The sequence below is a fragment of the Trichosurus vulpecula genome, chromosome 9 (genome assembly GCF_011100635.1).
Source record: "Trichosurus vulpecula isolate mTriVul1 chromosome 9, mTriVul1.pri, whole genome shotgun sequence".
NCBI lineage: Eukaryota > Metazoa > Chordata > Mammalia > Diprotodontia > Phalangeridae > Trichosurus > Trichosurus vulpecula.
This window is the reverse complement of record NC_050581.1, coordinates 101264930-101386825: the sequence shown is the minus strand read 5'-3', so window position 1 is coordinate 101386825 and position 121896 is coordinate 101264930. Positions and strand designations below refer to the sequence as shown.

Below are 121896 nucleotides of genomic sequence, written 5' to 3'. Positions count from 1 at the left end.
TTGATAGAAATTATTTTTAAACATCAATCCTGTTCAAATATGAAACCAAATTATTCATACTAGTTTGGAAGTGAGGACCTTTTCATATAACTGAAGAGCAGCTTTATAATAATTTTGCAGTTTTTCCAATGCAAAATAAGAATCAACCAAAAGACTCTATATAGAAAGCACTTTCCCATAAGGAATCTTTTAAAAAGTAATGAAACTTATACATGTTTTAGAAACATGTACTAAAAATATGAACTCAAAAATCAGATTTCTTTTTAGTCTGGTATTATGATTTACGTAATTCTACTCTTTCCATTTCCAGAATTAATGGAAATTAAGGTCTTTCATGTTGTTTTAAAAGAGAAATTAACCAATAACTCATTTTGCAGAAAAAGAGTGAGCAAAAAAGCAATGAGATAAAACATCAACCTTATCTAAATTGTTACATTAAAAATAATTATTTCTCATTTATTTTTTTAAACTCCTAGGATTAGTCAAGAAATGGAAAATCACAAGATACTATGCATGCTTTAATTCTGTAAATTGGTAATTAAAGGAAACTCATCTGTCAATTTTGATAACCACACTAGGAAAAACAATGCTGCTTACACTGCGTATTCAAGCTGACCAAGCCCAGCTTTACTCAAATAGTACTAGTCAGTTTGTTTGTCCAAACAGTATAACGACTTCCAATAAATCCCAACTCCAGAAAGATACGCCTCAATAGTGCCTTTATTCATTCTCTATAGTCTGGAACTTCTAGAGCATCCTTTAACAATTTATATTAACTCACAAAGTGCAAGCAACACAAATAACTATGAAATACTGCACAAGAACATACTTGCACATAGAGTCAGAAATCACATAACATAGGTCAGAGTGTCAAATTTCAATCTAAAAATGTTCTTATCTAAAGTGCTTAAGGCAACTCCTTCATTTCTTTCTTTAGTTTATTAAAAACAGAACTGGTATTTAAAAGTTCAGGGGGCTAAGAGATCCTAAAATAACATAATTTAGTAATGCCTCATACATTAGTTTCAGTTCATCTCCTATACATTTCCAATATAGAAATCAGTCTTGTTTCAGTTTTCAAAATAAAGACCAAAATGAGCATACAGTTTAAAAAGGAGCTCTGAAAAGGAACTTGTAAAAGATCTATACGGACACATTCTGGACTTTAAATTTAATTTTTAAAAAAGCATAGCAAAAGCCTAACTGTACATTTTATGGTAATACTAGAGGTAATAATAGTGTTACACATGTGAGGGGGGAAACAGGATCCCGGATTTGCTAAATTCATTTTCTTACTACAAAATCCTCTGAGAAATTGGGTATTACACAATTTTTTATCAATAGTAAACTTTTTTCCAGGGAAATTTGTAAGATTCTCCTCTCAATGATTTTGATATGAACAGTGTCAAGATGAGTACATTAACACATACAAGAAGAACCATAAATACTCCAACCCTTCTCCCCATCTCCATTCTTTAAAAACATCCTTATAAGCAATACATCAAAATGTTCCCTGGCTTGAGTACTATCAGTTAAAACTGTGTGGGGCACTGAGAAAATTTAGAAGGCACTGAATTACCCAGATGATATCACCATAATGAGAAATTCTCGTAAAAAAAATTAGAAAAGAATTTTTGGCTTTTTCTATGTAATAACTACCAAGACACTCTACTTAACCACTTCCATAAACAACAGATTGACCAATGGATTTTTATTTTAGGGTTTGCTTTTGGTAAATGAAACTGGATTCTTTGTTGTTTCAAAAGTTCTCTGGTAGTCCCTCAAAATTAAGTTAAGCATAGTACATTCTTTTCAAATTGTGCCAAAAGAAATGGAAGGAAATCAGAAGAAAAGTGCTTTGAGAACTAGGATTATCTATGTTCACATTTTAAAATATTCTTGTCTTCCTCATGCTCAACTATTATACATCCTTAGAACTATCTATTAGGTCAGTGATATATGTTACCACTACTACACATCACTAGATAGAATAATATCCTTCATTTACATTCATTGTATAGAGAGTAAAACAGAACACCCTGCATGTAAGTACTATGCTTTTATTGAAAGAATACTTTATTTAAAGCATCATGATGCTTTCTCTAGTGATCAATACAGAGGAGTTTAAAGAATAGAAGGTAACTTCCTGGGGGGAAAGCTCTAACACTCTAACGTATTTGAAATTAAAATAAAAAGTTAAAATCAACATTTCAAAAACAGGGAAAATATATAGTCAGGTTTTTAAGTGGGTTAAAAAAAAAGTTCATATACTGTTTCATTTACCACCATTTTTGTTTAGTTTCCAGGGACTTACATAAGTTCATTTTGCCTTATAATTTTTACTGCCCTCACTAGACACAGTTTTATTGAGTGTTCAATATGCTGTTATTAAGTGTACATAAACTCTTGAGTACTCTTAGAGTTGTACCTACTTTAGACTATAAGTAAATGGAACAAAAAGACTTGCACCAAAATTGTCTCTGAGCTGTCTTATTTGAAATAATTATAGGTACAAATTGTTTCGGATTTGTGTGGATTCTTTCTCTAAACTATTTCAGGCCATTTATACTTTATTTGTGAACACAGGTAAACATAATTTTAGTAAATAACAATGATAAGCATAGCATTCCTAAAGCACTTTCTGGATTAATTTTTTCCTCCTCTTTTATACAAGTCTGAACTAGTGTGGTCTTTACAAATAATTTTGTTTTATGGGTTGCAAAGTTTAACACATTGTTTTATCCCTACTACAAAACCTTAAATCAATAAAACACCTCAAAATTCAATTGCAAATTTACTACAGATTTAACTTAGGTAGGAAACAATACCAGAAAACACTACGTAAAAGCCCTTAAAAATTTATCTATTGTCCAAACTGACCTACAAAAGGAAGTCATAGCATGATGAGGAAAATCCCTGTAACACTCCATTGATGCCACAGTGTCTAGATTATAGGAACTAGTGCAAAATGATATCTCTTAAACCAGAATGTTTATAAACTCACCTTCCAATCTGTGTCAAGTCACAAGAATAATGTAAATTTTCTCTTAGCATTTTGACAGTTTGGATAGATACACAAAGAAGAGAGAAGGGGAAGGAAGAGGAGCCTGATGTATTCAACATATAAAGCTAGGGCGAAAAAAGTAAAAACCCTATTCATTTCCAAATTAAGGAGAAAAAAATGTTAAAATTACTGTAGAAGAGTCTTTTTGGCATTCCCAACAGTCTCAAATATAAAACTTATAAGGGCTGAAAGTTGTTTTAAAGCTTCAGTATGAGAACTAAAAGTCTTTCTTTTCTGAAGAATCACAAAATTAAAAAGGAAAGCTGAAAAATTTTAGTCAACTAAGTGATAAACCTTCCTAACCAAAGCTATTCCTAACTTTGGAGTCCTATGTATAAACAAACAGAAGAGCCAACGAAATATCCAGGAAACTAAAAAAAAAATCAGTTTTCTTCTAAAATAAAAACACTGTCATTTTCACTTTCATCTATTGTTCAGAAAGTCAATCTCTAGTTTTAGAACTGCTTCTACTGGATTTCACAGTAAGTTCCTGCTAATACTTCATTCCAGAAGCTTAATGTTAACAGTATCGAGGCCTTAAAAGCAGCAGAGGGCAGCCAATCCAAATGGTTAATCCATTGCTCATAAGTATCTGTGATTAGAAACTGCACAGAAAAAAACACCAAAATAAAAATAGAAGTATACATTTCTTGAAGTAATATTACTGCATAACATTGTTCAGGCTACTAGTTGAACCACTCATTCCATTTTCATGTTTCTGTAGTGTTTTTACAGCACTTGGAACCTGCAATCCAGTACTCAAAGAAAGTCTACCACACCAGACCTAGAAAAGATTACAGAACAGCTCAGTCAGATTGCAAATTCAGTCAAAACTTATTTTTTTTAAAAATTCCATTTGAAAAATCAACACACTAATATCATTTGCTGCCAAATATTACAATAACCAACCCATTGTAGCAGAAGTCCTGGAGTAATGAAGGAAATTAGTTCATCCTTTTCACAAATAGTAGTTACTAGGCAGCCTGTAATATATTGGTACTAGCCTGAAATAGTGGTGTGTGAAATGAAACTTAGTTGCCTTCATCATCTCAGCAAAATAGGAAGAAGAGAAATGAAGTGGGCCAAGATTTAGTGGGACAGTGTATAAAGCTTTTAGAGAGCCTTAGAACTTGTGCCTAGGCATAAGCCACAAGCTATCACTATCATCCTTGGCCTTTATTTTGGCCTAAGTAAGGTTGCATCATGAGTTCTCTATACTCAAATTATGCATAAGGTATCAATGATGCGAGATGGCCATAGGCAGAGAAGTGTCTGAGATCAGTGTCTTACAACAGTGCCCTGGTTCTAGTAAGCAGTTAATATTCCTTGAAGTGAATTGTTTATTTAAGAAGCTTCTGTTATCAAAGCAAATTCCCTTCAATTTAAAAAACCTGTTACAAAAATTTTTTCTACACTATTTGACTAATGATCAGAAACTTTTTGTGATCTTTTTAAAAAATACTTTAGTTACACTACTAAAATACAAATTATGCTGAAGGAAAGGAACATTGAGGGAAGAGAACATACATGAAAAGCATAGATTTTGTTACTTTTAATTTTCTAGTACCACTGTAAATTTGAATTCATACAGGAATGAAAATTAAAGTGGACTTAGTCATTAATAATTAAAATGGACTGAATTTCAGGCCAGTAAACATAGATGAAAGTTACAAGAACTTAAAAACAAAAATACACATACAAAGTTAAAACTAATGATGAAAAACATTTAAACAAGGGTACTTTTCTAAACAGGGGTTCTTACTCTAGGGTCTGTGGACTTAAAGAAATAGTTTGATAATTGTACTTCCATATAATTCTTTACATTAGTAATCCTATATATTTTATTTTATACATTTAAAAATATTATGAGAAGGGAGTCAATGCTTCACCAGACTGCCAAAGGAGTCCATGACATACAAAAAAAGTTAAGAACCTGTACAAAATGACTAATGCGAAAATGTTTTACATGCTGTACATATAGAACCTATATCAGATTGCCTACCATTCCAGGAAGGGAGAAGGGAAGGACAGAATTTGGAACTCAAAACTTAAAAAAAGTGTTAAAATTGTGTTAACATGTAATTGTTGGGGGGGAAATAAAAATTTTTTAAAGTTAAGAACCCCTGCTCTAAAGACATATTGAGTACTGGTAACATAAATTATATACTTATTGAGAACAATTTAACAGACATTTTACTAAGACTCTAACTTGTAAAATCCACAACTGCGAAATTAGCATTCTTCACTTTAGTCAACAGGTTTTGTTTATTTTAAAATTACATATGCTGTACATTCTCTTAACAGGTACTTGCTCACAAAGAAGGTTAAAAAAAACCCAACATACCCTAGATATAAAGATGCTCACCTAGAACAACCCATTTGTGAATTAAAATCCCCTCTATTGGAGGGCTTGGAATATGTATTCCAGAGGTCAAAAGTGCTAGGATTAAAACCAAGAATCACCTACCCAGCAAAACTGAGTATAATCCGTAAGGGGAGAAAATTACATCCAATGAGATAGAAGAATTTAGTGCATTCTTGAGAAAAGACCAGAGCTAAATAGAAAATTTGACTTTTAAATACAAGACTCAAGAGAAGCATGAAAAGGTAAACAGGAAAGAGAAATCATAAGGGACTTTTTAAAGCTGAACTGTTTACATTTCTACATGGAAAGATGATATTTGTAACTCATGAGATCTTTCTCATTATTAGGGTAGTTGGAGGGAATATATATTGAGGAGAGGGCATAGGGTGAGTTGAATATGAAGGGATGATATCTAAAAAATAAAATTAAGAGGTGAGAGGAATGTACTGGGAGAAGGAGAAAGGGAGAGGTAGAATGAGGTAAATTACCTCACATAAAAAAGGCAAGAAAAAACTTTTACAGTGGACTGGGAGAGGGAGGAGGTGAAAGGGAATGAGTGAACCTTACTCTCATCGGAATTGGCTTAAGGAGGGAATAGCATATATACTCAATCGAATATGGAAATCTATCTTATCCTACAGGAAAGTAGGGGGGAAAGGGATGGGGGCAGTGACAGAAGGGAGGGCAGACTAGAGGAGGGCACACTTAGAAGGGGAGGGACTTGAGGAGGAACAGGGTCAAAGGAGAAAATAGAATAAATGAGGGGCAGGATAGGACGGAGGGAAATATCGTTAGTCTTTCACAATATGACTATTATGGAAATGTTTTGCATGACTACACATGTATAACCTATATTGCCTTCTCAATGAGGGTAGATGGGGAAGGAGGAAGGGAGAGAAGTTGGAACTCAAAGTTTTTGTTAAAAATTATTTTTACATCTAACTGGGAAATAAGATACACATATAATGGGGTATAGAAATCTATCCTACCCTACAGGAAAACAGAAAGGGAAGGGGATGAGAGAAAAGAGGGGAGTGATGGAAGGGAGGGCAGACTGGGGGAAGCGGTAATCAGAAGCAAAACACTTTTGAGGAGAGAAAGAGTGAAAGGAGGGAAAGAATAGAATAAACGGGATAGGGAAAATAGGATAGAGGGAAACAGTTAGCAAAAATAACTGAAAAAAAATTCTGAAGCACATTTTTCTGATAAAGTCCTCATTTCTCTAACATATAAAGAACTATATCAAATTTATGAAAATAAGAGCCATTCCCCAAATGATAAATGAGCAAAAGATATAATCAGTTTTCAGATGAAGTAATTAAAGTTATCTATAGTCATATGAAAGAATATTCTAACTCACTATTGTTTGGAGAAATGCAAGCTAAAACAATTCTGAGGTACAACCTCATACCTATTAGATTAAATAACAGGACAGAAAAGGTAAATGACAAATATTGGGGGGGATGTAGGAAAAATGAGACATTAATGTATTGTTGTTGGAGTTGTGAATTGATTAACCATTCTATAGAGCAATTTGGAACTATGCCCAAAGGGCTATAAAACCATGCAGACCCTTTGACATAGCAATACCACTATTGGGTCTGTATCCCAAAATAGATAAAAACAAAAAGAAAAGGACCTATATGTACAAAAAATATTTGTAGCAGCACTTTTCTGAGGGTAAAGTATTAGAAATTGAGGGGATGCACATCAATTGGGGAACGGCTGAATAAGCTGTGGTATGTAAATATGATGGAATACTATTGTACTATAAAAAATGACGAGCAGGATGCTCTCAGAAAAACCTAGAAAGACTTACATGGGTTGATGCAAAGTGAAATGGACTGGGTACAAAGTAACAGCAATATTGTAAGATGATCAGCTATGGACGACTTAGCTATTCTCAGCAATACAACAATCCATGACAATTGTGAAGAACTTAGGATGAAAAATGCTATACATCCTCAGAGAAAGAACTGATGGTGTCTGAATACAGACTGAAGCCACTTTTTTCCACTTTATTTTTCTTGAGCTTTTTCTTTGGTCTATGTTTTCTTTCAAAACATATGGATATGTTTTGCATGACTACACATATATAACCTATATTTAATTGCTTGCCTTCTCGATGAGGGGATAGGGAAGGACGGAGGAAAGAAGAGAATTTGGAACTCAGAGTTTTAAAAATAAATGTTAAAAACTGTTTTTACATGTTAACTGGGGGAAAAATTAAATACTAAATAAATAAAAATAAATAAAATCCCCTCTAAAACATCTCCAAAAAATTGTCATCCAACTTATGTTTTAAGACATCAGCAAGACATTTTCATCCAATGGTTAAGATACTAGAAAATTCCTCGGTTGACAGGAAGTAACAGGACTTATCACCTATGCTAATGAGAAAGTTTTTAATGGCAAACAAAACGCAATTGTTTCAAATTATTCCCACAGTATTACAAATTTTAATTTCAATCAAATCTATATTCATGCTTTTAAAAATGTTTTTATAGAATTTTACACATTCTATCTATAAGGTATTTGACAAAAGAATAAAAAGGCAATATAGGTACTAATATACATATAGATATATATCTATTCATAGATAACTAATCCTAGATAAAATCTGAACAAAAAAGGAAACCATCAAGACATCATCCTATAATCTTGTATAGTTGCATATGATAATGACCTTAAAAAGTGGGGTTTTCTGACATCAAATTTATGCAAAACAACAAAAACCCACAAAAATACATCAACACTGTAGTTCAGTGATACTTTGGAAAACACTCAAAAACAAACAGCACTACATGACCCACTGTATGAGAGATGTAGGCTAGATAATGGGAGAGGTAGATTCAAAATAAATTGTATGACTAGACCAAGAGATTAGTTAGCAAAGGGCTGATATCAATCTGAAGGGATAGCTGTGGTGGAATGCCCTGGGCACATGATACTAGCTTTGTGTTAATCAATACTTTAATGAATGACAGATGAACTCATAAACTAAGACCTGATTATATTTGCAAATTATGTAATACATAGCTAATGTAAAATGACAGAGCAAAAATTCAAATATCAACTAAATTTTTAGAAAAGTTTAGAAGATTCTAACCTTAATGATTATGATATAAAGAAGGTCAAGATGAGGATGTTAACATGTAAAGGAATCTTATGCATGAAAACTCTTCTCCCTATTCCCCTTACCAAAACAGCCTTTATTAATAAAACACATGATAAATACAAGATTTGGATTAGTTGAGAATAAGGGGAAAGTGGTATCAGTAGAAAATAAGATGAAGTGTGTTGGAAATAAAAATGTAGAGGGGAGGGCGATGAGGGAGGGAGGTTATCATCATTTAGAATTTTATGGAATATTAGGCTACAGCATATTTAGAGGGAAAAGACTGAAAAAACTGATGGCACTATAACAATACATGACCCAGTCCAGTTTAAAAACAACTACCACCTTTATTACACAAGAACTTTTGACTTGATCTGTGCCACAATGCCAAGATACTCTACTTAGCTGTCTCCATTAACAACAGCTTGAACATTGGATTACTGTTCTGGGGTTTGCTTCTAAGAAACAGAACTATAGTTTTTACGTAGGTTCTCTGACAGCCTCTAAAGGTAACTAGAACAGAGATTACGCTACTAGATATATGCTCCAAAGAAGTTTCACATACACCAAAATATTCATAGCAGGCCGTGTTAGCAAAGAAAAATAAACATCCATAGCATGGAGAATAGCTAAATAAATTCTGGTACCAAAGTATAATAGAATATTATTGTGTTATAAGAAACAATAAATATGAAGAATTTAGAGAAGCATGGGAAGTCTTATGTGAGCTCATATAGAATGAAGTTAGCAGAACCAGGAAAACAATAAACACAATCATCAATATAAATGTAAGGAATTTGTAAAAATAAAACATGTAATTATAATGATAAAAACTGTCCCTAATATACCAACTTCCCTCCTTTACAGATACTGTCAGACTCACTCAATCAGTGGAGGGGTGTGTGTGTCAAATTTTTGCTGAATTGTTTTCCTTTTCTTTTCCTTTTTGTTACAAGGGATGTTTCAATGAACAGAGGAGAGGAAGAAGATATATTTAGAAACGAAAGTTACGTAAAAACAAAAGATATCAATTAAGACTTAAAAAATTTTAAAGAACATAGTAACTTTTTTTTAAACTACACTGTGAGAAATGGCAATTAGGTTAGTGCCTTGAGAGCTGGGACTAGCTAGGTTTACACAGGTGAAGAGTTCTACAGAATAGTTCCCTAAGAACAAAGAAGCAGATTATGAGCTATTTCAAAGAGAGCAGTTTTTGACAGAATTGGAGCTACTGTGGTGGATTCTAGGCCCATGATGAACCCAACATTCTAAAATTACAGGCCCTAAGAGGTGAAGAAAATAAGAAGAGTGGATAATGGCAACAGGTAGGAAGTTAAACAGTAACAGGATTTTCAGGAATATTCAGAAGCACTCCAAAGCTGGAAGCTGAAATCAGCATGATCTGATAAAGAAACACATAAATGTCACTTATGGGACACATTCTATATTCTACATAGCATAATACTAAAAATTGATGCTCTCAGTATAGACACAAGCAGGTATCACAGAAAGAATCTACTCCACTAAACAATGAAGCACAAGTCATTTTTCTTAAAGTTGCCAAATGACAATATAAATACTAACCATGAAACCAGGGAGCACTGGCTGTGTAAACTTTGTTTTAAAAGAATACAATAATTGCTTTGAGGCTGCATTGTAGAAGGACAGCTGACCTGAAATGAAAAAAAAATTTAAGAAGTTCAGTTACAGAAAAGAAAATCAACCCCAATCCCAAAAGAATCAGGGGGAAAACAATCTCAAAATATAATGTTTAAAATATAATGGTCAAACACTAGAAATTAAATACATATTAACAGCAAAATAGTTTCTCTAAAATTGTAATGGGCTGGATTTTAAATATTAACAATAACCCTTCTGTTGCAAACATCAATAGCAAAATATCTGGGTAAAGTTTTACATCTGAAGTCTCTAAGAATCTGATATGATTTGCCTATTTAGAATTCACTAATTGAAAACTTGTATTCTAAGCTCACTTTCAAGTTCAAGTGTTTATAAACAATAAGATTCATTAATAAAGCAAGAAAACTGTGAAAAAAATTACACAATTTGTTTTGTTTCTCTGATATTTAAGTGGATACTTCTCAGCCTAGCTCAGGAGTCTTCTATCATTGTCTCCTGGCTTCAGCTACTCAATCATCACTTTCTTTACTGATTGATACTATCTACTCAAACCCAATCCCTATAATCTATATAAACTAGGTTCACCTCCTTCCCCTCTACATTCTTATTTCCAACACACTTCTTATTTTCAACTGATATCTCTTTCCCCTTATTCTCAACCAAACCAAATCTTGTATTTAAAATTTTAGCTGAAAAACCAACCAAACAAAACCCAAAACACCTCTTCAAAGAAACATTCCCTTTCATTATCCTTAGACTGCAATGATCATTTCTTAAATATGACAGTCACTATAAGGATTCATGAGCCAGCTAGGTGGTGTGGTGGATGGAGCACTGGGCTTAGAATCAGGAAGACTCATCTCTCTGACTTCAAATCTGGCCTTAGACATTTGCTAGCTGTATGACCCTGGGCAAATCACTTAACCCTTGTTTGCCTCAGTTTCCTCATCTGTAAAATGAGCTGGAGAAGAAAATGGCAAACTGCTCTAGCCTCTTTGCCAAAAAAATCCAAAACAGGGTCACAGATAGTTGGACACAACTGAAACGACTTAACAACAACAAAAAAGTATACACAGAAAGTTAGAGCTGAAAAGGATTTGACACGATCATCTAATTTAATGCTTCATTTCTTCAAATGAAGAAACTGAGACCTAGAAAGACAGATTGCCTACAGTCACATAGCCAATCAGTGACAGAACTGGGACTAACACCCAGGTCAACTGCTCTGAATTCAATGCCTTTTCCATTACCTTATGCTGTATAAATTTATATAATATACATATATGTGTGTATACATATGCTGCATAAAATAAAATCATATGCTGTATAAAATTACTTATTTTAATATTTTTCCCTTACAATAGGTTACTAGAAACAAGTCTTCTATTTTTGTTATCAATTGTTGTATCTCCCACAACACTTAGTATAGTAATGGATACAGGAATAGGTGTTCCAAAAGTTTCGAGTCTCATTTGGAAGGAGACAAGATGAAACGCCTTTTTATTTATTATTATTCTAGCTGGCAAGCAATTATACTCAACCCCTCTAGAGCATATGATACTGATTGCCACTGCCTCCTCTTTGAAATTCTCCTTTCCTTGGCTTCATGACATCACACTTTCCCATTTCTCCTATTTAGAAAGCAATTCCCTCTATCCCCTTCGCTTTTCTTATTGCCTCTCTTGGCCCCTGAGAGTGCCTGGCCCTACGAAGCTCTGTTCTCTACCTTCTAATCTCCCTATACTTACTCTATCAGAATGACCTCATCTATCTCATGGCTTCAAACTAACAAATTCCAAATCTACATCCTGAATCCCAATTTCTCACCTAGGCACCATATTCCTAACTACCTAAAGAACAGGTCTGCCAGCCTAGCTGAAGCAACAAGACATCCTGAGGGAAAGACAGGAGGCAGCATGTGCCAGGCAAGTCAAGAACCTAAATCCAAGAGCCTTGGGAAGATCAATGCTTCCAGCACAGTGCCCACAACCATCTTCCAGAAAGCAACTACTATAGAGATACAGGTTGGCAGCTGATCCTACAAGTGCTACAGCCACAGCTACTAAAGACCCCAAAAATAAAGTTCTTGCCACCAAAGTCCTTGACAATGTCAAATGATTCAATATCAAAAACAGATGTGATTTTATCAGTGAAATGACATAAAAGAAGAGGCATTATCATCTGTTTTGCCATTGCACCCAAATAAACATGGAATTTTTCCATATGACTTGTAGCCAAAGCCTTCTGTATTTGTTGTCTCCCCCTACAGACTATGAACTCCCTAAGAACAGGACTTTCTAACTTTTTAGTTGTATCCTTAGCATTTATCATGCAGCTTTGCACATAGTAAGTGCTTAGTAAATGTTTTTTTTCATTCCTAAAGGGCAGCTTTGTCACTTGAAAATTAACATGTTAAACCATAATGGATAAAATGCTGAACACAAAATCAGAAGATGTGTATATGGGTAGGGAAGAACAGAAATAGGGAGGTTTTAAAGGGGGAGAGGAGAGAAAGATAATAAGTTGTTTTGGATATGTTGAGTTTGAAATGTCTCTGGGACATCTAGGCAGTTGGTGATGTGGAACTGAAATTTAGCAGGGAGAAGGTAAGGCCAAATGTGTAGTTCTATGAGTCATTTGCATAGAGATGAAAATCTCTCTCTCTCTCTCTCTCTCTCTCTCTCTCTCTCTCTCTCTCTCTCTCTCTCTAAATCTATCCCCCTCCCACACACTCAACCCTCATGTATTTCCTGAGCTCCAGTTCTGCATATCCAACTAACTGCTATATATCTCTACATGTAAATCCTATAGCTAACTCATACTCAATATGTCCAAATTTATCCTGATGACTAATCCTTTCCCATTGACTCCTAAACCCATTCTTCTTTACTAACTTACCAAATTTGGTGGAAGGCACCACCATTCACCTAGAGAGAATCTGCAATTCTTCAATATCACTCACCATACTCCCCCAATCCACATCAATTGTCAAGTTTTGTTAATTCTACCTTTTCAACTTCCCATGAATCCACCTCCTTCTCCTGGTTAAGGCTCTCATCACCTGGATCCAGACTGAGCTTCTGCAATAATCTCCTGTCTCTCTACATTCATCTTTTCTTCTCTTCAATCCATCTGCTACATAACTGTTAAAACTAATATTCTTAAAGCAAGGTTTGATCCTATCATTCCTCTGCTCAAGAAGTTTCAGTGGCTCCCTAATGCATCTAGAATGAACATAAACTCCTCTCATTGACATTTAAAGTCTTTCATTATCTGGTTTCAACCTATTTTTCTAAACTGAGTATATAGTATTTCTTCTTACACATTCTAGTCAACCTGGTCTACCAACTGGTCTCTGTACATGGCATTCCATCACCTGTCTCCACAGGCTGACTCCCTTGACAGAAATGCTCTCCCCACCCTTCATCACTGACTCTTAGAATTCCTAGCTTCCTTAAGGTTCAGCTCAAGTGCCACCTACTTTAAGAGACCTTTTTCGGATTTCCCTTCCCTAGGTGTTAGTACTCCCTCTCCCCAAATAACTCTATATTTATTTCCTGTATATAATGGAACACATCTTACACATGGCGGTTAGATCCTAAAATCAACAAAAGATGAAAGTTGCATACATATTTACCATCTCTCAAATCTTGTAAATCACCCACAAAGTACATTATTGTAGCCACTAGTTCTGGTGCTGCATCCCCCCCAGAAGATTCTGTTGCCCACTCCCAAAAGGGAAAGGGAGGGTACACGTAGCTAAGGTTGTGCCTAGTTCTGTATCACACCCATCCATATCTTAGAGCCAATCCTTATACTGTAGTTATAAATCCAGCTTGACAACTTCCTTGAGAGAGAGTGTGAGAGAGTGTGTGTGTGTGTGTGTGTGTGTGTGTGTGTGTGTGTGTGTGTGTGTGTGTGTGTGTGTGTGTGTGCATGCATGCACATGCATACAAGGATGCTTTTGAGAAGAAGTGAAATGTGAGGAGTTGAGGAGGTGATTCTGAACTCAAGCTAAGCCCTTTCCAGTGGATTTTTGGAAGGGCCCTCTAAGGAGGAAGCAGGGAAGTAGGCAAGAAATTAATCCCTGGTCCTGCTCAATGATACTTGGTAAACTGTAAAATATTAAAGCATGAAAAAAATTTCTACACATGTAATGCTTTAAAATACAGTGAAGCATAAGTACCATTATAGCTGACCTGAATTATTAACAGGACAATTATACACATTCAGACCAAAAATATTCAATATAAAGCAGGTAGAAAATAACTAATTATTAGTCTAAGCATTTCTGGCTCTTTTGATCCTTAAAGTCAAAGTTCTAAGCCGTCACTATATCTTGTCTGATTTATATAGCAGAAAATGTGTTATCAGTGTAGTTTTAGAAAAAAGTACTGCTTGTCAGAGAGACTATAAGAATTAATGCTTCCATAGGATGAGTGACCTAGACTAGTTGAAGTCTTAAATCCCTTTTAACTCTAAGAGTTTTATAGCTTTCATTTTAGTATATTTTATGCTTTACAAAGCACTTTATGTATAACACTTTTATAAGAGAGAAATGCTTAAGTGGTATCTCCATTTTGTGGCTGAAGAAACCAAGGCACAGAGAAGTTAAGTGACATACCCAAAGTCACACAGCTAATAAATGTTAACACAGAAATTCAAATTCAGATTCTTTTCAGTTTCAAGATGCATGCTTTTTTCTCCTGTGCCATTGTTGCATCTCTGAATTAAAGAGTTGTGTTTGTCAAAATCTTGTGGAAGTGAATATTGAAAACTAAAAATAAATTAATAATAATAATAATAATGATAAAGAAGTTAAAAAGGACCTACTTGTACAAAAATATTTATAGAAATTCTATTTGTGGTGGAAAAGAATTGGAAATTGAGGGAATGCCTATCAAGTGGTGAATGGATCAACAAGTTAGGATATATGAATATAATGGAATACTATTGTGCTATAAGAAACGACAAGCGGGCTGATTTGGGAAAAACCTGGAAAGTTACATGAATGGATATAAAGTGAAGTAAACATAGCAAAAGAATATGGTACATAGTAAAAGCAACGTTGTAGGATGATCAACTATGTATGACAGCTCTTCTCAGCAACACAATGGTCTGAGGCAATTCCAAAGGACTCATGAGGAAACATGCTATTCACACCCAGAGAAAGAACTTATGGAGTCTGAATAAAGATTAAAGCATGCTATTTTCACTTTATTTTTTTCCTGCTTTTTTTCTTTTGGTCTATTTCTTCTTCCACAGCATGACTAATATGGACATGTTTTACGTGATTGAATATGTATAACATATCAAATTGCTTATCCATCTTAGGAAGGAGGAAATGGAGAGAGAGAGAAAATTTGGAACTCAATTATTTTTTTTTAATTTATGCTAAATTTGTCTCTACATGTAATTGAAAAAAATTATTAAAAAAAGAGTAGATTTGAAAAAAAAAAAGATGTTTGGTTGGACATCCTTTGAATAAGTATAGAACAGTACACTTCAATGAAGCTCTGGGAGATCCACCACTTTTCCTGCCACCTCCAGAAGTGATTCTTCTAATATATCCCCCTATGGAGTTTGTGACTTGGACCCAGGTTTTCTTAACGCAGTAGTAATGTTAACTATAGGTACAATCAATTTAAGAGGCACTATTAAAGGTTTCTCTGAAAAAAGTGACTATAAAGTTGTGTAATTACCTCCATCAAAATCACAAAACACTCCTATCCTTTCAGGAACAATAACATCTAAAGCTTTGGCTTTATTGTTATGCTTTGCTGCAAAGGTGCTTTGTAGCCAGTTGTTGACATGGATACACCAACTAGTGTTTGTCTTTCCCAACTGGTCAAACTTCCCCAGGGTCTTATAGGCTAGTCCCACGCTATAGGATTTACAGTCTTTCTGGGCTCTGACTTCCCAATAATGTTGTCCACTTTCAATGGCAGTGTCTCCTGCAAAAGATTGAGAAGGTGAATTTGGATCTGTCTTTTTATAGTAAAAAATCTTCCAGAAAAAAGACTCTTTTCTAGGACTTGTATTCATTAAATAAGTTAAACATTCTAGTTGCATAATCCTGATTACAAGGCAAGAACCATGGCAATGTACATATACTAGATAAATATAACAAAGAACACCCTCAATACAATCCTAAACAACAACTTGACTTTTGTTACTATACTTTTTCTACAAATAACTGCAACGAAACTGTTCTACTATTAAGAAATGTAAGACCATATTCAATAAGCACCTCCTGAACATTATTTTGGAAACACGTGGAACACGGTATAATTTCCGTAAGTAATATTCTAAAGAAAAGATAGTAAGTCAATTTGAGAGAATAAAATGTAAAGGTTACGAAATCTGAGGATCTATAATGAGACATTTAAAAAAAAACAAAACTCTACATCGGATATGTAAGTGTCCAGGTCCACTTTTCCTGGGTGGAAAGCCCATTAGTTTGTCTATCCTGCTTCCAACCTATCTAAAACATGATGAAATCTAAAGTTTTACCCTACCCAATACTGTGTATGATTCACCAGTAAAACGATCTCTGCTGCCCCTTAGAGACGATGGTCTGGAGCCCACTGAAGTCCGTTTAGGTGATGGTGTACCACTTCTACAAAACAGGAACAGAAAAAAATCCAGGATAAGGATGCTTGATAAAGTATAAAATGTCAGAGCATGGAATAAAACTTTCTACATGAAAGGTTTTCAATTATGCTCATCAGCATCATTTTAGTTGGTCAGAATTGTTAACATGACAATGATAACCATTCAAATAAAAATTATTCAAAACAAAGCAAGTAAAAACAACTGTTATCATGCAGACTAAACAAAGATTAGATTCATATCAGAAAAAGGAAGTAGGAAACAAGATAGGAAAAGAGAAGGACAAAAGTAAAAGAAGAAAGATGGCAAATTCACTTTCGAATTGAACAAGAATAACTAAAGACACTTCCTTTGCAATTAGATTTAAATAAATAATACAAGACTGGGTAAGTTCAAGACAGTATGATGGCTGCCCACACGATTTGAGGGAATGCAGAAATGGATGAAATCACAAATCCACCAAAGTAAGAAAGCATCAGGCACTTTTTCATTATGGGTATAAGTAACCAATTCTTAGTCAAATTAACCTGAAGATTTTTTGCCTGCATGCTACAGAAAGCACACTATATGTAAAACAAGATGGTAAAAAATATTCATAAAATATAAAGCTAAAAGTAAACCTTAGAAATCATGGGGTATAACCTACTTATTTTACAAATAAAAAAAGTGAGACCTAGAAAGATGAAAATAACCTACCTAAAAATCATATAGCAAATAAAATGCAAAGGATCCAAATTTCATTCCATAGCAGCTGGATTGCTGGTAATTTAAGATCCTCCCAAACCTCTGGGAGTAATATAATTTACTACTTATCCTCCTACTAATTTTCCAAAAACTCTGATATAATTCCAAAAAATGTAAGTCTACAACATTAGAAAGAAAATAGATTTGTTAATGCTTCCAAACAATTTCAAAAATTATTATCATGACTACTTTAGATTATACTACATGACTGTAAAACTATATTCTTGGTGCTTGACTTAAAGTGATAGGACTTTTCTCCATTAACATTATTGCCAGGAGTTTTTTTGTTCCTGAGAAAAACTAAAGTAAAAACATTTCAATAAGCTGGCCTCCCCTAAGAAAGGAAGCATGGTATAGTGGACAGAGCCATCCCATTGTCTTCCAGAAAGCTTTGGTTTCAAGTCCTACCTCTGATACATACAGGTGTGAACATGGGCAAGTCATTACCCTTACAAAAGCCCAGATTCATTTCTAAAACTGTAAATGGATGAGTTGCTGATCTGCATTGGTGGAGGAAGTTTCCACATATGGAGTTGCCGACTTTGGTGAAAGAGATCCAAACCTTCCTCCATTCTTAGAAAAAAAAAATTCTTCACTAAATTTCTACTTCAAGTTTCAGTGGCACATACGTAACCTTGGGTTCTCAATAGCTAAGGTAAATCTTACTATGTGGTACTGGAAAATCAGTTATTGCTAAGGAGACCCCTGAGAAAACCCCAGTTTGCATAATAAAGAATGGACTCAGACCTTTTGGCATTTAGCAAATGTCCCTGGGGCTCCGCGACTCCACCAAGGAATGTCAATAAGATTATCCCACTTAACGAAAACCTGTCAGAATCTTTTGATCTGTCAGGACCTTTGTTCCTGTTCCCCCCACCTTGTGACCTGGCCTGTAAGTTCCAAGAGATAATTAACCTCTGTACCCTGTATTTTCTATTTAAGCTACTCCTCCACCCCAACTCAGGGCCATTTTGATTTGGGTAAGAGACCCCGAATGGTCGCAGGCTAATAAATTCTCCATTTAGAACTTATACTCTGTGGCGTGTCTCACTCACTTTTGGTACAACAACTATTTTTCCAAGAAAGAAAGTTCTTCAATATGGATCTAGTAATCCAAAAAGCAACCTAACAAATTCATGTGTGTGTGATCTTTTTTGATATTCATTTTTAAATTAACAAGCCCTTATTTTTTCTCCCCATTCCCAATGTATTTTTTCATCATTACTCCCATTTCATTTTTTTAATTTTGAGTTCTAAATTCTCTTCCTCCTTCCCAGCCCTTCCTCAACCACTGAGAAGGCAAGCAATATGATATCAATAATACATATGAAATCAGGCAAAATATATTTCCATATTATCTTAATCACAAAAAAGCAAGAAAAATAAAACGAGAAAAATTATATTTCAATTTGGACTCAGCTCATTGGTTCTCCCTCTGAAAGTGGATAACATGAGTCCTTTAGAATTGTCTTGGATCATTATACTGATCAGAGTTGCTAAGTTTTTAACTGATCATCATTACAATATTGCTGTTACTATGTACACACAACGATGTCTTAGTTCTGCTCACTTCCCTCTGTATCAATTGATAAAAGTCTTCCCGTCCCACTCATCATTGCTCATAGTACAATAGCTCTCCATCACAATCATATGCCACAACTTGTTCAGGAATTCCCTGTGCATCCCCTCAATTTCCAATTCTTTTACACCACAAAAAAAAAAAGATGCTAAATTTTTGTACATGTAGGTCATTTTCCTTTTTTCTTTTATCTCCTTGGGGTACAGACTTAATAGTAGTATTGCTAAGTCAAAGTGTATGCACAGTTTTATACTCCCTTTGGGCATATTTCCAAATTGCTCTCCAGAATGGAGACTCCACCAACAGTTCATTATTATTGTTATTATTCATATTCTTCATCTATTTTCCCACATCCCTTCTGGCATTTGTAATTTCTGATAGGCATGAGGGAGTACTTCAGAGTTGTTTTCATTTGCATTTCTCTAATTGATAGCAATTTAGAGCATTTTTTCATATGATTATAGAAAGCTTTCACTTCTTCTGAAAACTATTTGTTCATGTCCTTTGACTATTTATCAGTTGGAGAATGGCTCTTAGTTTTATAAATCTGATTAAGTTCCATACATATTTGAGAAAAGAGGCCTTTATCAAATTTACTGTAAAATTTTTTGATTTTACTTCCTTGTTCATGGTACCTTTCAGCAAAATGCAGTCTCCCTGCCTATTTCTTTTAATTAAGTCTACTGTTGCTTTGCTTTGTCTAAGATCATGACTGCTACCCTGCTTTTTTTTTTTTTACTACAGCTGAAGCATAATAGATTCTGTTCCATTTCATTATTTTAACTCTGTGTGTCTTTCTGTATCAAGTGGGTCTCTTATAAACAATGTATTGTTGGATTCTGGTTCCTAATCCATTCTGCTATCCACCTTCATTTTATGAGTGAGTTCATCCCTTTCATATTCACCGTTATTATTACTATTTCCATCCATCCTATCTTTTTCTCTCCCTCTCCCTTTTTGTTTTGTCCCTCCTCTGTTTTGCATCTGACCACTGACTCTTTTAATTCACCTTCCTTTTAATCTGTCCCCCACCCCACACACACATCTTTCTCGTAACCCTTTCCCTTCCTATTTCCCTGTTAAGATAGATTTCTCTACCGCACTTAGTGTAGTCTTCCCATTTAGAACCAATTCTGATGAGAGTGAGACTCAAGCATTGCCTTTTCCCCTCCACTTTAAAAGTTCTTCTTTATGCCCCCCTTTTATGAGAGAGAATTTCCCTCAATCCAACTCTTCCTTCTTCCTTCTCTCACCCCTTCATTATTTCTGGAGAACATTCCAACATAATTGACTAACACCCATACCCTCTAGCTATGTAGATTGCTTCTAACTGCCTTAATAATGATAAAGTTCTTAGAATTACATGTATTTGTTTACACATATATAACCCACATGCTTACTATCTTAGGGAGGAGGGAGATGAAGAGAGGAGGAAGGAAATTTGGAACTCAAAATTTTATTTTAAAAAATGAATGTTAAAAAAATTTTTTAACCTTTCTGGACCAGATTTTAAAAAATTACATGTACTGTATTCCCAGATAAGAACATACACAATTTAACCCTATTGATACTCTTATTTCTCTTTCATGTTTACCTTCTTAATGTTTCTCTTGAGTCTGATGTCTGAATGTCAAATTTTTTGCTCAGTTCTAATCATTTCATCAGAAATGCTTGAAAGTCCTCTATTTCATTAAATATCCATTTTTTTTCTTCTGAAGGATTATACTCAGTATTGCTGGGTAGGTAATTCTTGGATTGTAACCTTAACTCTTTTGCCACCCAGAATATCGTATTTCAAGTCCTCCAATCCTTTAATGTAGAATCTGCTAAATCCTGTGTTATCCAGTGTGTCTCAACAGTATTTGAATTGTTTCTTTCTGGCGGCTTGCAATAGTTTCTGTTTGACCTGGGAGTTCTGGAATGTAGCTATCATATTCTTGGGAGTTTTCATTTTGGGATCGCATTCTGGAGGTGATCGGTGGATTCTTACAATTTCTATTTTACCCTCTACTTCTAGGCTATCAAGGCAGTTTTCCTTGATTTCTTGAAATATGATGTCTTGGCTCTTCTGATCATGGCTTTTACTGTCCAATAATTCTTAAATTATCTCTCTTAGATCTATTTTCCAGGTTAGTTGTTTTAACGAGGTATTTCACATTTTCTTCTATTATTTTTTCATTCCTTTGACTTTGTTTTATCAGTTTTCACTTGCCCAATTCTAATTTTTTAAGGAATTATTTTCTTCACTAAGTTTTTTTAAACCTCTTTTTGCATTTAGCTAATTCTGCATTTCTTTCTTTTTTTTTCCAATTGAGAAATTTATTTAAACGGGTCAAATAAAACAGGTGCCTCCTTGTCTCCGCACTTAGAAGAAGGTGTTGGGTCTCTTGGTAGTAAAGCGTGGTTTGTGCTGGCGCCGTAGCACTCTGTGGGGCAGAGGGAACTTGATTTTGGAATTGTGAAACTGCTTGACTGCGGGCCGGCGGCACTTGCTGACAGGAATTTCTTCTACTTTCATGATCTGGATAGAGTGGGCCCGGGCACGGTGACGGGCTCCCATATCTCGGTAGCACTGAGTGACAGCACCAGCGGTGGTCAGGTCCCTGTACTCCCTGTACATGTTGCGGGTCCCGCTCCTGGAATCGTAGCGCAGCCAGATACCAAAATTTTTCACTCTAAGAGGGGACTTTTCAAAGACCTGTCCACAGTATACAATTTCTCCAGAAGACTTCTTCATCTTTTTCAGCTGAGAAACGAAGTACCAGAATCGGGACTTTGCTACAACATGGTTAAGAGCAAAGATCCGCATCCGATAAAGAGGTGGCACTGGACTCTTGGGAGTAGGCAGGCAGCGTCCAACTACCTTATACTCTCTCAGGGTGCCCGAGGCCTTCATAGTGCTGCCGCCTCACTCCCCGCCAACCCGCAAAAGGCTAATTCTGCTTTTCTTAAGGAGTTCTTTTCTTCAGTGAGCCTTTGTACCACTTTTTCCATTTGGCCCATTCTGTTTTTTCAAGGAATTTTTTTCTTTAGCATTAGGCCAATTCTGTTAAAACTTAAACGGTGTTATTTTCTTTAGTTTTTTTTAGTGCCTATTTAACAAAGCTATTAATTCTCTTTTATCACTCTCATTTCTTTTCCCAATTTTTCCTCTGTGACTCTTAGCTCTTTCTTTAACTCTTCTAGAAATTCTTCTTGGGACTGGGTACAATTATCATTTTTTTCTTTGAGGCTTTGGTTGTAGATGTTTTCACACTGTTGTCTTCTTCCAAGTGTGAGTCTTGATCTTCCCTGACACCATAGAAGCTTTTTATGGTCAAGCTCTTTTTGTTGTTGTTTGCTCATTTTTCCAGCCTATTTCTTGACTTTGAACTTCATGTTAAATTTGGGCTCTGTTCAGCTTGCAGTGGGAAAGCAATGTCCCAAGTTTCAGCCTTTTTCATGCTGCTGTTTTCAGAGCTAGTTTAGGGGAGAGGGGTCCCTAAGTTTTTGGTGCTTCCAAGGTGGTGTGATCTGGAGAAAAGTGTGGTCACTGCTTTCCTGGTCTATTCTCTGGTCTCTACCTAGGAATGGCTCCTGCTCTTCTGTAGCCATAAGTGCTAGTGCTCATTTTGGCCCTGGACATGTGACCATGTCCTCTGCTCTCCTACAGCCCTAAGTGCAACATTGTCCTCTCTGCCTTGGAACTACAACCAGGGCCACTGTTCCCTTATAACCAACCATAAGCACTCCTCTCCACCCTGGAACTGTGACCCAGAACTGGGTATGGGCAATAGAGTTGTCAGTAATGTAGCAGCTGCATCCAGTGCCAGCAAAAGATCCCCTATAATCTCTTTCTGACCAGTTGTCCAACCCCTTTACCATCTCTGGGCTAAGTGCTCCCTAAGACACTGCTGCTGTCCCAACTGCCTCCAAAGAAGCTGAAATGCTGTTCTGTTACAATGAAATATAACATAAAACAATACAGAATATAATTATATTGCTGACAGACAAGGTAGATAAAATAAAAAAAATTAGTACTGGACTTGCAGTGAAAAATCCTCGAAGATATTAGATACTCCTGGCTTTTACAATTTGCTTAATATTTCTAAGTCTGTTTCCTCAGATATAAAATGGAGCTGGTAATATGTATACTAGTGTATTCATGTGTTTTGAAGAATGCTCTTTGCCACATAATTTGCTACATACATAAGCCCCAAACTAGTGACACTGGCCTTCATGCTGTTCTTTGAACAAGACATTCCCTCTCCCAACTCCCAACATTTTCATTAACTGTCTCTCATCCCTGGAAATTCCTCCTTCCTCATCTTTGCCTCCTGCCTTTCCCTAGCTTTCTTCAAGTCTCAGCTAAAACCTCACCTTCTAAAGGATGCCTTTCTTGATCCTTGTTAATTCTTTTTTTTAAAATTTGGAGGGGAGAAGGCAAGGCAATTGGGGTTGTGTGACTTGCCCAAAGTCACACAGTTAGTAAGTGTCAAGTGTTTGAGGCTGAATTTGAATGCAGGTCCTCCTGACTTCAGGGTCAATGCTCTATTCACTGCACCACCTAGCTGTCCCGATCCTCATTAATTCTAATGCCTTCCCTCTGTTGATTATTTCCAATTTAACCTGCATAGTTTGTTTGTAAATAGTTGTTTGCACACTGTCTCCCCCATTAGACTATAAGCTCCTTGAGGGTAGGGACTGTCTTTTACCTTTCTTTGTATCTCTGGCACTAGTAGATACTTGATAAATCTGTACTGTCTGTCTGACTAAGGTAAATGATAAAGAGTTGGAAGAGAATTTAAAAAGATGTGTGTGTACCATGAAAAAGGCTGGCTAGTAGTAAAAGACAGATGAAAGGGGTATGTACATAGTATCTGAGGGAGGAAGGACAAGAGAAGAGGAAATAACCCCCGAAGGCCCTGTGTGACACCAGCCTAAACAGTGTGTTGCTATCCATCTGGGGAGGATAGAGAAGTAGACTGGGTGGAACTGCCTAAGGAAAACAGATGAGAAAAGGGGAGGGAGAAGTAATGTGACATACAATCAGCAGTTTAGACATACAAGATGTCTACAGGTTGGATATTAATACCAACCTCCGTTTACAGCCACAAGAGTTCAGGGACTAAGGGACTAAGAGTATGTAACAGTAAGAGAACATCATACAAATTAACTGAAATTTTCATTTAGCATTAGGTAAAAAACAAACTTATGGAGTTTGAGAATCAGAAGAAAACTGTATACTTACCAGAAGAAAACAAAATTATGGAAAGCATGAAAAATAAATATAACTCAGAATTAGGGCTTAATCTCAGTGAAAATAAAGGAAAGAGAACATTCCCATTATCAGCATTTCATTCTTCTGCCCATAGTGTACCTATGCTGGAAGCTCTCCAGTTTCTGCTTTCTGACACAAAAAAGCAGATTTATTTATTCCTTAAGGAAATTTCAGCTAACTTCAAACAAAAGGCAGTTATGTTAAGCAACATTTGACAGACAAAATAGAAGAGGAAGATTTTTGGAAAACCATTTGCATTTCAGAAAAACTTTTTAAAATGAAAAGAACAAATATAACCCGAAATGCTAAAATCTGGCTATCCAAAACTTTGTGACCAATTCTGACTAGATATCTTCCAAGAAATCCAACAGCCTTTAACAGCTTATAACAATTTGTAACAATGAAACAGTAAAATGAAAAACACCTTCTACCAAAAATAAACAAATTAATCAACTGGTAAGATAACTTAAAAACATAACAATCTGTTTTACCACAGAGATTTGCTACATACTTTTAATTTGCTTGCAAATTTTCTTCTTTAGATCTGAAATTTTTTTTTTATTATTCTTTAGCTATCTATGGTATTGTCCTTTTAATTTAGAAAAATTGTTATGTTCTGAAAATTTGCTTTTCAGACAATATTATGCACATAAAACTTTTAAAAATATTTTTCATCTTTCAAATTTTAAACATACAAGTAAAAGCTACAATGTTATATAAATTGACTGTAATGAGACAAAAGACATTCCAAAAGTAACAATGATCAAAATCCAAGCATGAATGAATGCAAGAAATCAGGTTTAGGAAAAAGAAACTATTATGAGATTTTAAAGTAATTGGTTATGTAGTTTATACTACAAAACCGAAAGCTGCAGTTATAAAACAATCTATCAACACATCCATTAGCTGATAAAGGCTGCTAGGATTGGCTTCTGCTTATTAATTTAGACAGTGCTAAGTGTTAAAAAGAAAATTACTGCAAATTTTTCAGCCAAGCTAGACATACTAAATCCTAGAATCATAAAGATATAGGTCATCACCTTTTATTGTTCTTCAGTGCAGTAACATGGACACTGTCAGATAGAAATAAGCAATTATTAAGAGACTAACATTACTACTTTTAAAAAAGTTAACTTACAAAGAAATAAAATTGATGGCCACCTTCCAGAAGTACTTTCGCTGTTCTACTGATAAAACTCGAATCTGCATTTATAGAAGATTGTCTCAGTTCAAATAACATTTATTTTCATGAGAGAGGGTAAGAAACCTCTATCTGTAAATCATTCAGGCAACTTGTGACAATACAATGATATGCAGCCTGAAGGTTATAAACGCAGTCTGTGTTTACAGTTGGCCCAGGAGCAAGAATTGGCCTAGTATGTGTTACAGTGTCTTATTCACTGCAGAGCTTTCAGGTAAATATCTCAACTGCAAAGTCGAAAAATGGTGGAATGATACAAGTAACTTTTCCTCTAAACGGTTTGAGCTACTATAAAACAATTTTAAAAAACAGAATGTTGAAAAATTTAAAAAAGAAATAAATAGCAAAGATAAGGAGAAGAAAGCAAAGTTATGAAGGGTGATGGAAGTGATATGAACCAAAAAACTCAAATAACTGGCAAAATAATATCATATTTACTTAATACAATACTTGCCACATAATGGATATACAGTGTTGCTGATTAACTCCACTAGTATAAAGAGTTAATATCACTACAAATTAATGTAAAAAATAACTAAATGCATATTTAATTTACATATATAAAAAGCAGACCTAATTCATTAACTATTAAAGTAAAATTGAGACACAACAATGCAATCTCAATTTCAAAAGTAAAACTAAAAATAGGTGTTCCTTACCTGCCTTTATTCTCTTTTCCTTTCATTTTATTTTCTTGACTTTTTCCTCCAGTTGGATCCCATTCCACACAGTTATCTTCAACTTTCAAGTTCAGATGGGATGATGAGCTATCCAAATTGAAGTTAAGTGCTATTTAAGACAACATGTTAAATTGTTAAAAGATAAAGGAACTTATATCTACACCTTCATGAGTTTGTGATTTCAAATATATAAAAAAGCCTATAATGCCGAAAGTCACTATTGGTCTTAGTATGACAAAAAGGATTCAGAAACTGAGGCTAATGGGGCTTATACTGCCTGTCTCATGGAGTCACTGTGAGAAGAAACTTCTGTAATTTAAGTGTAATAAAATAAAAACTATCATGAATAATTTTCTTGGGAAGATAACAGACATTTTGAGGGTTACCAGGACAACACTTTGCAAGGCACATTTCCTGCCATTCTTATTGGGCAGAAAATGTATATGTAGATTTGACTGGGGAGAGTGGTAAAAGGAGCGGCCTTAGGACAAGGGTATAAAACCTGGTAAACTGAACTCTGCCCAACATACTTAAGAACAGATAATCAAAGGGGAAACATCAGAAATAATCTAGTCTCCACTCCCTCTTTTTAGACAGGGATAGGTATTAAGCACTTATTCTATGTCAGGCTCTGTTACTTAAACTCTAAGTATACAAATATAGGGGCAGCTAGGTAGCACAGTGAAGTGCCAGGTCTGGAGTCAGGAAGACTCATCTTCCTGAGATCAAATATGGCCTCAGATACTTGCTAGTTGTGTGGCCCTGGGCAAGTCACTTAACCCTATTTGCCTCAGTTTCCTAATCTGTAAAATGAGCTGGAGAAGAAAATGTCAAACCATTCCAGCATCTCTGCCAAGAAAACCTAAATGGGGTCACAAAGAGTTGGACACAACTGAAACAATGACTGAACAACAATATCATACAGGAGGAGCCTGAAGATCATGGGTTTCAGAACTGCAACCTATGGGCAAGTACTCCTTGAAGCCTCTCAGAACAATAATTACAGATCTAGCTAAGATTTTAAAGGTTTCTTTCAGTTTTATTTATAAAAGTAGGGTAGGAAAAGAGTGACTGCAAAGTTCACTACCATCTCTAAATCCTATAATCCTATGGGAAAGTCAGAAATCCTTGGGCAACTTTATCTATTAAGCAGTTATGAAAACTAGCCCCTTGTACTGGTTGTAATATCTCATGTTAAGGAACATGACTGACTCCAGATGAAGTAATATATTACAGATTATAATACTTAAAGCATCTTCTAGTCACACATTGAAGAAATATTTTTAGAAAGAGCTATAAATATTATTGAGGCAGCCAGGTAGTGCAGTGGATACAGCATTGGGCCTGGAGTAAGACCTGAGTTCAAATCTGACCGCCAAAACTTACTAGCTGTGTGACCCTCTGCAAATCACTTAACACTGTCTGCCTCATTTTCCCCAACTTGTAAAAGTAGGGATAATAAAAGCATTTACCTGAGAATCAAATGAGATAACTGTAAAACACTTAGCATAGTGCCTAGCACAGTCAACATTACATAAATGCTAGCTATTTTTTTAATCCTATTCCAAGACCATCTCTCCTCTTTGTAAAGAGAATGTAAGCAAAAAGGGAGAAAAGTATAAAAGAATAGGATGGCTGGAAATACAATTAACATCATAATGGATGGAAATACAATACAATTGCCATCATAACTCTGAACGTGAATGGGTTGAACTGACCCATAAAATGGAAGAGGGTAGCAGACTGGATTAGAAAGCATAATAAAAGACTCTGGTCTTTACAAGAAACACCGTTGGAAAAAAAGATTCAAATAGAGTTAAAATAAGGAACTGGAGCAAAATGTGTGATGCTTCAGCTGAAATCAAAAGAGCAAGAGTAGCAATGATGATTTCAGACAAGATAAAAGGAAAAATAGACTTTAAAAGAGATAAATAAAAGGCAAAGAAATTTTGCTGAAAGGTGCAATAGACGATGAATTGATTTTAAAATTTAGCATATGGAACATATACTAATGTCAAATGGCACAAAATCTAAACACTTACATAAAAGAATTACAGGGGAAAATGCATAGTTAAATTAATGGTGGAAAACCTCAATGTATCAAAGAGCTAGAAAAATCTAGCAACAACAACGCACACATGAAAGAAGTAAAGGATTTGAAAAGAATTTTAGAAATATTGCCTGTGATAAGGGTCTGGCAATTACTGAATGGAAACAGAAAGGAAGATACATATTTCTCCGCTATATATGGTACCTTTACAAAAAACTAACCATTAGGGCATAAAAACTTTACAAACAAATACAGAAAACCAGAAATATTAAATACATCCTTTAATTAAATACTTTGACCACAATATAATAAATTTATGCTCAACTAAGAGCTGTTGAATAAAGCATTAAAAATCAACTGAAGACTAATTAACTAAATCTAAAAGAACTGGTGGGTCAAAGAACATATCATAGAAACTATAATTTCAGTACAGAAAATGAAAACAATAAGGCAACATACCAAATATTGTGGGATGCAAGTATAGCAGCTTTTAGGAGGAAAGATATATCTATCTAATCACTTTTATCAACAAAAGAAAAAAAGAACAGATTAGCAAATTGGGCATACAACTAAAAAAACCTAGAAAACCAACAAATTTAAAATCTCAATTAAGTACCCTGAGAAATACTGAAAATCAAAAAAGAGATTATTAGTAACATTAAAAGAAACTGAATTTTAAAACCACTGAATTAAAAAATAAAACAAAGAGCTGGAGTTTTTTTGGGGAGGAACAATAAAATAGATAAACCATCAGCTTATTTTTTTAAAGAAGAAAACCAAATTATCAGTATTAAAAATGAAAAAGAAATCATAACGAATGAAGAATAAAGGATATTGATAGAAACTATTTTGTTCAACTATATGCCAATAAAAATGACAAATCAAATGCATAATTAACAATAATAATAATGATAAGATTACTAGTTATTTATGGCATGGATGGGACAAGAAAACTGGCCTCCATTCCCAGGCTAGTACTTCTTACTATATACACCACTGTGGTACCAGCTGTTTTTTGGACAAGACCTGTTTTCATTTAAGGAACCACCAATGAGGAACTCTGCTCTACAATGCAAACCAGCACCTACTCCCCAACTTACAATCCCAGAAAACTGCTTAGGACACCTGTAAAGTTAAGTGATTTGCCCAGGGTCACACAGCCAGTATGTATCAGAGACAGGAGTTGAATACAGGTCATCATGATTTCAAAATCAGGCTTCTATCCACTACATGACACAATGACTTTTGGTGCAACTATTACCCCATCATTAAAAACCATTTAAGTCTCCAACAATTCCTTTCCAGTCACAGTACGTGGTATCCCCAAACTCTTAGTTCTTACCCTGTGTATTGCCCTAGTTACTAGTTCCCCAGCTTAAGTAAAGATACACATTAGAATCATTTATGACTGACTGAGAAGGAACCTCAGAAAAAGATGTGAGGACTACCCTTCTAGCCAGACACAGGACAAAGCAAGGAATAAAAACAATGCTTTATTATACAGGAAACAGTTTTAGAATCAGCCTTATCTTCATTATGATAAGTTCCTGAACTAGGTACTACTTTTATTTCCCTTTAGGCCTTAGGGTCAACTGCAAAGTTTTTGCTAGTATCCTATTAAGATTACAAGAAAATGTTGGAAATGACTGGCCTTAAAAAAACTAAAGGTATAGATGTGAGGTAAGAACAGAAACATTGACAATTCCTTTGCTGCATAGTCACAAGATCATAGAATGAAAGCTAGAAGGGCCTTTAGAAGTAAGCTAGTCTAATTCCCTAATTTTATAGACTGAACAAGCATCAGAGAAATAAACTTGGTCAAGGTCCAAAAGGTAGTTAGTAAATGGAAAAACAGAATGGATCCAAAGTCTTCTGCCTCCACATCTATCACTACTCACAGAACTAAGCTGTCCCCCCCCCACTCCATCCCTTATTTCTTTCCCTGAGCCAAGTCTAAAACACTAAATCTAGTGTTTGCCTAACCAAGGAATACAGTAAGAATACACAGGACACTCCTTGTGGCCCCAACTATGTCTATCTCCCTTTTATCTTTGTCCTGTATCCCCTCCACTGAATATGTTGAGAATAATTTAAGAAGTTCTTCAGCAAACCTCATATACAGAGGATGTTTATAAAAGGGTGGGTATTTGGTCTAGTTCAGGTTGGGATTTCCTACTTGGCTACTTCCATCACTAGTAATTCTAATGATGTGGACTGACCGCAGGATGTCTGTTGTACCAAGATCTGTAGGAGATGAGGTTGGTTCTGTTCAATGGGGGCAAGGGTGTAATTTCAGGCAGGGTCAGAAAAGCTGACACATTAATAAATGAAACCACAAGTGGGAACAGAACAAAATCTCTCCAAAATCCTTAGGACTTAAGGGAGACTTTTTTTTAAGAATGATTTATCAACACCAACAGAAAGGGCCTGAAGCCAGAAAAGCCCCATTAGCCATTGACTGACTTAATCCTAAATGACTTGGAGAAGACAATGCTAATAGCTTCAGGTACAGGAAACAACATATAGTTAAAGTTGCTGAATCTGGTTCTCTGTTGGCCACTGAATTATATAGGGTGAATAAAAAGAAGTAGGAAAGAAAAAATACAGGACAAAAGATCCCAAGGTAAAAAAAAAACTTAAAATGACAATTATAAAACTAGAAGACACTACATAGTCACTACATAACATGCTTGGAAACTGAAAAATCATTCTAGAATCTAGAAGGAAACTATGTAGAAAGGCATTTATGTCCCTCAAACCAACATATATAACAGCACTTTCATAATTCAATGAGAATCATTCTTCAGTGAAATGAGACTAAGGTGTCCACTGAGGATTATTCAATGTCTTTTCTGCCTCTTTCACACATCTCAATGAAGTCACCAAGAAAAAGGAAGCTATTTGCCCTGCATACAGTAAACTCTATTGCTAAGAGCTTATAGGAAAGATAAAATGGAGCCAAGCCTGACATATCCCCCAATTCAATCTTAACCTTCTGACACAAAAACTTAAATGACCATAGAGAGCCACAGAAATTTTGTTTCTTATGTAGCTATTCATTTTACCTTTGGTTTCCAATGTTATTGGATCAGAATACTCTCCTGCTACCGCCTTGTTGCAAGCTCGAACTCGAAAGTTCATATATTTTGAATCAAACTTTAAGCCTGAAAGAACATAAATGATCTTCATTCACAAAGGAAAATAAAACCATAAAATGTTACCATTAAGAACAACTTGTTTGGCCTTGTGAAGAGTATCTCACTCAGATTTTTTTTTTAAAAAAAAGGTAAATTATTTGTGTGGTTTTTCAGTTAAAGAAATATAGCATTTTTAAATCAACAAATACAGTTCTTTTGCCGTTTAGATAATGAGATGGTTAGATAATGAGACCTCTAAAAAAGGTCAAAAGCATCCTACCTCCTCTCTGTCTCCAATTCAATCATAGTGTCAAAGATGTCATTATTGATTAACTTAATTCTCTTCAAAAGAAATGAGAAGCCTAAAGGTGTTTTCTATTTGTTGGGGTAGTAGTACTGTCATTTAATATAAAAAAGCAAATGACACTTTGGTAAACCTGGCAGTTTTATATAGTTTTCCATGTTCCATTCAAGTCAGAATTAGTTTGTCTTACCATTTTTATTTGTCCTACTGTGCTTTCATGTTATACTTTGCATTACAATTTTATTTATCTCCATTTTCCCCATATGCTTCTAAGCGTTCTGACCACCAGAATTATGCCACTGAACATTTTAGTCAATCAGTGCTTCCCAGTCAGTGACCATTAACACTGAGTGAAGAAATAACTAGAGATTTCTTAACAATGATATTATCATTAAGATTTTCAGATGAAAACCACTCAAAATTAGTATTTTTAAGATACCAAAGAGGAATAAGGTACTATGAATATAGTACTACACTAAATAGAGATAGTATTAAGTTAATCTTTAAAATGCCATCATATTAGTTATTTTTAACAATCAATGAAACAGGAAGGAAACAAGCATTTATTAAGTGCCTACTATGTGCCAGGCACTGTGCTGAGTGCTTCACACAAATATTGTCTCATTTGATCCTAACAATAAGTCTGGGAGGCAAATGCTATTACTATTCCCATTTCAGAGTTGAGGAAACTAAGGTAGACAGAAGTGACTTGCCCAGGATTACATAGCTAGTAAGTGTTTAAAGTGGAATAAAAACTCAGGTCTTTCTGACTACAGGTCCAGTGGTCTATCCAGTGTGCCACTTAGCTGCCTTGTAAGTACTATGTATATTTGGAGAAAAATGACATATTTATCTGTCCATAGAAAAACAAGGTAAAATTCAGATAAAGTGAAGTGCCTGGAAGGCAAAGGAGGAGAGCTTCTTAGATTCCTTGCCTTCCTAAACCAACCATTATATCATACTCTCTCCTGCAACTCCATGTTCACCAACTGCCTCACCTGAGCATAACACCATGTAGACACCTCCCTTCCAACTTTACTTTACAACTTTCTAGCTACACATTGCTACCTGCAGAAGATTCTACCCAGAGGCCAAACCCCTAGGAATGATTATCTACCTAAATTCATTCCTCAATGATTAACAAACTCCCACCTTATAATACCCTCCCTATCCCAGAGATTCTGAACCCCCAGTTGTCACTGCTCAAACCTCCTTCCCCATCCTCCACTGACCACTTCCTAATTTCCCTTCCCCTCAAACCAATCCCTCCCCCACAACATACTACTGTGCTCTTTGAAATGCCTACTTCACAGGTAACAAACTTGCTTTCACCTTAAATCTTTTCTTTTCCCACTCCTTCCATCATCTTTCGATGACTGAAACCTGGCTTTTTCCTGCTGACACAGCATCCCTGCCCACTTTTTCCAGCACTGGTTGAACTTTCACTTTACCCCTAACTCTGGTCAAGATAGGGGACCTGATATAGTCCTTGCTCTTCAAAGTCAATTCCAGGCTCTCCCTTTACTACTATCACTAAATCAGGGGTGGGGAATCTGTGGCCTCAAGGCCACATGTGGCCCTCTAGGTCCTTAAGTGTGGTCCTCTGACTGAATCCAATCATATTGTGAAGTTTTTAGATTCAGTCAAAGGGTCACAACTTGAAGATCCACAGGGCCACATGTGGTCTTGAGGCTGCAGGCTCTCTACCCCTGAAGTCTCAAACTCTTCCTCCTCAGAGGTTCATTTAATCTATATTTACCATCTAATCAAGAATCCTGAAGTGTTATCAACATAACTCCAGGACACTCTTTTTTTCCCTCAGTGAGTGCTGTGCCTGGCTCAATCTTCCCTCCTCAATTCCTGTCCTTCTACTAAAGGACTTTACCATACATACTGATAACTCCCACAAATACAGTAACCTCCCAGTTCCTCACCTTACTCATTTAACCCTACTTTGACCTACTCCTCCACCCTACCTCAGCTACACGTGCAGATCCTCTGCCCATAAGCGTTGCACTGGTTTTTCATCTTGACTGAAACATCCAATTCCTCCACTCCTCAGTTGCTTCGTAGGCCATCACTCCTGTGCTATCTACACATTCTTCCTCTCCTCACACTGACCCTTGGTTAACAAGTTCAACTCTACTCTGCCCTCATCTCTCTAGTTCCTAGCCTGCTCATCCTATCACAGAACTTGCCCTCTAAAGCCTGTCTTACATCACTCCCAACTTCTGCTCCCTTCACTCTTACTCACGAGCTCCTGAACAAAGGTGGAAAAAATCATGAAACTATGCTAACTGGTTTCAGTACGTTATATAATCTCTTAATGGACCATCACTATACTTGGGCTTGTAACACCTATAATTACTCCCTAACTGATTCACTATCCCATTTATCACCATAGCACCTTTTCCAAATCTTTCCATCCCTCTTCAAACCTTCCATAGCTCCCCTCCCTCACCCTTCTCATTTGAGAACCTTACTTCATATTTCACTAAAAAACATTAGATCATGTTTCTCCTCCTTTGAGGTTCATTCAATCCATATTTTCCATTCAAAAAGGAATCTGGTACCTTTTTACATTGCAAGTTTGGTGCACCCTTTCATCCCCTCTACCACCATGTCCTCCTTCATCCTGCCTCAGATGAAGAGGTAGCCCCTCTCCTCATTAAGGTAAACACCTCTGGATCAGAATACTCTTTTGCCACAGTCTTGTTGCAAGCTCAAACTCAATTTCACATATTTTGAATCAAACTTTAAGCCTGAAAGAACATGAACGATCTTCATTCATAAACAAAAAATAAACACATAAAATATGCTAAACTTTAAAACATTAAACTTCTTTGGACTTGTAAAGAACATCTCACCCAGGGATTGCATCCCATTTTATCTTCTCCAGCAGACTGCCTCCTTTACCATCCCTATTCTCTCACTTACCTTTTTAATCTCTCCTTGTCTACTGGAGGCTTCTCTACTGCCTACAAATATTCCCACATCTCCTGCATCCTGAAAAAACCATAATTTTGAAATATAATCAACAGAGACAAGAAACTAGCATTAAGGAGGCTCACACTACTGTTTCCTCTGTTATTGGCCTACATTCCTGGAGAAAGCTTTTTATATCACGTGCCTCTACTGCTTTCTTTTCACTCTTAACTCTCTGAATTCTGGTTTCCAACCTCATCATTCAACTGAGACTGCTCTCTCAAAAGTCACCAAAGATTTCTTAAATGACAAATCTAATAGCCTTTCACAATCCTCATCATCCTTGAACTCTCTACAGGCTCTGCCACTGTCAATCACCATCATCTCCTGGATACTCTCTTCTCTAGGTTTTTGTGACACTGTTCTCTCCTACTTTTTCTCCTATGCACCAAACCACTCCTCAGTCTCCTTTGTTGAATCTTCATTCAAGTCATGCATACAAACTGTAGGTGCCCCCCAAGGCTCTTTTTTTAGCCCTCTTCTCTTCTTCTATAGTATTTTGTTTAATGATCTCATCAAATCCCATCACAGGCTAAGTTGTAACCTCTATGCTGGTGATTCTCAGGTCAACTAATCAACTCTAACCTCACCCTTAACCTCTAGTCTCTCATTTCCAATTGCCCAACAAACATTTCAAACTGAACAACCCACGGCTATCTTAAACAAAACATGTCAAAACTGAACTCAATCTTTCTCCCCAAATCCTCCTCTATTCCTAACTTCCTTCTTACTGTTGAGGGCACCAACATCCTCTCAGTCACCCAGGCTCTCAACCTAGGTGTCCTACTACTCACTCCTCCTCCTTTCCCCTAGCCCATAGTAATTTTTTGCTAAGTCCTGTTGTGAAGTCTACCTTCACAACACCTGTGGTATGCATCCCTTCTCTCTTCCGGCACTACCACAACCCTGGTGTAGGTCCTCATACCTTCATGTCTAGACTACTGAAATAATTCTGCTGTTTGGTCTCCCTGTCTCAAGTCTCTCCCCATTCCAGTCCATCCTCAACCTTCCACCTTACTCTCCTTCACTATGATCTGGGGACACTAACTTCTCTATTGTTCCTCAAACAAGACACTATCCCCCAAATACATGTATTTTTCCAAGCTATCTCTCATGCCGGGAATACTCTCCCTTCTCATCTCTATCTCCAGGCTTTCCTGAAGTCTCAGCTAAAATTTCACCCTGTATAAGAAACCTTTCCTGATCCCCCTTAATGCTTAATCCTTCTCCCTGTTGATTATCTCCAGTTTATCTTGTATATAGATTGCTTGAACATAGATATTTGCATGTTGTTTCCCCTCCCTGCATTAGACTGTGCATTCCATGCAAGCAGGGACTATTTTTTGCCTTTCTTTATATCCCCAGTGCTTAGCACAATCCCTGCCACACAGTATGTGTTTAATAAATGCTTATTTACTTGAATGTATACTCAGAATTCACAAAAAACTGATACAAACCTCTAAAGACAATATCTAATATCTATGAGATAAATGGTCAAAGTATATGGATATATGGATGGATAGATAGATAGACAGACAGATATAGATAATCTATATTTTTAGGAAACACAAATAGCATACAGGCATCTGAAAATTTGTTCAACCTCAATAACTAAAGAAATGCAAATTAAACAGCAGTTGAGTAAAAATTAATTAAACATAATTAAATTGTCTGAAATGTTAGAAAAAAAAAGAACACATATATATACACTGTTGGTGTCTATGGGAGTTGATAAAATCCTTCTAGAGAGCAATCTGCCAAGAAGCCAAAAGAATCATGAAGGTAATTATATCCTTTGATCTACTAATCTTACTATTGGGAATATATCTCGAGAAATTAATAAGATTCATAAATATATGTATCAGTAAAAAAAATGTACCTTTTGTTATAAAGGAGAATATGCAATAAAAAAGGATAAAAATTAAAAACTTCAGAAACACATTGATAATGAATATTTTAAAACTAGGATTTATGTAGGATTCTTAAACATAAGTCTTTCCTTTATAGCAACTCATTATAAGTCAGAGATTTCCATGAACTGATGAGAATGTATAGTCTTTACCAGAGAGTGTATATTCAGTGCCTTTAATGTAATCTATTAATTCCCAGCATCTCTCATCCTTTACACGTGGAAGTCCATCAAAATTCGTTTTCCTATATTCTAGTATAAAATGATCAATCTTATTATCTTCTTCTGGCATCCTCCAAGCAACTGTTACACAATTGTCAGCTACCAGACACTCTACTGGATCTATCTCTGGAGCTTTGGGAACTACAAGAAAAGAAATAAAAAGCAATTAGAATTCTAATTAAATATTTATATTTGTCATTCAAACATTTATATTTTCATTCTGCTTTTGAATTATATGAGCAACTCCAGTTAAGACAAGTGACTATCCTGATTCTTGACATTCTGTTTTAAAAAAAAGATTTTTTGAACTGAGTCATTAAAAACACAAAATGTTTTATATAAAACTTAATTTTTAAAAACAATCCAATTCCTTCATATTAAAGAAATGAACAAGTTCAAAGAAATGAAAAATTATGAGTCCTAATACGAAAATAAGAAGGAAATGAAAGAAACAATTCAATATCAACATTTAAGAGCAGTTACTAATCTTTTATTTTCAAGAGCCATCTACTGTATTTTAAGCAGTATTTTAACCTCACTATAAATAGATGTCACGTTTATATTAAAGGTTAAGTGAAAAAATGGGTTTGTCAGACAGATATACCTCTAGCCTATGCTTAGTACAGTACAATAGCATAATCAAGTACAAATAAAGATCAAGATGTGAATATTCAGATCAAAAATGCGAGAAGGATGTAAAATAATATGTAATAGATATCAAAACAAAAAGCTAAAATAACTTCATTGGTACAAATTTTCCAACAGATCATGACAATGAAAAAAGCATTTGGTTCAGGTTTCAATATTACTCCTTTGTATTTAAAAAGATAAGATAAAAAGTTCCAGAATCAACCTATTTTGTGTTTCTAATCATTCTATAAACATTTGCAGTAACAAGTTACAAAATTTTTTGTCACTATGGTTAATTCTAGCAGAGGCTTCATCCTGTGTCACAAATCCCTACAAAAAGGTTAAACATTGCAGAATGGTCTCAATTCAATTTCCTAAAATGAGATTAATCTTCATCTCTTACTTCAATACATATTTGCCACTTTTTGATGGAAAATATAATCAGAGGGGAAGCTAGGTGGCACACTGAGTGGAGCACCAGCCCTCGAGTCAAGAGGACCTGAGTTCAAATCCAACCTCAGACGCTTGACACACTTACTATCTGTGTGACTTTGGGCAAATCACTTAACCCCAATTGCTCTGCCTTCCCTCCTTCAAAAAAAGAAAATATAATCAGAGATTACACCTTCAACAAGAACAATAAAACCTTACCTTGTGGTAAGATAAAACTTTTAACAGCATATGAACTATAACAGCATCTCTTCAAATATCATAGAAGAAGCAGTGAATGAGCTAGAAGATCCCCAAAAGGCATGAGAATATTGATCATCATTTGGAAGCAAAATTTCAGCAAGGGAAGGCCCAAGAAGTCATAAGATGTGTACAATTGGGAAGGGAAGTAATTTCAATGAAACTAGGAGCCAAGAGGTTGGGGTCATGTACCATATGGCTTTAAAAGCTAAACACAGGACTACATATTTTATCCTAGAGACAATAAGAAATCACAGAAGTGTCATATGGTTAAATGTGTGCTTAAGGAAAATCACTTTTGCAGGACTGTTGAGGACGGGCTAAAGGAGGGAGAGATCTGTGGCAGGTAACCAATTAGAAATTCATTTCAATAACTTCAAGATTAGGATTTGCATTAAGGTGGCAGCTATGTAAGAAGAGAAAAGGAGTCAGAAGCAAAAGATGTTGTGAATGTAGAAAAAGCAAGCTTTGACAACTAAAGGGATATGTGTTGTGTGAGACAGCAAAGGGTAAAGGATAATATTAAGACTATGAACCTCAAGCCACTGGGAGTACGGTCATGCATTTAACAGAAATAAGGAAGTATGGAACAAGGGAGGGTTTAATGGAAAAGACAACGAGTTCAGCTTTAGACTCGCTGAGTTTAACTTTGGAACAGTCAATTTGCAATGTTCCTAGGCAATGGATGTTGCAGGACTGAAGCTCAGGGGAAAGACTGGGACTGGATGTACATATCTGAAAGCCATCTGAATAGAAAGTAGTTAAACTCATGAAAGCTGATGAGGTTACTAAGAGAGTAACAACCACAGTTATTAGGTATTTGGATAAAAAGCCAGCAAAGGTTACTGAGGAGTGATCAAAGAGGTAAAAGGAGAACCAGGAGAGAGCAGAAGTAGCATCATGAAGGCCAAGAGAAGAGCAAGTCTCCAGAAGAAGCTGGTCAAATATAACAAGTTGTCAAATGTAACAGATAAATGGAGAAAGATTAGCACTGAGATAAGACTCAGTTTTGTAAATTAGGAGGTCACTGGTAACTCTGGAGAGAGTGATTTCTGAGGTCACACACCAAATTGCAAAAGGTTAAATAATAGTGAGTGAAAGGAGAGAAAGTGAACTTAAGTGTAGACAACTTTTTCAAGGACTTTGGCTCAGAAAGGGTGGAGAGTTGAGGATAATAGAACGAGGGAGATGCCACATTTGAAGGTAATAAGAAAGGAACCAGTTGACAGGGAGAGGTTGAAGATTTAAGTGTTGGAGAGAATGAGTGAGGATATAAAATATGCTGGAGAAGACAAGGAGGAATGGGATGAAGTACATGGGTAGAAGGGTGAACGACAAAGAGAAGCACCATTTCTTTGTCAGAAATTTGGAAAAGGAGGAAAGAATGAGAGATGATTCTGAGGGGGGTTTAAGATGAAGAGAATGGAAAAGGAAGGAGCTCAGGTTCAATGGCCTCAGTTTTTTCAATAAAGTATGAAGCAGGGTCCTCAGTTAAGATGGAGAAATGTGAAAGGTTTGAGGAGGGATGAGGTTTGGAATAACTTCTGTGAAGTGTGAGATTAAAGATCAATTGGGGGGCATCTAGGTGGTGCAGTGGATAGAGCCACTAGCCCTGGATTCAGGAGTACCCTAGGTGAAATACAGCCTCAGACACTTACTAGCTATGTGACCCTGGGCAAGTCACTTACACTTGATTGTTTCTCCCCCTTCCCTCAAAACAAGATCAATTAGAAAGGAATAAAATTATTTGCTTGTTTCTGTGGGCCTGAGAAAGTACTGAGGGATGAAGGGAATGGAAATCTTCATGAGGTTTAAGAAATAAGTGTAGAAGGGATGAGACATAAAGAGAAATGGAGTGATAGGAGGGGTCAGAGAGGGGAATATCAACTTTTAATCAGGGAAGTCAAACATTTACAATGTCAAGATCTATTACTATCACTATGGCTGAAATGGGGTAAAGATGTAGATTATTTTTTATTTCTTCCATATGCTTCATATGTTAAACAATATATATTAGATGTTTGATTGGATGGCATATACTAGGAATGCTAGGGAAAGATGAATACTAGCTAAAGTACAAAATATGTGATCGGCAATATACATATATGGAACTACATATTATATAAGTACATATATGCATATATACGTATTGGATTATGTGGTATATAAATATTACAAGGCAAACAAATCTACCATGATGGACAGTAATTAATTTATGATTATTGCCTTTGTCTTCCCCAAAAGACTACAAGCTCCTTAACCATTTGAGCTGAAACGATGCTTTATGCTCTTTCACATCATTCATTGGCACAAGCACATTATAGGCACTCATATAAATTAGTGAACTGACTGAATTATATGGTTTATATTAGCAAACTAAAAAGTTTAGATACAAGTTACTAAAATCTTAAGTTGTTTAAATCTGCTCATTTGCTTATTCAGCACCTGGCACGCAAGCACTTTACACATAGCAGTTTTTCATTAAGTTGGCTGAATTGAACTTTATAATTAAAAGAGTAACACAAATTAGCACAGAACCAATTCAAATTTTTCAGAACTCGTAGAATTTTGGTAGCTTAATGATTTTTTGAAAAACACTCAATTAATGTGGTACTTATTTTACATGTCACCTTAAGTCCCTCCTCACTTCTGTCTTAGAGAGAATCTTTCACTTCTTTCAAGACTCAGTTCAAGCACCAGCTTCTAAATAAAGCCTTTCCTGATCATCCCCAAATGCAGTGTCCATCTTCCATAAGTAACTTTTACTATTTTTTATTTTTATTCCATATATATATATATATACACATACATATATATATATATATATGTATATATATATATATACACACACACATATTTGTTCTGCATATGATTATACAGAAAGTCCCAAAAGTCTTGGTGCGATTTTAAATGATTAAAATTTACAAAGCCAAGTAACTCTTAGGGGCCATAATCCAATCAAGTTCAGTTTCAGTTGAGCCTGACTCTTCATGAACCATTTTGGAGTTTTCTTGGCACAGATACTAGAGAGGTCTGCCATTTCCTTCTCCAGCTCATTTTACAGATAAGGAAACTCAGACAAACAGGGTTAAGTGACTTGCCCAGAGTCACACAACTAGTAAGTGTCTGAGGCCAGATCTGAACTCAGGAAGATGAGACGTCTTGACTCCAGGCCTGGCACTCTATTCACTGTGCCACCTAGCTGTGCCAATCCAATCAAGCGAGCTATCCATTACCAGTGCTTACAGCTACAAAAGTTTCAAACTGCACTAGGACTCCAGGGACACCCTGTATATGTACATTTTGTCTCCCCAGATAGAATGCAAGCTCCTTGAAAGAACTGCTTCTGTTTTTGTATCCCCAGCACCTAGACTAGTGTTTTGCACACAGTAGATGCTTAATGAATGCTTACTTATTGATTGATTCAATCATAATAATTACTAATTTTCTATTACTACTACTATTACTACTTCTATTATTAATAGTTAATATCCAGATAGCCCTTAAATACTTACAAAATAGTCATCTCACTTAATCCTTTTAACTCTAAGGAAAGCAAGCACTACTGGTATTACTGTTTCCATTTTGCAGCTCATAAAACTTAAAGCTGAAAGGTACATTAGAAGTAATCTATTCCATATTCCTTACTTTACAAATGAGAAAACTGAGGCTCAGGAAGTTCAGTGATTTGTACCAGGCCCCACCATAGCTAGAGTCAAAATTCAAAACAAAGTTTGACTCTAAATCTACACAAGGTCTTTCATAGTATCCAAAGCAATAATCTAAGTGCCTTAAAACAAAAACAGCTATGCAGCATCAGGCTCAGCAGCTACGGCAGACCTACACAAACACAACTTTATTTGACCAACCACTCTAGCTAGATTTTAAAAGTTTTTTCAAGCTAATACGCATTGCCTTAGTAATAACATCTCACTTCAAATTTTTGTAAATTTTAAAAAAATAACCAAAGCTAAATTATTTAACTCTAAACTTACTACATATTTCCTGAACCATCATCCATTAAACATTTTTTTAAAATGTATCATTTGTATCCATTTTGTCCCAACTTTTTTAATGGTTCTATCTATCAGAATAAGCACAAACTATTATTTTAATAGGTAAATTAGTCTAAAAAATAATGCATACAATAGCAGAACGGACTATTTAATGAAAAATTTTACCCTACCTTTGCCATTTAAAATTAACACTCCCCTGAATGGCTGTACAAATTGTACAGGATTGTGATAAAATATTTTTGTGCTATAAGAAATGATGAACAGCATGCTCTCAGAAAAACCTGGACTTACATGAACTGATGCAAAGTGAAATAAGTACAACCAGAACATTGTATACAGGAACAGCAATACTGTATGATGATCAACTGTGAAAGACTTAGCTATTCTCAGCAATACAATGATCTAAGACAATTCATTATGATGAAAAAGACTGAAGCATACTTTTTCTTTACTTTATTTTTCTTGTTGTTTTCTTGTCCATGTTTTCTTTCACAACATGACTAACATGGAAATATTATCTTGCATGGCTGCACATGTATAACCTACATCAAATTGCTTGCCTTCTCAGTGAGGGGGGAGAGAAAGGAGAGAGGGAGAAAATATGGAACCCAAAAGTTTAAAAAACAAAAGTTTAAAATTGTTTTTACATGTATTGGGGAAAAAAGAAAATATTAAATTTTTTAAAAATTAACACTCTATTAAAAGTGGTACAGTGGATAGAGTGCCAAGCCTAGAGTCAGGAAGACTCATCGTCTTCAATTCAGACATGGTCTTGGACATTCACTAGCTATGTAACCCTGAGCAAGTCACTCAACTCTGTCTGCCTCAGTTCCTCATCTGTAAAATGTGCTGGAGAAGGAAATGGCAGACCACTCCAATATCTTTGCCAGGAAAGTCCCAAGTGGGGTTACAATGAGTCAGACACAACTTAAACGACTAAACAACAACAAAAATATTATACTGTTAATTTTGTTCATACACTTACAGATAAATGAAAGCAATCAGATACTACAGAAAAACTTAAGGGGAGAAAATCTATTTAATTTAAGAACACCACATTAATTTTACACTTACCTGGCAGAAACTTCAAAGTCTGGAGCATTTGTCTTTCCTGAGAAAAATCCACCATTAGGTGAGTCATGTTATCACTGACCTTTGGTTTCAAAGAAAGGCGAAAAGCTGAAGCCATTGTGACTCTATATCAAACACAAAAGTGACATGGTTAAAAAGGAGGAAAAAGCATGGGAGATTATCAAGTTAATTCATAAAATGAATAAGTGCAGAAATGTTTAATAATTTCAGGAGATGGTACTAAAAATAAATGTCAATGTCCAATTATAAAAAGCTTTGGGGTTATTTCTAAAATTATACTGAAAATTATAAAATGTTCTTTAATGTGAAGATAAATTAAAATTTGTCATTGGATTTGGTGACCCTCATTCAATACATATATATTTATGAGTGTGTATATATGTATATATGTATTTAACCAAAAAAATCAACACATAATTGCATAAACTTACAGACATTTGTATTCTTAGAATTAATCACTATCTGCCACTTACATGTAAAATCTTACCAAAATCTCACAATGCCAGTCTAAGTTCTTTTCCTGAATGCCAAAAATTATAACCAAATAATTCCTGGTATTCATACTTTGCTCTTTAATATCAGTTCACATGAAAATGTATCCTCAAAAGAGAAGATACATAGTTTGGTAAATGGGAATAAGAGGATCGAGGTAAAAGAGTTAAATGATCAACAACCATAATAGTATTGTGTTGCTTTGTAATTAGGGTACGACTCTTGCATTTTTAAGATTGTTTTAAAATTAAAATATTAAAATACTGACATCATTTGAGAAAATAAGGGCTAGTAAACTCGAGACTTTCATAAAGACAAAGAATATGAGATAGAAGGGACCTTAGTGGCCATCCAGTCCCACCCCCATCTAAAAGAAATCCACTATAACATACCTAACATGGTGGTCCTCCTGTCTCTGGTTTGAAGACCTCCAGGGAGAAGGAACAACCAGTATAATCTACTTTTTAACAGGTCCAATAGTTAGGAAGTTTTTCCTGACAAATTAAAATTTCCCTCTTTGCAACATCCACCTACTGTTGCTCCTCATTCTGCCTTACAGGGCTAAACTGAAGTTTAATTCCTCTTCCACATAACAGCCCTTCAAATACTTGAAATTCAGCTATCATGTCCCCTTCCTCCCCTGCCAGTCTTCTCTTTCCCAACCTGAACATCCTCAGTTCCCTTAACCAATAGTCATATGACATGAACTCAGGCCCTTCAACATCCTGGTTGCCCTCTTCTGGACACTGTCCAACTTAGCCATATTGTTCTAAAATCATGGAGCCCAGAACAAAACACTGTATTCTAGATGTGGTCTGACTGATAGAGCATCTTAAATTTACAAATTGCTTATACAGGTGCATTTAAAAGGCTTACTTACCAATTGTTATCAAAATGGGATTTAGATAGGAATCTAATTTCTATGCATTTGCTTTTTAATTGATAGGTCATAATAAAGCAGCCCCACCTCTGACACATACCAACACTCCTGGCTATGTGAATCTGAGCAAGTCTCTTAAACTCTAAGTGCCTCCAGCAACTCTATAACGCTATATAAATTGCAGTACAGAGAATAATCTTCATTGGTAAAAGGAATTCCCTCACCTAGACCCCTCTACAGGAATGAAATCACACAATCTGGACAAAAATAAAATAAAAATAATGCACTGCTTATTTTCATTTGCAATTAGTGTTTTGCCTAAAAAAAACAACAATACTTTCTAAACGTTACATTTTCCCCTAAAATTCTAATTTTTCCAAGCATAATAAATTGCCACAAGCACGGTAATCTGTTTATCAGGCTGAACTCAGGGAAAGCTAACCCTTTCAACCAAGCATGAATAAGAGATGCACCTAGAACACAGAGTGAAGGAGATACCCACTTAACTAACCAGAGAATCAGAATCAAACCTTGTAATCAAGAGATATCTCAACCAGACTGCCCTTACATTATTTAATTTCAGGTCTAGGGAAAAGGTGTTTTAACAGAACAATCTGCATACCAAGGCACAAGAAGAAGACTGTTAGATTCAAATTCAATCTCAGGTTCCTGACAGGCACCATTTCAATAGACTGGAATTCTAGTACCTAGCACTCATATGGGGTCAAGTTATAGACAATTTCTTGTCTATCTTCTTTTTTTTCAAGCAGTTTTGACACCTGAAAAAGTTATGTGCAAAGCAGTCAAAGTAAATCCTTGCTGAACAAATGAAGACTATTAAATAATTAAGTTCCCATCTAACTTAACACAAACTACATAGGAATTTTAGTTCAAAATGCTGAGGTACAATGAAATGTTTTTAAAATATTCATGCATTTTAAAAAGCAATAAACCTTACATATAAATTCACATTTACCAATCTGTGACACCTAGGAAGTAGTTAATTTTAGTGTTTTTAAAAATCTTTTTTTTTAACAGCCAAAGAAATACAAAGTTTATCAAAGATTCACCATATAGGGTAGAGTTCCAAGAATCTCATCATTTGTGATGCTCATTCTGACAAGCGGGCCAGATTCAATCTACTGAGCTTGACTGAATCTGAGCCTAGAAATCATTTTTTAAAAGGCACACTGGAAAGAATTACCAAAACCTTAAAACAAAACTGTATCATTCAATATACATACCTTGTAAAAAAAGGCAAAAACTATGTACAGGCCTATAAAATACATATATACTTATGTAAAATATATGTGCAACATATATTTTATATAGATAAATTACATATAATGTATATATTTTTTTCAAAACTTGAACTTCTTGACTACACTGAACAAGTTGAATACATTTGGACAATTATGCCTTAATGACTACATCATGCCTTAATGCCACACAGTAGTATTTTAGCCTGCATATTTCAATTGTGGCTTAGTTTAATAATGGTTTTAATTATATTAAAATCTTACACTTTAATTATGGCTTGATTCATTATGAAGAAAGACAGCCTGATGTAATGAAAAGAGTACTGGATTTAAAATCTAGAATCCCACCCAAGACACTTTCACATGTAACCATGGGCAAGCCACTTGACTTCTCAGAGCCTTAGTTTCCTTATCTGTAAGGTAGAAATAATATTCTAATATTTACCTATTTGAGTTGTTGTGAGGCTTAAGAGGAGAATATATGTAAAGTACTTTGTTTTTTGTATTTAAATGTCTACTATTATTAATATGCCTCTCTTGGTTTATTTATAATGCTTTAAAATGAATGTGAAGATCATTGAATAAGAGACTTAGAGTTGGAAAGGACCTTAGAGATCAGTTAGTCCAACTCCCTCATTTTACAGATGAGAAAATTTAAGACCCAGAGAGATTAAGTGACTTGCCTACAGTCACACAAGAAGTGGCAGAGACGTGATTTAGTGGATGATCATAGATCTACACCTCTAAAGGACCATTAACACCTACTAGTCCAAATACATTTTACGGTTGAAGAAAGTGAGGGAGAGGAAGGTTAACTGACTTAGGATTTGAACCCAGATCCTCTGACTCCATCTATATCTATACACACATTTTAAAATATATTTACATTTGATAGATACGTAGATAAATAGATTAGATTAGATTAGATACATTAAAAATCCAGTGCTCATTCCACTACACAACAGCTACTTTCCTTCCAAATAGCTTTCCATACCCCCCAAAACAGAATTATAAATATAAATGCTGCTTTAAATTTGTCAGATTACCTCTCACATCAACTTGTAACCTTCTTTGCAGTGATTCATTTCTCTAGTGATCTCCCCAACTCTACTTCCCTAAACCTCAAACTCTACTATGCATTCAAGATTAAGGCAAATATTCAAGGCCTGTATAACATGCAGCCCACCAAAGGATTTCAGGCAGCCCTCAAAAAATGTAGAGGATGTAAAAAAAATTAAGATGTTACAAGTGCTTTGTCCATGCCCCACTTAACCTGCCTTCCACTAGTCACTATAGTGCCTGTCATGTAATTTGGTGGGTAGGTTGCCACTGTACACTCTCTTCTGTTTGTCATGTGACCCATAGTAACCAACCATCATCAGTCTGTCTCTAGTCTGAGAGAAGTGATTTCATGATAAAAAAAAATTTTAAGTAATAAGTGTAATTTATATTAATTGAAATTTCCCCCTTTTAATATGGTTTATTTGCAAAATGGTTTAATTATTAATGATGCCTTTACTTGGAAAGTGAGCCACTAAAAACCTATTTGTAGCCCAAAGAAGTTTAGCCTATTTTAATTTTGGCCCTACCTACTGCCAAGTTGTACAGCTCTGCTCTAAGGCCCAGCCACTGCACTCTCACCCCTGTGCATGATTGCCTAACTGCATCTTTATAATAAAGTACGAAACAGTAGCTCAGTGCCCTGGAGAAAAGAATCTTCTGGCACTAAAAGCAGTTGAACTTTCTACCTAATTGTCCACCTATCCTCAGCAGCTCTGCTTGGTTTAGACTCCTGGAACATCATGCCCCACACAGGATAAGCAGATCACCTGAAATCTCATCATCATACTAAGTTTTGGATACTCAACAGCTTCTCAACTCTCTCATCCTCCTCTCTCCCTCTGATTGGCAGGCTAGACAGTAGAGAATAAACTCTTTCCTGAGCTTTCCTTTAAAGAAGGCCGGGATCAAACTTGCCACCTAACTCTCCACTTTCCATTAGTAGTTCTGCTTGGTTTAACTCCATAGAACATCATGACCTCATGCCAGGTACTCCATGTTTCACCCCTCATTTCCAGCTTCTTTTCAGATATCGTCTTCCTCAAATTAGACTGTAAGCTACTTGAGTGCAGGAAGCTTTCTTTTTCTTATTTATATCGCCAGCTCTTGGCATAGTACCTAGCACATAGTAGGCACTTAACAAATGATTACTGAACTGAACTGAATTTACCTTTATTAATGGTAAGAAGTATATCTTGTACTCCCTTGCTTGTTGCACCCTAAGTTGCTGTTTACCTTGTCTACCCAGGGTCTCAGCTAAAACAGAAATACATGGCAATGACCCTTAAATAAAACTGTCTCCTTTAAGAAAACATACACTTATTATTAGTAATAACCATAATTTTTAGTAGATATAGTAAAAGTACCTATGTTATTCTCATATCTTCCCCTTATCCTATGTACCCCATATGTCATTATAAACACTGGAGTATTCATTCATCATCTGTTGCCTCTCATCTCATTTATCTCTACTCATTTCTCCGTCCAGACACCTTAAACATTCTTCCATAAAACGTACCTCTGCCATCATATAAGTGTGAGATCATGACTCACATCTCTTCCCCTGGGAGAAATAACGTCTTTTACTTTCCCTGTGTGTTTAGGATATTTTGGTATTGTAAAAATGTTAACAAGAGAAATCTAGAAAAACCAATCTGATGTTTTCTGAAGGAAGGCATCTTGGAAATAAAACAAAGAAACTAAGGGTAGGAGCTAGTGACCTGAAGAAGTCTGATCAACTCCCAGAATCTATCAGTCATCCCTACTGTGCAAATGAGCTAAGAACTGAAAACAGCCCATCGGGCAACAACAAAACAGAAAGTTGACAGATGGTCAACTTTCAAATGGGAAAATAAAGGGAATCAGATTGTTTGTTTTTTTCTGGAGTTGATAGTGTTGTTTGTCCTTCATTCTCAAAGAGGACCCAATGACATAAGGAAGGTGATATCTTGACTTGCAAGTTTATTGGATTTAAGTGAGGCAGGGCTGTGCAAAGTCACCAGCCTCACTCTCTCCTCTGGAGCCATCTGGGTTACCAGTAGCAAGATAAAGATCAGGACTACTGGCAATGGCCCTGGATGCAGTAGAAGACCTTAGCCTTTTGAAGCTAAGGTCTTTTCTAGGTCTCAGTTTGCCTGAGGCAACGCCCATACAGTGATTAAGGTTAGGTAAGAAATAAGGCAAAAAATGGCCTCTTTTACCAGTCAAAAAAATCAATCTGGGAGGGGAAGACCTTCAGGGTTTCTGGTCAAAACAGAAACAACTGCTATTTCACTTACTCTGAGCCATTAAAACCCAAGTGAGGCTTGGGCTGGGACCTACTGTTGCCCAATCAGTGAGAGCCACAGTGATATGGGTTTAAGCTATGGTCAAGTAGCTCTATTTGAATCCCAGTGGGCTTTATCAAAGCCTGGGTTTCCAATGTTGTATTTCAAGAAATCATAAATGAAACTACTTGAGGCAAAAGAGTTAACTGTCCCAGTTTTTTTTAATGACAGAATAAACAGGAAAGAGAAAAAAGAAATCTAGCCCATAATCCCCAAGATATCTCCTGAGGTTTAAGTGATGAAAATTTATATTCCTTTGGGCAGAGCACCCACAGGTAAGGGTATGATTTCCTATATGAACAGAGGGAGAGGAGGGAGGGGAGAGAGAAAAGGGTGAGGAAGGAAGGAAGGAAAAAGGGAAGGAAGGAAAAAGAGAGAGTTGATACACTACACAAGTGTAAGGGGAAACTGGTACTCTCCATCACATTACCCAGCCAACAGGAACTGGAATCTAAGCTAGGCTTAGTTCTTCAAAGAGTTATGCTAGTAGTAAATACACTACAAGCAAACTTAACAGGGCAGAGAGAAATGGATCATGTGAGAAGACTCCCAAAGGACTAGAGACATAGATGTCTAGTGAAAGCATGAAAGTTGTAGACTTTTTTCAACAACTGAGGGCAAAGGTAAATGTAGGAGGTTAACAGTCTAAGCACAGCATTTGTGAGGGGTGGGAGACAGGCCACAGCTATGAGAGAGAGGAGGGGAAGAGGCAGGGGACAGAAGAAGAGATAAGGGAAAGAGAAAAAGAGATGCAGCTGAATGAGACAGGACTGGAGGTTCCTTTGATTATGCTGTTTTACTCAACTGGATTTTCTTCTGAATGGTTAAGGTAGAATAATAATAGATCAGAAAATCAGTGTTGCCAGTTGCTATAAAGATACCCTTGAGATGATAGGAGACACCTCTGAGGACGTGATTGCACCATCTAAAACAAAGGCCCATCTTCTAAAAATCAGTATTTTTGAACTTACGACACATAATTTATTATTTATGTATCATGAAGTAATTTATGACATATAATTATATGACAAAATAATTTATGGCAAAGTCATAGAATGCCAGTCTCGGAAGAGTTAAAATTACAGGTAAACCAAAGGATAATTAAAAAGTGTAAGAGCAGATCACTTAACATCTGAGTTTCAGCTTCCTCATGTGCAAAATGAGACAGTTTTGAGGGCAGAACACTGCAACACTGTGTATGTATCATCACAAATGGTTGATATGTTGCTTAGCTTTTGTGAACTGCTTTTCCCCCCTTTTTTATTCTTTGTTCAAAGAGACTGGCTCACTGAGAAAGGAGGCAGTGAGGGATACATTCAGAAGTAAAAGTGACATTATCAATAAAAATTTAAAATAAAATAAAATGAGGCGGCTGGACTAGGTGAACTCTAAATCTACAGTTTGTGTTTTTCTATAAGTTTGACCATCATGGATAACAACTCTTAGAGCACAAAGGTGCCAGGAAGCTCTAGTATCCAATCAGCCTTTTGGCAACCTTTTCATTTCATGTCACGAAGAACTGGTGTATCCTCAATACCTCCTCATCCACTTTCACATATACTGTGAGTACAACCTTCATAAAATATTATAACATCATGAAGGATAGCAGGTCAAGGATGTTAGTCCTCTCTAAATGAAAAGTACTAATAATAGCAATCACTCTTATCCATGTCTGAAGTCTGTAGTCATTTCTGTGAACACATGATTGCTAGATCCTGGCCACTGTCAAAATCCAAGAAACAGTACAACTGATGCCCTTCGTTCTCCTTGAATCTTTTGGCTGAAGCCCTCTCATATAAAGCCTCAATTCTTATCTAGGTTCTTACTGGCCCAAACCCACCCTTGGTATGCTTCCCATGCATTATCATGTAATTTAAAGCACTTGACATCCTTGGAGCTGGCTCCAGAACAGCTTACATACAGATAAGATTTCAATGCGCTGGGGTCAAACACCTTTTCCTCTTCTTTCCCCACTTCAGCATCTACTGTCATGAAATGTCCATAAGTGTCCAAATATTTGTTTTTGTTGGTTGGGTTCTGCATCCAGTGGCCGGTCCTCAGTTAAATTCAAGGCATTAGCACATTATATAGGAACAAGGCATATGTGGAAAGGAAAACATCAACGTTGATCTTCAGCTTGTGGCAACAAAATTTGTCAGCCTGGAGTTTGGATAACCTTCAGCTGTGAGGTAACGATGCATTAGGGACAGGAAGTTCAGCAGCACGAGAAGCCTGCTGATCAGATGACCACTGGGATCTGGCCACAGATCTCGACCTACAGGTCCTCCATGTCTTGGGGAGTATAGAATATCCTAAAGCTCATGGAAATAAACATTAAGAGTCAGAAAATGAAGACTCTTTCTTATCAAGGGGGTTAGGTGCTAGAGTTTGGAACCAGATTCTCACAGAAAATCACATTGGGTATTCTGTAACTGGAGATGATGCTGGAAAAAAGATACTGGAAAGGAATGAGTCTCTCCCCAGGCCAGAGATTAGTGATAACTCCATCTATTTAAACCTGAATTAACAAATTCAAAACCATTTTTTTGTGTCAATGAACCCTTCTGGCAGTCTGGTAAAGTCTACTGAGGTCTTCTCAGAATGCTTTTAAACACATAAAAATAAAATACAAAAGATTATAAAGGAAACCAATCATATTAAAAACTTACCAAAATATATTTTAAAAGACTGTAGACCTTAAGTTAAGCACTGCTGACCTAAAAGTTTGTGTAGTTTCTATTTCCTTACAATAAACAAATACATTTTAAAATTAACACTAAGAAAGGTAACTCTGATATAGATCACTAATACTCTTCCCACATAAGTCTCTATCTTTTCCTCTGAGCCCATCTGATTTATAAGCAAAACTAAGAATCTAAATATAAAAATTAGAATGAATATATTGGAAAATACAATATTTACATAATTGTAAAGATCTACAGGCATGAGAACAGCTAACTTGCTCTAATGATATAAAAGAGGAATATGGATTGAAAACTAAATTCCTCAATCAAAATTAACAAATATACTGATGATTTTGAAAATTCTTTCACATAGTCCATGATTAGCAAATTAGCCCATTTCAATGCAGAAAAAAATATCCTATATATCACAGATTGGTGGGCATGTCTTAGAACAGCAATACTTTTCAAAGAATCCCATAATCCAAAGCAAAGGGTGAAAAGGAAGAGGGATAGAGAAAGGGGAACGTAGGGAGGCACACATTTTAGGATAACAATCATAATACAGTCAATTCTTGATCTCTATCTAGAAGGTCCACTGACGAATACTACTAATATTATCAAATGTTGCCACCCCAAATTCCTACAAACTTTAGTCTTATTAACCAGAATCCTAAGATTTCTATCAAATCCTGGTTTTACTACAAGAAAATAACCAAACTATCTAAATAAATCCATTATCTTTCTTCTCCTAGATGAGTTATGACTAAGTAGAAGTGGACATGAGGAAAGAAAAGGCACCAGTAGTTTAGAATTCAATGAATTATTTTTAGAATTAACAGTCAGCACTCAACATGGAATGAAAAGTTGAAAACAGTTGGTAAGGGAGGGTCTTAGTTGATGTTGGAAAACCAGTACAACTCCTGAGAATGTTTAAAATCCTATATATTATCAGAATATCAAACTTAAGCACAAAAATGAAATTTCAAATACAAATACTATTTTTTAAAATAATTCACAGCACTTCTCCCCTTCATTAGAAAAGATAATCAAGAATTGATTGTATCAAACCTATTGTAATAATATGTCAGGCAACATAAATGGGAATTATGTCAGAAATGAAATCACTTGGGAAACACATTTTTTTCCCTCAAATGTTTTAAAGTTAAAGAGAAACACTGGATATTCCAAGAGTATGTGCAGAAGGTGCCCTTCCTCCCCCACTTTACAAGTAAATATTTTTATTTCAACCACTAAGGTTGTGATACAAAACAAAAAACTGAATTTCATTTCTGACTTAGAAATCAATACTTTTTTTAAAAAAAATGTAATGTAGAATATGTACCATACCTATCTTTGATCTGTCTGGCAGCCTTGGAGCAAGTCAGGGGGAAGAGAAAGAAGGCAGTTAGTGCTTTCATGCAACTTTCAAATGCAGTAACATGCAAGAAAAGTTAGAACACAAACTCTGCAGCAGCTTAGTTAACATTCACCAAAACCCAAGTTATCAGAAAATTTTATGAGAAAATATTCTTTTAAACTCACAAACTTTTGTTAATTTAATGTTAGAACTGTAGTAATAGATTAGGAATCAGATAAATCAGTTCAAACGAGGTCAGCAAACCACTTTAGACCAACTTCATGTGACTCTGAACACATCTTTATTCATTTTTGGTTGAATTAATCAGGACTTTATACAAAAGCTAAGTGGAGAAGTTCATAAAATCACTTATAATTTTGGTGCTTCAAAACTGTTATCTATTCAACCCCTTTCGAATTTATTCCTTCATATCTAAATGTGGTTTCTATAAAGTATCTCAAACAAGAGCTAGAATTATTTATTTGCTGCCCTCTCCCTAAAACTGGGAGTCATCCAAAATATTTATCAGCAAATCATTAGCAATACCCTAAAAAGGAAAAAAGGACAAAATGTTTTGTAATCTTTCAGCAGATCAAAGCAAGAGGAAGTGATCAACATACCAGAAAAGATAAAGAGATTTTTTTTTAAAGTACAATGCTGGAAGAAAAGGACCCATAATGCCTGGGTCTAATTATACCTGCATTAGAAAAGAAGAGATTGGATTTGTACAGAAAACTGACTCATGACTCCAAAGTCTGCCTGTTGCCATACAAAACTACTGCCTATGGAAGTGTTTACTCTCCATTTTATAATACTCTTTCTTAATCTCTCTCATTCCCATGGCCCTTTAACCTCACTATACATTACTTTCCTTCTCATACTCTACAGTCTGAGCCAAACTGGTCTTCTTGCTATCCCTCATAGAGAGCACTCCATTACCCCCTGTTTTTGCACTTTTATTGTCCTCAATGACCAGAACTTACTCCCACCTCACTTCTGCCTTTTAAATCACTTATTTCCTTTAAATTTTTGTTTATACAATGCTTACATGAAGCATTTCCTGATCTCTTCCCCACTAAAAGTTATTTTGTCTTTATTTTATTTAAAATTGTACATGTATATTTATGTACATGTTGTTTACTCCATTAAATATAAGATTTTTGAGAGCAGAGCCTATCCTATTTTTGTCTTTGTATCCTTAAGCACCTAGCACAGTGCCTGGCACATAATGCCTAATAAATGCTTATGCATGCTAATTCTTTCTTCCTACTCTTCTTGTCATTTTAAAAAAAAATGCTATATGGGATTCATTATTTCATCCATAAATATTTATTAAGTGCCTACTATTTGCCAGGCACTGTGAGAAGCAATGGAGGCACTATGCTAAGGGAGGACATTTATATAATATAAAAGCAAAAGATATTAATAAAAATTTATTTTTAAAATTAACAAATGTTTGTTCATTGACAGAGTCTACATTACCACTACCCCCACTTTACAGTATCACTTAAGCAACATAAGCCATTTGGAGATAAAGTAGGAGGAAATTAGATTTACAGGAAAGATAGCAAGGTAAATATAAATATTCTTTATTTGTTAGTGTACCAGGTTAAACCATTTCAATTAAAGTGAACACATTCTTCAAATCATTTGGAAGGTACACAGATTATATGGGCTAAAATTCAGCTGTATGTATATATTTTTAAGTGATGTCACTTGAATCAGAGATAGCAGCTTATTCTCAGAGAAGACTCATTTACAACAGATCAAAATACTAGATGCTTTATTAAATTATCAAACATGGTGTATTAACATTTTGTCTAACTAAAATAATGACAGTGTGACGTAGTAGATTGAACACTAAACCAGAATTTGAATCTTAGTTTAAATATAGCTCTGCCACTAATGTACTTTATCACGCATGGCAAATCATGTCACTTCTTTACAACTTCATTCTCTCATGTGTAAAATGAGGGGATTGGAATTACCTCTGAAGGCCCACTCCCTCTATGATGTTCTACAAATCTTTGGTCACCTACTGCTTTTCATTCTGGATAATACATTTTGGATTCTCTGAAATTGCACTGATAAATTTTAAAAATGTACTTTTTATAAGAGAGGAAACTTGCATTTTAGTTAACTAAAGCATATAATTTACTATGCAAACTAAGCAAAATACCAAATTTCTCTGTAGTTCACTATTCCTATTTAACATGTGTATAAAATAATACCTTTTAATTAAATAATCCATAAGATAGGCTCATCAAGTAATATCTGCAGAATACTTTGCCTTAAGCTGAAAAACAAAAGCATTCTAAAAAAATATAGATAATTTTAAGTGCTTTCTGATCCAAAAATCACAGAAGAAATAAGCACACCCATCCACCTAACCAAATACAGGTAAAACACAAGATACAAGTTGGTGGATGATCTTATTTTTATTCATCTTATTCCATTAATAAAACTGAAGAACAGGTAGAAACTACTCCTGTACTCCTAACATATCATGAAAACTAGATTTAAAATCATTCTCTATGTTCTCTATTACATACTTATTACAGTTAATTCTATTCTAGGGAATTTGGTATTATATGACAACAGGTCTCATTTTAAAAAGGACATGTGATTAGGAAGATCGTAGGGTCTTAGATTCAGAGCTGCAAAGATCTTGGAAGTCATCCATCTCCCTCCACCCCCCATTTTACAGATGAGAAAACTGAGGCCCAGAATAGTTAAGTAACTTGTAGGATAGTAGAATAAGATGATTCTTAGAGTAACTCACAAACTCTACTACCTTGAACCAACAAGTAATAAGCCACATACACATTATAGTAATTAAAACTGCAGGAAAAAAGAGAAGGCAGCCAGAGCATAAGCAACTGTATGGGGAGAAAAGACCCAGTAGTGAAAAGCCACTCTTCCATTCAGACAGATGGAGAAGCAGGGGAGAGTGGAAACAACCAAATGAGCTGCAGTCATTCCCCTGCGGAGTTTCCATTGGAGAGCAGGTCAGTGTGATACTCAGTTCTGAAAGGTCTCTGAAATTACTCAGCCCTGCCGGCCTAGACACGAGAAAATGCCAAGGAGAAGCCCCCGGGAGCCTTTTTTTTCTCATGAATCTCATTCTCTAAGATTTTTAATTCACAAAGGAGATGAAGTGGTATGGTGGGAGATGCTGTTTTCTGCTGGTGGGGGGGGGGTGGAGTAGAGGTGGAGAACATAGTATAAAAAGCCTGGTACAAAGCTCTGAGATGATATGGAAAAGGACATAATGACAAGAAGGCCAACAAAACTGGAGACAAGCTGACAGAGAAGACACCTCAGGAAAGCATCTTTTCCCAATAAGAGCAAAATCTATCTCACCACATAAGACAGAGAAGATGTTGGCCCCCAGGAGGAGTCAATGTTCAAGGCCCACATGGAGACATATGTCCAGAAATAGTATAAACTGGCCTTATAATGGACAGAGGTGAATAGAAGGGTATGGAGTAAGTATGGGCCCTGGGACCAAGATATCTCCCATCATACCACAGTACTTCCTTCATGAATTGAGTCTCACAACAAAATTCATCAGAAATAAAAATGTTCTTCAAAACATACACAAACTAAACAACAAAAAATGAAAGGGGATCAGACATGATTTGCCATTATGTTAAGAGATCACTGGGCCAGAGCAAAGAGAGAAATCCTATCTTGTATGAGGTACATAAAGAAAATAAAGGAAAAAAAACCTGATTAGTAGAAGTCCCTTCTAGCTCTAAAACTTAGAACCCACAAACAGGAGACAAGATTTCAGAAAAGAATGGGAGGAGAATGAAATAAAGAAGGAGAAATATTAAACGGATACTTTTCAGAAAAGGACATCATAAATGAATATTATTCAAATTAAGAAAACAGACTGGAGGGGAAGATGGCATATATAAGGAGAATTCTGAATCATATTCCTATCTGGTATGAAAAAAGAAAGAGCAAAAAGAGAAGAAAGATGTTTAATAAGAAAGAGTGAAGTATAAGCAAAGGCAATAGAAGAAATCAAGCACGGAGGGGAAAATCATTATGAACCAGTGTTTTTTTTTTAAGAGGACACTGTTTGAACCTCAAATTTCATTAGTATAGGAAGTGTGAAAACTCCTTTCACAAATACACATACTGACAATTCCTCTGTGACCTGCTCATGGTCATATAGCTACAGATGTTTCAGAGGCAACACCTGAAACAAGATCTTCCTAATTTTAATGCTAATTCACAACTTCTTAAATTAAATGAAAAACAGAAACCTAACAACTTCAGCCTTGAATATGAATGGATTAAACTCCTCAATAAAATGGAATTTTCCCAATGTACGATGGCCATGAAAACAAAACCCTACAACTTGCTACAAACATGAAACATTTTTTAAAAATAAAGACCTATACAAAATTAAAATAAAAGGTTAGAACAAAAATGACTATACCAAGTATCTCTTTTTAAAAGTGGTGTTACAGTCATGATTTCAGACAAGGCAAGAAGAAAAATACACAATGTCAAAAAGCTTAGTAAGTAAAGAAACTACAGTGTGCCTAAAGGCCAATAGCTAATGAAATGGTATCATTACTGAAGATATATGTACACACACACACACACACACACACACACACACACAGAAATAGCATAATGTCTAAGTTCTTAAAGAAAAGATAAAATAAATCATCAAAATCTTGGGGCCATTTTTTTCAATAAAAATAAAACTGTTTACTGGGTGAAAATTTTTTTTTAAAACATGGATCATATAACTCACCAAGTACAGGTTACTGTATTAAGATCTTGAAGATAGAGCAGTAAAGTAAGCTTTGGGATCAGAAGGAGCTCATAAATTCAAAGCATTTATTTTTCAAAAGGCTCCGATAAGAATTTTTCATTGAATAAAATTTTTCTGAATCATGATTGCTACATCTATAAACAATCAATTTCTATTTGATCTGTTAAGAAATTATGCACCACCTTCAGTGCCATCTGACTCTCCTTTAACGTATTTAAAGCATACAGGTCTACGGAATACTGTGATAATATCAGTCTTTTTTAACATACTAGTTAGTTCTGAGCTTTTTCTTCTCTTTTAAAGTATTTTAAGGAATGGTTCCTCTGAGAGGCATTGTGGAGAGATATAATAGGAAATGTAGACAACGTAAAAACAAAAGATTTTAGTTGGACATTTGTAGAGTTTGGAAACTCAATCTTTGATTCCATCCATATTTTCCAAAAGTTTACCATCTATGCCTACTTTCATAAAATCATAGAATTTAGAGTTGGAATAGTGTAACGGTAATGTAAATTTGAAGATCTTTCCCACCCATTAATAGGCCCATGTGACCTGCTTATGTCACAGGAAGCCTAAGTCACATGTGGTGGGAGGAGCTTGCTGAACAAGTAGAACTGGAAGGGTAGAGCAGGAAATGCTCAGAGCAAGTTAAAACCAGGGGAGAAGGACACAGGCAAGGAGTGACCTAGGATTTGTGAGTGTTTGTAGGAAGGCCTCAGCAAAGGGGAAGGCTAATGGGACGTCAAGGCTCCATGCTGTGATATTATCTTAAGTTCCTTGTTGCTATGATGAAGTGGGCCTAGAGGTTTTTGGAATTTAGTTGCTGCTTGGATGGACTGGACTTACTGGTTTTGGAATTTGTTCTTTGGTGTCTGAATAACACTTCCACCTTCTATATGGACAGTCTCTTATATTTTGTGATACAGAACTACACAAGCACATTCACGATTATCATCGATGTTGTGAGTATTGTCTTGCTGATACAAATGGGCCTTAAAGATATAGTCCAACACCCTTTGTTTTACAATGAGAAATCTGAGTCCCAGTAACTAGGCCAATGTCACACAACTTGTTAGTGGCTGAAGTAGGATTAAACCCAAGTGTCTCCTGATTTCCACTTCAAAGTTCATTCTATTACACTTTGAATTCCAAACTGGAAAGTCAACATCTTTCCTCAGAATAGCATCAAATGTTTATGTCAGACCTAATGACAAAAGAGCCTGACGAAGACATTTAACTAACAAATGCATCAATAAGTAGTATTTACGACTACTTCTATCAACTTTAGTCACTGTTTGATTTCAAATCTGTTTCACTTGTGTCTGAAGTAAATGCTATTTTAAAAATGTCTACAAGGCAGAACTTTATAAGGTATCTAAAACTGGAATTTTAGTTCCCAATTTCAGCACTGACGCAAACATTATCTTGTATGCCATTTAAACCTTCACAAAAATGTTCAGAAAAAAGGTTCTCCCTAGGAAAGTGAGGGTTCTGTAGTAACTTAGTATCAAAATTGATTTAATTTGGAGAACTCATCAAATTCTTCACATAACTTCTCTAGTTTGGGGCAGCTAGGTGGTGCAGTGAGTAGAGCATCGGCCCTGGAGTCAGGAGGACCTGAGTTCAAATCCGGCCTTGGACACTTGACACACTTACTAGCTGTGTGACCTTGGGCAACCCCAATTGCCCTGACAAAAAACAAACAAAAAAACTTCTCTAGTTTTCTTCTGTTACTTATATTGACTATGAAGCTAAGTATAGTTTGTGTGCCATCTGTTTACTGATAGTCACAACAAATACTGCAAATTAAGATAACCAAGCACCCCATTAAATTATGTTTCTTATTACCACTGGGCCCAGTATGAAACTAATTCAACCACTTTTTTATTCCCCTTTCAAGAGAGTCTGCAAGTATTTGATTTAGCTATGGAGACAGACAGACACACATACACACCTGTTCATTTAAATATTAGAGAGGGAGCTTCTCTTCTGTCAATCTGAGCAATTTACATTTTTGTAAGTATTCATCCATTTCACTTAGATTGTCAGTTTTATTGGCATATAATTGGGCAAAATAGCTCCTAATGATTGCTTTAATTTCATCTTCATCAATGGTGAATTCATCCTTTCCACTTTTGATATTGGTAATTTGGCTTTCTTCTTTCTTTTTTTAAATGAATCAATCATTTATTTTATTGTATTTTTCATAAAACCAGCTCCTAGTTTTATTAGTTCAATGGTTTTCTTACTTTCAATTTTATTAATCTCTCTTTTGACTTTTCAGGATTTCCAATTTGGTGTTTCACTGGAGATTTTTAATTTGTTCTTTTTGCCTAGTTTTTTTTTAGTTCCATGCCTATTTATTGATCTGTTCTTTCTCTATTTTATTGACGTCAGTGTTTAGAGACATAAATTTCCCTCTAAATACTGCTCTGGCTTCATCCCATAAATTCTGGTATGTTGTGTCATTGTTGTCCTCTTTAATGAAATCACTGACGGCTTCTGTGATTTGTTCTTTAATCCACTCATTCTTTAGGATTAGATTATTTAGTTTCCAATTAATTTTTAATTTGTTTCCATGTCCCTTTACAGAATGTAATTTTATGGCATTATGATCTAAAAAGAATGCATTTAATATTTTTCCTCTTTTGCATTTGTTTGTGAGATTTTATACCTTGAAACATGGTTGATTTTTGTTTAGGTGCCATGTACTGCTGAGAAAAAGTTAAATTCTGTTCTATTTCCAGTCAATTTTCTCCAGAGGTCTATCATATGTAACTTTTCTAAAATTCTGTTTACCTCCTAAAATTCTTTCTAGTTTATTTTTTGGTTCATTTGTGTAGTTCTGATGGAGGAAAGTTAAGGTCCCTCACTAGTATAGTTTTACTCTCTATTTCCTCCTGCAACTCATTTAATTTCTTCTTTAAAAATATAGATGCTGTATCATTTGATATATATGTTTAGTATTGACATTACTTCATTGTCTACAGTACCTTTCAGCAAGATGTAGTTTTCTTTCCTTACCTCTTTTGATTAGATCTATTTTTGCTTTATCTGAGGATCATGACTGCTACCCCTGCCTTTTTTTTATTTCAGCAGAAACATAACAGATTCTGCTCCAGGCTTTACCTGTACTCTTGTGTGTCTCTTAGCTTCAAACGTGTTTCTTGTAAATAACATATTGCAGGATTCTGGTTTTTAATCCGTTCTGCTATCCCACTTCCATTTTATGGTTGAGTTCATCCCCTTCACATTATGTATTACTGTGTATTCCATCCTATTTTCCTGATTTATCCTTCAACCTTTCTCTTTCCTTTTACCCTGTCCCTCCTCACAAATGTTTTGCTTCTCACTGCTGCCCACCTCCACTACATCCCCCTGTTCTATCAGTCCCTCAATTTCTGTTATCCCCCTCCCCTCCTAGTTTTCTATAGTGTAAGATAGACTTTTATGCCCTATTTGAGCATGTATGTTATTCCCTCTTTGAGTGAATTTCAGTGAGGTAAGGTTCAAGCCTTACCCGCTGCTGTCACCACCCCCATCTTCCCCTCCACTGTAGAAGTTCTTTTACACCTCTTTTATGTAAGATAATTTACTCCATTCTACCTCTCCTTTCCTCTTCCTCCCAGTACATCCCTCTTTCTCAACCCTTCAGTTTTTTTGGAGACCATCCCAACATAATCAACCCATACCCATACCCTCTATGAAGATTGCTTCTTATTGTCCTGATAAAAGTTCTAAGAATTATTATATATTATCTTCCCATATAGGAATATACACAGTTTGACTTTATTGAATCCCTTATGATTTCTCTTTTATGCTTACCTTTTTATGCTTCTCTTGAGTCTTGTGTTTAAATGTCAATTTTTTTTCCAGCTCTTTTCTCCTCAGGAGTGCTTGAAAGCCCTCTATTTCATTAAACATCTATTTTTCCCCGAAAGGATTATACTCAGTTTTGCTGGGTAAGCCGTTCTTGGTTGTAATTCTAGCTTCTTTGCTTTCTAGAATATCATGTTCCAAGCCCTCTGATTCTTTAAGGTATAACCTGCTAAAGCATGTGTTATCTTGACTGTGGCTCCATGATATCTGAATTGTTTCTTTCTGGCTGCTAGCAAAATTTTCTGCTTGACCTGGGAGCTCTGGAATTTGGCTATGATATTCCTGGAAGTTTTCATTTATGGATCTCTTTCTGGGGGTGATCGATGGATTTCTTCAATTTCTACTTTCCCCTCTGGTTCTAGGCTATCAAAGCAGTTTTCTTTGATAATTTCTTGAAATATGATTCTAGATTCTTTTTTTTATCATAGCTGTGAGGTAGTCAAACAATTTTTTTGAAGAAATTAGGATTAAGTGACTTTTTCCAGCACCACACAGCTAGTTTCTGAGCCTAATTTGAACTCCAGGTCCAGTGTTCTATCCACTGCACCACCTAGCTGCCCCTAGTCCAATAGTTCTTAAATTATCTCTCCTCAAGCTATTTTCCAGGTCAGTTCTTTTTTCTAATGAGATATTTCACATTTTCTATTTTTTCATTCTTTTGACTTTGTCTTATTGTTTCTTGATATCTCACAGAGTCATTAGCTTCCACTTGTCCAATTCTAATTTTTTAGGAATTATTTTCTTCAGTGAGCTTATGTACCTCCTTTTCTATCTGGCCAATTCAATACTACTTTTAAAAGGAATTTTCTTCCATTTTAGAGGGCTTCCTTTACCAAGCTATTGACTCTTTTTTCATGAATCTTTTGCATCATTGTTATTTCTTTTCTAAATTTTTCCTCTACCTCTCTCTCTTATTTGATTTTTTTAAATCCTTCTTGAACTCTTCTCGGAATTCTTTTTTGGGGGGCCTGATACATTTTGCTTTGTGGCTTTACCTGTAGATGTTTTGATGTTGTCCTCTTCTGAGACTGTGCTTTGATCTTCCCTGTCCCCATAGTAACTTTCCATAGTCAGGTTCTTTTTTTGTTGTTTACTTGTTTTTTGAGCCTATTTCATAACTTTTAACTTTACGTTAAAGTTGAACTCTGCTCCTGGGGTTAGTGTCCCAAGCTTCAGGTTTTTTGTGATGCTACTTCTGGGGACCTGTAAGTTTTCAATTCTTCTGAGGTGGTATGATCTAAGGATAGGTGTGGTCAGTGCTCTCCTAACCTGTCCTCTGGTCTATGAGCAACCAAAAGCACTCTTCTCCTCCCTGAAACTGTGACAGGATCCCTGCTCCCCCACAGTTTGTATATTCTAGTGGACTAGTGGCTCTTCCTCATGCTGAGACTGTCACCCAGGCCTATGACCTGAATCTTGTATGGGCACTTAAACAGAATCCTACACCCAGTGTCAGCAAAGTGTCCCCTATAATCTCCTTCTGACCAGGTGTCTAGCGTCTTTACTGTCTATGGGCTGAAAGCTCCTTAAGTCACTGCAGCCAATTCAGTTGCCTCACCTGAACTGGCTTCCTGGAGCAGGGTTTCACTTCTGGCTTACCCAGGTGATGCCTGTGCTAGACTGAACTCCAGTCTCACCCTAGTGAGAGACACCTTTCCTGTCGACCCTATAAGTTGTCTTAGTCAGGAAATTTGTTTCACCCCCTCCTTTTTCTGGTTCTGCCACTCTAGAATTCATTTTGAAACATTATTTTAAAATTGTTTGGAGGGGAATTTGGAGGAGCTCAAATGACTTCCTGTCTTTACTCCATCATCTTGGCTATGCCTCCTAAGAAACTTTCTAAGTTGCAGAAAACATGCCAATCTTCATTAGTAGAGGGAACTTCCTCATCTGGGAATAACTTCAACCAATGAAATCACAAGTCGAGTCCCTTTATCTATGTTAATTACCTATCTATTCCAGCTTTTACATTCCATTCTACTTTATTTATTCTAGCAAGACTGTGAACATGAACTAAACTCTCACAGATATATAATAGACTATCAACAGTTAAATTAGTATTAGTAAAGTAAAAATCCGTATGACTCTTAGTACTCTCTACTACCTTTTCCCACATTTTATAATAATCACTATAGAAATAGTAAGGGAATCATTTCATTGGTTTCCATTCCTACCCCCTAAAAAACATTTATGTGGTGACTAACCTTTTGGTAATGATACTCTGCTCTTAGCTAGGCTGGTTCTTAGGCAGTCAACATAGTAGTCCATCATCAGATTCAAACACAAAACCTTTCTGGCTCAATAATTCATATTTGCAAGTTGCTGAGGCCAAAAATATTCAGCACACTCTAACAAACCCAGTGATAAGCCTCTTCTTAAACACAGTCAGGCCAGTTCTTGAACAACATACATACAGTCCAACACTGTGATCATACTCAAAGCCTTTCCAACCTGGTAGAATCTGCTAGAGCTTGCATATGACAAGAGACTTCAAGAACCCAGGGTCACCTCTGATGATGAAATATCAAAATAAGATTTTAGTGGAGATATGTATTTACATAAAGTACTCAGGGGATTACTGAAAAATCTACTCATTTTAAATTTAGAGATGTCATATGCAGTTTTGTCTCTCTTAGGTCACTGCTTTTCCAAATCCTGCCCTGAGCAACCTGAGGTTGTAATACATAAAACTTCACACAGATAAGAAAGATTAATTCAAAAGAATAATTCAAGTGACAGCACAGTTTTGAACCTTAAAGGCTAGTTCACAAAGAGAGGACAATACTGTTCTTTTAAGAACGTTAGCAAGAAAAAGAAAATTCCAATTAACTGTAATAATTCTTTTCCTACAATACAAAAAAACAGTGTTATGAAAGATGGAAAGCCGAATATTATGCTGCATTTCAAACACCTAGCCCAATGCCCTCATTTTACAGATAATGAGTCTTGGTCCTAAATTTAAATGGTTTATTTGTTCAAGTTACACTTCTTCTTTGTGGATGAACTATGACTGGATTCCAATTTCTGATTCCATTGTTTTCCAGGATGAAAATTTGAAAGATTTAGATTGTGTATAAAAATCATATTTCAAGCCATTGAGAATTCTAATAAAAGTGAAGATGATTGATGCCATGTTAATACCCTGACCAGAGCATTATCATTATGATACTGGTAAGCCTGGGAAAAGCTAATGAAAAATTTTGTTGACCTATCCAAGTAAACTAGGTACAACTCCTATGCGTAACAGCCTATGATCCAAAGGACACCAGGAAAATTTCACTATATTGTCCCACTTGTTTCTTCAACATAAAATGGAGATTTGTTCTACTCTATGTGTCATGTAAGCTGTGCAGGCTATGGATAGGATTAAAAAATCAAGAGACTAAATTTTTGCACTAGTTCATAAGGTTAAGTACAAATAAAATAAACTCATAATAAAATAATGATTAACAAACTATAATTCTGAATATTAAACTATACTAAAACCAGGTTAAAAACAACTTGGAGAAAAGGAAGGGAATTACTTTTGGAGTCACTTGTCTGGCTACCTCAATTATAGCCATCAATTATAGCTTACCGTATGAATTGATGCTTGTTAAAAAGCATACCTCAATTATAGCTTACTGTATGAATTATTCAAGTCTAAATTATAAAATATATAAAACATTATTTTATTTTCAAATATCTCTAGTAAGTCCAATCTAGTTTTAGTACCTATATGAAAATGATCTGTAATTATTATATCAAAATACCAACCAAATGTCTGGTTATTTATGTCTGATTCTGCTATTTGTCTATACTACAAACAGATATGGTTTAATTTATCCTGAAATGCAGGGGAATAAGCTTTTCTATATGAGTGAATTTCCCACGTAACTGAAGCCTATCTATCCCTTTAAAGACTAGAACTTTTCTTATAGTTTTTAGCTATTTGGGGGTGGGAGAGGATTTTTCTAAAATATGCTATTTTTCTGTTTTCTTAAGTACAGAATATTAAACAATATTTACCTCCTTTTGACTTGAACATTATTGCATTTTTATGCAACAGAGTTATGACCTTCAGGAGCTACTGAGGCATATAAGACTACTTGCCACTACACAAAAAGTCCTAGACACTTGTACTTTTTTAAAGCTCTCTTCTCTGCTTTGTATATAACTTCCTGTGTTTCCTCCTTCCCTGTCAGGCTATCTGCTGTAAGTTCTTAGCTATGTAAATGGACCCAGCTTTTTTCTCTCAGCTTCCTTTGTTAATTTGTTATTTCTAATCTGCTCAGGACTGGGAAATCAGATACAAGATCACTAACCTTATGTGTCAAAGAATGGTAAATAGGCTCTAAGAAGCTCTATTATAAGTAAAGTATGAGCTTTACTTGAGTTATTTTAGCTACTCTGGGACCTTTTCCCCTTCTTTCCTGACTCTTGGCTATAACTGAAGCAGCCAGATAAGTGACCCCAAGCAAGTTGTTTTTACAAAAATGAGTGCTTAAAATTTTTAAAATCTCTTTTAATACCTTTGTTTAACAAGTTCTTTCTTTACCAACAGTAAAAAGCTAAACTTGAGCCTAATTCCTCTCCTATTTAAGAAGTTAATGACATCAGTACAAATAATTCTTGCAAATCAACAAAAAATTTAAATATACTATTGCTTCTGCCTTAAATAATAGGATCTGCTTTTTATATCTTAATTTTAAAGGACAGCAAAAGGATGAAAAAGATGGTTAAAAATAGAGGTAAACAGCCATATAATTTTTTAAAGATTTGTTTTATTAAAGGAGTAGAGTGGATTATAAAATGTAACATTACACACCCCTCTATACATGATGCTCATATCCCATAATTCTTTCCAGCACTGTAAAACCTATAAATGTTAGTGCAGGTCATCATTTCTCTCAAGTAGCTTTTGTCTTCTTCATGTTTTCCTTCTTTGTTAGAGGGGCCATATGAATGTATTAATTAATATTGAATGTTTTAAATGTTTCTCTTTCTCAGAAAGTTTTTTCAGTCCTAGAATTCATTAAAAATTGACTTTCAAAGGGGCATCTAGGCGACACAATGAGGAGAGCACCAGCCCTGGAGTCAGGAGGACCTGAGTTCAAATACGGCCTTAGATATTTGACACACTTACGAGCTGTGTGACCCTGGGCAAGTCACTTAACCCCAACTGCCCTGCCTTTCCCCTCTCCAAAAAAAAAAAAAGAAATTGACTTTCAAGAATAGTTATGTTGGACAGTGCATTTTCAAAAGTTATTTTTTCTTAATCTGATATTGCTCGCTACATGTTAGTACAAAGAAAAATTACTAACCAAATAATCAAACTTGAATGTGGGAGTTCTTGATAAGAGAGAATAATTATCAGATATGGACTGTACTAACTGAGCAATTTAACAGATTGCCTACTCTTTTAACAATTGAATTTTGAATGTGATACAAAAACTAACAGCATTAAAACTATCCAAATTGGAATTCATAACTTATAAATTAGACTAAGCAACTAAAATACACCTGAATGCTTATTTTTTATATTTGAAAGACTGATTAAAATATATGTTTTAAAGAGTCTACATTTTTTAATAAAGCATACGAATTTAATCATATCATCATTGTTATACGAATAGTTCATAGTGTTAAAGGATTAACAAGCATCAAGCATATTATAGCAAACATTCTCTTGTCAAGTTACAAAGAATTCCAAACTAAATTTTCCAAGCTGTTAGTTAATAGTTATTTTCTTTCATTCCTTTTCCATTTACATTTTTTAGTTATACTGTTTGTATGCCACAAAAATGTGCTGCTACCCTGACAAGTGCTCCTAAAATAAACCACCAACAGAGACATTCAGTAAAGAATAATTTGACCACTTGACTGCTCATCTGAAATTTTAAGTAAAGTAAAATGAAACTTTATATTAATTTGTCCATGATTCCAAAGACTCATTCTGCCTTGAAAAAAGCACATAACATTATACTTATCAAGAAATCCCAAGTTTGGTAGTGGGTTTTATTTATTTTTAATTATTAGTGATAAAGTGCCCAGTCCAAAATTGATGGAGAAAGAACCAAATTTCTACATTATTTTTTCTATAATAGATTACATTTTTTAAATTTTGTTTTCTTTCTTACCTTTGAGAATTCTTCAGGTTCCTTTATATCTAGTGACCTTGAAGCAAATTCTAGCAGCTCTTCAGAATTCTCCAGAGCATTATTACATTGGCTAAGCTGACTCTGTATGTAGAGTGGAAAAAGTTAAACCAGCAAGAGATTTTTTTTCTCATATGGAATCGTAATTATTCATCATACTGCAATAAAACTCTCAGCAATTTTATCAGCACAGCTCATTTTCTGTCATTTTAGAGGTTCATTCAAGCAAAATTATCCAGGGACATCTTAAGCACTCTACGAATAATGAAGGTTTTAATGAAATTACAATACTGCTTAGAATTAAGCACTAATATGTCTAACAACCTGGCCATGGTAATGTTTTGTCTCCGTATAAACAAACACAATTTTTTCATCGTTTATTATACTTACAAATAAAAAATACAATTATTATTACACAGTTGATACTCAGTTACTTACTGAGGCAGTGCGATGTAGTAAAAAAAAAAGAGCTCTGGACTTAGAAATCAAGCAGCTTGAATTTGAGCACCAGCTTTGAAACTTGCTAGCTATGTGACTTTAGGCTCAGAAGTGGTTTGTCTATTTTCATCTAAACACTTGAGCAATAGTTGCCCTGTCTTCTCCACATATATGCTGTGAGGGTTGTTGCATAAAGAATTATGCAAACTTTCAGATGTCTATAGAACAGCAGTCTATAAAAATCTATGGCTTCCAAGTTTTCTCCAATCCAGACATTTTGTTTCAATTCCAATCACTCTGCTGAAACTGTTTTTTCAAGATCATCCACCAATGACCTACTAAATGACAAATTCAATGTCATTTTCAGACTGCTTATTTTCTTTGACCCCTCTGCAATATCTGACACCGTTTACACAACACCCTTTCCTTCTTGACATTCTCTCCTTTCTTGGTTTCTACAGCCCTGTTTTGTTTCGGTTATTCTTTTACCTCTCACATGAGGTTCCTTTTCAGTTCCTGTTGCTGAGTTCCTTTCTCCTACTACCCTCTAATCTGGGCATCCCTGGAAGTTCTGTTCTTGAGCCTTTTCTTTCCTCTTTTTACAACATCTACCCAGGCAATCTCATCCACTCACAAGAATTCAATTGCTGTCTCTATGTAGATAACTCCCAGATCTTTATTTCCAGATCCACCCTCCCCTGAGCCCCAATCCCATATTTTCAACTTACCTGAGGGTCATTTCTATTTGGATACCTCATGAAAAGTTAAAACTCAACATGTTCAAATCTGAATTTATCAGCTTTCACCCAAAACCTGTCCTTTTTCTCCTAAAATAATCTACCATCCTCCCAGTTAGCCAAACTGAAATCCATAGAATTGTCTGACTTCTTCCTACTCCCCTAATATTCAATCAGTCGCCAAATCTTGCAAATTCTACCCCCAAAAGATTTGTCATATCCGTCTTCTCCTTTCCATTCTCATTATCAGCACTCTAGTTCAGACCCTGATTACATCTTTAACTATTTTAATGGCCTAATTGATCACCCTATCTTCAGTTTCCCCCCTTCTCTAATGCAATATTCACACTGCTACCAAAATAATCTACTTAATTACAGAGGGGGTCTAATCAGGTTACACTCTGTTAAGAAATTGTAGTAGATGCCCACTGCCTTGAGACTACCCATGTGATTCTTGGGTAAATCATTCACTAGGTCTCAATTTCCTCATTTACAAAATGAAGAGGGCAGCTAGGTGATGTAGTGGATAGAGTACTGGGACTGGAGTCAGCAAGATTCATCTTCCTGAGTTCAAATCCTGCCTCAAACATTTACTAAATTGTGTGACCCTGGGAAAGTCACTTAATCTTGTGTGCCTCAATTCTTCATCTATAAAATGAGCTGGAGAAGGAAACAGCAAATCATTCCATTATCTTTGCTAAGAAAACCCCAAATATGATCACAAAGACTTGGGCACAACCGAAAAATGACTGAACAACAAATGAAATGAAAGGATTGGACTAGATCTCTTTTAAGATTCTTTCCAAGTTTAAATCTATGATGCCATGCTTAATTAAAATACAAAACTACTTATCTTACTCAGAATCTAAAATCTGTCTATTAATTCTATTACACTGAGCAAGTCACTTCACTTCTTTAGGAATTAATCTCATCTATAAAATGAAGGGATTGCAAAAAGCAACTTAGTTGGTATACCCTTTGGCCCACAGATACCACTACAAGGACTATATCCCAGGACAGATCAAAGAAAACAGAAAAGATCCATATGTACAAAAATATTTATTGCAGCTCTTTTGTAACTGAAAACTAAGAAGATGCCCATGAATTGGGGAATGGCTAAACAGATTATACTATATGACTGCAATGTGCCATAAAAATGATGAAAGAGATAGTTTCAATGAAACCTAGTAAGACTTGTATGAAATGATTAAGGGAAGTGAACAGAACAAGAAGAACAATTAATATAATAACAACACTACAAAACAACTTTGAAAGCCTTAAGAATTCTAAGCAAGACAATAACCGTTATTCCAGAGGACCTATAATAAAGCATGCTACCCACTATCTGACAGAGAAGTGATAGACTCAAGAGAGTAGAATAAAATGAATTTTTTAGACATGGACTTTTTCACTAGGAAGTGGGCAAAATACACTAATAAATATTTTCTCATTTCATCCTAATCTTTTGCAACCCTAAGAATCTGCAAATATTATCCCCATATCTGTAAGTATCTTCCCCCACATTTCTGCCTGTTAAAATCTTTCCCTTCCTTTAAGGTCCAGATCATATGCTCCTTCTTTTATAAAGCTCTTCCTCATGAACCCTCTATTAGGAATGATCCCTTCCTTCCTGGCTCATTTCCTACTGTCTACAAACATGCCTATGTCTCCTCTTATCCTGAAAAAAACTTCACTTAATCATTCCATTTCCACTAGCTACTATACTTATCTCTTCTGTCCCTTATAGCTAAACTTGAAAAAGCTGTCTGCAAATAGATGACTCCACTTTCTCTTCTTTCACTCTCTTCTTAACCCTTTTCAATCTAGCTTCCAACCTCATCATTCCACCAAAATGGCTCTCTCCAAATTACTAATGATTTCTTAGTTGCCAAAGCCTTTGACATTGGTAATCACTCTCTTTTCTCTGATTTTCTCTTCTCTCCAGGTTTTCAGGATACTCTCCTGATTTTCCTCCTACCTATCTGACCACTTCTTCTCCATCTTCTTTTCTGGATCCTTCTTCAGATCATACTCTCTAATCATAGGTGTCCCCAGAGAGTTCTCTCCTCTTCTCTTCTCCCTCTTCACTTAGTGAACTCATCAGCTCCCTTTTAATTTGATTGATTTAATTACCATCTCTATGATGATGATTCTCAAATCTATCCTCTCTGCTGACCTCCAATTTCACATCTTCAACTGCCTTTTTAGACATATAGATGTCCAGTGGACACCTTAAGCCCAGTATGTCCAAAACAGAACTCACTATCTTTTTCCCTAAGCCCTCCCCTACCTCCTACTCTCCCTATTACTAAAGAAGGCAACACTATCCTCCCAGTCTCTCAGGCTTGCAATGTAGGAGTCATCCTGGATTCCTCATTATCTCTTTACCTTCCATATCCAATCTGTTGCCAACACCTGTCAATTTCACCTTTGTAAAATCTCTTAAATACACCTCCTTCTCACCTCTGAAACTGCCACCACTCTAGAGCAGAGCCTCATCACCTCATACCTCGGGTACTGCAACAGACTGGTGGTCAGTCTACCTGCCCCAAATCTTATCCCACTCCAATATATTCTCCCATCCAGTCACTAAAATGATTTTCCTAAAGCACAGGTCCAATCATGTTGCTCCCTAATCAATAAATTCCAGGGGCTTCCTATGGCCTCCAAGGTTAAATACAAAACACTCTGATGTTTAAAGCCCTTCATAACCTAGCCCCTTCCTACCTTTCCAGTCTTCTTACATATTACTCCCCAAAATGGACTCTTAGATCCAGTGACACTGGCCTACAGGCTGTTCCACAGCAGGACACTCACCTCTCAGCTCTGAGCATTCTCTGGCTGTCCTCCATGCTTGGAATGCTCTCCCTCCTCTACTGTGACTATTGACCTCCCTGGCTTCTTTTAAGTCCCAACTAGAGTCCAACTTCTACAGGAAGCCTTCTGTAGCCCCTCTTAATTTCAGTGCACACTTTCTGTAGTCATCCCCTATTTATCCTGTATAGAGATTGCTTTGTATCTATTTTCAGACTGTCTCCCCTATTAGACTGTACGAGGGCAGGAGTTGTCTTTTGCCTCTTTTTGTATCTCCACTGCTCAGCACAGTACCTGGTACACAGAAGGCACTTAATGTTTATTGAGTGATATGATACGTACTCACATTTCCCTCCTCATTATAATCTACTCTCAAAGAACCAAGATCAACCTGGACAAAATTCAACAGAAAATCTAACCAACACACAAGACTTGAGATAATTTAATTTTACGTGATTGATGATGTACGTCTAACTATTAACTAATGTCAATACATGAAGCAAGGGCTCAGGTTTCTATTTATGGAGGTTTCAGTGCCTTAATATCCAATCACAGGAACAATTATAGGAGCAGTTAAAATTCTAGAATTACCTATTTATACCTACTGTAACATACACAGGGATTGGAACTGTGATTTCACTGGTATTGGGCATTCCCTGATGAATGAACTCCCTCTACCAATGAAAGCTGGCACCTTCTCTACAAATCTTAAAGAACTTTCTAGAGCACTAAGAGGTTATATATGGTGGCACAGTAGACAAGGTACTGGACTTTAGAGTCAGGAAAGCCTATCTCAGACATTTACTAGCTGTGTAACCCTGGACAAGTCACTTAATTTCAATTAGCCTCAGTTTCCTCATCTGCAAAATGAAAGGGCTGGCACCTCAATGGTTTTTACTAAGATCTTTTCAAGCACTAAATCTATAATTTGCCCAGGGTCACATAGATAGTATGTGTCAGTAGCAAAACTTGAACCCAGGACTTTCTGACTCTCCATCCATGCTACCACTTACGCTAACACAAGTTAATATAATTTACTAATCCCTTACCCTCTGTAAAAATAAATCTCTATTTTATATTTTAAAAAGGATTATTCTCAGAGGCCAGATCACATGGCAGACTAAATTAGAGTCAGTCTGAGTTAACACTAAGTTACTATTTTGCTTCAAGGACAATTCATGGAATTCTATTTTCTTTGGTCTCTGTTTATCTTCAATATTGGATTGCCTTTTACCTGGAATGTCCTTTCCCTTTGCTCTTTCAAACAATGTCCCTTCCTTTTTCAGGCCTTCTCAAAAATCACTTTCTCTAGGAAGCATTCTCTAAATAAACCTATCAACCCACAGTCCCTTTTCACTATGCAAAATAACTATCTTAAGCTTCCCTTAGTTACAGATTTCTTTACATGCATTTCTGATGTACAAATATAGTTGAATCTTCAAAATTTAGATTATAATCTTCTTTGATGGCAAAGACTATGTTTTTTACTTTATTTTCTAAACTCATTTAGATGGAATTAATAATTTTATTCTTTTTTCATTTTAAACTCAAATTTAAATCTTTATCATGGCTAATAGTCAATTATACAATATCTAATATAATATCCTATGGATAACTGTCATTCAAAATTCATTGTTGATATCTCAATGAACTGAATTAGCTAACAAGTGGAGATTTTCTAATTTATTACTGAGGGTGAGGAAAGGAAGTACAGACCCATGATTTCTTTGGTAGTCAAGTAAAGAAGCATTAATTATCTGCACAAAGAAAGGCAAAAAAGCTCTCTGCCCCCAAGGAGCTCACAATCTTATGGGGGAGACAACATGTAAACAACAATATATAAACAAGATAAATAGAGGATAAATTGAGAATAAGCTCATAGTGAAGGCACTACAATTAAAGAGAATCAAGTGATTTTAGAGTTAAGACTTGAAGGAGGCCAGGAGGCACATATGAGGGATAGAATTCTAGGCATGCGGGACAACCAGTGAAAATGCACAGAAGATAGAATATCTTGTGTGAAGAGCAGTAAAAAGCTTAGTGTCACTGGACAGCAGAATATGGGTGGGGGAAGGGAAGACCAGAATAAGGTCTAAGAAGATCGGAAAAGTAGGAAAAGCCTGATTATAAAGGGTTTGACAAAACCTGCACTTTAGGAAGATTACTTTGACAGCTTTGTGGAGGATGGACTGGAGTGGGGAGAGACTTGAGGGAGGAAGATCAACCAACCAGAAGGCTACTAGAATAGTCCAGGTATAAGATAATGGGATGGCTTTATGGCAGTGGCAGTCAGAGGAGAGAAGGGGGCATATATAAGAGATGGTGTAAAGGCAGAAGCAAGAAGACTTGACTGCATATTGGATATGGAGAGAGAGTTCAATTTTAGATATGTTAAGTTTAAGGTATCTGTGAAATATCTAGTTAAAGATAGTTAGTAGGCCACTGGGGATAAGCGGGGAGGTCAGAAGAAGTAAAAGCAGGAAAAAACAGATCTGAGAAGCATCTGAATAAAGATGATAATTTAACATTCTCCGTATCAATGCAGACTGATACAAGCTTGGAACTTAAGAGTCTTAGAGGAGGTCTTGGGGTCTTCTCATTACTCCCAAGCAATGAGAAGTTAAGAGACTGTAAGCTTAAACAAAGTGGATTCTTGTTAGTATTTTCTGGAGTCTGGCCATGGCCATAACAATCTCTTGTCCCCAGATGTTAGGTATGAGTTCTATGGTTCAAAACATCTCCACCACAACCCTTGTGGATTGTATGGGCCAGGTGTCAACTGTTTAGATTGTAAAGGGGGGGGGTGGAGTGTAAATATAAAACAAGTGGGCACTGGTCAGCAAGTGGGGCACTTTTAGGATTGAAATGCACAAGCTAGGATCCTGTGTGTGCCTTGATTGGCCCCCACCAAGGCTTGGGGGGAATCTGTTTGTCTCAACTGGCACTCACTGAGGCTTGAGGGGATTCAGGAGAATGCACAAGTTGTGCCTGTTTCAACTGGCCCCACCAAGACATAGGGGGAGTTGCCCCCCACCTTCTCGCCGGCCCCTGCAAGAAGGGTGATTAGGGAATGCTGTAGAAGTTGGTGCTCAGCAACCCCTGTGAGGAGGTTAATTAGAATAAGGTCTGCATTGTTTAATTGTTAACCCCTTTGAAGCTGTCTTTCCTTTATAAAAGCAGATCAAAGAACCTGTGCAAGCAGGCCATCTTGGGTGTGATAGGGTGCTTGCTAAAACAGTGCCTTGCACAGAGTCTCACAGTCAATGTCAAAGGCAGAACCTGAACCTTGGTCCTTCCTGACTCTATGACCACTATGACATGCTGAATTTGAAACAAATTTCTTCTGCTTTCTGATTCAACTATCTTCAGTACATATTACAGAAGACAATGAGTAGGTCATTCTAAACAACCCCTAAACTCAGCTGATGACAATAAAAAACCAACATGTCAGAGGATTAAGGAGTACTAGATGGTTAAAAATTAATCAACTAAAAGTCACCCATAACAATGGCACATGACAATGTACATAATTTACCCCCAGACAGCTGGAAAATATTTTTCTAAACAGGGTGTAAATACCCTCAGGCTCAAGGCCAGTAGCTTTATTTCATCTGGCCATGACGAGTTTCCTAAAATTAAGTGCCTTTTGGCTACCCCAAGCCACTACTGCAAATAAGAGCACCAAATTTAATTTTCTGCCTAATTGTTCCAGCAGCTTGCACCCTCTTCCAGAGGTGACTTCACCTCAGCAGCTCACTTTCTCAGACAAAGGAGCAGATAACAGTTAATTTGGGTTAAAAGTGGAAAGGAAAAGAAACTGGTAATAGCAACAGTAGAAGCTACACTGCTTAGTAGGTGAGGTAAGGCCAGTGGGGGTTGGCAGGAAGGCCAGGACCAATGGCTACTGGCTTACTGAGGTGAGGCCAGTGGGGTCTAGAATGCTTAGTAGGTGAGACAAAGCCAGTGGGGGTTGGCAGGGAGGCCAGGTCCAAGGAATTTTTGTCAACTGGGGGTATAGGGAAAAGAGCAGATCTTGGCAATAGGCCAGACATGGGAATTTTGGGGACCAAAGAGGACATGTAGACCAACATGGGAGTATATAAATCTGTTTGGGCAAGGCAAAAACTGAGGTGGTGAGGGTGTTTAAGCAGGTAAGGGCCTAATGGGTAATAATTTTGCAGGTCACAAAATATTTGAGCTGAAGGGAATGTCAGAGATTATCTAATCTAATACCCTTACTCTATCAGGGACAAGACAGAGGAACAGGATGGATGTGTAGGCAGGCAACGTTGCCTTTTTTCTGTTATCTCTCTCCCTTGTCTTGCCCTTGGACTTTTCTTTCACTTAAATGGCCTTAAAAAGGAACTGAAGTAAATTTCTTGTTTTATTTAATGAATAAAATGTTATGTTCTCTGTTCTTAATAAAAAAAGTGAGTAGGTTGAACTTTTTACATTTCACTCTCTGAAGGGAAAAAAAACTAAATTGCTTTGCTTTTTATGTTAATATGGTCAACTGATTCTCTATCCCCCCCTTCCCATTCTCCAACTGCTTAATATTCTGTATAGCTAGTACTTCTGTCTTTAAGAAATCTATATGTGTCTAACGGAAATACAAAGTACTCTTTCCATAGTACAAACTCAATAAATGGTTGACGGCTCTCATTTCTAATCAACCATTACTTTTTAAACACTGCATTTCTCATGTAATTATTTCTACTTTCTAACTATATCTAGAAGTATTTTATTTTCCCCTCTAGATTTATTCTGTTTAACTAAACACAGAGATAATTTAAACTTCCCATTTTCATTAAGACCCTTTCAAAGCACAAGAACATAGCCCATTGATCTGGTTTCCAAAATGAAGGATACCAAAATGCTGATTGCTACAAATTTCCAGTTGGCAGATTAAGGGATATGCAAATTTTAATGTGTATATTTTTATAATTATTAGCACACATCACCCCAGAAGCATTTACACTTTATACTAAGCAATCTGAGATTTTTTTAAAGCTCACATATACTTTTATCTATTCATATTTGCTTTTGAAGTACTTAATAGATTGTAAAATTATCTGAAATATTCTTATAATTTTAAAATATTATATGAACTTACCTGTAGTTCTTGTGATTTACGAGCTTGTTCTTGCTTGATGGAGTTAGTCATACTTTCTTTCATCTCATCCAATATAGAATAAAGACCATCAAATTCCTCATCTAATTCTAGAAGTATGCTAGAAGAGTTGGCCTGTTTAAAAGTAATAAACTTTACTAAATGGAAAGAAGCAGGTAAAAAGAATGATACAGTCACAATATAGTTATCAAAAAACAAAGAGGTCACACAAATAAAATATATGTAGCATAACTATCATATACCATGAAAATAGTAAGATTCTTGAAATACCTGACTAGTTCCAGATGTACACACATAGGAAGCAGAATTAGAGTCTTAATAATAAAATCCAGAGTGGACCATATGTTTACAGTCATTTGATCTGATCTGAATGTCATTCATTCTATGCCATATTTATAGTTTTTAAATGCCTCATACCTGAACTCCTTTTAGTGTATGATTTAGAGTATCGATAAAATTCTGAATTTCATCATTTTTGCTTGCCAGCGTTGTGATAATCCTTTGTAGAGCTTCCTGAAATAAAAACAAAATTGTACCCTGCATAAAAATGACAGTCAATATAACCCTTATGATATTTTAACTAAAGAAATTATCAAGCCCCCAAAATTATCTTCTAAAGACAAATCCTCCACGTAAACTATATGACTAACAAAACTGGAATATAGCCAGCATTCAGTTCCTATGGCTTCCTATTAACTAACAAAGGGGAGATGAAAAAGGGAAGGTGGTAGGATCCTGAAAATTATCAAGTTTTTAAAAAACACATATTATATTTTATTTTTTTAAAAAGACAAAATTGAGAATAAAATTGTAGTTTTCTCTTCCAAGGGGAAAAAAGAGAATGAACATTTGCAAATGCCAAGGCAACCAAGATGAAAGTGAAGCCCAGGCAACTAGCCTTCGTAATAGCCAGCAAATAGCCAGCAAAGCCTCCTTCCAGATCTAAAACTATAATCCAATGAAAATCATAGCACCAAGTGGCAAAGATTTAATAAATGTCCATGGATAACAATACCAAAACCTGAAATGAAAACAACTGCTTGGGAGCACTGTGTAACATTCATTGTGGAAAGTCAAACCCAAACAACTTTACTTTCTGGTTCTCATTTTACCATAATTCTTGCTGTATTTTCTCATTTTGAAGGGAAATAGATTTTCCAGGGACCTTCTGTTTTACATGTCTAAAATGTTTAAAATTCCAACTTGTCTCAGATAATGGGGGGTGGGAAGTGGAGTAGGGAGATAGATGTGTTTGTGCCAGCTGTTCTTACTATATCACCTTAGGAAATGCCTCCTTCTGAAACTTTAATACAGTCTGATTAATTGGTACCAAATATGGGGAAGCACAACAGTAAAGACTAGTGAGTGATAATAGTCAACAAACCTCCTCACTGTCCCCAGAACTTTCAGGGGACAAGGAGCAGCAGCTGCTGCTCCACTGAGGACTAGACTTGCCAGTGTAGGTGGGGGTTGGGAGAAGAGCCCAGTGCATGTACTATAACAATATCTTTCCTACGTGCCTCAGGATTGCTATCAACTGGAACAATAAACATATGGGGAAGTATTTTGAAAAGTACAAACTAATTTTTTCCTCCCTGGTCTAGAACTATGATCTCACTGATATAGGGAACTCCTGGTATGAAAATTTGCTCTATTCAATGCAGATCTGCAAATGTTCTGCAACTTACACATTTAAAATATTAACAGGCACCAGGAAAAAATACATAAATATTTTAGGTGGCACACTGGACAGTGTCCCTGGGCACTTAACCCTGTTTGCCTCAGTTCCTCATCTGTGAGATGAGCTGGAAAAAGAAACCCCAAATTGGTGTCACAGAGTCAGACCTGACTGAAACAAATCAACAAAAATTTTAACTAGTTTCAAAGCTACAAAATCTAATGGAAATTACTCAGCTTAATTCTACCTATGTTAAGTAATTAGATCCAAATGCTCGGAGAGTATGTCTCTGAAGATTTCAGACAGCCCAGGTGATTTTGTCTCCTTCTTGCCAAAGAGAGTTTTCCTAATTACACGATGGTCTTGCCAAACTGGAAGACAAAGCAGGCTGGATAACCTGTTAAATGAATTTTATTACAGCTAATACTAATATGAGAACCAGGAAGCTTACGGACTTATTATCACTTTTTAGTATGAATATCACCCAAAAAGCATATAGGCAGCAACATCTAGATAATTTCTCTAACTAGCTAGTAAACCATACATTCTTCCCTATCCTATCTTATAAACTTCTGCTTTTCACTGTACTTCTCCCTTTTACTACACAGCTAGGTTACCTTAAGCTTTTGAAACAATTACCAAATTGTTTTAGCTTTAGGGCAATACAGAAGAGTTATAGATGAATGGAAGTGAATACAATGTCCATTTCAATTATGAGAATTTTTTTTACTTTGGGAAGAAGCTTGTAACAGTTGGTAAGAAAGTGTTTATTGCCAGAGTAACTATACAAACAGAACTTTACATACTGTGCACTTCAAAATTAGGAAAAGCAATAGAAAGCAAAGTAAAGCATACAGAATTTAAACTATTGAGAGAATTCAAGTTCTTACTAGTTTTTTTAAGGATAAAGAGAGGGCTTGGACCTTTAATTTCACTAGAATACTACAGGGACTTCCACTACCAAAGCAGGCTAGCACCTCCAGTGCAACTTAGAGACTAAAAGAATTGACTTGCACACTGTTAGGTAACTTGTCTGAGGTCAAAAGTCAAAACTAAACTGGAACCCAGGTTTTCCTGGTTTCAAGGCTAGCTCTCTATCCACTACGTCAGAGGTCAAGCACACAAGTTCAGAAAACTCCTAAGTGCAGTCTTAACCAGACTAAAATGTAGTTCCTATATAATTATTGTGTTGATATATTATTTTTTTAAAAAAAGGAAATATGGAAGTGTGTGGGTTTTCTAAGTCATATGTGACCCAAAGGGAATCTTTTGTACAGTTTGGTGGCCCACTCTTCTAATTGGGTTTGACATCAATGCACTACATCATTCTCTCTCTAGTTCTTTTAGATACTCCAAAATGAACACCAGTTCAGATTAGAAGATTTAAAAAAAATTTAAATGCTAAATCTAATCATCAATGAAATGTTTATTTTGCTCCAAAACATTTGTGAACCAATGATTTTTATGGTATCTATTTTCTCCTCAACGTTTTTTGACAAACAATGAATAGTCAAATATGGCAGATATTTCTTCTTCACTGATTTAATTTAGTGGGGAGAAAAATGAATAAGGGGGAAAGTTTAGTCACATATATCTAACCATATCTCTTAAACAGTTTACCCAGCTCCTTCCAAAAGGAATTAAACAATAATATCACTTAGAACATGATTTCATATTACTGGATCTTTTTGGTACCAGAACCTTGAGAGCCATTTCAACCAATATTAATTTACTGAGCTCCTGTATTAAGACGCAAAGCAGGAAGAGATGAGGGAGCCAGAAAGTAAAAGATCATTTACCCTCAAGAAACTTAAAATATAGCAGCAAAAATAAGACAAATTCAGGTAGCTTACAATATAGTATCAGGGAAAAGATAAGTACTACAAATAATACCAACAGGTATAACTCTGTCCATACAAAATATCCTCCCTTCAGCTGATATTTGAATGACTACAGAAAGAACACGTTAAAAACAGGAATCACTCTTATTGGATGTTCAGAAAATCCTTAACATTCAATTTAATTTCTTCATATTCCACAGCAGAGAAAAGCATTGCATGCATTTAAGATCAAGTCTTAAAGTTAGACATTTATATGACTATTCAGGAGACCCTTCTCATTCATACATTCTCCATTTCAAAGAAATACAGAAATTATCAGCAAGGGAAAGTCTAAGGCAAATTGCACAAAAAACTTCATTACCACAGGAAGAAATAGCTTCAGAGGCAAAGAGAGCAACTTCTTCCAAGACAGCAGATAAAAAGGGTACAATACAAAAAAACCAAACAAATCATGAATTCTATAATGTGACAGATACAAAATATGTACTTGGAAATATTAGGGCAGGGGGGAGGGGAGTGTCACTGACCAGAGTATAGTGAAGGAAAGATCCAGACTCAGATAGGAATGGGATAGAAGTCTGGAACTTGTCAGAAAATCTGTGATAGGGGAGAGAAGCATCCTAGGAAAAGCAGGTAAAAATGATACACAGGCTTCCTCTCTCACTATGCCGAGTCCTTAAACTAGGATTCCAACAGTTTCTGCTGGGCCATTCCCCAACTCTCCTCTAGGGAGATGCAAGGAGCAATGTCTCTAACGTAGAACAGGCAGAGCACTGAATTTGCAATGAAGAAACCTAGGTTGAAACCCTGGATCAAATTCTTACTGGATGTGTGACTTGGGGCAAGTCACTCCACCTTTCATAGATAAAAACAAGTAATAATTACATGAATTCACAGTATTATAAGGAAAGTGTTTTGTAAGCATTAAAGTATATAAATTCAATTCTGGAAAATCTACAAGTTACCTTGTTAATAGTCTTAATGTGGCTTCAAGGGCCTCTGCCCACAAATACTAACATTTTTTGAGTTGAATTCTAGTGCTTTCCTCTTCACTTTATAAATTAGGAAAATTGAAAGTTAGGAAGTGAAGCAATTCATAAGCATATAATCTTAAAGCCATACACATAGTGATTCTAGGTACTTGAAGATTCTGCCAAGAAAGCTCAAGTTCTGGCAGATTCTATCATGCTGAAAAGCTTCAAGTACAGTCTGAGCAACAGACTATGCCTGTGCTTTCCAAAAAAAAAAAAAACCAGCTGAGTTAAATAAGGAGAAGTTCATCATCAGCAGTCTGGCTCCTTGGTAATAAATTCCTTGGCCATGGCAACCCATGAACAAAGAAAAATGCAAAATAGCCCTTAGTTTTGTGTGCACCGCTTTCCTTTCTTGCAGGAACAGTGGCAGAATAGCAGAAAAGGGGAAAGAGGGTGCTAAGAATCTGGTTTTAGGTCATTTATTAACTTTAACTTAGCTACTGGTACTCTAAATGTCAGATCCATGTCCAGTGACCCAGTGGACATACTACTGAAGTATGTGAATCCCTATTTAATTGGACAACACCACCAAAAGTCCAACAACCCTAAATATGGATTTCACACCAAAGTTTAACTGATGCAGAACAATTGCTGTAACAGTGAAAACAAAAGAATTTAAACCACCACAGAAAGCATATTAATGCTTGACTTCGCTGACAAAAAGTAGAATATGACAATCAATGGCAACAGAATATGAATTTGTAAACTCTTACAGAGAAGCGTGGTGGAAGATTATGAGCAGTATGTATAAAACAAAAAGCAGAATAGGAAACATTTGGTATAAAAAAAGCTTGGAAAGCAGCTGGCGCAGTAAAAGGAATTCAAACTTTGGAGTGTGGCTTTGAGCAAGTCGCTTAACCTCTTAGTTTTCTAATCTCTAAAATGAAGGTGCTGTACTAGATGACTTCTTAAGGTTCCTTCTAACTCTAAATCTATGTCCTTAGGATCCTATGAACTATGCATAAAGCTGAAAGGAGGCTAACAGACATTCAAAAGATGGAAGAGACCTGCAAAGATCTCCTGAAAGGGAGGTATGGTACAGTGGAAAGGGCACTGGTACTGGAGACAGAGGACCTAAGTTAAAATTCTGTTTCTGACACTACCCATGTGACCTTGGGCAATTCGTTTATCCTCCAGGGCCATCAGATTCTTCATCTGTACAATGATGGAATTGGACTAGATAGATTCTGAACTCTCTTCTGTGATTTTTATAACAAACACTTTTTTTAAAGACCCCCAAGCTTCTCCTTCAAAGACCCATCTTTTTTGTTACCAATATTTTTCTAGTGATGTGTTATCTTTAGTCATTGCCGAGTATACATGGCAGGCATAAGCAAACTGCAATATGTTATAAATAAGCATAAGGGATATCATCAACCAAATGTAACCAATGATTAAAAAAAAGAACATGGATTAGTCAAGTGGCAAGAACTAGTATTAAGAGACAGCCATTCTTCTGCCCTTGAGATTTCAAGAGAACTTAAGGAATATTCCCTGCATGCTAGATGGAATCCCCTTGACAAATGGAGAAGTTGCACAGAATAGACAGGCATGTAAGGGTGATGTTTTGCCACTGTGGAATCAATTCCTACATCAATGAGATCGTAAATTCTCTAAATTGTAATCTCAAGAGTTGGAAATTACCTTAAGAGTCACCTAATCCATTCCATATCTGAAAAAGGAACTCCTTTATAACCACCCAGTTGATAGCTTTTGAAGGTCACACAGTTAATTAATGGCAAATTTGGGACTAGAACAAAGATCTCTTCATGCTAATCCAATGCTCTTTCATTACTGCTTTGTTGCCTTCCATACCTGCTTACTGTTCTCTTTGTCTGCTTTAAGAAAGAAAACGGTCTTGTACTCCAATCAACAAATATTTAAACACCTTCTATATGCAGGGCACTAGGGATACAAAGACAAAAATGTAATAGTTCCTACCCTCAAATAAGCTTACATTGTAACAGAGGACACCACATGTTCAGATAAACAGATACAAAATATAGGAATTGAGACCAAACCTATGATTTCATTGATATATGGAGTTCCCAGATGAAGAAAACCCTCTACAACTACAGGTCATCACTTCTTCTGTAATTTAGAGTCTTACAGAGTTGCCTAGAACTCATGTAAAACATAGCCACATGTGCCCCCACACATACACACACTCTTAAGTACAGCCTGAACCAGACTAAAATGTAGTTCCTATCTGATTTCAATGTGTTGATGTAATAATAAATATATATGTAATATATGTGTGTTACATATATATATATATATATAATATATAAACAAGTATGGTTTTCTAAGTCAATATGTGACCCATAGAGAACCTCGTGTATGGTTTAATGATTCCCATTTCAATTTGAGTTTGACACCACTGTCCTAAAGCACTAAAAAGTTAAGTGACTTGCCCAAGGTAGCAAAGCTGGTGTGTGTCAGATGTAGGACAAACCCAGGTCTTCATAACTCCAAGGCCAGCTCTCTATCCCAAGTAAATATTAGGTAATGGGGAATGGAAGAACAGTAGCACATAAAGAGATCAAGGAAGGCCTTACATAGGAGGTGGAACTTGAGATGAATTTTGAAGGAGGCTAAGAGGCAAAGGGGAGGAGACAGTACATTTCAGGCACTGGGAACAACCTGTGAAAAGGCACAAAGAAGAAAAAAGGAGTGTCATGTGAGTAACAGCATGTGGGCTGGGCTGGCTAGAGTACATGAAGGGAGGGTGTCCCATAAGTCACAGTGCACTTTAAATCTGAAAGGGAATCTGAAGCCAAATTGTGGAAGAGTTTAAATGATAAGAGAAGCTTATGTTTTATCTTTGAGGCAATAAGGAACCAATGGAGCTTACTGAGCAGAGGAATGACATGATCAGACTTATGCTTTAAGAATATCACTCTGGCATCTGGGTGCATTATAGACTAGAGAGGGGAGAGACTAATGAAGAGTATTACAATAGTTCAGGCAAAAGGTGAGAGGTGACTACCACCCTAGAATGAACTAGGGTGGTACCTATGTGAGCAAAGAGGAGACAGATCCAAGAGATATTAAAGATATAGCATAGACAAGATTTTGTGTCTAACTGGATATGTGGGAAGAAGAAAAATGAGCTGGGGAGGGCTCCAAGTTTGAAAACCTGGACAATTTATCCTTGGAATTGGGAAGGATAGTAGTATCCTTGTAAAAATAAGTCTTCCGAAGTCTGTTGCACTGATTGATGGCCTTGTCCACTGATTACACAGATAATATGTATCAGAGGTACATCTTGAACCCAGGTCTTCCTAAAACTAGAGTCAACCTCTACCATCCACTTCACCCAGGGACTATCTCACAAGTCTAAATAAAAGGCTTCAAATATCAAAACCAGTTGGGCTAACTTTAATTTTAATATAAAGGAATTTTACTCAATCCCTCAACAAGTATAAATGACTGATATGAGATCTTTACCAGGTTTTTTTGATGGGGAGGGGAGGGTGTTAAAAGAGTAAGGTTCCTAGGAAAAGGAAGATGAAGAGTATAAAAGAAACTTTGTAAAGATGGCCCTGTTCATATTCAATTCAACTAGTGCATACCTCCCAGGGGCAGCTTGGTATAGTAAAGTGCTGCACTTAAAACCAAGACTTAAGATTCAAATCCCATCTGTGACAAATACTTTTTGACCATAAGTAAGACACAAGTTCTTGGCCTGTTTCCTATGTGGTGAGGCTCAAATGAGAATTTATGTAAAGAGCTTTGTATCTGTAAATGGTTATAAAACTGTCAGCTACTATCATCATAACTTACAGGGAAGCAGCTTTACTTGGCATTAATGAGAAAAGTTTTTGTGTGTTTGTGTTTTTTAACTAACTACATTTTAGTTTAGTTCATTTCTGTGGGTCAAGCTTCTCATCAATTCCCCCAAATACGACCATTTTTTGCTAAGCATCTCCCAATCCTCACACATTGGCAAAGGTTGAGAGCTAAGAAAAGCATGCTGTGAAGGGCCAATACTAAACAATACCTGGAAGCCAAAAAACAAAACCTATTCTCATATTTTGTGGGTAATCAGATAACTTTGAGTAGGTTAGGCCTATCAAATATTCATACCTTCCCAAGAATTAATTTTAATCAGTTTTACACACAGCAGAGACCAGAAGTATTCAGGGGAAAGGAATTCTGTTTAAGACAGAGATAAGTTTGGAATAGGTAGGCTTATGTAAAGTGTTTGAACATCAAAAAGACACTAAACATTGAGGCAGATAAAAGGAAAATAATTTAGGGAGAAGGCACTGTTAGGTTGAAGGAAAAAGTACAGGAATCAGAAAGAACAAGGAGCAATGGATCAAAGATAAGCCTTGCTTACTCACACCCAATTTTGCTTAGGACTCTCAAGGCAGCGCGAATACCAGGCAAATCATAATATCTGCTTCTCAAACATTTGAAGGAGGTGACTAACTCAAGGTTAAGATAATCAAGACAAAGTTTAAAAACTGCAAACCACAAGCTCCCTCAAATGATCTCAGTCTCCTCAGTAAAAAGCCAAGACGTTATCACACGAGATTTGGAGTCAGGAAAGATTTGGATTCAGATTCTCACAGTAAGTCAGTCAATAAACATTTATTAATGCTGGGGATATGAAAAAGAGGCAAAAGACAGTCCCTTCCTTCAAGGGGCCTGCTATCTAAATGGGAGAGACAACAAGCAAACAAATACATGCAAACAAGCTATAAATGGAAGATAGTTAACAGAGAGAAGGCACTAGAATTAAAAGGGTTTAGGAATATCTTACTGTAGAAGATAGGATTTTAGCCAAGACTTAAAAGGAAGACAAGAAAATTAATAACCCAAGATGAGGAGGGAGAGCATTCCAGGCACGGAGGACAGCCAAGAAAATGCCCAGAGCAAAGAGATAGACTCTTATCCATAGAACAGGAAGGAAGTCAATAGCTGGATCAAAGAGTACATGGCAGGAGTAACTGTAAAAAGACTGAAAAGATAAGAGGAGGCCAGGTTATGAAGGGTTTTGAACACCAAACAGAGGATTTTTGTATCTGATCCTGGAGGCAGCAGACAGTCAAAGGAATATTGAGGGGGGAGGTAGACTGGTACTTTAGGAATCCTGCCTTCAATACTTATAGTTATGGGACCTCAATTTTCTCAAGCTGTAAAATGAAGCTAACATAACCTGTATGTAGCCTTATCTCACAAGACTGTTGTGAAATTCAAATAAAAAATGTACTTAGTGAAACATTTTTTAAAAAAATATCATGTTAGCTATTCTCTCTTCCAGGCTACAGTTTATGCTACTACATCTTTTAGATTGAGAAGGAAAAAGAATATAGGGGCATAATTCTCTCAGTGACCCTCCTCCAATTGGTCCCTGACTTACTCTTTCTTCAACTTTACTAAGGTAGAGCACTGGTTTTCCCCATGTGGAGGGTCTCCTGTATAAAAATTTAGTTGTAATCTTTCCTAGTTCCCAAATTCTAAATCCTGTAATTCCTCCAAGTATCTCTGTTTCTATCCACACTTCCCAAGTAAAGAAATCTTTGTGATTTTCTTAAATTTACTTAAGGATATATTCAAAAGGCTTTTTATAGCAAACAAAGACACCTATATTTAACATATCTTCTGCAAGAATGTGTTCCAGAAACTCAGCAAAATCCCACTATGTATAGAAGTTATTGCTGAAGTTGTCTGTATCCATGGTGCTAAAGCAAAGCAATTGGTTCTTTTTTTTCCCCCACTCTATTCAAACAGTGTCAGTTGTAACATAACACTGTAGTCCAAATTATTTCCTCAGACAGAAAAGCAGCTGGTCAGATTAATCTATTTACTGACCTGCAGCCATCATGTTACTGTAAGAGTGTCTTTAGTTAAGCCTTAGATCCTGTAACTAGAGCAGTGGAGTTACATGAGTCAGAACTTCCAATCCTCTTTCAATTTGGATTTAATGGTCCTCATTTGGCTCTATTACATGGAAACCATTTGTTAAAGATAAAAAGGAGCCTCTGTAACCTGAGGGCAAAGGTGAACTTGGATAGATTTCATTTGGGGAGTGGCTGTACAAAAGATCAACAAAACACCAAGTTCCAAAGTTTCTCTCTAACAATCTACACTGTATCATACCAAAGGAAAGCAGAATTCAAAGGAATATTAGCATTAAATCCTAATTATTATGCATATCATCTTTCCATTTTGTTTTTTTGTTCGTGAATACATATTTAAGTAGAATAGCTTGATTACTGACAATCCCTCACTTTTCCAAAGAGCAACATAGGGATCTTCATAGCCACTCTATCATATTATCTGTCTGCAAAATGTTAATATTCCTGTTTGATCACAGAGAGAAAAATATATCTAACAATTTTAGAACATAATATAATTCTATAATAATTTCTATGAGAAGATCCAAATCAAGAACATTAAATATTTTTAATGCCACAATACAAAATGAATTTTCTTCTAAATAGTATGGTTTATCTGCTATTGCATAAACAAACTCCTGCTATTCTAAAGTATGATGATAAACTGGTGCTCATGGCTGACTATAATTAGAGTCCAAAAGTAAAAACTACTATTTTTTACTGTTTATAGAATCATAGATTTAGAGTTAGAAGGGACCTTAGAGGTTAAATCTAAACTCCTCCTTTCAGAGATTACAAAAATAAGGTCCACAGAGATTAAATGACTTGCTCAGGGTTACCCAGCTATTAATGATCTGAGGCAGGACTCAAACCCCGGTCCTTCTTGACTTTAAATCTAATACTCCATTCACTACACCACATGGCCTCTCTTTGTTTAAATTCAAACTGACAGGATGACACAAAAAGGGCATAAAATAATCAACCATTTAAGTCAAAACTTCTCTCATCTAAAAAGTTACAGTAACTTGAAACTAAAACATAGTTATGTTTAAAAACAAAACTTCTGTTTAAAAATTGAACAAGACATAAAACTATCCAAAGCACAAAAAATAGAATATTTAGAAACCTACTTTAGAGTTAGTCATAAAAAGTAAAAATCAGAAAAGTATATCTCCTAATTTCTTACTGAAGATGCAAGCATACATTAACCGTACTTTATATTGTAAATGTTCACGTTCAAAATGTTTACATTCTCAAATGCCTACCTTATTGTTCAACAGTCAAGAAATTTTTTTAAACTCATGTCTTTCCATTGCTTTATAACTTCCAACAAAATGACCTCAGATATGTTTTTTATCAGTATTTTAGAAGACAATACCCTAAACACTTTTACTTTAGAATAACCTAGATTCCAGTGCAAAGAATCACAGAATTACTAAATGTCAAAATTGGAAGAGATCTTAAAAATCATTTAGTCAACAGTGTGTACTGATTTCCCCAAGATTGCACAGAGAGTGACAGAACTAGAAACAGAAGAAATAGAACAGAGTGCTTATGATTTCCTGGTCCAGTACAAATTAGTGCCTTTTTAATTCTATTTAAAGAGAGGCCATTGCTGCAGAGGGGAGAGCAGAGAACTCGCAGTCAAGGGACTTTAGTTCTCGCTCCGGCACTTAGCGTATATAATACTCCTGTCTAAGAAGCTACTTCACTTCTCTGATCGCAGTTTCCTCATCTATAAATCCAAGGAAAACAACTTAAACTGGCTTAAACTTAAAGCACTAACCAACCGTGGGTTAATACTCCCCCCATTAGTCTGGGACCTCTTTGGGAGCAGGACTTTTGATTTTTACCTTACTTCCTATTACAGCGCCGAGCACGTAGCGGATGCTTAATAAAATGCTAGCTGACTACGTGAGAAATGGGAGATTTCCTAAAAGAGGCAATGTCTCGTATAAGTAGTAGTACGTAATTTGGGGTCAGAAGACCCATTTCAGATCCCTACTCTGCTACGTATTACCTTGGCCCAGTCCCTTAACTCCTCCGGACCTCAGTTACTGCACCTGCCTCCCCGGGTTGTTAGGGTGATCACGTGCTCAGCACAATGCCTGGCACAAAGCAAGTGCACACAGATGCTGGTATCATCATCATCATCATTACTATTTTTATTACTACTTCTACCGTCTAGGTGTGTTGAGAGTATTAGTACGGTGCCTGTTTCACACGGTAAGTGCTCTATAAATATTATTAATTATTAGTTATTATCATAGCCCCTCCTCCCCGGGCGGTTGTGAGGACCACAGGAGATGATCGTATAAAGGTGGGCTTTATCAATGCTGCCTACTATAACGATCACTTTTCCCAGCAAACACCGGCTACCTCGCGAGTGGGGAGGTCATCTACCGAAATGTCCGTGATTATTGTAAACGCGGAGTTCTTCCACGAGGGGGAGGGGTTAGGAAGCCTCTTCTCGGGCCCCGAGACTCTGTCCCCTCCCGACCGGACACAAGTTTTACCTCAGAGCAGGGACTTTCTGGTCACTTCCAGGCCTGGACCGCTCGCTCCTCGCCGGAGAAACCCGAGCTCGGGATTAACAGCCCCCTCCCACTCGGGATAAAAACATCCTCGGAGCGCGCTCGGCGGCCCGGCCCCTTCCTGGGCTGGGGGTCCCGCGGGGGAGACGAGGGTGTGGGCTAGGAGGGCCATGTCCCCGGGCTCGCCCTCTGCTCTCCCGGGATGCCGCGATCCTAACGGGGCTCCTGCCGCCCTGTGCTCCGCCGAGGGGAAGGAGCCATCGCAGGGGGGAGGGGATGAGGGACCCGGGGGCGCATCCCTCCCGGGCCCGCGCCCCCCTCAGAGCCAGGGGCCGGGGTCGGTAGGGGAGAGGAATCCGGCCGCGCGAACCCGAAGAAGAGCTAAGAGAGGCCCCCGCGATGATGTTCCCCGCCCCCCCGCACCGCTCCCCTCACACACTCCTAGTCGCGGACACGAGCCCCGCCCAGCCCCGCGCGCGAGGACCGGGCGCCGCTCCCCCCGCCCCCCGCCCCCAGCACTCACTTTCTGGGAATCCATGGGGAGGCCTCGTGCCCGCCGGGCTGTGCGACCACAGGAAAGAAAACGAGGTAGCAGCGCCCTCTCCGCCGCCGTCTCCCGGGAGACTGATGCGCTGCCGGCCTCGGCCGCTGCCCAGCCAGTCCCCGCCCGCCGTAACCCAAAACTCCGGCCCCCAAGCCGCCTGCGCACACACCCCTCAGTGCTGGGCGTGGAGGTCCCCCTCCCCCAAGATGGAGGGGGTGGGGGAGGGCGCGGCCCTCTGCGCCTGCGCGCTGCCTCCTGACAGACGCAGGGGGTGCAGTGAAGGGTGCGGAGAGATGTTGGCCGTGACTGAGGAGAAATTGTAGTAACGGAGAAGGGGGGGCGGGGGAGGGGAAGAGTGAAGAGGAAGGTGGGGAGAGGGACGGTTTGGGATAGGGAGGAGAGGGATGAGCCCTTGGGTCCCTCCCGAGGCTCGGTGTTCCGCTGGGATTGCAAAGATCGGTGTTCCCCAGACCTTGTCAAGGAAATCCAGTGAAAGAGTTCAGGACATACATTACAAACAACACAACCACAACACTGCAACAGCTGTGGCACGGGAGAGGTGCGGATAAGTGCAAAGGAGAAAGCCAAGCGAGGTGTCCGAGACTCTGCAAGATTTTTGTCTTAAAATCCAATGACCATCTTGGACCTGTCTTCTCCCATGCCAGTGTCAACTAGCTTCATTAAAGTTTATGTCACAAGCTCAATTTTCAGTCCGGGTAGAAACTCCAGTGCAATGCATAAAAGGAGGGGCATCCTTATTAGGCTAGACTAATAATAACCCAGGCTTCTCACAAGCTTAAAGCAGAAAGGAAGGAAAGAAGAGAGGGATGCAAAGAATAGGGCTGGTATCACAACATTTCAGAACCACACTGCAGCTATTAAATGTAAGTTCTCAGAGGACAGGGACTGTTTGGTTTATGTCTTCCTATCTCTAGTGTCTAAGCAGATGTGTTTTGCACTGTTTTTTGCCTGTGTGCTTTGTACACTAAACAATTGTTTATTGAATCGAACTGAAATAAAGTACCAACCAGCGAAAATGAGACAAACTGAAAGCTATGTTCGAAAGACTTCAAGTGAATAAACAGCACATTAAGAGAAATTGGGAAAGAAGGATGTGTCACCTGTATCCCAAAAGGGCCCCCTCTCAGAAAGGGAGCTCAGGCGCTGGGCTTAAATAGACCAGGATTCAATCAAAAGGTCATTGGTATCTTTGGAGACCAAAGTTTCAGTTGAATGATGATGTCAGGAACCTTCTAGAGAAGGTATTCAATATACAAAGTAGATGTCAGGTATAGGATAGCCATTTATTTCCTACTCACAAAGGCTGGAAATATCCCTCTCCCTGGATTGCTGTTTGATCCTTTGAGCTTAGGTAAAGAAACACAAAGCAAAAGAGATAGGCAGAGACTTGAAATCTAGTCTCAGACCAGCCTATGCTTGTTGCAATGTTTTTATAGGCAACATGGTCGCTGGTGAGGAAAGGAGCAATCCCCCAAACCACTAGAAGTCCAGAGTACATGCTAACAGAGCCCCCCCCCAAGCTATATGCTCAAAAGTGAGAGTTTTCGCCTTGAGAAGAGTTTACTCCTTTATATAGAGCCTGAGGGAGCAGTTCTTCCCAGCTCAATTGTTAGTCATCTTCAAGAAAGGCCCTAGTCTCCTGAACAAACAGAAATCAACCCACCTACCACTGGATTCACTCTAGCATGTGGCCCACTAAAAGGAGTCAAGATGCATGCTCCATCCCTTTGCCCCCACTAGGATGTAAACTCATTGATAGCAGGGGCTCTGTCATTTTTTTTATCCCCAGTGTAGTGGTACTTAGTAAAAATTTTATTAGAATTTAATTAAGGAGAATGGAGTTGGCGAACTTAGCTGAGTTTGCCTTCAGTTCTTGGCAAATTGTAGAATATATTATTAAAGGGATGGTTATCAAAATTCCCAAAATAAAACTATAAAAACAAAAAGGCAACATAATTTTATCAAGAACAGGAAATAACAGGCTGACCTTTTTTTCTTTCTTTTTTGACAAGGTTACTAGACTAGGTAAATCAGTAGCTTGCTGTGAATATAGTTTACCTAGATTTCAGCAAAATGCTTCACAAAATTTCTCGCATTATCCCTAAGGACAAGAAGGAGAAACCTGAAGTTCTTTCTAACTCTAAAGCTATGATGCTATAAGATATGGGATAGATGATTTTAAAGTTATATGGTTTTGGAACTGGTTGAATGACCAGGCTCTAAGAGTTATCATGAATGACCAGTGTGGAAGAAAGTGAACCAGGGATTTGTGGTTGGCCCTAGAAGGTATGCTTATCAAATTTACACAATACTAGGAGGGATGGCTAACATGTTAGATGACAGTAAGACTCCAAAAAAGTCTTGACAGGCAACTTTGGGCCCAATCTTATGAGATGAAATTCAAAAGTGATAAATATAAAGTCTTACACATTCAGTTAAAAAAAAGCTTCACAAATACAAGATGGATGAAGCAAAGCTAGATAGCAGTTCATCTGAAAAAAAAATTGTTGGTTTTAATGAACTGCAAACTTAGCATGAGTCAACAATGTAATATCAAAGTCAAAAAAGCTAATGAAATATTAGGCTGCATGTAAGGAGGCATAGAGGCCAGTACTTGGAAAATCATAGTCCCTCTGTCCTCTATCCTGGCCAGCCCGTATCTATGGCTGAACTGTGTTGAATTGTAAGCACAACGTTTGAGAAAGGATATAGATAAGCTTGGTAGTCCAAGTCCAGTAAATGGCAACCAGGATGGTGAAAGACTTGGGTAGAAGGCATAACATATCAAGACCATTTGAAGGAACTGGGGATATTTAGATGGGAGAGAAGATGTGAAAAGAATATATCTATCTTAAAGCATTTAAAGAGCTGTCTTGTTGGAGAAAGATTAGATGTTTTTCCACTTGGTCCCAAAGGGAAGAATTAGAAGTTAATGGTTAGAAGTTGCAAAGAAGCAGATTTTGTTTGATTCAATTTAAGGAAAAATTTCCTAACAATTAATGTGCTATCCAAAAGTAGAAGGGGCTGCTTCATGAAGTAGTGGGTTCCCATCAATGAAGGGCTTCAGGTGGAGCTTAGATGACCTGTTTTTGGAGATGGCAGTAAAGGGAATGGTGTTTCATGTATGGATTAGACTTGACCTCTTAGGTCCATTTCAAATCAACAATCATATAACAAGTAATCAATCAACACCATTAATTAAGCACCTATTATGTGCCAGGTACTGTGCTAGGCTCTAGGGCTACAGGTACAAAAACAAGACAATCCCTGCCTTCAAGAAGGTTACCTTCCCTGTCATGGACTTAGGTTCTATTAACTCCAAAACTGTTTTCCTTTTATCTTCTTATGAGGGTCTGACCTACAATTTCTTCTGTTCATGTTAATTCGCATGCCATTCATTGACTTTCATCAGATAAGAATTGTAACCCTCACAGTACTATATGTTTCTATAATATTCAAACATTTTGAATACCTATTTCATGGATCTCATAGGCTTTTGAGTAAATACCTAATTTTAAATGAAAAGTAGGAATCAGTATTCTCTTGAATCATATAGAAAAGTATAGCTTCAAAAATTTACACATCAGTTTTTTAAAAAATGTTCCTGTAATTTGGGTTGGCATGTAAATGAGAAGTACCATGGTATAATGAGCAGAAGGTTTGAACTAGGGTCGGAAAGACTTGTATTCAAGTCATTCCCCAGTTGATAAATGGCCAAAGGATATGAACAGGCAGTTTTCAGAGGAAGAAATTAAAGATATCTATAGTCATATAAAAATGCTCTAAATCACTATTGATTAGAGAAATGCAAATCAAAACAACTCTTAGGTAACACATCTCTCCTGTCAGATTGGCTAACATGACAAAACAGGAAAATGATAAATGCTGGAGAAGATGTGGGAAAATAGGAACACTGTTACATGTTTGGTGGAGTTATGGATGGATCCAGCCATTCTGGAGAGCAACTTAGAAGTATACCCAAAGGGCTATAAAAATGTACATACAGGGGCAGCTAGGTGGCACAGTGAGTAGAGCACTGGCCCTGGAGTCAGGAGTACCTGAATTCAAATCTGGCCTCAGACACTTGACACATTTACTAGTTGTATGACCTTGGGCAAGTCACTTAACCCCAATTGCCCTGCCTTCCCCACTGCAAAAAAAAAAATACCACTTCTGGGGCTGTATCCCAAAGAGATCATACAAGTGGGAAAAGGACCCGTATGTACAAAAATAACATGGCAGTTCTTTTTGTGGTAGCAAAGAATTAGAAATCAAGGGGATGCTCATAAATTGGGGAGTAGCTAAACAAGTTGTGGTATATGAATGTAATGAAATACTATTGTGCTATAAGAAATGAGGAGCAGACGGACTTCATAATAACCTGGAAAGACGTATGTGATCTGATGCTGAGTGAGGGGAGCAGAACCAGGAGAACATTATACACGATTACAGACACATAGTATCTGTGATGACTAACTTTGATAGACTTGGCTCTTCTCAGCTATACAAGGTTCTAAGACAGCTCCAAAAGATTCATGATGGAAAAAGCTATCCACATCCAGAGAAAGAATTACGGAGTCTGAATGCAGATTGAGGGAAACTATTTGCTCTCTTTTTTTCCCCCTTCTTTTTTGGTTTTGTTTCCTCTTTCTCATGATTCATTTCATTGGTTATAATTCTTCTTTACAACTTGACTATTGTGTAAATAAGTTTAATGTGAAGATCTATGTAGAGTCTATATCGGATTAAATGCCATCTTGAGGGGAAGGGGGAAGAGAGGGAGGGAAAGAAAATTTGGAGTTCAAAAACTTGTGGAACTGAGTGTTGTAAACTAAAAGTAAAAAAGAAATTAAAAAAATAAAGTGGGAATGAAGAAAAAGAAGAAAAAAAAAGACATGTATTCAGTTCCTGACTTAGACACATAGTAGCCTCTTGAAATTCTCAGTGTTCCTTCTGGTAGAAAGCCATCTAAGACTTTAAGTTACAGCTGAGTTGCTAGATCTGTATTGGTCCAGAGAGCCTTCACAGTGGCAGCTAACTCACACCAATGACATCACCAGTCTAGATGCCAAACCAACCCCATCCCTACCAACTAAGTGCCCCAATTGAAAAATAAAAGCCTTGGAAGGTTTTGTACATGTGAAAAAATCAACACAAACCATCAATTCATAGAGCTGTAATTTTTACTTATCTTGAACCCTATATCCTACAGTAGCTCAGTAGAGTCAGGAATATCAGATGGATTTTTTAAACTATAATACTTACCTACCTAGGCATTCTGCATTTGTATTTGAAAATGATGTTGAGACCTCTTTGTTACAAGGAAGCAAGTTTATGAAGAATCCTTGGCTCAGAGGTTTCCTCCAGACAGAAAAGACCTTGATACACTTTAGGGGATACAGTGCTTGGTACATAGTGATCACTTAATGGATGCTTGTTAATTGATTAACTTCATGTCCTTAAGGTTGCCTTTGGACTTTCAGAGCTTTTTGTGTAATCCTTGATGTAAATGTGGAGGAAAAACAAAATTACAATTGAGAGTTATATTAATGTGGTTATAAGTAATATTATATCCATTGGGAGACCTAAAATGATAATATAACAAAAATGCAAGAGGAAAATATAAATAGCATGCACTATATACAATATAATAAATGCACGATGTATTTAAAATATAGGAAAAAAGATGCTGTTGTTTGTCACAGATATTGATGAATTCAGGCTCCAACTCTAGATCAGTATGGCCTCACTTGACTACAACAACAATTCACTAATTCCAGGATCTCGATGGTGGGAGTATTTCCTCTGAGATCACCTGTAGTTTACTCAGTATATAGCTCCTATGTACACAGTTTTTTGCTTGTTGTCTCCTCCCATTACTCTGTGAGTACCTTAACAGCAAGGACTATTTTTTACCTTTCTTTGCTTTACCAGAGCTTAGCACAGAGCCTAGCATGCAGTAGGCACTTAATAAAAATCTTGTTAACTTGCCTCCTCCCTAGTAGTCTAATTTTTGATCTATTCATACAATAGGAGGTACTGTTAGCCAAGCTGCCTGTTGGTCAGGAATCTGAAGGGCAGCTTATTGCCAATTATCTATTGTTCACATGTTCAGTCCCAGCATAATCTACCCACAACCAAGCCAGAGGTATGCATATCCACCAAATTTATCTTTCTGTTAAACCTCTATCAATTTGGCAACTCCCATCATTTCCCACTTCTTGTATGTGTTTCAACAAATCTCCTTTTAGCAAGAGTATTGCTTTTGAAAATACTAAATTATAAGGGGGAAAGAAAATCTAAATATGTTTGTATCAGAGTACCTTCTTTAGGAATCACACACTGAGACATTTATCCAGTTCCTCTACAACCCTCACTCCCCCATTCTCCCCAACCTCCCAAGCAATAAGGAAGCCTGGAACCAGGAAATTAAGTATTTGTTTGCTCTCATCCTTGAGCTGAGCAAAGGGCAATTTACTCACAAACAGGTACAGTCTTAGAAACTGCACAAATGAATGCAGGAGCTGCCAGATACCTCATTGTTTCTTTCAAATGCAGCATAAGCAGTTGGCAAGCGGAGGACAGGTGGTGACAATTTCAGCTTCCTGGCTGGCCTTCTCAGTTCACATGGCCAATGTGAGAATTTGTTTTGTTTGATTCTACATATTTGTTAAAGAGGGTTTTGTTTTTCTTTTTTCTTTTCCATTGAGGGGGAGGGGAAGAAAAACTTTTTTGAAAAAAATTTCCAATTCTAAAAACAGAAAAAAACAAATGGACTTGTTCAAACCCTAAATTTGCTGTACTTCCTGTCTGCCACTGAGGAACCACACTGTTGGTCCCACAAAGGACTGGAGAGTATTGGTATTAACTGATGAGTTTTTGCGTAAGGGAGGAATTTGAGATGATTAAAAACATGGTAAAATTTCTCATATACAATCTAGTTCACTCTCCTGCTATTCAAATCAAGGCCCAGTTCACTGTTCATCTACATTGTCTGTTCAAAATATATGCACTGCTTATCATACAGCAATTTGAGCAATATGCATATACTTTGTTTTACTTATGTAGATTGTTAAATTGATCTCTTTTAAGTGACTGTGAATCTCACTAAGAAGGCTCTATGGCTTTGCTGGAGCTTGATGTCAACATGTTTTCCTCAAACATGAGGATACTCAGAGGACTGTTGAAAAACTTATCTCTATAGCCGCAGCTATGAAAAATTCTTGTATGATTTTAACATATGCATAGGAGACATACTTGTTTGAGAAAACTTCTGAAGCTCTTTGCATGTTGTTTAATACTATATGTTATCTAATGCTTGCCGCATCAGCACCTTCTAATTCTCAAAAACAACATGATACGCAGGTGTGAGACTATTAAATAGTCTACAAGCCTTTGAATTCTTTCATTTCTTAGTCTTAAATGCTATTTTCTAAGACATTCATTGATATTCTCCCATGTGCCTAAATTTACACCAGGTACTGTGGAAGTCTACAGTGCCAAGTCCTCCATTGTATTGGAAAAAGTAAGATTTAGGGTTATAACAACGTCCTTGTCTAAATGTCATTGTCCTCCTTTGTCTCTCTTGAATGATTGACCAAAGTAAAATTCAGGAATGTCTTTTACTCCCTTAGAAGTCAGGATCCATGATTAGATCTTCCTAAGCATGTGTCCACTATTATTCTCTTTGGTAAATAAATTTTTGAAAATATGTAATAAAGGAGTTGTCCAATGAGGGCCCAGTTTTGGATGATGGCAATCTGAGTTGAGGTTTGGCAAGCCTATTTCCAGAAATATATGATGGTGATTAATGGGGAGACTTTACCCCTAATTCAGAACATGTAGAGGTATTGTCACTGTTTCCTGTCTGCTTACTCTGTGGTGATGAAAAACTTTTAATTGGGTACTGAGCTTGAACTGAATATGTATATAAAAGGATTGAACAAAAGGAATGCTCTCTTCCTTGGAAGTTTTTAAGTGAGGAAGAACTGCTGTAAACTTCCAGGTAGGGAGAGGTAGCAGCCTTATGTCTTACCTTGGCTACCACGTAACTGTGAACACAAGGTCCTTTTATTCTTCTGTCCCTGTTGTGTTTTCTTTCCTCATATTAGGTGAATGAGTATTGGAAAAGGAGCAAACCAGGTCATCCCCTCATGAGTATCAGTCAGAAGATCCACCAGATGTCTAGGAACTGAGATTCAGAAGCAGAACCTGCCACAGCCACAGCAGCTAAGCCCAGTGAGGAGACAGCATTGAGAAGCAACCTGCTTGACCTGACCCAGAAGTGAATTGACCCAATAGCCAAGCTACCTCATCCTGCAAGCAAAGGAGCAAGTTGTCCATAGGCTGTGCCACAATCAGAAGTGAGGGGTGGTAGTGGTGGTGGTGGAATAAGAATTTATTAAGCTTTAACCACTGTGCTAAGTGCTTTACAAATATTATTTCATTTAAGCAGAAGTGAACCAGAAGTGAACTGGATAAAACAAATGTTTAGTAGCAACCACTTTAAGTTTAAACCGTCTCCCCAGGGACCACAGTGTTAGAGAATAGTATGCTTCTGGTTTCAGATGTTTTTTGGTGCTAAAAGTCTTAGTACATCTTCCCAGTAAAAATTCCTTTGCAAAAATTAATTGATGTTGATTGGTATTGAGGAGAGGCCATATGGTCAAACTTAATGCTGGTCAATGATGACTGCTTAGATAATACTAGGAAGATATGACCTGGTTGACACATATCAAAGGCAAGACACTGGATGGGGGCTCAGTAATGATTGCATTAAATTTACCTCTCAGGTATTACTCCTTGAACCTTTAGTAGCTGAGCTCTGGGGTAGTTAGGTAGTACAGTGGTTAGAGGACCAGGCTTCAAGTCAGGAAGACTCATCTTCCTGAGTTCAAATCTGGCCTCAGACACTGTGTGATCCTGGGCAAGTCACTTAACCCTGTTTGCATCAGTTTCCTTATCTGTAGAATGAGCTGGAAAAGGAAATGGAAAACCACTCCAGTATCTTTATCAAGAAAACCTCATATAGGGTCATGAAGAGTCTGACACAATTTAAACAACTGAACAACAACAAGAAGCTGAGTTCTGAGGACCCAATTCACCAGTACTAGTGGGGGTTGGGAGAGTAAGTCCAGAACTATTATGTACTATACATTGACTCATAGGATCATAGATATAGAGCTAGAAGGGACCTCATAGGCTATGGAGTTCAGTCGCTTCATTTTACAAAAGAGAAAGTGGATAATAGTAATTGTGTAAATTTGTTCTTCTTTTGCTATGGAATTTCTTCGTCTTTTGCCTCATGATTACATAAAAGGGCACACACAGAACTGCTCTGCCTGCTTTCTAGCTAACCATATGGACTGACTTGGGGAATGATGAAGCAAGTCCTTTATTAGGTCTAGAGTGACCTGCCCTTGACTTATCTTTCCATCAGCCAAATTTGTGGATATCCTCTGAGCTTTTCATTGGAGGTGTAGAAGAGGGACTAGCACACTTCTCTGATGCTGGCAGCACATTGACTACTCCCATGTGGCAGCTGGAATAGGAGGGCTCTGCTAGATGAACTTGAGCTTGGGTCTCTGACCATGTCTTCTGCTTTGTGTTTCTTTGCCTAATCATAGGTGAACAAATCTGAATTTGAGATGCATGTGTCTGTACTTGGAGGTGAACTTGTGAGTCCAAAGATTCTAAGGTCTTTAGTCAGTGCCATCTGCACTTTCAGAGAGGTCCTAGCAATTACTCCAGTGCTTCTAAGAGATGGCCACTTGCTGGAACGGTCTCAAGTTCTGGCCTGGCTTTTCCAAAGTCATGCTCTTGGAGGGAGTTATTTGAGCAGTGCTGAGCCAAGGTGAAATGTAACAATGCCTATTCAGCAATCTGATGATAAATTGCTTCATGTTCTGAATTTTAAGTCTCAACCTCCCAGGAGAGTATAGCAGTAGTTATAAATTACTGAATTCTGTTTTAATTCTTTTTGTTAATATATGTTTGTAGGCCTTCAATGTGTTAATCATTTCTTTTGTGTATAGGAAATAAATAGTGGTCCCGTATCTGATTCATATTGTACACTGAGCCCTCCACCACCACAACCACCACTTTGGGGAATACCCTAGACATGAAACAAACCTCAGCTTTATGCAATTTTTCCCTGAGAGGTAAAGATTGTAATGAACCAAAGAGTTAAAGGAACCTAATCTCTTATCATTAGAGGCCAGGCTTCCCAAGAACTGAACTTGTCCCAGACCAAATGTGTGGGTCCAGAGAATAGGAACCACTTAGTAGAAATGGGGAGGGCACAGTGCCCCAGCCACTTGGGCCCAGATTTTGATTCTATTTGTTACAGTTATGACAAATATAAATTGGAAATTGCATGTCAGCCATTTTTCTGATTAGTAGAAATTCTACTGGCCAAATTCTCCAAACAAATTGCTTATAAAAGAATGTGTCTCTGATAAGACTTTTTAGCTAAAACGTAGCATAGATTATTTTCTTCCATAGTATTACAGATCTAAAGCTACAAGGTACTTCTGAGGCCATCTAGTCTAACCTCCTCTTTTTCATAAATGATGAAAGTGAAGGCCAGTAAGGCTGACTTAACCAAAATCATATCTGAGGCAAGATTTGAATCTAGCTTCTCTAACTCCAAAACCAGAGCTCATTCCATTGCATTATGGTTCTGTACTGATGTCTTGTGACATTAAGACCTAAATATGCCCCAGGGTTTTTTGGTCATTCCCTTATCTCCTTATACCCCCTAGGAAAGTTTGCATGTATATCATCCTTTCCCCAGTACGGTGAGACCATTTGCCAGCAAACATTTCACATATTACAAAAGAAAATTTTCTTTAAAAAGAGGAAAACAAAATAGAAATCTTTAAATGTACAGCCATTAATCCCAGTAAATCTGGAATTTACTAATCCCATATATGTAGACCAATACCCAGAATGATCATTTTTCGTTCCAAATATGAGGGGTCTTGTCCTGCTGTACTTGGCATTCAAAGTAGATAAAGAAGTTTCTCTCTCTCTCTCTCTCTCCCTCCCTCCCTCCCTCCCTCTCTCTCTCTCTCTCTCTCTCTCTCTCTCTCTCTCTCTCTCTCTCTCTCTCTCTCTCCCTCCCTCCCTCCCTCCCTCTCTCTCTCTTTCTCTCTCTCTCTCTCCCTCTCTCTCCCCCCCCACCCTCCCATAATTAATGTAACTTTATAAAGAGAACCAAAATGACATCATGATATTGAGATCAGTGTACAGTGTGTCCAACTGTGGCTGATCAAACCAATAAGACCTCAGAAGGCTCTACCACAGTTTGGACACAAATAATTAGTATGAACATTTGGTGAGGAGATGTCTCTAAATTTACACGTCTCATATTTCTTTTGAGCTACTACAATTCTGCTTTGCTCATAGAACACCGTACCATCTTTGATGCAGGCATGCTGTGTTGGATGGTTCTGTGCCAGTGCCTCCCATGTCTCACAATTGAAAGCAGAGTTCTTCAGAGAGACCTTGAGAGTGTCCTTGTGTTGCTTCTTCTAACTTCCATGTAAACATCTACCTACTTGTGTGAATTCTCCACAAAATAGTCCTTTAGGCAAATGTATATTTGTCATGCAAACAATGTGTGTTTGGCATTCAAATAATGTGTCTAGCCCATAGTCATTGTACTCTCTACAGTAAGAGTTTGAATGTTTGACAGTTCAGCTCAAGAAAGGACCTCAGGATCCAGTACCTTATCTTATCAGGTGATCTTCAGAATCTTCCTAAGAGAATTCAAATGGAAGCAGTTCAGTTTTCTGGCATGGAGCTGGTAAACTGTCCAGGTCAGGCATACAAGAATGAGGTCAGCACAACAGCTTTGTAGACCTTCAGTTTGGTAGGCAGCCTGATACCCCTTCTCATCCCATTTCTTTCAAAGCTTCCCAAACACTGAGCTAGCTTTAGTAATATGTGCATTATCCTCGTCATCTATGTGGACATCCCTGGAAACTGTACTGCCAAGGTAAGTGGATTTATCCACATTCAAAATTTCTCCATTTGCTGTAACCAATGGTTCCACCTATAGATGTTATGGTGCTGGCTAGTGAAGAATCTCTGTTTTCTTGTTGTTAATTATCAGGCCAAAATTAGCACAAGTAGCAGAGGATCGATCCATACTCTGCTGCATCTCAGCCTCAGAGGCTGCACTAAGTGGACAATCATCTGTGAATAAAAAGTTATACTCCAATTCTCCCATTTTATTCTTGGCTTGTAGCCTTTCCAAGTGAAGTAATTTACTGTCAGTACTGTAACTGACCTTGATACCGTTTTCCTCCTCATTGAAGGCATCAGACAACATTGTTGAAAACATGCTGAAAAGGGACCCAGCCCTGTTTCATTCCATTGGTAATGGGAAAGCATGAAAGCATCAACCATTATTCAGAACTTATGTAAACATGCAGTCATAAAACTGGTATACAATACAAAAACACTTCTTTGGGCAACCAAATTTCACCATGATCTTCCACAAGTCCTCATGACTGACAGTATCAAAGACCTTGGTCGGATTAGCAAATGTTATGTACAGACCTCTGTTCTGTTCCTGTCATTTCTCCTGGAGTTATCAGCAAATACCAAGTTGTCAGCCTCACTCTCTTTTCCAGAGTCATCAGAGTTCAACAGCAAGACAAAAGTCAAGATAACCGGTAATGACTCTGGATGCAGTGGATGATATTGGCATCTTGGATGTCTGACCAAGTGCTGCTACCCTTTCCTTCATGGTTCATTGGAACAAATTATTCACATCCACCTATTCCTTGGGGAAGTCCTCACTTGCTTAGGGTAGACACTCCCCTAACTCACTGACATGTTTGAAGCCCATTGGTTACCCTCAACCTGGTTTAGCCCATCTACCAAAATGAGTTACTAGTATGTGGCCACCACACGTGCTAGAGCATCTTGGAGCCACAAGTAAGAGTTGGGTGGCAGGCAGACACCAAAGGTGGATAAGCATCCCTGAAAAGAGCTTGGCACCCCTCACACCAAGGTACTAGTACTCCCTGAATACCCTATATGCCCTCTCTCTGTGTCTCTACGTCTGTCTCTTACTCTGTCTCTCAGTCTCACTCTCTCTTTCCCCCTCCTTCTCTCTGTCTTATTCTCTCTCTTTAGACTTTCACTCTCTTATTCTCTCTCCTTTCCCTCACTCCTCTTTTTTCTAGCCTTCATTTTTATTAGCTATTATTCCTGTATCTTTTTTGTTGAAAATTTTCTTTATTATGAACTTAATAATAATTAGCAAACATGAACATTCAGTATACAAAGAACCAAAAGAAATATTGAACATGAAACCATGAATTTCAGTTACATACAATTTAGTTTTTAAAGAAAGTGCATATTAAACTTATACCAGTGGTAATAAAATTGCTGCATTTTTGTTTTCCTTCTGAACATATTTTGTTGTGTTTTTTAAGTGTTTTATTAATACTTTTTTTGGAGGGGGGAAAGGCAGGGCAATTGAGGTTAAGTGACTTGTCCAAGGTCACACAGCTAGTACATGTGTCAGTGTCTGAGGCTGGCTTTGAACTCACGTCCTCCTGACTCCAGGGCCAGTGCTCTACTCACTGAGCCACCTAGCTGCCCCCCATTAATACTTTTTTTAATGAATGAAAAGGCATTTATTAAGCACTTATTATGTATAAAACACTATGCTCAGTGCTAGGGATACAAGTAGAATGACAAGTAGAATCTTAGCTGGCCTTGACCAGACATGGATCCTGGCAGCGAAGCTATATATTATTTCTCCCAAAATACTGTGGTCAACCCGCAGGACCTCTGATTCTGGATTGGGTAGCTACATTGATTTTAGATAAAGTAATCCATCACTACCACGTTGTAGCCTATACCTAAAGCCCAGTTATTTTGATCCTTCTCGGCAGCTAGGTAATACATCTAGATCTAATACATCTGGGCTTGTGGTCAGAAAGACCTGAATTCAAGTCTGATCTCAGATCCTTACTAGCTATGTGAGACCTTGGGCATGTCACTTAACCTCTATTTTCCTCAGTTTCTTCAACTGTAAATGGGTATAATAGTATCTACTTTGAAGGGTTGTTGTGAGGATCAAATGAATTCGTATTTGTAAAGTGTTTAGCACTGTGCCTGGTATATAGTCGATGTTATATAAATGTTTATTCCCATCCCTTTCCTCTTTCCCCTTCCCATCCTCTAAGACACGAAATCTAAGCACACCAGCCCTAAAGGTTTCTTATTATATGTTCTCCAAATAAGCTGTGTGATCATGGGCAAACCATTTTCCTTCTCTGAGCCTCAATTTTCTCATCTGTACTTAATGACAATAATCACACTTGCACTACCTAACCTCTCAGAGATGTTGTGAATTAAAACTTTGTAAACTTTAAAGTCCTATACAAATTTGAGTTACTGTTATCATTTATACATAATTGGCGCAAGTCTCATAGTTTTAATATATGTTCCAAGCTGTCTTTTAGAACCAGGAGAATCTGTTTCATACAGAATCTAAAATTTTTTCTTGACTAAGGTACGCAAAATCATCATGGAAGGCTTCTGTAGCTATTGACTGGTAAACTGGGAAGCACTAGTTGCCTTCATAAATCTTTCAGCGTTCTTATTCTATTAGATTTTAATGTCATATTAATAAGTTCTGATTTCTGCCACTCCTATAACATTAATTCAGCTTTGGAAGAACTAGATCCAATTCTCTGGTGATAAATGTTCCTTCCTTTTGACCAGAAATAGAACTTTTATGCTATTTTCCTAAAGGCAAGCCTACTGGTCATCGTATGCTCATTCTGGGTATGGAGGTCTGGCATTTGTTCTACTGATGGTACGTCTTCTGAAGAAAAGACCAGAATCTCTGTGATGCTTTCCTTTGTAAAAGTCTTCACTCTTTTTGAGTCATAGACTGTTTTCATCAGCTCTGTAGGAATCTTGGACAACTCTGGACTCTGATTTATGAAGTCTATGGGACAGGGTATCTGTATCCATATTACTTCTTTATGGACTATATTGTTCACTGAACTCCTAGTGCCTATGACAATTATCAATTTCGAGCTTTCAACTTGTATATCCTTCTATACCCCGAACTATATTGTCTAAGTGCGATCTCAAAACTTTTTAGAAATAGCCCATTTTATTGCTATAACTCTAGTGGTTTTCACTATCAGTGAGTCTCTGTCTGGCAAATGCAAAAGATTTCTAGTAGCCAATGCTTTCCTAATACAAAATTTCTTCCAAGCCATTCATTATGACATATGTGTACCAGCCTTTCTTAGACTGGCCAAAACTAACAATGATATGTATGGAGGATAGTCAGTTGACTCTTTGAAGAATTAGTCATATTTCTCACAGTCATTTCTGAAGAGTATTAGATTAAATCCATCTTTTTTTCTTTGTCTTGGGAACCATTTCTGAACTTCCCTTCTCATACTTGTTTCTGTCAAGATATTTAAAGATGAGATTGCTGTAAGGTTTTGACATAGTGGCATAATGTGTCACATCTTTGATATTCTAATTCTCTAATGGATCAATGATCTCATCAATGTGAGTATTCCCTACAATAATGTAGATCACCACTCATCCATTCTTACCTATCTTAATGCAACTCTCCTCCATGTCTTCCCATGAAGTGCCTATATGAGTTCCTTCTAACAGGCTGGTCATCTTCCTCACATTCTCCTGAAATTGTACGCTTGCCAATGGAGCACAGAGGGTCATCTGTCATTTGTCCCTTGTTCTCACTACTTGTCTAGCCTATCTTTTTTCTGGGTATATTTCTCTGATTGTATCCTTCATGCTACTTTTCCTACATAACTCTTTATTTTAATGTTGATTTAGTTCTTAGGAAACTATAGTATTCCCTGACTCACAGTTAGGCAATATCCACCAAATAATATTGATGGTAAAAAGATGAGCCTTTGTTTCAGGGAGAAACTTAGGAATCATTTAAAAAAAACTTCATGTATTCATTTAACAAGCATTTACTATGTGCCTATTATATGACAGGCACTGTTCTAGGCACTAGGAATAGAAAAGCAAAAATGAAACCATTCTTGCCTTCAAGGAGCTTATATTCTATTGAGGAAGGATTAACATGAACACAGGTAAGTAAATAAGATAGATAGATAGATAGATAGATAGATAGATAGATAGATAGATAGATAGATAGGTGGATGCTAGATGTGTGACACTAGGCAAGTAAATTGACTTCCCACAACTCCAGGCAACTCAAGTCTCTATATTTCAGAATGGATAGTTATCTGAATCAGTGTTCTGATCAGTTATCTGATTGTGTTCTCATTTGAAACTTCCTATACCAATAATAACATAGGTATGTCTAAAAACACACGAATACAAACAAAAGCAATTGCTGAGGAGCAAGGCATAGCAAATGGAGGGCATGGACTTTGAGAAGGAGGTGGTACTTGATCTGAGACTTTAAGAAATTTAGCGGTAAGTATAGAGAGGCACTAGCACTTGGGGAATCAGGAAAGCCTTCATAGAGGAGGTGATGTTTGAATTGAACATTGAAGATAGTGAAGGAATCTAAGAGGGGAGGATGAGGAGGAAGTTTGTTCCAAGCATGGGGGATAGCCTGTGGAAAGGCACAGAGTTAAGACAGATCATGTGTGAGGAAAAATAAGTAGGCCAGTTTGACTGATCTGTAGAGCACATGAAGAAAAGGAATATGCAATTAGCTTGGAGAGTTGAATTGTAAAGGCAGAGAGAGAAATTTGAATTTAATTCTCGAGGCAACTGAGAGCCTCTGGAGCTTCCTAAGCAGAAGAATGACAATGTGAGACCTGTGCCTTAATGATTTGACAACTGTGTGGAGAAGGGACAGGAGGGGCTGAGGCTTGAGGCAGTGAGACCAATAAGGAGGCTCTTGCAATATGCCAAATGAGAATGGATAAAGACCTGAAATATGGTGGTTGTCTTTATAGTATGACTGGAGAAAAGAGGATGTACACTGGAGATATTGTGGAAGTATAAAGTGACAAGACTGGGTAATTGATTAGATATGGTGGTTGAGGGAGAGGAAAGAGCCAAAAATGCCTCTGAGGTTATGAACCTGGGTAAATTGAAGGATAATAGTACCTTTACTTGACAAATTGATAAAATATCAATAGTTTGTTTTCAAATGACATTATTAAAGCTGTCAATAGCAATGTGAGAAAATGCTCTAAATCACTATTGAATGAAGAAATGCAAGTTAAAATAATCTGAGGTACTATCTCACACCTATTAGATTGGCTAATAGGATTGAAAAGGAAAATGACAAATGTTGGAGGGGATGGAGGAAAATTGAGACACTAATACACTGTGGTGTTGTGAACAGATTCAACCATCAAGTGGAGCAATTGGGAACTATGCCCAAAGGCCTATAAAAACATGCATATTCTTTGCTTAGCAATACCACTACTAGGTCTGTATCTAAAAAGAGATAAAAATAAAAAGGAAAAGGACCAATACGTACAGAGATATTTATAGCAGCTTTCTTCTGGTGGCAGGGAATTGGAAGTTGAGGGGATGCCCACCAGTTGGGGAATGGCTGAACAAGTTATTGTAAATGATTGTGATGGAATACTGTTGGCTATAACAAATGATGAGCTAGATGCTCTCATAAAAACCTGGAAAGACTTGCATTAACTGATACAGAGTGAAATAAGTGAGTAGAACCAACAGAAAATTGTACACAGTAAGATGATCAACTATGAAATGACTTAGCTGTTGTCAGCAATGCAATGATCCAAGACAGCTCTGAAGGACTTATGATGAAAAATGCTATCCGTCTCCAGAGAAAGAACTGATGGAGTCTGGATACATTTCAAAGCATATTTTTTAAACTTTATGTTTCTTGGGTTTTTTAATTTTGGTCTATATTTTCTTTTACATCATGACTAATATGGAAATGTGTTTTGTATGACTACACATATATAAACTATATCAAATTGCTTACCTTCTGAATGATGGGGGTGGGGAGGGAGGAAGAGAATTCAGAACTCAGTTTTAAAAACAAATATTAAAAATTGTTTTTACATGTAATTAGGGAAAAATAAAGTACTAAATTTAAAAAATAAGTAACCTATGGAGGGCAAAAGAAAAAGGGAGGTATTTGGGGGGAAAGACAATAAGTTTTGTTTTGGACATATTGAGCTTAATATGCTTATATGATACCCATATGGAATTATCTAATAAGTAGTTGGTGATAAGGGACTAGAGCTTAGAAGAGAAAATATTGCTGGATGTATAGATTTGGGAGTCACTTGCATAGAGATGATAGTTGGATTAATAGAAGCTTAGGGGATAACCAACTCTGTAATTTAAAGGCATTCCAGCCCACTCTCCCCCTCCTGTTCAATTCCAGGCTCAGCACTTTGTCCATTTGCAGAATAAAGGAGAAAGCATTGTCAGAGTCCCAGCAGAAAGGGGCCTAAAAAGACAAAGGGCAGCATTATTTCAGTAGTTTTATAGTTCAAAGTCCATCCTCTTGACATTGTCCAGTCATCTTAGACACAATTCTTTATTTAATCAGACTCAAAGGGACCAATCAGATGTTGCATCATCACCTTAAAAAGCCATGTGCCTCAGGAAGAGGCTAAAGTGAACACCTAATACCAATTTCCATGGGAGGGATTTCTTTATGACAGAGGACCAGGATCTGCAGTACATCATCTGCAGTTTATCAAGTGAATTGGAGACTGAACTGATCAGGTGTCTGTGATCAACATTCCCTCTACCCCTACATATGATTTTGATATATGCATTAGAGATACACTGTTCTTTAGATTTTTTTTCATGATCAGACAATAAGCACAATTCTTTCTTGTATTCTCTACACCTTTCAGTCAATTGTGCCATTGTAAAGATGTAGTCTCCTCTAGAATATTGCTCACAAAAGCCTTGCTATTCCCTTCAAATATCCTCATCAAGGAAGCCTTTGATGTGCATTGATTATCTGCATAGAAAGTTCATGTAGATGGGAAAGTAGGTATAACAGATGGTAGTTATTGATATTCTGTATGTTGCCTTTTAGGGGCTAATAATAAGGTTTTTCCATCCCTTACTATTCTCCCCTCTTTCATGTACCTTGACAATAGACCCTTTTATTCCCTACAAACTATTTCAGTTTATGTAAGTCTTTCTAAGTCTCTTTGAAATGGTCTACTTCTCATTTTCTCCAGTACAACAGCATTTTATAACATTCATATGCCACAACTTATTCAGCCATTCCTCAATTGACGGGCATCCCTTTTGTTTCTTGCGCTTTTTATTTGACACCACAAAAAGAATTGCTATAAATATTTTTGTACATATAGATTCCCTTTCCGATTTCACTGTCCTCTTTTCTGAACATCTTACCCAGTATTCTACTCCTTCCCAGAGATTCCAGACCAGTGTCAAGACTCTTTTCATTGGTACTCCCAACCCAAGAACCCTGAAAAATGTATGCATGGTATCCCATATTAAACCAGCCCAATCCAGAAGTTTCTCAGGTAAAGGAAAGATGTCTCATCTTTTTGTGCCATATACCTATATTAGATGAAAACAAAACCCTCCAGAGTCCTCCTGTTCTTTGGAATTGTCACTGCTCTCCTTGCAGGCCCTTCTTCTCTTTCTTCTCTAGTCTCCCTTAGCATATCTTAGGGCAGAAATTTTATTTTGTCCAGTTACTGAAATGGGAAGAGGGTAACCCATGTAACAGGGCCTTCAGTCTTAGGTTTGCCTTCTGTTTCTGGAGTCATTGTGGTAGCATGTGGAAAAGATGACAAAGGATGCTAATCAGTTTTTAGCTCATTTATGAATTTTAATTTAATTGTTATTATTCTTCATGTGAAATCTTTCTCCAAAGACCACTAAGTTGATACATTGCTGGAGGATCTAAACCATATCCACACTAACATTCTTGCAATAAATGTTTTGCATCCAATGAAGACTAAAGAACTGACAGGTAAACAGAGTATAGCTAATGTCACCTAGTGTATCTTCCCAAGTCTCACTGACTTTGAGGGAACAATAGAACAAATCATATGGCACTCTCTGAGGCTATGTCCTAAGATTTGGGTGGGGGAAGAGCAGCTAGCCCATTCTTCCTTTGTTACGCATTTAAAACTGTGTATAAAACAGCTACCTATTAAATATGTATTAGCACTACTGACTTGATTTCACACACAGAGACTGGAAGGAAGAAGAATAAATCGGGATTAGCAGATCTAAATCACTGAGGTTTTATAAACTCAATTTATATTTTGTCAGTGTAAACTAGCTATGGATTCAGAGCCAACACACTTAAGAGAGATGAGCATGAAAGAAAGGACAATCTAAAAGTGTACGCCAGTAGCCCTGGAGCCACATGAGCAAATTGAGGTAGTTGGTCATTTTTCCTTTCCCATGGAAGGCAGTACACTGGGTTGGAAAGGAAATTCACACCCTAGAAGGGGAGTGGGTTGCTAGGGTCTGTCCATGGGAAGACAGGAGGGAGGGAACTCTTTGCGTGGGGTACAGGCAGGAACCTAGGTTCAGGGGTGATTGTCAACTCAGCTTGGCTTCCTTGCCAGTGACAACTGGTGGTTAAAAGAGAAATCAGAAGATGTAAATATTTATCAACTGATTAGATAAATCCTTACCTCATTCTCTGTCTTGCCAAAATCACCTGATCAAAGGTAGAGAAGACAGGGAGAGATCAGGTAAAACTTGAGAATTACATTAGCCCACAAGCATTAGAAGTCAAGACCTAGCTGAAGGGGTGTCTCAGGAAGAATGTTCTTTTGTCTACTCTCTGGCACACTTATTGGAACTTGCTGACTTTTGCACAAAATGATCCCCTGGTCCTCTGAAGGAGAATGAATGGAATTTCTCCAGCTGCTTCACATCACCAAGAATTGATTTAGGCACTGAGAAAATGAGAGCTTGGATTCAGAGGACCTAGATTCAATTACCAGTTTTGCCACATAATAATGCAACAGTGGATATAGAAAGTGGGCTTCAGTTTGGGATTGATCTCTAAGGTACTTTTTAACATTCTCTATGTGACAGCTCTAGGCAAAGCCTATCTATATATGAATAAATAGAAGATCAACATAGACCATATCTATCAGTAGTTATTTACTTGCTGAGATTTTTTTTCATGCCTATAATACATACTTTAGTTTCCCATAATACAAACAGGTTAGGAAACATGCAGAATTCATCTATCCTTTGTAAGCAGTGATTTTGTGGTTAGGTCACAGAGTTGCTGAAATATCTTATGGGATGAAAATAGAACAAACAGCTTAGCAGCTTTTATTTTACTCAATTTTACCCTTTGTCTCCAAGTAAAATTTAATTTCAAGGCTATCCAAGCACTAAATCTATGATCCTATGATGATCTCTGGATGCTTGAAATTCTCATTTTCCTCTTCTGTAAAGTGGGGAGTTTGGACTAAATGACCTCTGAGTTCTCTTCCAGTCCTAGATCTATGATACTATGACATTCTTTCTTTTGTATTAAATGTCTCTCTGTCTGTCTCTCTGTCTCTCTCTCTGTCTCTGTCTCTGTCTCTGTCTCTCTCTCTCTCTCTCTCTCTCTGTCTCTCTCTCTCTGTCTCTCTGTCTCTCTCTCTCTCTCTGTCTCTCTCTGACTCTCTCTCTGTCTGTCTGTCTCTCTCTCTCTCTGTCTCTCTGTCTCTCTGTCTCTCTCTTGTCCTTTTTTAAACTATAGACTCCTCTGGGAGGGAACTTAGAGGCCATCTAATCCAACTGCTTCATTCTACAGATGAAGAAAATAGGACCACGAAGGTGAAAGGGTGTAAGACAGATAACAATAGCATAGAGAACAATGGCTGCTAGCACAGCTTCACTCCTGATCTGATCAGACAGGAAGACAGCTTCGGAGGAGTTAATAATCTTATTTTATTCTGGTCTAGTCTTCTCACAAGAGAGTTGCTGATAATCGAAGCACTAATTCCTACAGCATTCCCTAATAACCCTCCTCACGGGGGGGCCAGTGAGAAGGTGGGGCAACTACCCCTACATCTCAATAGAGTCAATCGAAAAAGGCACAGCTTATACATTCCCCTAAACCCTCTCAAGCCTCAGTGGGGACCAGTTGAGGCAAACACAGATTTCCCCCAAGCCTTCATGGGGGCCGATCAAGGCATACACAGCATTCCAGCTTGTGCATTCAACCCCAAGGGTTCCCCCCTCACTGACTGGTGCCCACTTGCTTTATAGGCAACAGACAAAGAAGGCATATCTCTAGCAAAAGCCTACAATTTTACGTTACCTCATCCCTGTATCTCACTGTGCAGTTGCAGTGGATATTTACAATTTAAGCACAAATTTTCATATTATTTATCATTATATAATGCTGCACAAGTGTGGTGGAGATGTTTTGAACCATAATCGTGAGAACTCATATCTAATATCTGAGAATGAGAGATTGTTATGTCTGTGGATCCTGGGAAACTAAATTCTCAGAAAGAATAACAAAAATCCACTTTACGTACACTAAAATTCACCTTACTTATACTAAAATCCACCTTACTTCCAAGGGACAGCTAGGTGGGACAGTGGTCAGAGTGCTGGGCCTAGAGTCAGGAAGACTCATCTCTCTGGCTTCAAATCTGGCCTCAGACACTTATTAGCTATTTGTGTGAATGGGCATTGCCTCAGGTAAACTGAGCACTGGAAAAGGCCTTAATTTAGAAAGACCAAGGCCATCCACTGCATCCCCAGCCATCATCAGACATCTTGACTTTCACCTTGCCACTGGACCTCAGTGACTCTAGAGGAAATATTGAGGCTGAGGACTTTGGCCCCACTTAAATTCAATTCACAGGCAAGTCAAGACATCACTCTTGTGATATCATTAGTCCTCTGAGAACAAAAGACCAACAACAACTCTAAGACTATCCTCATGAGTACAAAAAAGCTGATAAATCTGTTTTATAATGTATACCCACTGCAAGTCACTTTTCCTCTCTGGGCCTCTGTTTTCTTCCTTTGTAAATGACAGGGTTAACTAGACGGTCTCTAAGGTCCCTTTAAATACTAACAGGGTTTGATTCTAAGTGAACATAGCTGTAGTGGCAAGAATATTGGGCTGGGATATTCCAAGTTAATTTATTTATCTGCGCATCAGTTTTCTCATCTGTAAAAGAAATGTATTGGATTATATGACCTTTCCATCTCTTCATTTAAATGACCCTGATGCACCACAGAGGGTTGACTAGAAAACCTAAGTATTGTTGGACCACAACCATTTTTCTGCTTGGCCATTAGATGGAGCTCAAAATCCTACAAGTGGAAAACGTTGGACCTTGCCAAGACTTTCCCCGTATACCCAGCTATGGCTGAGTCATCTTCTAGGTCTATTTCAGAATATCACAGCCTACAGCAAAACAGTTCCCCTCTCCCTCTAACCTTCTAGAAAGTTCAACTAAAGAGTATATCTGCCAAAACAGATACAGGAATTATAAGAATATAAACACAAAACATCTTTTATACAAAGTTAGATCTAAATAATTGAAGTAATATTTATTGGGCGTGGGTAGGTAAAGCTAATATAATTTTTAAAATGACAGTTTTACCTAACTAATCTTATTTATGTAATGCCATCCCAATTAAATTACTAAAAATTATCTTACTGAGTTATAAAAAATAATAACAGGGTTCATTTGGAAGAGCAGAGGGTCAGGAACTTCAAAAAAACTAGGGAGAAAAGATGTGAAGGAACTAGATTCAGTAGTTTCAGACTTTATGCCATATTATAAGGTAAGAGCAGTGTTGAAGTATAAAATGGATATTTTGATTATTTTAAATTAAAATTTTCCTGTATAAATAAAATCTATGTAGCCAAGAATAGAGTGAATGCAGAAAATTGGGAAAAACTGTCATAAACAATCTTCCAGATAGAATGTGATCGGGTTGGAATATTGTTATGGTGTAGGAAATGATGAGCTAGTAGATTTAGAATAAATATGGAAAGACTTAGACTTATAAAGCAAGATACTATCCACCTTCAGAGAAACAGATGACAAGTGGAAGTAAAATACTCCTTAATTTCCTTTGTTTACTGATTATTTCTTCCTTTCTTCATACCCTAAGTTCATAGGTAAGATTTACTACTCCAGACAATTCTACCGGAACCAAATACCCTTCTAACTGACCTTTTCACTATTCATTCAATCCTTTCCTAAATATTTCCACCAATAATGACTTTTCCTAATCAGAACTAGCTATAATTACCAAAAAGCACTGATATAAACAGATAGTAACCAGTCTGTTATTATAGTCCTAATATTATGATTACTATAAAGGAATCAAACTACTAAGAATTCACACTTAAGGCACTTATAATTTCCCAGTAGGGGGGATTCCTACTTCCATCAAGTGAATTTTTTAATTAAAAAGAACTCTTCACAATTTCACAACCAAAAGCTCATTGGCCTTAAACTTGCAGATTCCAATCTTTGAAAATCAGGACAATATCTTTGCTAATTTGCTAAGTATCTTACTTCACAAACAGCAAACTGACAAAGATGACAAAAAATGAAAATAGTCAATGTTGGTAGAGTTGTGAAAAGACAAGCACACTAATACACTGTTCTTGGAACTGTGAATTAGTCCACCTGTTCTGGAAAACAATTTAGAATTATGTGAAGAAAATGACTTAAAATGTCCATACCATGGGGCAGCTGGGTGGCATAGTGAGTAGAGCACCAGCCCTGGAGTCAGGAGGACCTGAGTTCAAATGTGGCCTCAGACACTTTGACACACTTAGTAACTGTGTGACCTTGGGCAAGACACTTAACCCCAATTGCCCTGCCTTCCCCCCTCTAGAAAAAAAATGTCCATACCCTTTGATCCAGAGATCCCATTGCGAGGCATATATCCCCAAGGGGCTTGATTAAAAAAAATGATAAAAATGAAGGTTCCATATATACCAAAATATTTATAGTAACACTTTTTGTAGTAACACAGAAATGGGGGAGAGGGGGAATGGATGCTCATTGGTGGGGAAATGGATAAATGAATTATGGCCCACAAATAGAATATTACTGTGCTTTATGAAACAACAAATATAATGAATAGAGAGAAGCATGGAAGACATATGAACTATATATGTATGTATCTTCATTTCCAAATATATCCTTCTCTTCTCCTCTACCGAATGAATCATACTTTCTAACAAATGTATCATGGTGAGGAGAACTTCTCCCTGATTTGCTGAACTGGAGTATCTCTCGTAGATTTGGACATGTCTTCTTTGGGTCTTTGGGGAGGGACATATATTTTGGTCCCTTGCTAAATAATATGCATAACCAGGAGCTCCTCTGGTTTTCACATGCCCCCATGACTTGGGGCTGTACTAGAGAGGATTGCCAACTGAACCAGGAAGAATCACTCTAAGAAGGAAGAAAAAAGAAGAGGCTTCTGACTCTCCTTGAAGCAGTTTCTTCAACAGGAAACAATCAATGCAAGCTCTCCCTTGGACTTGCAGCAGGGCAAACAGATTTCTTTCCTCTCTGTAGTCACAAAACAATAGTGACTACACAAACATCACAGCAAAACAGACCTCAGTCAAGTCCCTGGTTTCCTTTTATGATTTGTATCTCTTTCATTGACCTCTGGTCACCAAATGTAGATTCTGAGAAATGAATATATTCAGGCCTTAGCTAAATTCATGAGTTTAGGAGGTTGGTGGATGGTTTCCCAGTAGAAGGTCATCAGTAGGAATAACACCTAAAAAGAACACCTACCAAATGCTCAGGAAGACATGAACAAGTAGCCAAAATTATATACCATAGGGATGTTCTTCACAAACTAACAAAACCTAAACTATCCTTCAGAGTTCAACAAATAAAATGTAATGAAATTGAAGCATTATTACAGATCAAACTATAGTCCCCAGTCTTCTGGACCTAACACTGATTCATCAAAATTTAAAAATATTTTTTAATATATGGAATCATGGTGAACACTCATAGTCTCCAAATTATGTGGAACAAGTAACTCTCAAAATATAGAGATCTACCTACCATAAAGGGGGAAGGCGGTGGGAACATGTGAGGACAGGAAGAAATATGTCATCCCTGTCATTCTATCTTCTGATTTGTCCTGAAGATGCTTCCAAGGATTCTACAGTACATGAGCTTGTACCCTAATATTTTCATTCAATTACAAAAATAAATTATTCTATTTATTGGCCCAGTGGTTCATTGGACATTATATATAAAAGAATAATCATAGGATTGTCCCTGATCCAAGTGTCATTTCTATCTGAACTTCATCTAACATATAGATAAGAAAATAATAATAGTAGTAGACATTTATGTTTATTATATATAACAATAATAAACATTTTAAAGTTTGCAATGTACTTCAAATGTATTATTTTATTTGACCCTTACAATAACCCTGTAGGGAGATTACACAACCATAGATGGGACCTCAAAGAAGTAAATTTAGTATTGATTTAAGTCAAAACTTTCTAATCAAGTCAGCCAAAAGTGGACTGGGCTGCTTTAGGAGGTGTAGAATTCTCCCTCACTGGAGGTTTTCAAGCAAAGGCTGTTTTGACCCTTTGCTGGTTTGTTGTAGAAAGGATTCTTTTTCAGCTGTTGATTGGACTAATCACTGAGGTCTCTTCCATCTCTGAAATTTTATCGCCTTAATTCTCAGTCTATGGTCAAGTCATTTCCTAGTTGAACCTTAGTTTCTTCATTTGCAGAATGCAGCTAATATGACTTGTAGCACCTAAGTCCCAAGGTGATTGTGAGGATTTGTTTTTTTAAATCATACCTGTGATTTCCTTGATGTAGGGAACCCCTGGTGAAGACACACCTTCTGCAGATTCAAATCAACACCCTGCACTGGTGCCCCAACTTAGAGTCTTAGAGAGTTGCCTGGTCACCTAAGTAGAAAGTGTTTCAGACAGGACTTGAACCCATATCTTGACTTTGAGGTCAGTTCTCTAACTATTGTACCACAGAAGATAATTCTATAAAGAGCTTTGCAAATTATAAAGCACTATATAAATGTCAGTTATTATTATTAACCCTTTGCATTGGCCATTTTGTAACCTGTGATCACCTTCATGATAGTCTTTGTTCATTAGAAGGAACATGTTCAGTAGAATGTTAGCTCTTAGAGTGTAGGTACAGGGTGATTTTTTAAATCGTTTTATTGTGAGTGCCTGGCACATAGTAGGAGCTTAAAAAATAAAATACATTTGCTGAACTGAAATGAGTTGTGATATCTAAAAAGTAAGATGGCCAAGGAACATTTTGTATGCCAATTAGCTATAGGGATCACAACAGGCCAGGATATGAGCATCTACAAATGGAAGTGTCCCTAAATGCTACTGTGTGGTCACCAACTCAACTGCACAATTTAAGAAATTAATTCCAAACTTACAGTTAAGATAACCAACAACAGAACATTATTAATGTTTTGGGACATGACCATAAAAAAGCAGTCCTACATATACAGAATTTTGCAACTTGGCTAAATTAACTGGAATATAGCTCTCCATATATCAAGAGGTACTAGCATTCTGATTTTTTTATAAATTGAATTCTGTGTTCCCTATTGACTTTCTTTATAAAGCAATTGTCACCAAAAAAGGGTATTAGGTTTTTTTGAGAAGGGATTATTGGAGGAGATCGCTCTGTGGCTTGTAACTTTCTTATCCTACTCATATCTGTCTGTAAAAGTTGTTATTTCATCAGTTTGGTTATTTTAGGAGAAATAAAATACTAGATTTTTGTATTTTAAATGCCTCATGATCTACGTCAATGAGTTAGTTTCCTATGATAATAGTAGTAGTTGTGTTTCTTTTCTCTGAGATAATGTAAAGGACATTTTGTTCTAGCCTTGATGTGATGGAGATTTTTCAGCTTTCTGTAACTTCTTAATAAAAGTGTAGCTTTTTTGATATATAGTTATAAATATATGCTGACTTCAAGATATTTTCTTTTATGCCTCCAAGCACCCTATTCAAGAATGTCTTTGTGATTTCAAACTATGGGGCAAAAAAACCAAACAACAAAACCTAACACTTATGCTTTATACCCACAAGAGAAATGAGCAATTTCTTAAGAACACTTAAGTCCAACACTTAAGAAAAGGAAAAAGAGTTCCGGTAACTGTCAAATTAGTCATACATGTTAATCTGATTTTTTGGCAATTAAGAACTGAAGAGGAGTTTTCCATAAAACTAGCAATATACTTATCCTAGTATATGTCTTGTTTCCCCTAAGTATAATATAATCTGTTGAGGGCAGGGTCTATATCACAAGTGTGTGACCATCTCTCTGTGTAGCTGAGGAAGAGTGGGAGAAAGATTCCTGGGAAATGAGTAAATGGCGAACTGTAAGGTTAGAATGTTTGAGAAATTATAAATATTTATGTTTGAACTCCCCTAATATAAAGGTAGGGGTTGTAGAGGAGAGAGACTATGAGCCAGGCACTGAATTCACAAGGAAAGAAAGGGAAAGTAGCAGTGGTAGGGAACCTGCATCCTCAAGGCCACATGTGGCCCTCTAGGTCCTCAAATGCATCCCCTTGACTGAATCTAAACTTCACAGAACAAATCCCTGAATAAAAGGATTTGTTCTGTAAAACTTGGGCTCAGTCAAAAGGCCACACCCAAAGGCCTAGAAGGACCCCTGTCCTAGAGATTGGTAGACAACAGATAAAAGAGTTTTAACTGTAGATATGGATTGAATGAACATAAAGAAAGAGGTTATTGAGAGATGCTTGTAAAAGGTAAGCTCAGAAGTAGCAGTCAGGAGCCAGGAATATTTCAGTTCCCCATCTCAAACAGTGAGTTGGGTGGAATGATTGAAAATATTATTAGTTCTAGGAAGACTTACATGAACTGATGCAAAGTGAAGTGAGTAGGACCAGGAGAACAATTTACACAGTATCAGCAATATTATAAATATAATCAATTGTGAAAGACTTAGTAACTCTGATCAATTCGTGATAAAAAAAAATGCAGTCTACTTTCAGATAGAGAACCGATGAACTCAGGGCTTAGATTGAGGCATATTTTTTTTCTTTCTAGCTCTTTCTTTTTTTGGGTGGGGGGAAGAACAGAGCTAATGCAGAAATTTGTTTTGCATGTCTATACATATTTGTAATGGGCTTTGTTTTTCTTGCCCTCTCAATGAGTTAGGGAAGGGGTTGGGGGAGAGAGGGAATTTGGAACTGAAAATAAAATAAAATCGAATTTTTTTTAAAAAAAGAAAGTATTATTAGTTACAGACAATACATTGCTCCAAACATAGCTTTTGATGAGACAATTAACCAGTCAGTGACAATTACTGAACAAATATTTGATGATGGAAGTAGACTGCCTACGAGTACATTTGAAAGACAGTCTCCATCCAAATAACTCACGCTCTAATGAATCAGCAGAATGTAGAGGCAAGAGCACTGGGTATAACTCATGAGCCTCAGGTTCTAATTTCTGCCTTGCCACTATTTTGTTGGGTGACTTTTTGAAAACGATTTATCTCTGTGGACCGGTTTCCTCCCCTATAAAATGGCAGAGTTGGTCTAGCTTATCTCTAAAGTGACTTCTAATAGTCTATAAATGGGGTATAGAGCACTGGGCCTAGAGCCTAGAGGACCTGGATTCAAGTCCTGCTTCAGATACTTCCTTCCTGCATGACTCTGACCAAATTCGCTTCCCCTAAATTTTGGAGAGGTCTGGATCTGGGTCAGTACTGGTAGGAAATCACAGATTTTTAAAGTCCTGGGACACCTAAATATGGCTTGCCAGAAATGAAAAGCAAAATCTGAGGATTTCTCTCTTTTCTTTTTCAACATTATCTGTCACCACCTTTAAAGAAAATTGTTCATAACTTCTCCCCTTCATCCATATACCTGGGATAAAGAGAATCTGACAAACAATAAAATTAAACAGTTAAAATTAGACTCAGTGCAGCCATTCAAATTAGAATTCCTAGTGAAGCAGAGAGAAAGCATAGGTAGCCCCTTGAGAAGAGACTTTGAAATTCTGACATTAATTATTTAATTTCTGGTGCTGGCATGTCCACACTCCATGAGTTCGATATAAATACAAAGATCAAGCTTCACTGACATTGAAAATATTTCTGTTTTGTAGGACTATTCATTTCAAGGTGATAATAAACAAAAGTAACAGATAAAAAGTTAAAAAAAAGAGATGAGACAATGTTCTGTGGGGTCCCTCCATATTGACTAGAACTCTTATCAGTTATAAATGACACACAGTCAAATAATGAACTTTAAACCCAGGCACTAAAATTGTTACACATACTCTTTGTGGACTAAAAGGAACAAGGATGTAACTGTTTGATGACAAGAGAGGCAGGGTAATATACCGTGACTCTAGACTCTAGTCAGACATTTGGGTTCCAATCATTCACCTATGTAACCTTGGGACAAGTTACCTAACTTCCCTGGACTTCAACTTCCTCATCTGTAAAATGAGAAACGTGGACTAAATGGCTCTGATGTGCCTCCTAGATCTATGTAGTAAATAGAACACCTTACTTGACGTCAGAAAACCCCAGGTTCAAATTCTACCTCTGATATATTAGTTGTGTAACCATGTATAACTCTCTGAGCCTCCAAGAATTAGCTGTGGGAGTTGTAAATCACCCAGATGAGGCAATGGAAACAACACTGGGCTGTCTGTCAGGAACTGGGTTCAAATTTCACACTAGGAGCCTCAGCATCCTCATCTTTTATTTTTTTTAATTTATTAAAAAATTTATTTATTTAATATTTTTAGTTTTCAACATTGAGTTCCACAAGATTTTGAGTTACCATTTTTTCCCCATTTCTACCCTCCCCCCCACTCCAAGACGGCACATATTCTGATTGCCCCATTCCCTAGTCAGCCCTCCCTTCTGTCACCCCACCTCCCCCCAATACCCCTTCCCCTTACTTTCTCGTAGGGCAAGATAGATTTCTATACCCCATTGCCTGTATATCTTATTTCCCAGTTGCATGTAAAAACAACTTTTTTTTTTGAGCATCTGCTTTTAGAACTTTGAGTTCCAAATTCTCTCCCCTCTTCCCTTCCCAACCACCTTCCCTAAGAAGGCA

General features: G+C 36.8%; 2 protein-coding genes across 4 annotated transcripts; both read right to left on the bottom strand.

The window, feature by feature from the left end:
* Nucleotides 1–505: 505 nt before the first annotated feature.
* FSD1L (fibronectin type III and SPRY domain containing 1 like) lies at nt 506–90970 on the bottom strand. 3 transcript variants are annotated; one of them, XM_036738065.1, is made up of 14 exons: nt 90751–90970; nt 77709–77804; nt 77274–77405; nt 68154–68255; nt 53348–53370; nt 43282–43403; nt 36803–37012; nt 31380–31478; nt 26244–26373; nt 25424–25456; nt 16707–16807; nt 15891–16142; nt 10132–10220; nt 506–3848 (listed from the first exon to the last, which is right to left on the bottom strand). In XM_036738065.1, exons 1-14 carry the CDS (start codon nt 90763–90765, stop codon nt 3726–3728), a joined length of 1527 nt encoding a protein of 508 aa, XP_036593960.1. In that variant the 5' UTR covers nt 90766–90970; the 3' UTR covers nt 506–3725. The 3 variants fall into 3 exon arrangements, with proteins under 3 accessions (XP_036593960.1, XP_036593961.1, XP_036593962.1); XM_036738066.1 differs by lacking the exon at nt 25424–25456 and having other exon boundaries at nt 90751–90967; XM_036738067.1 differs by lacking the exon at nt 25424–25456 and having other exon boundaries at nt 16707–16804; nt 90751–90967.
* Nucleotides 21489–22031, bottom strand: LOC118830944 (60S ribosomal protein L18a-like). The gene has a single exon (XM_036738068.1). The coding sequence runs from the start codon at nt 22017–22019 to the stop codon at nt 21489–21491; it is 531 nt and encodes a 176-aa protein (XP_036593963.1). The 5' UTR covers nt 22020–22031.
* Nucleotides 90971–121896: the final 30926 nt, after the last annotated feature.

Excerpts from the sequence above, each read along its gene's own strand:
- LOC118830944 (XM_036738068.1), bottom strand. The coding sequence starts at position 22,019 with ATGAAGGCCTCGGGCACCCTGAGAGAGTATAAGGTAGTTGGACGCTGC.
- FSD1L (XM_036738065.1), bottom strand. Across the intron at positions 53,371-68,153 it reads AACCTGAAGAATTCTCAAAG|GCTGCCAGACAGATCAAAGA; the intron begins GTAAGAAAGAAA and ends ACTTGCTCCAAG. Across the intron at positions 37,013-43,281 it reads GACTTTGAAGTTTCTGCCAG|TTCCCAAAGCTCCAGAGATA; the intron begins GTAAGTGTAAAA and ends CTTTTCTTGTAG.